Below are 144179 nucleotides of genomic sequence, written 5' to 3'. Positions count from 1 at the left end.
AGACAGCAGCACAGACGCTGCCTTACTGTTCCTCTGCAAAAGCACTTCCCCCAGCTTCAGGGATCTGTTAATTGGCTCCGCAGTAAAATTACAGAAGCAGCCTGCCTGATAATGATTGTAAATGACAGAGACGATCAGGTTTACCTTGTGACGTCCCCAGGGGACTCACAGTTAGTTTAGTCTGAACTTAGCATCAGCTGCTCGGGTTCCTTTCTTCTCAGCATGCAGTAGCTGGACTCCTCCTGCAGTCTTTCAGACCTAATTAGTGTTAGGGCCTTGTCTCCCTCTCTGCTGCCTGTCCCCAGCAGCCCTTCTTTCGTCCCCTGCCTCCTTTCTTCTCACTTCCCAGAACTCCCTGCGCGTGCAAATCAGCAAGTGAACTCAGATGACTCTTTGTTTCTTTGGCCTGGAAGGAACAACTCAAGTTTTGAATGGCAGGTTATTGTTCCTTCAGAAATATATACACCAGTTTCTCTGCACTCCCACCTCCCTTAACTCCTTTACAGTTTGAAGGTACTCATCTTGAGAGTTCTGTAATTAATGAGAAGTGTTTGGAATGTACCCTAGGTCTTAAATAGAAGTTAACATGCTAAATAGCAAAATGTTGGGGGAGGTAGTTCTCATTAAAACCAAACCTCCAGATCATTTTAATATTTCGGAAGCTGTGTATGTGTATGTATATATGTATACCTATGTGTTTATGTACCTATATGTATGTGTGTATATAATATATGACATATACATACAACATATGACATATATATTACATACACACATACATAAATACTCATGTGTGTGTGTGTGTGTGTGTGTGTGTGTGTGTGTGTGTGTGTGTATACATATTCCTTGAAAGTCCTGCCTCTCAAACTTTAATGTATGAATCACTCATAGATCTTGTGAAAATACAGATTCTGATTCAATATGTCTTGGATGGATAACGTAGCATTTTGAACAGCAGATCTCAGAGAGCTTTTCACATCTTGCCTCCAGCTTCTTCATCTTAACCGAGTTGTCCTATTCCTCAGTTCTGTTCCAATGTTGTTCCAGCATTTCTTTCAGCTACCTGAACAAAACAATCCATTTGATAGAGGACATTCTTGTTATTACTCAAAATAACAAATAGTTAGCTATTGAGTTAGGCAGATTCTTGATTTGTGTTCTGATTTCTTGTTCCAGCCAAGTACGTTGGGAAATATGAAGAGTGATGCAAAATCCCTTTAGATTTATGTTAGTTTATTCTACTGTTCTTTCTCTAATTTACTAAATTTATCAGTTAGGTCATTAATTTTTAATCTTTCATCTATTTCCACATTTGCATGTAAGATTATGAATTCACTCCTTTCTACTGATTTGTGTGTTACTGCAATTTTTTTGTTGTGGTCAAAAACACATAAAATTTACCATCTTAACCATTTTTAAGTGTACAGTAAAGTAGTGTTAACTGTATGCACATTGTTGCACAACAGATCTCAGGAGAACTTTTTATCTTGCAAAACTAAAACTCTATATCCACTGAACAACTCCCCTTACCCACCCCGCAGCCCCTGACGCAACCATTCTCTCTGTTCCTAAGAGTCTGACAACATAAGATACCTTATGTAAGTGAAATCATGCAGTATTTGTCTTTTTGTAGCTGGCTTATTTCACTCAGGATAATGTCCTTAAGGTTCATCTCTATTGTAGCATATGACATTTTCTTCCTCATTAAGGCTGAAAAAAAATTTATTATATGTCTTTATTACATTTTCTTTATCAGTTTACCTGCTGATGGATATTTAGGTTGCTCCCACCTCTTGGCTGTTGTGAATAATGCTGCAATAAACGTGTGTGCAAAGATATCTCTTTGAGATCCTATTTTCACTTTATATTTGAATAATACTCTGAAGTGTAATTACTGCATTACATGGTAATTCTATTTTTAATTTTTTGAGGAACCTCAGTACTGTTTTCCATAGTGGCTACACTATTTTACATTACCACCAAAAGTGCACAAGGGTTTCACATCCTCCACTTCCTTGTCAATGCTTGTTTTCTGTTTTCTGTGGTTTTTTTTGGTAGTGGTCATTCTAACGGGTATAGGTGATATCTCATGGTTTTAATTCGCATTTCCCTGATGATTAGTTATGTTGAGTATTTTTTCATATACTTATTAGACATTTGTGTATTTTTTTTGAGAGGTATATATTTAAGTCATTTTTTGCCCATTTTAAAATTGGATTATTTGGGTTTTTTGTTATTGAATTGTAGGAATTCTTTATATATTCTGGATATATGTATGATTTCCGAAAACATTGTCTTCTATTCTGTAGGTTTACTTTTCACTCTGTTGATTGTTTCCTTTGCTGTGCAGAATCCTTTAAGTTTAATGTAGTCCCATTTGTCTATTTTTGCTTCTGTTGCCTGTGCCTTTGGTGTCATACCCAAGAAATCATTGCCAAATCCAATGTCATGAAGGTCTTTCCTATGTTTCCTTCTAGGAGTTTTAAAGGTTCAGGCCTTACAGTTAGGTCTTTAAGCCATTTTGAGTTAATTTTTGAACATGGTATAAAATAAAGATCAAACTTCAGTCTTTTGCATGTAGATATACAGTTTTCCCAACACAATTTGTTGAAGAAATATACCACAAATTTTAATATGTAATCTTTTCATTCTCATTTATATCTCGAAAGTTTGTAATAAGCATATAAGGTTTTAAATTTGACCCATAAGGTTGATTTAGTTTTTATAGTTTATTTTGAAATATGTTGATAAGTTTTGCTTTTCGACATCTGAGAATTTGTTACCATTTTTAAATTTTATTGCAATATGTTTGGTATTGTATCATTCATTCACAGAGACTGGCTTTGATGAGGACTGCACTGGAAATTAAAACATACGATACGGGTGCTGAAAAGGAATGTGCGTTTGCTACTTGCTGGATTAGTGATATATCCGTATCTACATCTACATCTACATCTATATCACCTCTGTCCACTAGATCAGGCTAGTTAACTGTGTCGTTCATGCTATTCTGTGTAAGCACTAATTTTTTTCTGCTTGATTTATTAATTTCTGAGATGTGTGTTAAAATTCTTCCCTGTGATTATGGATTGCTTGATTTCTCTTTGTAATTTTGTCAGTTTTTATTTTATATATTTTAAGGCCATGTTGTGTGCATAAAAGTCCAGTATTGTACTGTTTGATAACTGAAGATTAGTATTATGATTGCAAAATGAACTTATTTTTCTTAGAAATAATTTTTTCTGTAAAGTGTACTTTATGATACTAATATTGCTACTTCTCTTGGTCCATATTTTTCTAGTATATATAACTCCTTTCAGTTTTACATTTTCTGAATCATTATGTTTTCTGCTATAAACAGCATAAAATTGTTTTGTAAATGCAACCTGAAAATCTCTATGCTTTACCTAACAAGGTTGATCCATTTACATTTATTTAATGTCATATGTTCACATTTATTACTGCCTTTTAATTTGTTTTTTTAATATATTATTCTTTTAATTTGCTTTCTTTTTTTTTTAAATCCTGGATTCTCACAGACTGAGTCAACACTTTCAAATTCCATTTCTGTGTCCTTTTACTGATGAGCTTCTCTCAGCAGATTTTGAAGACTTTTTCCTTTAGAGTTTATTCTCAAAAATGCTTGCATATATCCTAGATTTAACAGATGCTAAAATTAATCATTATCTCTGCCCTTTTCCAGAACGATGCTACAATCTTAGAATAATTTTACTTGATCAGACCTCTTTCATATTCTTATTATTTCCTTTTGATATGTGAATTCTAACTTATTTTGAATCCTTCCCAAATTATTACTTTTACTATTAGATTTACAATTGATATCTATTTACAATAATTTTCAATTTTTTTATCGTTTCTTATATATTTTTCCATCTTTTGGGGTAATTCTCTTCCTACTGAAGTATGTACTTCATTAGTTCTTTCAGTAAAAGGTCTCTTCATAATATGTTCTCAGTCTTCTAAAGCTGTCTTCGTTTTTGCCCTCCCCTCTTGAACGGTAATTTAGGTAGTACAGTATGTGCATTGTTAAGTCCTCTGTTACTTTCCCCTCAGCATTTTGGATTTACTGATCCATTATATATTATTTTTTCCTCTCAGTTTGTCAATGGTAACTACTTTGTAGGAAATCTGCTTTTCTGTCTAGGTATACATAGGGATATGTCTGCATGTAAATTTAATTTTCCTTCTGATGACTCATTGGGCTTCTTAAATCTTAGAATTCTTGTCTTTTGTCAATTCTGAAAACTTTAAGGCATTTTTTCCCTTCTTTGTTCTCTCCCATTATGGAAATTGGGGTATTTGTACTCTGTGTTTTTCACTCTTGCTTCCATGTCTCTTAACTTTTCTTTTATATCTTCCATTTATTTCTGCATTTTAGATAAATTCTTCAGATTTATCTATATCTATTTTATTGCTTAACTTACACAATGCGTTTTGAATTTAATTAACTATTTCTGAAAGCTTTGATTCTTTTTCAAATCTGCCTGTTCATTTTTTCAGTGCCCTCTCCTTTCACTGTGACTTCTAATCATATATTTCTTTAACCATTTCATCGTATTAAACATATCAATTTTATGGTCTCCAGACTGTTCTAAAATCCAAGGTCTGGGGTCATGTTAACTCTCCTATTTGTCTCCCACCTCTCACTTATAAGGATAATTTCTTCATGTGACTTCTAATGTTTTTTATTGTGAGCTTATTGTCCATTTTTTCAACATTTTGAATTCACTTTTCTTTTTTCCTGGTAGTCCTGTGTGCCCTGAATTGTACAGTCTTTCATGCAAAGGATTATTTCTTTCTTTCTACCAGTCACCTCAAGTGTGCTACTGGTCTGGAACCAGATTTTTTTTTCCACTACTTTCTCAGTTTCAAATTTCTAGCACACATAGTATAAATTTTGTTACTACGCGTGCACAAGATATGAGCTTGGGGCTTCAATTTCTCCTGACGGGTGTTGTTCATGGCCAGATCCCTAAACAAAGATAAATTGGTTTGCTTCTTTCCTGGGCCAGTAAAAGGAGTCTGTCTATTGCCTCTTTCACAGATGGGCTGTTGCTTCCCAGGTGATGGTTAAATTGGGTCTTTTTTCTCATCTACATCTTATGGCTCCCCATGACATCATAATCCCAGCCGCTGACTAAACAGTCATAATAGTCGTATGTCTCCTCCAGACACCCTATCTGACTATGACTTCCATTTTGCTTCTGGCTGGGAATTTCCATTTTTGCAAAGAACTGCTGTATATTTAAAAATTCTTTTGTTATAGTTTACCTGGCATTTCTGAGTGTTTGCAGCAAGGAGAAAATACATTTGAATTCAGTTAGTCATACTGCTGAAATCATAAGTGTAAGAGAGATCTTTTGAAAATATAAATCATATCACTCACTTCATTATTTAAAATTGTTACAGAGCTTCTCACTGCACTTGGATCCAAAAGTAATTTGTTTTCCGCCGTCCACAGAGTCATTCTTAACTAGATCCTGCCTCTTTTTCCAGTCTCACCTCATGAAACTTTCTCTCTCCTTTATTAACTCTGCTCTGACCACGCTGGCTTGCTTTCTTGTTTTCTGCTTCCTGCAACTAGAGTGTATGTTCCATGGAGAAGTGACTTTGCCTTTGTCACTGCTCTATCCTCAGCATTGAGCACAGTGCCTGATACATAGCAGGTAGGAAATAAATGTATTAAATACATGAAGAAGGAGGTAATGTTCAAAATTTCCCAGTTAAACTTTCTCCTTCTAAAAACAGTGACATGAACTGAGAAAATAGTTGAGAACAGTTTAAGAACTTGCCCAGGATGAAAACTTAATGAGATATCTACAACAGGTACTCAGGTCTCCTGACTCCCCTGCCCTGTGTTCTTTCTGGTGACCGCTCTGCTTGTGTTACAGAAAGTCCGTATGAGGGATTTGGGTAGATGATGGGTAGACTATAGGGTGACCCATGGCCTCCCTCCCACTTAAGTGATCAGTTTTGCGGAATATATGCATATATACATTTCTCTAGGGAGAGAGTCTGTAACTTTCATCTAATTCTGAAAGTGTTGAAGTCTCAAAAAATCTTTAAAATTTCTGGCTTACATATGGTTTGTGAACTGTAAGTTCCTCACATGTTCTCCTTTGTCTTCATGTCAGCTCTTCTATCAATACGTACTGAACAATTATCATGAATTCAATATCCACCACATTGTCAAATAATCTAGTGCTATGACTTGTATTAAAATGTTGCCATTTATAGGTGAAAGGTTTGGCTCTGGAGCTATGGAGTCACTTGGCACATAAATTTAGACATATTCTGGCAATTTTATTTATCAAGACAGGTGATGTGAATGCTGACATGTTGGCAATAGTTGCATATACCTTAATATTTTTTTAACCAGACTCCTGGTACCTATTCCTCTAAAATACTGGGAAATAAAGTATTTCTCATTTAAATTGCTCTACTCTGTTGAAAGTGAGATCATTTGTGGCGAGCCGAGGTTGATGCTAAACAGATTGGTCAATACGTGTATAACAGCGGATTTGTGGATTTTGAATATCCACGGGACTAATTCGTAATTTCTTTTTTAAGTAATATTTTGTTTCTATTACACCTGCTCTGTGTATAAAATGGCCAGGGGAATAGGGAAAAGGGAATGATACTGTCTATGTAGTAGACTTTGGTGCCATGTCTCCCCAGGCCGTGACTGTCCTCCGTTTCCTGGGAACAGTCCTCCATCCAGAGATATTTGGAATGGAGCGTGAGAGTGGAGCCCATCACACACCTTTAGGATTGGGACTTACGATTCAGAGACAGTCAGTTAAAGCTTTGATGTGCCTATAACTCTACCTATAAATTTGGAATTGCAAGAAGATTTACCTGGCCACGTATATGGAAAAACAAAGAAAAGTCAGTTTGTAAAAAGGTAGAAAGATGAAGAAGACTTAGGTCTTCAAGAGGAAAAATAAAAATAAAAAAAGGATTTCCTTGGTTCCTGCCAGCTTTCCTTACAATTACTTTATTTTCCATGTACACTGAGTTGATTTCATTACGACCAAATCTTAACTAATGCAAAATTCTATTTCCTGTGGATGGATTTTTTTGTTTGTTTATCTTTTCGTTTGTTTCATTTGTTTTATTTGTATGTTTGATGGTATAAGGCCTATAAGTATTAGAGTCAAATAAACCAGGTTTGAATGTTGGTTCAATCACTTACCAGCTAAGTGCAATAATTTGGACATACTGATGCTAAAAATGTATTTGTTGTTTATCTGAAATTCAAATTTAACTGGATGTGCTTTATTTTATATGGTTACACTATCTGTGACATAGTTTCTTCCTTTGTTGTTTATCTGAAATTCAAATTTAACTGGATGTGCTTTATTTTATATGGTGACAGTATCTGTGACACAGTTTCTTCCTTGGTAAACAGGGCTAATAATATCAAATCAGCATAGATATTAAAAATGTCAAGGATATCGTAAACATTTTGTAAAACGATTTATGAGAAGTAAGGCTTATTATTTTCTTTGCTCTCCCCTTCTATCTATGTTGTATCTATAATGCAAGAAGGCTTTGCTTACAAAGCTCATCATTATAAGACCACCAACTGGGGGTGGATAGTTCCCATATGTGGCGAACTTTTGTTTACTATTTTAACAGAGTGAAATGACTTAATTGAAGATGAGGTTTACAGGGCAGTGGGTTGGTTTATTTTGAAGCATGTAACGTGGGGAAACGTTTTCTACCTTTTATGCAATGATGACTCCATTTCTGAATTAGAGAATTTGGAAGTTTACATATTTCAGTCTACCTCACTTTACCCAGGTACCCCAATCCCAGGATACTCTAATATTCATTTTTGTTAAACATCTACTATATGCCACATATGTACCTAGGTCTTAGTTATAGACAAATTGATTTCTATTTCCAACCAGCACCTCCCAGTCCGGTCTTCTTCACCTCCTACAGAGAGAGATGAAATAAGATAAAAGCATAAGGGGAAAAAAATTGTGGGAGATATATGCTAGTTTATTATTTGACTGTTCTGGGATTTACAAAAAAAACCAGATTCTTGATTTGGGTGGCTCTTTACTTCTTGTCCCCTGTGTCTAAGTCCTTCTCATTTTTATCTTAATTACTTAAATTCCCTGACTGGAGAATCCAGCAGGTACTGGAGGGCTTCTTTAATGCAGCTCAAACTAACACATTTTCTGCTCAAGGGAAACAGCAATGAACTCTCCTTACAGAGGCATTTATCATATATTTATCACACCAGATCCAGTAGGATTAGCTTAGACTTTTGTCTCTTCCAAAACAGTGTGGGGCTGCTGTTCAGTCACTAAGCAATGGGCACACAGACTATATGCTTCCATTTCTGTTGGTCTTGTTCAAAATCCCATCTTTGGAGATGCCACTTGTAAGCAGCGAGAGCTTGCGGAGAACGTTGACAGGTCTAGTTCAGCCTTGAATACGCAGAGGCATCCTCCTCTGTCATTTCCCTTAAGTTTTCCTTTCCATTTTCTTTCACGTTTTTATCTAGATGTGTCTGGGATGTTTTGACAGTGATGGGACCACTCTGACTCAGCGTTGCTGGCTCAGATCAGAAAGGGAGGTAGGAGTCGGTTGGTCTGGTAAGTGCGGTGCTTGTGGTGTGTTCTCGTTAATTGGGCCAACTGTGGGTGGACGGCTTACGTCTGCCTGTGTCTCTGGCATCAGTGGCACTGGATTTATAATTTCATAGGGAGCTTTGGATGAAGGAACTTCACCCCTTTTGTAACAAACAGTCCTGAAAGGGATGGCACAAAACACGAGATCCGAGGGCAGCAGCTTGAACTCGTTGGCTGGCCGGGTGATCACGAACCTGTAAGAGAGCCAGAGAAGAGTTCTGAGCCTCTGCAGCGGGGGCAGCCTGGCGACAGGCAATGGACAGTGTAAAGAAGTCACTTTGCTGGGCCCAAAGAGGAAATGGTTTTGTTTCGCTTGGCTTCATTGGTTTCTGATTAATAGCAAATATCTCCAGCCCAGTGCAATAGGAGAGGTCCTAGAGTAGGAATTAGGGGTTGGCTTTCATCCCTGCCTCTGAAACCAGCCATCCCTGGCCCCAGGCACGACATTTTCCTTCTCCGGGCCTTGCTGTTGTCGTCATTTTAATGGGAGAGAGTAAGACCATGGTTCGGACTGGTTGATCTGTAATGGTCTTTCTGACTCCAGGTTTATCTGCTCTTAATTCACAGCACACTAATGAATTCAAATGGCACGATGCGGAGCACGTAGCCAAGCTTTGTCAAGCCAGAAGACTGTGTATTTCAGGTAGTCCCCTCCTCGTCAGGTCTATGCTAGCCTAATGCTTATGCCACCAACTCTCACACAGACGTAGCCTGGCCAATGAAGAAAAGCATTAAAAAAAAAAAAGTTCTCTTTGAAACCCTGACTGGTATGCAAATAGCAAATGTTAGTGAATCTTAAAAGAACACTCCGAGCCTAGAGCTGCATGTAGGGAAGCAGGGTGCCTTAACACAACGCCAGGTACGTATCAAATCCTCAAGAAATGTGAGCTATGTGACTTTGCACCCTAGTGCTCGCGTCGGGATGCTGGGCGGGACGCAGGGCGCCTTAACACAACGCCAGGTACATATCAAATCCTCAAGAAATGTGAGCTATGTGACTTTGCACCCTAGTGCTCGCGTCGGGATGCTGGGCGGGACGGCCTTGTGTGACTTTGCTCCACGTTTCTTCACTGTCACCCCAGATGACCTCTTTCTTTCTGAACACAGACCTCAGTGCTGCACTGACCTTTCTAACCGAAAATTCTACCCCTATCCTTCCCACTGAGTTCTGTGTGATACTATTCTATTCCAAATAAGAACTTCACATATTAATAATAATTACATATCAATAAGTAATAATAATCACATATTCCCTTTGAAATAGAAATATCATTTCCTCCCTGAGGTCCTCTCAAGCATAAACTGTATATTCTCCCAATTACCATGTTCCAAGGTTTTCCAGAGGTGTTGGGGTGGGGGGGGATGGAGTTCAGGCAGAGAGAGGGAGGTAGGGAGATAGAGAGGGAGAGAGGGTGACAGACAAAGAGCGAGAGAGAGAGAGAGAGAGAAAGACAGAGAGAGAAAGAGAGAGAGAGAAAGAGAGAGAAGAGAAAGAGAGAGAGAAAGAGAGAGAGAGGGAGAGAGAAAGAGAGAGAGAAGAGAAAGAAAGACAGAGAGAGAGAGAGAAGAGAGAGAAAGAGAGAGAGAGAGTGAGAGGGAGAGAGAAAGACAGAAAGAGAGCGAGAGGGAGAGAGAAAGACAGAGAGAGAGCGAGAGGGAGAGAGAAAGAGAAAGAGAGAGCGAGAGGGAGAGAGAAAGAGAAAGGGAGAGAGAGAAAGAAAGAGAGAGAGAGAAAGAAAGAGAGAGAGAGAAAGACAGAGAGAGAGCGAGCGCCTACTTGCATCATTCATGCTTCCACACACCGTGCAGTGGCCAGTGCTGCAAAGCTGCGTCACCCTCTTCCGAGGCAGCAGTGTCACCTCCTGACCACCCTGTTTCTTTTGGCCTTTGGCACTTGGGATGCACTTTCTTTCCAGCCCCAGTGCCACTGCCATCTCACGTGCCTGCCGAGTTTACGTGGTTCACAACTGCACCATGCAGACGCATTTCCATGACTTCCACTACCTCATTATGTTTATCTCCAAACCACTTTCCTGGCCTGGGCCTGGACATTGTAAATCCCTAACAGTGTCCCACCTCTGAGATCTTGAGCTTCGATCAATCGTTCTCAGAATGCGACGTCTCATCGTTCTTTCTCTCTCATCCCCTTACTGGGAGAGCTTCTACTCGACGCTTCGTTAGGCTTCCAGTCTTGTGTCCTCTCACGTTACGGTATCACATTGCTTCAAAAACCCACAGTGGCCCCTCTCCCGCTCCTCTCAGCAGTTCTGAGCTAGACTAAGGTAAACTAAGTAAACCAGGCTGAACTCTTACCTCTTTCTCAACTCCCTGCAGGATTTCTGCCATCTTCTCTCAGCAGGGGCTGTGTGCTGAGCAACCCCCGTGCTCAGGAGACCCCCACGGCACACCCCTCGCCTCAGCCTACACCTGCCTTGGCACCCACCCTTTCCCTCCACTTCTCCCACGGGCAGGGAAATGTCTTTGTCTTCTACTCAAGACCATTCCACTTTGAGTTTGGCTTCCTCCTTTCTTCTGGAACAGGTCCCTTGCTCTATTTCCACTCGGTTATGTTTCATTTCTCCTTCCCTGCTGAATCCTGTCCATTCCCCGTCTGGGTTTGGACTCACATGAGCATGCTGTGTCTACACTGCCTCCTCTCTCTTCTTCCCCCAGCCTCCACACGCCTTTCCTCTGTCTTCCCCACTGCTGTCAAAATCATCCTTCCTTCAATTGAAATATGAACTTCTCTCCCGTGATTTAAGTGTACAAAGCACAGCAGCTCAATAAATATTTACCAGAGTCCAGCAGAAAACAAGTCAGTCTCTCCAGTGTGGACAGTGGCTTTCAGCTTAAGAAAGCTGCACAGACATGGGTGACGGGTGAGTTACAAACCCCGACTTAGCATCTAGGTCTGCGTTTCACTTTTCCCTGGGGGCAGAGACTATTCTCCTCACATGGCTGGTATTCATCGCACCTAATCACTACAGTTTTTGTTGTTCATACCCGTTTTTCCTTATTCCCACATCGCCAGCAGTCCCCCCAGCACTCTTCCTTGCAATTGTGACCCCGAGCCCAGGCTTCTTTTTCCTTGTTCTGGGGAGGGTGGCACTTCCCAAACTGGCATACTCCCCTTCTGTGCTCCGGGTTGAACTTCTCTTGGTCTATCATGCGGTATAAGCCGACACACAGGATCCCGAAATTATTCAATGAGCCACAGAAGAGTTGTCCAAAGGTATCTCTTGGCTGGGGAGAGAAGAGAAAAACATGTGTCTGCTGGGCACTTAGTCTTGCCGTCCCATGTGGCAAAAGTGCAGAGGACCCGAAAGCCATTTCTGAATGTCTTTACAGTGGCAGGCAAGTGGCTAGGTGACTGTGCTTGTGATTACCTCTGAGACTGTCATGCCAGCGATTGTTCTAGCATTCTAGTTGTTTCTAGAGACTCTGGTGGCTGTGGCGTGTCATGTTGTGCTTGTTCTTATTGCTTGTTCTAACTGCTGGTTGGGTAACCTCTAAGAATCAACAATGGGCAACGGGTGGGAAAATTCAGTTTCTGAAATATATAATGAGTTGGGCTGTTAGGTGGCCTCAGAGGGTCACCTTCTTGTTCAACAATGAAACAGATCACTGTCCCAAGCACTTCTCTTGACCTTGCTCTTCGGCAGTAGCACAGCGGATTCAGAGGCAGCAGTGAATGGGCTCAGCAAGGTCAAAAGAGGACAGTCTGTCCAGTGCTGTGATGCCTCAGGATAAGGGACAAAGTGGGGACAAGACATAAATGGAGAGAGGAAGGAGGAGCGGGGACCAGTCTACTGCTAACAGGAAGGTGCCAGTGGCAGTTTCCTGGGTTTATAATCACTCACGAGTCAGCTGTAGGTGAGGAACCCAGGCTCATGTTGTTTGCATGTGGAGTTCAAGTGCACAGAACACAGGATTTGCCCTTTTTGGCAGTATATGTCGAGACATACTGGGCACCCTGCCTGGAAAAGCGTGCTCCTAGTGCAGGCTGCTGCTGCCCGCTGAGCCAGCAGAGCTGTTCCCCTGTGAAGGCCTGCCCCCAACACTCAGCAGCTGATGCAACGTCAACCAAAACCCAACCCAGAGGCACCACACTGAGAAGGTGATTACTCATTCCTAGGCTCCGCTCTACTCCCAAATACCCAGATGCTGTTGGGATCTGCACAATTGTTATCTTCAACCTTGCAATAATCTACAGTTCGCCAGCTCTGGGGGGGAAGAAAATGCAAACATTTTCTACTGGCTAGCCCAGTCACATTTGTAGACCCAGACACAGAGTCCTTCTGCCTGATTTCAGATGACTTAATCAGATTTCTTCAACATTGCAAGTACAGGGAGAATGGGCAGACCTTAGGTCAGACTGCTTTAAAGGACCCTGCTCTGACACTGGGTGACAATGTACCTCGGGTAAGTCCTTCCTTCTCTGGGCCTCAGCTTATCGATCTGTTAAACAGAATCAATAATAATGCCTATTATATAAATCCTTAGATAGATTAGGTGGGAAAAAAACTAAACAGGCATAAGGAAAATGCTCCGTAGACATTAGTTATTATAATTATTATGAATATCCCTGTCAAGGTACAAAGTTATAAGGCTTCTCCGATGCTTCCTGAAGATTTGGGTTATTTATCTAGAAGATGGGGATAATAACAACTGCTTTATCTACCTCCTGGGATTGCTGCAAAAAATAAATATAACATGAAAATGCACTGTGAATTTTAAAATACTCTATGAACATAAAGTTGCATTAATTTTTTGTTATTATGATTGTGATTATTTATGTGCTATATGCCATTTATGAACATAAATAGCTGGATCATTTTCAGAAACTCACAGAGGTAAGAAAGTGGATAGCTCTCTTACGATAAGAGTAGACTCACTTTAATGTCTGATAGGATGGTTTGGTTTAAGGCCAGAAGCCCCAGCTTACACCGTGTTCTTCCAGACAAGAATGTACTACAGCTGTCGGCCGTCCCACAGAACTTCTTATCCAAATGCTGTTCCAGCTGAGAACTTGACCCTCCTGTCACCAGCATCTGAAGTAATTCCAGGACGTGGTAATTGTAGAAGGCCTGGAAAGCAAGGACAAGCCGCGTGCAGAGTCAGAAGAGCCAGTGTGTGAGCGGTGGAGGTGTGCGGACGTGGAGACTCACAGCATCACTGTTTAAAATGAACCTGATGGTGCAGAGCAGTGCTCCTCATTAGCATGACCCAGAACAGCTGAAAGTTGGCAGTTTGGGTTGGGTGCTAGGTTATGAAAAGCGCAGGGAAACAACCCTGACCCCGGGCCTGCTCCTCTGAGCTTCCCCTGTAGGAGAAGAGGAAAGTGGGCCACGATACTCACCCCAAGGACTCCTCTCTGCCACAGACGACCAGAGGGGTTTGACAGGCCACTGATACAGTAATCATCACCAATATACATTCTACATGCATATTTATGAGAGTTCCCATAGATTTTCCCTTGGGGAACTGCTAATATTACTGTCATCTGCACTTCAGTCTACAGGTACTTTTTTATTTATTTTTTTATTTATTTTTATTTTTTTTTGTCTTTTTTGTGACCGGCACTCACTCAGCCAGTGAGTGCACCAGCCATTCCTATATAGGATCCAAACCCACGGAGGGAGCGTCGCTGCACTCCCAGCGCCGTACTCTCCTGAGTGCGCCACGGGCTCAGCCCTCTACTGGTACTTTTGATTGCGATCTACTTGGGGACAGGTATTGGCTCAGGTCTTATTAACAGTTGGACCTCCCATAGCTCTTGTCACATCCTTCAGAAGTTGTAGGTGCTGAATAAATAAATGGATGGGGTTTTAGAGTCTTTTGCATCAAAAGGAAACCAGAGGAGGAAATGTGGGCCAACTTCTTATTTTGAAACAAGCTTGAGTCTGAATAATTCTAGTTTACAAACTCTCTTTTTCAGGATCCCTACTACATCCAGTGTAGACTAGGCGTTAACATACATGTACATGTCATTGCACGGTATTACTCACTGGATTTTCTCAAAGCTATTAAATATATACTATGTTTGATTTTCCAGCCTTTGTCTTGTCTAAACTAGACTTTCACTCCAGTAGGATTGAGAATGTATGCTTTTATGTTACATATAGAAAAATCAATGTTTGTTTTTATAACAAATAACAGGAATGACTTCAATGGTTATTGCTTTAGATATTTTGTCATTCATTTCTTCTACTCCCAAATTTGGAGACTCACTTTCTGAAGCCTCGATTATTACAGGGACCTCCTTCCTAGTTTTCCTGCCTTGGTTTTCTTCTCCTTTGCAATCCATAGCTCACAGTGCTTCCAGAGTGATTCTTCAGTAACACAATTCAGATCATGCTGTTGACCTCCTCAAACCTGGAGTGTCGTACACCTGCTGCAGAGCCCGGCCCAGTCTCCTTGTTGTGGCCTTCACAACCCTCCTGGTCTGATAGGGCCACCCCTCCAGGCCCCGCCCTCCATGACTGCCCATCCAGACACACTAGTCTGCAGCTGTGCATACCACGCTTTCACCCTGCTGGCCTCTGCTTTTCATCGCTCAGCAACCTATGACTTTCCTGGGCCTTCTCATCGGAGAGAAGTTTTCCTTTCTTTGTGGTCCCACGGCCACTGGCTTTCACTCTGTCCATTCTACCATATTTCATAGCTTGTGAAACATGCCTGAGTTTGAATCTTCAACAGTCTCATGCTAGTTGAGTGCCTTTGGGCAATGCACGTATTTTTTTTCTCAGCAACTGTTGTATAGTCTGTAAAGCTGACATGATAATTTTAGCATTGTTTGCAGAATTGAATGAGATATATGTACAGATTTCTGGGATCCCAGAAGTCCTGGATCAGAGTTTATGGGCAGGAGTGGGAACCAGAATTTATAGAGCACTCCTGGTGTTCTGATGCGGGTGGCCCTCAGACCAGACTGAACCTTGCTTCCTTATGTGCTGATTCGGAGGACGGACCTTGTCCACTTAATATTCACGTCCTCGGTAGTGCATTGAACAGGCAGGCGTTCAAAAGCTGTAAGAATATTGACTGCAATCGGCAGGTGGTTTTTAGCAAATCAAACAAATATTGCTAGTACAATGTAGAGGTGATTGGGAGAAGATGACCTAAGAAATAATATGATCTATATGATTTAAGGAAAATTAAAAAAAAATAACTTTTGTGATATTTTTCAGATTAAAAGGTGACTTCATGTTTCTTCTTTGTTCCATCCCCTACCACCTGGAAGGGTGCTGGAATCAGGCCCCTGACATCCAGCAGGGACAGAGGATGCAAATCCTGCTTGAGCCACAATCCGGTTAAGAACGCGTGGCCATAGTGCAGGGCAATCAAACATAATACTGTTAGAATAATTCTCCACTGATTAAAGAAAAGGTGTAAATTCCAGGGTTATCCTGGTGCCAGTAGTTCTAGGGAAACAGGTACTTTACATATTTAACTGAGAGAGGCTTAGCTTTTGAATATATCATTTCTTTCAGTTTTGACATCAAAAGGATCACAATTCTATATTGGGGAAATAATGGGATTTATATGTCACCCTTATTCTGCAAGATTATCTCCTATTCTTCCTACCTGAGGTTCTCTGGTACTGACCTTTCTCAACTTCTCTTTCTTTCTTTCCTTCTTTTTCTTTCTCCTTCCTTCCTTCAAGAAAATCTGCAAGTGGAAATGTGCTTAAAATATTTTCTACTTCTAAACTTGGACAGTGTTTCTAATATCATATTTAGTAGAATTTGGACTTTCAATGTTAGAAAATGTTGCACATCAAAGTATTCTTTCTAACTTTTAGGTACCATGAAGCTTGGGGTCTCTGTCATAACCTAGAATATTACCAAATGCTTTCGACACTGACATCCTAGCCATTTTCTTTTTATTCTGAAAATCCCCAAAGCCCCTCAGGTCAAACATTCTTTGGCAAATGCTTCTAATTCAGAGTGAGACTATGTGGTAGGAGAACTGTAGCTAACTAGCTGAGCGACCTCCAGAATGTCAGGCAACTTCTGAGGGCTTCAATTTCCCTGCGAGTAAAGGAGGATGCACCCTAAGTTCATGTCTGGCTCTGAAAATCTTTTGTCATAAAGGGGTCCTGCACATGGGCCTGACCGTCTGGCCACATTTTAATTTTTACGGCATTGAAGTGACAGAGGATTAAAAGTGGATCTGAATTACACCCGTGGGCACATTTCTCCAGCAGGGGCAGGAGCAGTATATTAGGCCTACTGGAAGCTGCTCCCATCTCAGCTGTGCAAGGAGATTTGGAGGGAAACCCCACTATTTTATGCAGAAAAAAATATTATAGATCTATCAGGGGATAGAATTTTAAAAATTGCATAAAAATTTAAACAAAACTTCAGTATTTCTAAGCGGTGACAACGTCAGAGGAGATTATTGTGGGTGCTGCTGCCTTCTGGGACTGGCATGTCCCTTCTCCTGGGCGTTCGTTAGGGCCGTGGGCAGGGCGAGGAGCGTGGGCCTGTTAAGTTTTCCGTGCCCACATGGGAAGGAAGGGGGCACTCGGCGTCAGGTGGGAATATAGTTCACCACAGTTGGAGTTGAGGCTGGTGTTTCAGAGACTTGTTTCAGAAGCTGCTGAAGTGTTGGCCCTTCTTCCTGAGGGAGCCTGTTGGGGACGCGTCTGGTTTTAGCCTCGCCCTCCCATGGGCTCAGCATCAGGGGGACAGACATTTTGAATGTAACTATGACCTCTGACTACATGGCGACAGGGAACAGAGCTCCTGGGGCGTTAAGCTGGGCAGCAGGTCAGAAGAGCCAAACCTGGTAGACGGTCTTGGGGAGGGAAGGGCGGACTCAGGTGAACAGCCGAGTCCTGCCTCTCACACAGGCAGAGGACGCCGGTGGACATGGGACACTTGTCTCGGCAGAGAGAACAGCGTTCTGGTTATGTCATTCTCTCTGTTGGTCATTCATTCTAACTTCTAGGGAGTGGTTTGCACAAGCTTCTCAGCAACAGCAATCTTTCTTCCAACCAAATCTTATGCAGGTGCCTAAAGCATGACACAGACAAAAGTAGAGTAGCTCTGACCGGGGAGAGGCGCGGTGGGTGTCCTCGTCTCCTTCTTTCCTCCTGTCCCCTCAGCAACCCAGGAGCACTCGGAGAGATGGACTCCTCCAGGCAGCACCTGAAGACCACCGTATGGGAAAGATACTGACAATCACGGAAACAGATCTGGAGGGCCAGTGGACGGTGGCAGTGAGGCCCGACTCTGGAATCACATAAATCTGGGTCTGAAAACCAACTCGTTATTTGTACATGGTGTGACCTTTGGCAGATTATTTATGCCTTTAAGCCTCAGTGTCTCCATCTGTTAAATGAGGTGGATAATAATATTTTCCTACTTGGGTCAACAGGAGAATCAAAGTAATATAGGTGATGCGCTTAGCAAAGTCCTTGGCACAGTGTAAGCTTGAGAGACATTATTATTCTTCCTATGACAGATATTGCTATTATTATTGATATTATCTCAACAACAGAAGTTATCAGAATAAGTTACCTTGAGGTCAGTGTTGCCTTGAGGTCTGCAGGTGTGATGGGGGTAGGAGAACTGTGGTCATCAGTCACATTTGCCATGGAGGCGTATTGGAAGGGTGATGGCCATAGGGCTCAGAACTGCCATCCCACACTGTGGGGACATTGAGGTCTTTGCCTCCCCACCATCAACAAGGAGATGCATGCATATTTTAAGTTGTTCTAAGGCTGTTTTTATGTGACCAGGTGGCAAGACCAGGAGGTCAGCCAAGATCAAACAGTGCCTGGGAGAGAGGAGACAGTGGAACTGGAGGCTCAGGCCCGACCCTTGGGCTCTTTCTTTTGATGGATGGTGTGATGAAAACTTAGCACCACCCTTGGAAAGGCCAGTAGAACCAGAAGTACCAGGCCCCAGGGGAAGGGAAGCCAGTGTGGGCAGCATTCATGATTACTGTCAAGGGTTTAGCTTAGCTCACTATTTAAATGGTATTGAGTGTGTTCGTTTTGCTGTTCCACGGATCATTAAAGATTCAAGAGCTGGGACAGAGGCTACCCAGGTGGAGATTTAGAGGCTCAAGACCTGAGGTGGCCCCCTGCACATAAAGGATAACTTCTACCCCAGTGCTCCACTGTTGTCCCCACCTCGTATTCAGTTGACCAAGTGCCCATCCTAAATTGAGCACTGACTGGAAGTTCTTAAGGCCAGCTGACTGTCCACTTTGGGTTGTGACCTCCAGTGAATACAACCTACCTACATTATGTGGCCTTTTCTCTCTCCTACAGACTTCACCACTGGGGCCCCAGAAAAGACTCCTGACATTTTATGTAGCTCCAGCAAGAGGTCATCCTCTGCTACTGGGCGGAGCCCATCCATGCAGTGCCTGCAGGCGGGCCGGGAGGAAGCAGCAGTCCTCTGCTTGCCCAGGGCTGAAGTTGTGCTCACGTGGGAGTCAAGACAGGCATCCCTGGGCCCAAGCGCCAACACCTGGCTCAGAGCTCTTGCCACCAGCTTGTGTCTCCCAAGTTGGCTTGATGCTGTATGTTTGTTTGCTCTTATGTCTGCTCTCCCAGCCCTCCCCTGCCCATCATGACTTCTAACTAACTCTAAATAGAATCTGCGGCTTTGTTCCTGTCTGTGAAGGTCAGTGGGGTTTAGTCAAGTCTCAAGTTCAAATTAGGCCATGAAACTGCCTGCCATCTCAGAATCTCTGAAGAGACCTGGGACCCATCTAAAATGTAACCTGCAGACAGGTCAGGTTTATCAAAAGTCCCCCTTTGCCAGACACTCCAGTCATTAACTCCAGGCAAGTTGATTGATGTATCAACGGCAGACAATGACATAACACTTTGTCTGATGGAGCCACCTTCTCAGAAAAGCAACCTGACCTGACTCCCCGCAGCACTTCCTGTCTGGCTCAGTCAAGGCTGAATGCAGCATCACCCTTTAGGAACCTTATAGTTGACTGACCTGTTTAGTGTTAAACTATCACTGAGGACATCCGATCTCTCTGAGAGCTCGGTGGGGTTTATGAGACCCCCACCATGGCTTAGAGAGACAGAGCCAAGGGTAACATAATTCCCTCAGCACCAAATGGCATAGATGCTATGACGGGGATGCATGTGGCCCAGCCACGCTCCTCGAAACGTGCAAACTTCGCCTTTGGGGCACCCCTACAATTCAGAGGTGGTGCCCCTCTATGTGGAATCCCAGAGGCAGCAAGTCCATCAGACTGTGCTCAGAGCCATGCGCATCTAAGCATCTGCATGTTGACAGCCAGCCATTCTGCACCCCTTCCCTTGGAAAACCCAGGTAGGAGGAACTGTGAGGGGGTGGGATACATTGATTTCCCTTGGAAGAGTTCTTGTGGTCAATCACAGATGGCTGCACACAGATCTTGGGGTCTTAGTCAAATTCACTTTCCATGAACTCCCTGGGCATGCTCCCCCAGAAGAGCTGAGAGGAGTGAGCCCTCTTCTCCTCCAGAGCTTGGTTCACACGCCACCTTCTCAAGGCGGCCTTTCCTGGCCATGTTATTGAAACTTGCAACCCCCTTCCCTAAACCCTACATTTCCTGCGTCCCATTTCCTCAGCCCTTGTAACCGGCCTCCCTAATATGTTACTTATCTACCACGTTTGCGTCAACCTCCTCCACTAGCGCAAGCTCACCGGAGTGCAGGCTTCTGTCTGTTTTATCACTGCTGTATCCTCAGCACCTAGCACGGTGCCCTGCACAGGGTGAGGACTCAACAGGAATATGTGCGATGAATTAATCCTATTTGTGGGACTCCTGTAATGGATGCAAGGGATCTGCTTAGTGGCTAAAGAGGTGCTGAAAACGGAAGAACAACCATGTAGTCAAAAATGCACCCCATGAGGGCAACACGGGAAGAGATTTGACTTAGCTCTGAACAATACTCACACCACCAAAGGTCAAAGCTTTTTCCTTGCAACCCCAGGGCCCCTTTCTGGCCAGTTTCCACATGAGCTGCTGGGAGATTTTAGTGAAAAGATGAAGGGAATCTCCTGCGCTGTGACGCCAGGAAGCCTGGTCCGCTGAGATGCACTTGAAGTTGACAGGCCGGGCCTCATTCCTCCTGGCATCGGGTATGCTGGCAACAAGCACCCCAAGTTTGTAACATTGAAATGTGCAAACTTTGCTTCCTTCACCAAGTGGTTGTGAGAAAAGGAAAGACAGTATATGTGAACTAGCTTTCTGGAAAGTCAAAGAGAACTTAGCACTGTGAGGCGTGGTCATGCACTCAGCCCTAACCCAACCGCTCACTCCTCTGCAAGGGGCTTGGTTTCAGAGGCTCCTCGGCTTAGCTGCACTTACCGTGGCCAGGAGGGAATCCAAGAAGCTGCCGGAAAAGACAGTGCCCGTGGAAAAGGAAGTGCTGAGGTGCAGGTTTGTTCCTGTGAGGGACCCCTCTAGTCCACCGAGCGGTTCAATAAAGTGGATGTTGTAAGGATTTTCTGCAGGGGAAAGAGGTGAGAGGAAAGGCAGGGTGTCAGGCTTAAGAACATAGGAACTGCCACACAGGCGAGCCAGGGGACCACATGATCAGAAGATCCGGTGCCTACTTTGGGGTCTCTGTGGGATCCGCCTCTACACTTCAGTACACTGTGTTTTCCTTTCCAAGTATCTTCCTCCCCTAAAGACACCTATTCCTCTCGGTACCTTCATTATCAATGGGACATTCTTGTAACGCAGGCCCAGTTTCTCCAAAAGTGTCCTGACTGTCACGCTTATACAATTTATCTTTCAAACCAGGACACTTTGGGGAGCAAAAGGGGGCACTCTCAATGACCGCACTGGGACAATAGGCATAAATAAGAGCATATGGTCACCCCAGTTATAGTCTCTTCTCACAATTCTGTGTAACAGATGACCTGGTATTTACTTGGGTCCCTAGCATCCAGAAAGAGTTAGAGCAGTGCCTCTCACAATTCAATGTGCATGTGAACCCCCTGGGGATCTTGTTACAATGCAGGTTCACTGGCTCACTGGGTCTATGCTGGGGACTGAGAGTGCACGTTTCCAGTGAGCTCCCAGATGCTGGTGCTGCAGTTGCAGGAACCAGGCTCAGAGTAACAATGGCTCAGAGAATCGTCCTAACTGAGGCCAGTACAGCAGTAGCCAAATTACTCACTAACATATCTATCCTGGCCCTGGGCTACAACTCAGAGCCCTGCAGTGACCACGACTGGTCACTGTCTGGAGCGAGAGCAGAGGCTCTGGCTACCTTGCATCCTAGACTCTAGCTTCAGAAGTATTTGTATAGAGAGCAGCGTTGCAAGGTAGAGATGGCATCTCCCACCAGAGCAAGGGGAAGGCATGCTTGCTGCCACCTAGAAAAGATTCTCATTTCCTAAGCTCAGGTTCCTATCCTATAAAGCAATTTACTGTGGGTAGGGGTGTCACTCGGCCCTCTTCATGTCACCCTGTGAGAAACAGGGCTTGGGCAACCAGCATAAAAATGACCCTATGCTGGCTACTGTTATTGCTGTGAGTAATAAAGTATTTTTTTTTTTTTGTCTCTGATCCAAAGGTCTTTTGTCTTCTTCCCACAGTCACGAGGCTGTGGCAGGTTAACTTGTTGGTTTGCAAATAGGATAGTCTTAAGCCCTTCACAGTTCTTAACATTACAGTTCTTGATATTACAGATCAAAACGAATCTACTGAACGTACAACTCAGAATGTATTTCTTACTAAGACTGGATTATTTCCTAATTCCTTAAATTATTCCTTAGTAAGTTCGGGGAAAGTGACATACAGGTGCTTTTAATGAATCATTTTCTCCCGAGAACAGCATTATTTTTATAAAAGATGAGCAAGGTGTGACTAATGTCAACCCACGTCTCCTGTGCACATCTACTCTCAGCACACAAATGTACCCAACAAGCCTTTGTCTGAATCCTGCTGTGTCACCCTAACCCAGTGACCTCAGCTTTCTTAGCCTTTTTCCTGTAGGCCCCGTACGTTCTGTACCAAAGTGCTGGCTGTCAGGCCTGCAGTTCCCATGTCAATGTGACCCGTTCCGGCTGGCCAAAGAACGAGAAACTGAGCGAGCTGGCAGGTGGCTTGCTAGGCTGATTTGACAAGGGCTGCCTGGTGCCAGAAAGTCTGTGGTTGAACAAGGTCTGTAAGTCCTTGGAGAATGACCAGCTGCACCTCTGAGCCAGTGAGAAACTGGCTGATTTCCTCCTGACCACTCTAACCCATGGTCGTCTTCAAATTAACGTACTTAGTGTATACACACCTTGGGAGTTAAGGACAGTTCAAAAGTGGAGAAAAAAATAAATATAAATAAAATTGCATCTGACAGCTTCAAGGTGGCTACACATAGGCTACATGCACCGGTCAGTATCCGGGGATCTGAGATCTTCAAGCTGAGTTTAAAGAGCCTCTGCTCCAGGATCCAGAATGAATAGGCTGTTTTCCATCTGTTTCACGTCAACTCCCAGCTCTCACGGTGCTGAGACCTACGGATGCCTCTTTAAGCAGGGGACCCCTGCTTCATTTCTAGGACTAAGAGATCTGTTCCTCTAGTTTGGTATAAGTCTCATTGGCTTAAACTCTCTAAATCATAAAATGCCAATTGAGCATTGTTTTATTTTATAGAATCAGGTCAAATCCCACACCCAGCACCTGCTGTAGAGATCATCTCTAAATTGGTTCAATATGTGTTGAAGTCACCATTCCCCTCTTCTTTGGTATTTCCCGCTTTTATCCTCAATTATTGTCAGTAGTAAGTCCCTGTGTGTCCCCTAGTTTTCCCACCCCCGTGTAAATAGACACCCCTCCCTGCCTTCCTCTACCCTGCTTTCTGCTCCCGCAGCCCCTTGCTTCCAGGGAAGTTTCGTAGTGCTCATTTTCTGTAAGGTGTTGGCGAGAGATAGCAGTTTGTTCTGTTATTTCTCCTAGGGCTGCAATTCCGATGATGCAAGGTATATAGCTGGGACATAAAATTTAAGGTCCCCAAGAGTGAGCACCCCATGTGCCTCACCTGCCTCATGCCAGCCTCAGCCCTCATGTGCCTCGTGACACACAGGGAAGGAAGGTGTCTGACCTACAGTCCTGTGATGGGATAGGTAAGTCAGCACAGGGAGATCCTTTCTAGCAGTCTTCAAATCCATGCCCCCTCCCCTGAATAAGACTGAGCTGGTGGCAGGATGCCCGCCCTCTCCCAGTAACGGGAAGAATTAAGAGGGCAGGTGTTATTCCTGCACCTGACACCCGGGTAGAACAGGCTCCACTGAAGGACGTCACCAGCTGGTAAAAGCCACAGGTAACCTCCAGCCTGTACACAAATCTCTCTGGGCCCCATCCTGGTCCCTCTGTCCTCTGACCGTGGATTCTAAAAAGAAACTCAATTTACATCAATTATGCAACACAAAGATTTTTCCTTTGAATTTTACCCTCAATATACAACTTACTCAGTTCAGTGAGGACGGGGACTCTTCGGTATTTTGATTTTCCACCTGCATAATTTGAAGTCTCCTCTGCAGACACAGACAACAAAGAAGAAAAGAGATGGTGAAGTGCAAACAGAATGGCTTGCACAGCTCGACAAGGGTGAGGAACAGCATGCTCTTGGTGCTTTATTTTAGCAAAGTTTTCTCCTGTCCAAATACCACATCCTTTTCTATATCTAGATATCAATAAATTATTTGGGTTTCTCGGTGTCTTTTGAGAAGTGATGTGTGTGTGTATGTGTATTTTTTCTAAATGGCATTTCAAATGAATTACAAAAATGCGGAGCTCTCCTGGTAGCTGCTTACTGACACCATAACTAAGATATGATTATTTTCCACAGAGTGGCATGGCTGGGTAATGGCTCAGTCAGGCAGTGCCTCAAACCACATCAATTTGCTTGTTGGACTTTTAGGAAAGTGTGAATACGTTGGCGGTGTTGCTCCATGAGTGTGTCTGCAGACTGTGCAGCAAGCTCCGGCTCCTGGTGCTGTCTGCCGCTCTGAGCGTCTGTGCTGGGGCAGGGCTTCTGTCTCTCTCTTCTCAGCAAAACCGGCTGGTAAGCCTGCCTCTCCCTGGAGTGCCTTGGGGTTTGCTGAAGACTGGGTGGGGATGCCACTTGGGGCCCTTGAGCTCTGTGCTCCGTTTTTAGACAAACTGTCCTCCTGTGCTTCAGTCACCTCTGTGAGCCTCGACTCCAGAAGAGGCAGAGCCACAGCACTGGCCCCAAGCACGGTTTTGTCACGCGGGGAACATGAAACTATTATTTCATTGTCAGTTAGGTTTAAAACTGTTGGCTGCTTGTCTTGGACTCTGTGAGGATGCAGAGCAGCAGGGAAGAGTTGTGTGAGTTCAAAGTCTACGTGTGATTCAGGTCCCCTGCCCCTCAGAAGAGGGGAAAGACACGGAAGGTCCCCTGTTTCCTGAGCCAGGTAACGGGCAGGGCGGGGGTGGGTGTGGAGCAGGTGGGGACAACGCAGTGCAGGAGGCCACCTGAGACACAGTCGGAGGCGGACCAGGGAGCCTGGCCCCTGAGGCAGAGCCTGCGGGAAGAGGAAACCCAAAGGCAGATGTACCCTAGAGGAAAGCTGTGTACTGCTGGACTTAACACCTCCTGCATCTCCCCGAGAAAGAGTCAGTAAGAGTGCCACTTGTGGTCAATGCAGAGTAGAGCTGAATGTATTTCTGACAGCCACCGAAATGCTGAGTCACGGATGAAGGATAAAAACTGAAGCTCCACGAGAAGAGCCCAACACGTTTGGTTTATGGTTAGAAGCAGCAGGGCTAAGGAATTTCGTAAAACCCATTAGTTTTGGGTGAGCAAATGGAAGCCCAGAGGGCTGACCAGATTCACACAGCTATTTAGGAGGAAGGTTTACCTTGATGGCTAGAGGCCAGGTATCCTAATTCACCCATAAATCATACTCTTGATGGGATCTGAATATCTTACACCGTTTTTTCTAAAACAAATCTCCGAGATTTCCATAATGCAGGAAGACTTGTGGGAACTGAGATTCGACTTTATTCTCCAAACTGCGCAAAATGCTTTATCTGCTTTACACGCCCTTCCTTCCTTCCTTCCCTCCTTCCCTCCCTCTGCAGCTCTTTTAAAAGTATCTGCTCCATACTAGGACCGTGAACCGTCCCTGCCCCAGTTAACTACCACATGCTGCAAGTACAAAATGTTTTCAGAGAGTGATGAATATGAAAAAAAACAAAATTTAGGGGCTGGAGACTGAGGCAGGGAGGCGGCGTTAGGTAGGGCTCAAAGGACGGCTCCTGTGACACTGGAACAGAGTCCTGAGGAATGAGAAAAAGCCACCCAGGCAGAGGCAATGGGACAGGCGACCTACTGTAGGAAGAGCCAGGAGGAACAGAATGAAGCAGGAGAAAACTCCCTACTGGCCTGCAAGATCCTACATGACTTTCCTGTAATTGCCAAGGCTCAACATCATAGCATGTAAAGTAGGGAACTGAGATCACCTGATAAATATTTCTAAAGGATCCTTCTGGCTGCCATGAGCAGTAGACACTGTAGGGAGATGAGAATTATATAACTGTCCTGTTAACTCTGTGGATTAAGTAGTGAGATCACCTTTGTGCATGAGGAAACGGCGGCCCAGAGTTTACACACCTTGCTCAAGATGATACGCCTTGTGAATGATGCATGGGGGTTAACACCCTCTCAGCACCAACTTCAAAGCCCATACCCTTTTCAGGGTACTGACCTTGTCGTCCTATTAAAATCTACAAGGTTTGACTGGCATTTTCCATGAAATATTGAGATTAGTTTCCTCCAAGGGGGAAACCCCTCTGCAGGAAAATCCTCCTTTGAATCCCACTTTCTACATCCATTTTCCTGGAAACTGGATTGAAAGGGCTTCAAATTTTCTGACTTTTACAGTCAAATGTTTTAAGTGGATACAGACACACCCGCATCTGCTGACATGACTGTATAAATATCTGCTTCTGATGCCGGCAGGACAGCGACAGAATTTCTGCCTTAACTCCATCTCTTTGTACAGCTATGGTTAATTTGAATATGTCGGATCATAGCCTGGGTACATTTTACTAATGTCAATATTTTTGCTACCTAATAGTACACAGTATTATACCTGAAATCTTCCAGGCTGGCAGGGTGCTATTACCAAAGATTGCTTAATTGTAGATTACTACTGTACGTTTAAGTTGCAGTACATATTAAGTTGTCAGGCTTAATTACCGTTACATGTTTAGATTACGCCACAGATTATTTAGTTCAGTACCTAGGTTTGCCAACCTGTTCTCCTGTGACGTGACAGGGAGGTAATTAGCTCATTACTGAAAAACCTGAGGTTTTCCATGGGGATGTCTGGGAGGCCTGGTGTCCTCACTGATCCTTTGGTGAGTCCTAATCTGTTGTGTGCACTGCCTGCCCCCCCCCCCCCCACAGCAATGTCCCATGGTGAATCTCTGTGTGGAATAGCCTTGGTGGCCCTTGCTCGGCTTTATAAGTGAATTTATGGCTGTGAAGATGTTGAAAAGCCCAGTGATCCCACTAAAGGCTCACCAGATACTCGAGAGCAAGGCTTCGCAACCTCAGTACTGTTGACATTTCTTTATCGTGGGCAGCTGTTCTGTGCATTGTACGGTGTTCTGCAGCACCTCTGACCTCTACATGTGAAAACCCAAACTGTCTCCAGACATTGTCAGATGACCTCAGGGGCATAATTACCCCTGGTTGGGAACTGCTGACTTAGAGAAAGGATAAGAAAACTGTCCACCAGCTGGTCTCACTTTGGTGCTCAGTGTGGAAGATGTTTTCTTCTTCCCGGGAGAATTTCACAACGCTTCATACTTTCAGTTCTTGGAGGTAGGTATTCCCGTTTCCACGTTAGTATGGGGCAAGAGGAATATTAATAGGAAATGGAAAGGATGATTCAGAGGGCCAGACAGGCTTCTCTGGGACTTGGAATTTGTATACACAAACTCCAGCGAGATCCCTACCATGCCGGAGTAATTGGTAAAGTTTGTGAGCAATGGTCCTTTGCTAGTCGGATGTCTCCTCAGAATGCGTTCAATATGTGACTTTACTGACGTGATAGTACCAGAGAAGCAGACTTAATGGCCTTCATTAGGTGGGTCAGCAGTGCCTGTCTGGACCTATGTTTTCCTGTCATAAAAGTGGGTATGACCTCATCCATACAAGGGATGGTACAAGGCCAGACCTACACAGCACATTCTTCCCTCCACTTTTATTTTTATCTTTGGGGAAAGCAGCTACTCATACTTTGTGATGACCCAAATACTGACATCCCTTCACTTTCTTTTCCCCTTTCCAATCCTTTTTTCCTCTCTCCTCTACCACCTGCCAAATCATTCAGATGCTCCTTGAAAGGCGACCCTCTAGCCTGTAACAGAGTACCTGACCCATCATACAAAATCAATATATTTTTGCTGAATGAATGAATAAATAAATGAAAGAATGAAAATCACTCGATATTAAGGAAACCAGAATCAGAATTATAGGTTTATATCTTTCTAGCCTATACAGGATGTGAAATTGAAAATAATAACTATAGGAAGGACTACTCACCCAGATCATCCATTAGATGGCTTGTACTGTGTGTGTGCCTTCGTTTATATGTGAATAATGCTGCCTTTGAGGTGAATACTTCTTCTTTGTCCAGTTACAGAGAGTTAGAGGCATGCATGCACACAAGCACACGCGCGCGCACACACACACACACACACACACACACAAATTGTGCGTGAATCTGAGGAGTGGCCCTAATTGCTAAGCCAAGGATTCAAGTGGCAAAACACAACAACACTTTCACGGATCATCAGACTTGCTCAGCAGAGGCAGGGCTCACACCTACTTAGTCTGGCTTTTCATGGTGCTGTGGTATTGATCAGGTGCTGTGTTATTAGTTCTGCTTTGCAGAGCACCCTGAGACCCTGGATACTGAGTAGGGTTTGGTTGTTCAGTGCAGGTGTGTCTATTAGATGGCTCTCTTCACCTGCCAAACACTAGATTACACCTTTATTCCTTTGTCCCAAGGACCTTCTCTTTTCCCACCCAGCAACAGTGACTAGGAGTTAGAGAGTTCTTCTTGTTTCCCAATTTGACTCATGAACATTTTTATCCACAGCCATTATCACGAAGCCTCTGATGTGTGACTTCTCCAAGTGCCATGCGAAGTGGAACAGCTGTCATCAGAAACCATGTGGCCTGAGGACCCGACACCTGATATTGATATAGAGAATCACTCATCCCCAAGGGAAATGGCTGGATGTGATGGATTCCAATCATGGTTTATTTTATTTTTTTCCTGAATTGATGCTTCAGATACAGAAAATTCTTCAGTAATAGTACGTTCATGTTAGGTTCAGTATCTGGTGGTCAATTTTTAGAAATAGACTAATATACATAGAAGCCTTTTTTCATTTTGGGGGGAGAAAGAAAAGCGCAATTTTGTAGTGGAAGATGTGCAGGAACATTTCAGGTGCAGTGAAGTATGCAGATGCTCTTCAGGGTCTCACTCACTGACTCATTTGCGTCAATTCAATGGGTATTTGTTAAGCATCTTCTAAGTTATGGTAACTGTGCTAGGCACTGAGAGGGACACAAAGGAGGGAAAGACACCATCCCTATCTTGAAGAGATCCCCCTTCTCTCTCAGACAGAGACATCTCTTTCCAATCTGAAGCTGAAATATGACATTTTTAGTATATGGGACTGGGAGGGGACCTTAGAGATAGCCTCCCAAAGTCCATATATTGAAAACATCATGAAGAGTAAAACAGAATTATAGTTCATTCTATCAACCATGAAACTAAGAATTGCATCCTGAACATCTATAAGATCCAGGAAGAAGTGATTAATAATAATACCTCTTATTAATTATAATATACCAATTGCTATGTTCACTGATATTTGGTTAATGACAACAAAAATAATAGCACTTCCAATTCTCTGATTTTTTTCCCTTAAAATGGGAAAACAGTGTTATGTACATTCCATTTAGAAGATGAATATTGTTTTTCATTTGACCTAGAAGTCCAGAGGGCTGAACTGTAGGCTATTTGATTATAGTATTCTCAGAGTTGGAAGGGGTGTTTGGGGACATCTGGACCAACTTCTCTTCCTTCCCATAATTGAAGCACTTCTGAGAGGAGTTAATTCTCTTTCCTTATCCTGTTCTCCCCATCCACTTACAGTCACAGTGTTGTTCTTACCTGGCGTTGAAGGGCTAATCCGCAGTGATCCGATGTTGAGGGTGGCCATGATGGTCTCTGTGTCCACCAGGGTCTGGCTGCTTGACGGCTGGGATTGGGGGGACAAGATAGCACACATGGAGCATTCCTCTATGTTGACCGCATGAAGGTCTCCAGAATAGAATGCAGAACCCTAATGAGAGAAAACAGGATTAGAGCAGGGACTCGTCAGATGGAGGGATTTTATATAGTGGCTCATGGTGGTGACTCTTTGTGGTTGACGCCATTTTTGAGCCAAATGCTCTCCAGCCTCCACTGACTTGATTTTAAAACTTAGTTATCAAATTTGGTATGACATCTGACACATATGTAGATATCTGACACTGTTGGAAAAATACAAAATTAGTTCTTTCAGTAGCTTGTTTTGCCTTTAGAACAGAACCTGCTTATTGTATTAGCTTTACTGATAATCAACTGCTCTACTCCCACTTTTGTAAATGTGCTTGCTTATCATAATGACTACTGTACTGGCTACATGAATGCTGAGAGAACAAAACTTAAAGAACTCAGAACAGTCTGCCTATATAAGCCCTGTAAGACCTAAACTTGAGGCTCAGATTTTGAAGTGCTAGCTCATCTGGGCCTGCGGGCTTAATAAAATACCTGACTCTCCAACCCTCTGAGTACCAACAGCTTCTCCGTCAAAGTCCATTCTGTAACAACACATTTAGCCTTATCAATCATCATCTCAGTGTAAATTGCACAAAGCCTTTCCTAAGAGCAAGTTTGGCAGAGGCAAGGAACAGTGGAGAGGGAGGTGTGTAAATCCATCCAGACATCTCAGGTGGGAGAAGGGAAGGATACCAGTGCTGAGGGCAAAGTTCAGAGAAAGGAGAGGTATGGATCTAAAGGCAAATTTTGAATCCTTATAATCTTGCTAGTAGCTGACGTTACTTGTGTTTTCCAGATTAACTAGCAATGTGGGAGTTACTTCTTTCTTTGGTGGAGAAATAGGGATAGATCTGGTTCAGCCTTCAGTAGCTTAGAGTCTAATACTGATTATTCCTGACAACAGCTGTATCTGGAGACTTCTGGTCATTTTTTTTTTTTTCCTTTTGATGAATTGAAGCAAGGTGGGGCAGGTACAGAGAGCCTTATGGTGGCCTTTTTAAAAAGCAAATGCAATTTGCTTTCTGAGAGAATCATTTCTGAAGTTTAAAAAAATTCTTCATATGTTACCCGCAGTGTTTCATGGAAATTCAAATGCTTTGGTACATTTCACAGTGCACACAATGGACTTTGCACCCAGGGAAATGATGGCAGAGTGAGATACAGACCTACAAATGTTCAGGGCAAATATAATTACAACCACAATACCACACTTGCATGATGGATCCATTTCTTAAACATGTAAACCAAGTCTCTCCCCTTCATATGTATGTCATGGACCATGTGGAATTACATGATCCATATAACATGTCTCCAGAACAGAGGAGAAAGTGGAGCACAAAGGCCGGCCAGGATTAGTTTAGGTTTAGCCATTAAATTAGAATCAGACTCAGAAATGCAGAGAAACTCTCATTGGTATAAAGGTTATAAAATTTTGTGATTGAAGCATAAACTCAAGAGCCACAATGTCCAGATTTAAATCCTAGTTTTGCTACTTACCTGCTGTATAATCTTGGTCAAATTACTTATTTTTTCCATGGTTAAATTTCAACATCTGTAATATCTACCCCATGAAGTTATTTTGAGAATTAAATAAATTAATATTTGTAAAATGTTTAGAGTGGTTTCTGGTACCCAGTAAGCACTATATAAGTGCAAGCTATGATTACTATTACTATTATTATTATAAATTTTAACACTATTAATATTACTTTTGTTATAAATATTCACTCTACCCTATGTGATACTTACAGGTAGAACGTATATCTGGGGAAAATTTCGGAGAAATCGCCATTCTTTCTGCAGGTAATCCAGAGACCCAATGAACACAATGTCCTTCAGCTCCTTCCGGGTGTAGTTGCTAGTTCTCAAGGGCATCACAAAGTTCCGAAGTCCCATCAGGGTTGAGTGGGCATCTCCAAATACACACGCTACGATGTGGTTCCTAAACTCATGTTTCGACTTGTCAGCTCGTTTCTAAAGACAGGTGTCATTTTTAGAAACAAGGTGAGAGTCCCTCAAAGAGGGCACCCTCCCCTCCTCCCAGCTCTTCTAGGTACATCCCCAGCAGTACTTTTGTAAGGCTAGGAGAATTTTACAAACTGCTTATACAAAACGGAACTTATGCACATGACGTGCAGTTATACCCTCTATCTTTTTGTGGAGTTCCTTCTAATTCACTCCCCACCCCTTTGTTTGCTTTTGTTTTCATTTCTTTTAGTCTGGAGAGCATCAGTTAAAACTGAGGTCAGCATCATTCTTCAGGGTATGAAGTTATTGTACCAAATAGGGATCTTGTCTCTTGATTTTCATGACATGTTTTGAGTATTGCATGTGCCATAGTAAGATTTGGTGAACAACTAAGACATTCCAAATTCCATTGCTACACTTATGTCTCCTAGTGACCCCTGAAAATTAGATCAAGCTGTCCAAAATGTCGCAGTATTCAGTGGGTTTTCATACATTAGTTGAACCATGCAAATTTGCCTTCTTGTAGGTCAAAAGTGGTTAAATGTGGGCTATTTCATATGATTCAACCTAATAAACTAAGCTGATTCAATAGACTCTTTCCTGAGTCAATTGGAAATTTATCATGCAAAATGAACAAAGGAAATAGGAAGATTATAAAACTTTCATTTGATCTCAAACATTTGACTATGTCTCACACTGTTATCAGCATCGCCAATTGCTAGCATCTCCCTACATCTTTAAGTTGTTTAGATTAGGTTTCCTCTACATTCATAGAGACTCCTAGAAATAATAAATATAACTTTTATATTTATCTAAATATATCACTTTTAGAAAAGTGATATTCCTGTAGGAAACTTATTTTAAGCCTAGCTCTTGTTTTTTTCAGGAAATGGGAAAACGTTTTCCCTTACTGCATTAGCATGTAATAGAAAGAGCACTGGACTTGGAGTCAGAGGACATGATTCTGTGTTCTGGTTCTATTTTTAGCTATGTGACTGAACAAATTACTTACCTGTCAATTTGTTTATGTTTAAAATGGTAAAAAAAAGTTGATATATTATATTAATAATATATTAAAAGTACTATACTGTATAGTGCTTGACTCACTGACAACTGTTCAATAACGATTAACCAAATCCGAATCTTGTTGAATTCCTAGATGTTCAAAGGACAACACTTGGAAGCTGGTCGAGAGTAAGTTAAATGCATTTAAATTTCAGCATGAGCATGTTCTACATTCCTAGACACAGGAAGTCTCAGGGTATTTCAAATGGATGTATTATTCTTCCTTATGCCAGTCATTGCTGGGCTAAATGACAAGCTTCTCCGAAACAGGGATTGATGAACTCTAACAGGATAAATAAGTAACATCTGACATCTCAACAATTAGAGTTTATCAAATTTGCATGGACTGGGAAATACTCTTTTACCAAGGGGGATCTCCCTGGGAGGGAAAATAGAGCTAACTTCTCTCAAGAGCCTTCCTAGAGAGCGATATGAATCTTAACCAAATCTATTAAATAATTGTGTATGGCTAATCCGATTAGTTTTAACTTGAATAATGAAGCTTCTAATGGTATTTAATGTAACATGTCTGAAGTCCAGCAATTGCTCTTCCGAGTAGAACTAAACAATTCGAAACAAGATACATGGCAGAGTACATTAATGGGCACAGCTAGAAAGGCAATTTCTCCAAAAAACCGGGGCACAAAACCATCTCCCAAGTAAGAAAGATGGTGGCTTTGGGGGTGGGGGAAGAGAAGGATGTGCTATTTCTTCCAAGTGACTTAAATTGAGCACTTCCACTTGACCCTTCTGTAATGAAACCAAGTTCAAAGGCTCCCTGAATTTTGCAATCTGGACATTTCTCCCATAGGGACACAAGTTTCCAAACTCTTAGCATCTCTAAACATAACAAAAGACTCAGCTGGTGTTCTGAACTATATTCTACATCTAGTACCACAAGGGAAATCTCTGTCACAGCAATCTGTCTATGTGCTTAATAAATATGGTCTAATAAAATGTCTGCTATTTCCAATCCTTGGTCTCTTTGATGCTTCAATCTGCAACCAGTGTCTCAACCTTTCTAAAGATTTGCCTCCCACTGAAAACATGTTTGGTTTCCTGCTCAATGGATGTTTATTTTGCATAGTTTAGAATAAGACGTAATTGCTAAACTGGTGAGTTTCATCAGCTCTAATAGTTTTCCAGTCTATATGACAGCTCTGACAATTTTTGCTTCCGATCAAGTGATTGAGCGTAGTTTTCTAAAAATTGGAACATATTCTGTCAGGATGCTAGCACTGAGCCACAAGTGTGTGTGTGTGTGTGCGTGCGTGTGTATGTGCACATGTGTGTGTAACAGAAAAAATGAACTAAGCTACTCTTGAAAAGCAAGAAAATAATATATATAATTATCAATTAGTCATAGAAAAAAATTATATAGATTGATACAGCATGCAAGCAATTATTCTTATTAAATTTACTACGTACTACTTGTAAGGTAAATTACTGAGATTATACTTGAGTTTCCAAACTCTGGAATATGAGAAGAAATGGGGATCCAGAAAGCAGGTGTCAGAGCCTGGATTGTGCTAAAAGGCTTTTTAAATCTTAGTTCCTGACATTTCAGTGAGCTGAGATAGTTTCCTTGAGAGGAGAGACAGGGATGGGTTGTAATATCTACATTCACCCAAGTTGTATGGGGCTGGAAGGAAGCATTTAGGACACACATTCTTGGCTAATGTGTTAAATGTAAGTATAGCCAGCTACAAGAAAAATCACTATAGAAAATGCAAATTTTAAAACCTATAAATTAGGGAAATGCTTATTTACTTTAAAACACAAGAAAGACTGCAGAGTTCTTGCAAAATACTTGGTTTCCTTAGTGCATTTAAATTAATTATATTTACTAGCAATATAGCAAAGTTTCAGGAGAACATCATTCTGAATAGTCTAGTCAGCTGCACTGCTAAAGGAGGGAGGAAGTAGTTGAAGACCGACACTCATTTTCAATCCCAGATTATCACCCACATGGTCTTTGTCAAATGCCACATGTGTTACTGAGTGTCATTCATGTGGCTGAAGAGATATGTGTTTTTTCTTCTAAATTCACTTTACAGTGAAAAATGGCAGGTGCTTATAACCAGTGAAGAACATCATTTACCCTAAGGGATGCTTTATTTTATTTGAGGTTTGGTGCAATATCACCTACCAAGATCACTTTGTCCAAAGGGGTTGTTTTGCACCAGTGAAACATGCCACTGCTATCAAGCTGTTCAGACTCTTGCTCCTCATCATGTAGAAAGGGCCTAAATAGTGAGAACAGAGAATTAGTCTGAGAACACTCAGGGCTCCACTGTAAAAAAGATGTAAAACTCACTGGAGCCTAGAGCCCAGAGTGAGAATAACGTAAGGAGAATGACTTCATATCTGTCTGATGGGCACCAGGAGCTGAATGCCCGGGCTACACGGTAGCAGAAGACACGCCGAGCACTTCGGGTCAAAACCATCAGGCGTTCTTTCAACCTTAGATTCTATGTTCCTTGAAGGTAGTTATTTCTACTTTTAATTTTACTGCTATCATGATGCTACTGTTGTTCGGCAGAAATTATAAGTTACGTTTTGGGCACCTGAATATAGAATTGAAAAGGCCGTGAGAGATTAAATCATCACTGACATCTCTTTCCTTAGTCTGTTTCCCTCCCTCTCCCCTTTTATGTCTTTTTCAATATGGGGCTCTGTTGAAACACTCATTAATTAAACACATTTTGCATTCTTTGTACCTCCCATCTCTGGCCTGCATTTGCCGAGACTTTGCCCTGATCTTGATCTCAATCAAGCCCTCCGGTTGGCAACACCTCACTGCATCTAGACACAATGCCTGTTTCATAATGTGTTCAATCACTGGAAGGGTTAGACGATTTTTTGAAAAATCCCACTCACATCCTAAGGAAGGCATACTAGTATTTCCTTGTTAGAGAACAGAGGAAACCCTTCTAGAATCACAGAAGGTTTAGGGTTAAAAAGGACCTGTGTAAGTCAGACGAATCTAGGCTTAGGCTGCAGAAACAGCCTTGAAATCCCAGGGGGCCTAACACAACACAGGCTATTTCACACCCACACTGGCTATTTCACACCCACACTGGCTATTTCACTCAGATGAAAAGTGCCTGTGCTCCACACAGCCACTCAGAACCGTGGAGTGGCAAAGGCTCTACCGTCTCACAGCCACAACACCCGAACCATGTGCCCTCTTCAGTCATCAGGTGGGGGAAGAGAGAGGAACGAACAGTCGAGCTCTGGCTTCTAACTGCCCTGGCCCAAAGTTACACACATCGTTTCCGCTTATATCTCATTGGCCAGAACTAGTTGCATGGGTCCTGCTAACTTTAAGGGGGTTGGGGGATGTGGGAAGAAATCAAAATATTTGGTGGGCATTTCTGTCTCTGCCAGAGACTTTAACGACCACTATTTCATGGATATCCCTTTATTTTATGAATAATATAAAGTGTTCAAATTGTAAACAGCTAACAAATTGTAAAGGCCAATGTGAGAATAATACTGAAGCTGAGGTTACCAGTGCTCACAATACCCAGTTCTTTCCTTCCTGAGCACACGCACAGGTGGGCGGGCCACGTGACTAGCTCTGCCCGGTGAAAGGTGAGAGTGACAATGCAGGGAGTGCAGGGCCCCATGTGATTCTTCAGGCTCTCTCCTGACCTGCTATGGAGATGACCAGCCTGGGGACACAAGTGGTTCTGTGGAGCAGAGTGCCCTTGCCTGCTTGACCTGTGCTGAACATATAACATGAACAAGCAATAAACCTTCACTGTGATAAGCCACTGACATTTCACAGCTGTTACCATAGCATAAGTCCATCCTGTCATAACACAAATACCTTTTCCAAAAACCATGTTCCATGGCATATGAGTAACTGGAGAAGTCCTGAGGAAATGTTTCCCGTAGTCAAATAAAGTTTGAGAAAAATGGCTCCTCTTTGTGAATCACACTGTGCTCTGACATATGAAAGGTTCTGAAAAGTCTTGCAATAAAGACATCCTTTAAAAATTGTGCATTTCACAAACTTATCAGGCCACAAAAGCTTTTAGTATTTATTTACTTATTTTATTTACTTATTTATTCCCTTATTTACCTACTTAAAAGTATCTGTTCCTAGCCCCTGAAACACCTTTTGGGACACACTGGACTATGTGACACCACAGATTCAGCCCTGGTGCTCAGTAGCTGATGACAGCACTATGCTGGGAGATTTTACTGCATATCCTCTCAGACTGCTCTCTGTGCTGAAGGGCTAGGGGTTTCCCCTGTGGATTAATACAGCATGCTATTCAACACTTGTCCCAAAGACTCAGACTCCCATAAAATGACAAGCAATTTTGCTCTCCTCAACCAGGTTGGCTTCTAAATTGCTACCTTAAGTCGTAATTTTTAAGACAAAAGAACTTATTCAAATGTAGGTTGAAGCATCAGACCTAAAGTGATGGAACAGAGAGAGGACCAAGTGAGGCAGAGAAGCCAGGGTAAGGGGGGATGGGACGCTGGAAAAGCAGAGAGGGTAATTCCTAACGAGACTGTCCAAGGCATGATGCAATCCTTGCCTCCCGTGCACTTCAGACCAGCCTACAGACAGTGGATTTAGTGGATTCTCGTCATTTACCTAACCAGGAGACGTTGTAATGGAAGCCTCAAGGTCGGCTTGACTGAAATGGGTTACATTGTTCATCAAATTAACATGGTTTTGGTGGCTTAAATATCCATAAGTCATGAACCCCAACACCAAATTCTAAGAGCCCCACAGGCTCTCTTTATGGCACTAGACAGGACCATAATGATGGCTTTATGCCAAGCTTGTTAAAGCGACTCACCAGAGAACAAACTTAAGACCTTAGTCTGGTTCTGATTTGTATCAGGATTTGGAGAACTGGCTATGTCACTCATTCGTACAACCCTCTTTCTATCCATGAGTAGCTTCCTAGACACTGTCCCTCAGATTTCTCAAAACATACGTTTACATGACATACCCAAGTTGGTGGCGAATGTCTTTTATGGACACTCTGAGAACAATGTGGAAATAGCTATGTTACCTTCGGAGAGATGCCTTCCTGCTCTCTGTCCTCAGCGCTCAAGCGCACAGTCACTGCTGTTCCTTTCCTTTTGTCACATTCTTCAGCATTTACGCACTTCCCCACCCCCGTGATGAATGAAGAGCCCTTGATCTGGTAATTAAATGCCCTTTTGGCAAATAGAAGACAATCTTTTCCCAAGCACCTTTTAACTTGACTCAGAACAGCATATCAATCACTGTGCACTTTCCCATCACAGTAAAAGCATGATCTACGTATGTAAGTGTCATAGACAACATCTTTCTTCATTGCAGTGTTATGGAAAACAGATATCCCTTAGAGGAAACACCTGTTGGAGACCTGCATAAAAGAAAAGGCTGGAGGAGACCGACCTCATCATAAAGGCATCCATCTGGTGTCCTTGCCAAAGCAAAACCTAATGCAATTTAGATAACCATGCCTTAACTAAAGCTCCCTTCTGCTATATGCTTTGCAAATGACATGATCCTTACAGAAACGTTCCTTACTAGAGAGACTAATAAATCATCTATGAGAACGCTCAGCATTAGCAGTCCTGGAAACAGGAAATAGAACATACGGCTGAGGCTGCTGGAGGAAAAGGTAGTCATGGGGCACCATTCAGGTCAAAAAAGAAAAGCCACATCTTGATCACAGGTAGAAGCCTCTTGGGTGAGGATGTTTTGTGTCTGGGAGAGGCTGGCAAGAAATATGCTGAGAGATATCAGGGATGGCCCTCAGTAGTACATGTTTGAGATGGGGGTGGTACTGGCTCCATGATCACAAGACAAACTGCTTACTGCCCCAGCAGAAGTGTGGCACTTCTGCCTGGGAGCACCCAGGAAGCACTGAACCTTGAAATGTTGTCAGAGCAGGTCTCTGGCATCCACCTTTGGGAATGGATAGGTCAAGTGCACTGGGTGAGAACAGTTTTTGAATTAGTTCATTTGTGGATGTGCAGAACAGCATGTGAATGAAGCCTCCAGGTTTCTCTTCTGACATTGCCTTTCTTTGGGCTGCTTTGATATGCATGAAGCCAGTGTCTTGTGAGCATGTGCGTGAACATATCCCAGCTAAGGCAGGAAGGCTCTTTCCTCTCTGCTTTCTGGAACCACTCTGAATAGAACTTTTATTCTCCCATGTTCAAAGCAACTTATGCTGTATGAATTCCATCACTTAAAGAAAAAATATAAATGATGGACTGTGTGCCTTCGGTTTCCAATGTTGGCACCTGATGAGAGAGATCAAACTATGTAGGAAAAGCTCTGCTAAGAAAGTGAATTAGGTCTCACAGTGCCAGGTTGGGAAACATGATTTCCAAGAATATAAAGCTGTCATCATTATTTCCTCCAACTTACAGGCTTGACTCAAGTTAGTCTTGAAGAGGATCTGCTAGTGGGTGACATCTTTCACTATTCACAATATCAATTAGAAAGTTCATAAAACACCTACTACTCCTTTTCTCCCTTTGCAGGCCTCATCTTCAGCTGTGTTAGGAAATCTGGCTTATGATCATTCCATTTGAAATCTCCTTAAAACTCCACAGATGGCCTGTAAATTCTTAGGAGAGACTTTTCTGGCCTGGTGCAGAGCAATGTATTTTTTGTTCAAGTCTTGAATTATACAAAAACAACAAGTTTCATGCAGTCTTAGCACAGGAGGGAGGACCAGTCCCCTGAATGAGTATAGAGAAGGGGTACAGAAATATATCTGTGTGTCCGGAAGCTTCAGTGACCTTGTTCAATCATTGGAAAATCCATTGCAACTGTCCCTTGAAAGTAATAGTCAAGTTTCCACCAGAAATGAAGTAAAATCCTCAGTCCCAGGATGACTTTGATGATGCTGAGCATTTTGTATCTTGAAAGCAACCCCTGCCTTCTCTTCAATGACTTTGTATATAGTGATAAGCCTATTCAGTTTGTACCTGACCTAGAAATATTCATTTATTGTCAATCTGACTCCCACTTTTTGTGTTGTGGGAAAAGGAAAATTACCTAAAATTTGGAAATGTAAGGGCAGGTTGTCTACTTACTTCCCACTCTATCTTGCTCCCCAGTCCCTCCCTCTCTCTTTTCCCTCTTTCTTTCTTACACACACACACACACACACACACACACACACACCCCTGTACACCTACATACACACTACTGTGAAATATCAGAATATGAGCCTGATCTTTAAGGCCACATTATGACTTCATTTTTCTGGGTTTCATCTGGTTGCCATTTATTCATTACAAGGCATTATTTTTTACCTTGGAGGGAAAATCAAGGTTAAAAAAAATGAATATAATTTTGTACAGTTCACTTCCCTGGGAACCTGTGTGTGAGTAAGCTGAAAAAGGCTCTTGTGACCTTCAAGGAACTTTCAGGACCAAGCACCTGGGGAAGAATCTCAGGAAGGTGGAAGGTGCAATCCATCTTCCCTGTCGAAAAGGCCTCTGTGATCACTTGCTTTTCCATGAGGAGTGGTAAGCTTGCACCAGGCTCTGTGCCTTCTGTGCAGCTTGAACAGTTCTTGCTGATACTCCATTGCTGGATAAAATGCGAGAAAACCAACCATAAAATCTCATGGAGCAAGACATATGTTGACAGCAGCCTGGTTGCCTTCAAAGAACCAAGCCCTCTTGGTTATTATCTGGGAAAACCTCAGGAAACCATTTGGGAAGAAGGAAATAAGAAATCCCCTGTCTGCAAGCTAAGAGTGACTGATCATTCCGGTTTGCTCAGGACCAAGGTTTTCCAGGAAATGAGACTTTAAGGGCTAAAACTGGCCACTCCGTTGCCAAAATGGGGATTCTTCTCCCTGCTGATTTGAAAATCTCCCAGGAACGGAGACAGAGGGAGGAAGAAGGAATAAAACACTTCAAGCACGGTGCCCAGAAAATCTTCCACACTGCAGCCAGCAAACTTTCCACATCTCCTTGTTTAGAAACGAGTTCTGCTGACGTTTAATGAGAGAGAGGACAGCTAGGTGGCCATAAGCCTGAATGTTTTAAGACAAGGTTCCAGTGGGTTGTATTTTTTCCACTTCCCTCTGCTCCTGGTCCCTCCTTGCATATGATTCTTTTCATGAAGCCATTGTGGAATTATAAACTTTAATATAAAGATTGTAGGTACGACAAAAAAAATCTGTAAATGGTATTTTAAAAAGGTGTATAAAAATTCAGGATGTCATTGTATTTCGTAAAATCTGATTTCATTCAACATAGGAGAATGTAAACTGTGTTCTAAGGTAAATCAAATCAGCCATAAATAGAATGTTCTGTCTTCCTTTAAAACTGCTTTACAGGTGGGTTCTATCAAATCCACGGCCTCTGTTTTCAATGTTTACAGCTTGAAATCTCCACAAGAGACATTTTTTTCTACCCTCTTGCTTAGAAGTTAGACCCGAGGTCAGAGTGGCCTCAGCCAGGCGAAGCCAAGAATAAGATGGTATTTCTACTAGGTAAGCCCACGTCTGTGCTCATGGGTGAGCATCTCCCTGTTCACTTCTGAAGAGTAAAAACTGACAGCTTTTCTTCAGAGCTTTTTCTGTGACTACATGAGTGCAGGCGTCTCAGAACTTAAATTGTTACCAGACAGAAGTTCAAGGAGAAACATAAAAAGACAATTTTCCTCTTCCTCACCCATTCCCCAGATGGACCTTCATTTAAATCCCTTTATATATTATGGATATTGCACTTGGGATTTCCTACAATGTGAGGACAAATGAGACATGACCCAGAGCAGCAGGTACCTTTAACAAAGGCCAGAGTCTGTGCCCTCGACAGGATAGCCCAGGGCTCAGGGCAAGTCTAGTATCTCCTGGGAACAATTTCCTCAGCCAATCTTTCCAGCATAAGGTTGTATTTTTAGATGCTCTTTCCCAACATTTTATAAATATCAAATGACATAGTAAACATACAGGTTGATCTAAATGAAAAATATTTTCCATCCATAGTTTTAGGATACAGTTTTCTTTGCTCAGTGTACCAGGAGCTGACAACGAAGTCAGTTACTCTGATACTTCGAATCCTAAAATACACTACTGAGACAAGTGCAAATTTCAGGCAAAAGGCTTTTCTTTTCTTTTACTTTTGTGGTGGGGTGTGGAGATACACAAAGTATCTGAAAACTACTCTGCTTTCCACCGTGTTGATATGCTCCTTTAGGTTTTATGAGATTGAGCTCAAGTCGGAGGTTAGCGTCATGCAAATGCTTTCCTTATGCAGTGGGTGAGAGGCTTGGCCTGGAAAATTACCAGCAATAATGTTCCCCCAAAGAAATGAGGAATGGAAACCACGGCATCCGTGAAAATGCTGCTGGTGTGAGTGAGCACATGTGCTTATGTGTGGGGGGGATGGGTGGGTATCAAATTGAAAGGTACCAACTCTGCAGAGGAAATTAAATTAATTCCAGGGTACTTGAAGACCATGGAAATAGGAAGTTATTTGTGAAATCTTCTTATCCACATGATTTAATTTCTCTGGAGTGTCTGTGGCCAAATGTTGAAATGGAGACAGCAGTGTGCTGGTGATTATGGACTTTTGGAAACACGGGAGGGACCTAACGATATGTTGAGGGCCACAGACTTTTAAGATTTTCTCACATCTGGAAGCCATCCCTAGAAGGAAACCTGTTGAACAGAGCTATCCTGAGTGTCACATTTTACTTAGCACCAGTGCTCTGTCGAGACGCAAGGAGAAAATGAGATGGAGACCATTTGGGATCACTCATGACGTGGGGCCCTCCCTGTGTTACACGATGGCTATTTTTGAAAAGTGGCATGCCTTGATTAAAGATGAAAAGCTAGAATGAGGGGTTTCTGGTGGGAGGGAAAAGGTCGTGGTTAGTGTGCTTTAACAAAGAGATGTGATTAAAGGTGGGTTGTGATTAGGGATGAAAGGTAAGAGGTGGTGTTTTTTAGTGGGAGGTAAGAGTGCCAAGGTGGAGTAGGCTTAGTAAGGCAGGGGCCTCCTTACTTAGATATTTCCTATGTTTTAGCTCTTTAGATTGAAGATGCGTGAAAACAAAAGGCGGTGAAAAACAGGATATTCATCCTATAGTGTGAAATTTATATTTCTGAAGCTCATTAAGTCCTTGGTTTTTTAATGGGTGACTCCAGAGATGACTTTTGTATCTGAATTCCTTGAAGCTGAGGCCTGTTGCATCAAGAAACCATCTGGATGTCCCACCTCTTATCCTAAAGCTCCAGAGGAAGCTTTTGGAAGTCATTTATTTTCTTCCCAATGTTGTTTAGTTAGTTACAGTCATTTTCTTTTTTTGGTGGGGGGAGGGAGAGAATGATTCTGTAAACCTTGTGGGAACTTTCCTATAAGTTAAAAATCATCACTAAACACACACCCACAACATTTGGCAATAAAATTCCTTCTTGTGTCTAACCTTAATGACTGTACTATGGAGCCATTCTGCATGCTGATGAGTGAGTTTTGACTTGGATCTGTCTTGCTGTTGTCTCACGAAGGGACAAAGTTACCCCATGGTCCACCACTAGCCATCCAGCAGGCAGAAGTACATGCATCTGCCTCTTTACTGAACTTGTGGACCAAACAGAAGATCTGAAACTTCATTATCAAGGTTTTCAGGTAAGCAGTTCTGGCTTTCATAAACTAGAATAAATTAGCATCTGCCTAGAACTATCTTAACACATATATAAATTATATGAAAAGTGTGCCTTTCTGGTGATTAGTTTTTTGATTATTTTGCAAGTAAAATGCTTTGCTATTATCTCTTTTTTTTCATGCAAAAATCTTCATGGAAATAGGTGATCAGTTATGTCTGAGCTCCCATCACTCTGTGAAAGTAAAGAAACAGCATATTCTGTGAAGTCTTCTCCCATCCTCTTCCATTTCACCACCTTGGAGAAACTGATCCTCTTTCATTCAGGATTCTAGGGCAGAAGTCCAACAGTAACTACACCAAATTTCAGGTTTCTTCATGATCATCTTCTGCTCTTTGATTCTTTTATCTTCTACCTTATATTTTGGTTTCAGTAGAAAACTGAGATTTTCTAATCTATGTCAATTGTTCCTTCTGTGGGTATTTCTTATTCACCCCTGCTTTCCTCAGCTCTCCAAAAACCTTTTATCTAAGCACAAAACTTTTACTAAAACTTTCCTATGAGAATTATTGTCTTTGCAAAATTATCTAAAAGTTAACTTTTGCCTATTATTTTCAGACATCTGATATAATACTGGAGTACTTAACTATGAACAAGGTCACAGGACCAACAATTTTTTTTGCATGTGAAGGACCAGATAGTAACTATTTTAAGGCTTGTAGGCCAAGAGGCTAAACTGATATAACATAGGTACTTATATAATAAGAGAGAAAATAAATTTTCACAAATTTTCATTGATGATATTCAAAATATCACAATAACAATAGTTTAGTACATTTTAAAAAATACAGGTCTACTAATAAAAAGAAAATAATTTTTAAGGGATTTTGCCTAGTTGGCATTCACAGTTAGTGTCCTTTATTATCAAAATCAATTGCAAATGTTCATATGTTAATGCTGACCTGTAATCCGACTTAACATATTTCATCTTTAAAAATGTCTTTTCACACAGATAGGTACTGTCAAATACTGATAATGTCCCATGAGCATATGGTTCTAATTGAGCATATTCATCTCTTTTGTAGATTGTATTAGAGTCTTCTCTTGATATTTGTCTTTTAGCATGTCTTTATATTGCAGATTAATCACTTGCAATGGTTTAGGTGCAAGATCTTCAATTCACAGTTAAACTTTGAAATATAAAAATTTCCTTTGCACTTGCATCAAGGTCCTAAAAGACAGTGCTAGAACTAAGATCAGAAAATACATCCTCTTAAAATTTACATGGAAATAGTGATCTCACTTTTTGTTTTAACTTTTGACAGCATGGGAAGTGTATAGAGAAGCATGACATTACTTGTGATTCAAAGATTGATGATTGTCATTGCAATTACTTTATTACAGAATAAGTTTCACACATAAGCTCTGTTTTGGCTTTCAATTTTAAGTTTAATTTATTAAGAAAAATGAGAAACCTGCAGTGAATAATAAGTTTTGAAGCGAGTTATTGTTCAAAAACAGTGGTCAAGTTCAGTTTCTCTCATTTAGAAGCATTCCAGTATTGACCCAGAGCTCAAAAATAAATAAAATAAAACAACTACTGCTAAACTCTTAAACTGGTATGCAGTAGGGAAAGTCAACACATGCAGCTTTCATTTCTTACAAAAATTTATAGAACAGTGAAAAGGTACTTTAGAGCAAATGAAGCTCACTATTGACACTGCTGGTTGAATAACTCAGGATGCATTTAAGTACTTCCACACAATTATCTCCTGATGAGTAACACAATGAATAACCATTGTTTTTACACACCTCACATTTTACAAGCTTTGTAAATTTTTTTAACTAGGAATATTTCTCTTCCACATGTATTTTTACATCACTTGTAATACATCTCAGCAGAGTCCACTTCAGATTTGGCTGAATTAATGTTTTCTCAACATCTTTGAATACATTTTCACAGGTAGTCATGCCATACAGACTATTCACAGAGGCTAATTCTTTAGTCATTGCAAACTCAGCACGGACTCCTTAAATAAACACAAGCTGAGTGATATCAGTACTGTCTGTTGACTCAATAAGACCTAAGGGGAACTACTCAACATTATTGGCTTTCTTTTTAAATTAGCTATTGATATTACTCCCATTGTCTCCAGCTCTTCCAGCAATTGTTTTTGCTGAAAGGTTAATAGTAGTAAGCAATTTTATTTTGTCTGAACACATTTCTTTGGCTGCTGCAATCAAACACAATTTAATTTATTTACCAACACTAAACGGCTTTCCTTGCTTGGCTATCAAATGAGCCACTCAGAAACAAACTTTGGTTGGCGATCATGCTGTAATGAGATAGTATTTTAAATTTCCTAATTTTTCTAATCATTACTTTACTGTGAGTTGTGAATATTGTGATAAATAGCTCATTGATAACTCCAATGTATATTGTATTATTTTTGCACGGCTATAATTTCATTGCAAATTAAACACATTGCTTTGCCATTGCTAGCCATGCAAATACAGATGATGGGGTAGATTTGGCCTGCAGGCCATAATTTTTTGACCTCTGATGTAGAAGACAGCCTGACACCATTTTAAAATTTGTGCAGACCAAATATATCACAAAGTCTCTATGGCATTTGTTAATGGTAAATTTTTGCATGTGTTACCTATAATTCTAACAGGTTTGGTTTTCTGATTTGCAGATTAAAAGTGGAAAATTACAGTTGAAGAAAGGAGTTGCTGCAAAGAGACAGTCTTATAATAGCTTAAGAGACCATTGAAAGTTTAATAGGAAGATGAAAAACAAATTATAAAAATTAGCCACAAAGAAAGCTCTTCCAGAAAGTCAGGGTAAACACCTCTGAATATCCATTCTCCATTACAGCAATGAGGACATTGACAGAAATTATCAAAATCAACTTCTTCAGAGTTCTTGAAATTAACCAAAGGCTTGTAGTAGTCTGAGGAGTGCTCATTTAAGAAAAATGGCAGGATCTTGGTAAAAACAGTGAGCTTTGAGGCATTTTGAGTGGTCCTATTCTCACCCCTCTCTCCTTAGCTCTCTGGTACTTTGAAATCCAGAAGACTTGCAGTCACAGTGGCTGTGAAGACCAAAACTAGCAGTCTAGCAGCCACTGCAGGGGAAAGAATGGATGTGGAGCTCTTCAAAACTCCCCCTGTTCACAGAAGTTATCATTATTAGAGCTTTCTAGCAGCTCCACGAAGACTCCCACTTTCAGGGCTTGCCTTTATTTAACCTGGCTCAGAGCTTCCTCAGTGGTAACAGCTATTTTCCCTGTGGCCTTTTTCAAAAATGATCAACAGCAATTGTTGAAAATTGCAGATTCCAGGGGTAGGGATGAAAATGCGGCAGGCAAGAGATTGCCCAATGTCCTTAAAAGAAAAAGCTGAAGAATGGTAAGTTCCAAGGGGCTTTGAGTAGCATAGCTTTAAAATATTTATTCTAAAAATCTAAAAAAATAAGGTAAAATCATGTGCATGTGCAGAGCTGGGCACATGCCCAGGAAAGATCTGAAATATCTCTATTGAGACCTGAGACTGTGTAAACAGAAAACGATGACTAAGACAGAGATGTAAATTGCTAGAATGTTGAAAAATTCCTCAACATACACACAGGACCCCTTGGCAAAGGTGAAACGACTCAAGGCATTTAAGGGAATCTCTGCAACCATTATCTGATCATAACTCTGAGTGAGTAGAGACTTGAGTGTCAACACACAACAGGGAATACAGACTTTAGAAAATTAGTTCAGGAAAGTTACTAAATGAACAGCAGGAACAGCACAACAGAAAACTGTGGGGTAAAAGAGAAAAATAAGTTTCAGAGTTGCCACATTATTTAAAATGTCTGGCTTTCAATAAGAAATGATGAGATTCAAAGACAAAGGAAGTACAATCTACCCACAGGACAAAAGCAATCAGTAGAAACTGTCCCTGATGAAGCCCAGACATTGGACTTACTAGGCAAAGATTTTAAAACAGCTATTTTAAATATACTTAAAGAACTTAAGTAAGCAATGTCTAAAGGACTAAAGAAAGCTATGAGACCAATATGTATCAAATACAGAATATCAATAAAGAGAATATAAGAAATAACTAAATGGAAATTCCAGAGATGAAAAATACAATGACTGAAAAGAAAATGTCACTAGAGAGGAACAACAGCAGATCTAAGTTAGCAGAAGAAAGAATTAATGAACTTAAATATAGCTCAATGGAGATTATACAGTCTGAGAAACAAACAAACAAAAAGGAAGAAATATCAATAGAGATTCACAAACTGTTGGACGACGTCAAGTGTACCAACATCTATATGCTGGGAGTTCCAGAAAGACAGGAGAGAAAGAAAGGGGCAGAAAGAACATTTGAATAGATAATGGCCAAAACCTTTACAAATTTGATGAAAATCTTAATCTACATGACCAAGAAGTTCAAAAATTTCAAGTGAGATAATCTGAAAGGGATTCACAGCTGGATAGATAATAATCAAACTGTTAAAGGCCAAACAGATCCTAAATTTCTTATGGACATTGGAGGGACTAAGAATAATTAAAACAATCCTGACGAAGAACAACAAAGTTGGGGAAACATACTTCTTGATTTTAAAACTTATTACAAATTACATTAACAAAGGCAATGAGTTATTGGCATAAGGATAGACATATAGATCAATGGAATAGAATTGAGAGTTCAGATATGAACCAATACATTTACGGTCAATTTATTTTCAACAAGAGTGCCAACATAATGCAATGGGGGAGAGAATGATATTTTCAGCAAATACTTCTGAAACAATTGGATATCCACATGCAAAAGGACGGTTAGATCCTTATCTTAAACACTTTATAAAAATGAACTTAAAATGTATCAAAGACTTAAATGTAAGACCTAAATATAAAAAAACCATTAGAAGAAAGCTTAGGTATAAATCTTTAAAACCTTGGATTAAACAATAGATTTCTAGATATAACACCAGAAAGCACAGGCAATAAAGGACAAAAACAGACAATTTGAATGTAATCAAAATTAAAAACTTTTGTGGTTCAAAGGAGTACATGAATAAAGTAAAGAGACAACTCACAAAATGTGAGAAAATATTTGCCAATAATATATCTGATATGGAACCTGATCAGGAATATATAAATAACTCTTACAACTCAGCAACAAAAAGGACAACCCAATTAAAAACAGACCAAAAACTTAAACAGGCATTTCACTAAAGAAGACATACAAATGACCAATAAGCACATGAAAACATTATCAACATCATCAGGGCTATCAGGGAAATCAAAATCAAATCACATTGACATATCACTTCACACACACTAACATGGGTAGTGCCAAAAAGATAATAAAAAGGGTTAGAGAGAAAGTAGGCAAATTGGAACCCTCAGACATTGCTAATGTGATTATAAAATAGTGCACACACTTTAGAAAATAGTCTGGCACTTCCTCAAAATGCTGCACACAGAGTTACCATATGACCCAACAATTTATTCATAGGTAAATATCTAAGAGAACTGAAACCATGTGTCCATACAAGAACCTGTACTCAAATATTCATTGCAGTGTTATTCACAATAGTGAAAGGAAGAAACAGTCCAAATATCTATCAACTGATGAATGGATAAGCAAAACATAGGGTATCAATACAGTGGAATATTATTCAGTCATATAAAGGAATAAAGAATTGATATGCTGTAACACAGACAGATCCTGTAAACATTCTGCTAAGTAAAAGAATCTAGTCAGAAAAGGCCACGTATTGTATAATTCAGTTTTTATGAAATGCCTAGAATAGGCAAATACATAGAGACGGCAAGTAGATTAGTGATTGCCAGGAGATGAGGGATACGGAGAACGGGAAATGACTGCTAATGACCATGGAGTTTCCTCTGTGGGTGATGAACCTGCTCTTAACTTAGTCATGATGGCTTCACAACTCTGTGAACATACTAAAAACCACTGAGCTGTATGCACACTTTAACAGGTGAGTATTATGTGAATTATATGTCAACAAAATTTTTACATATATATAGTTCTGACTCAATGAGCTTGAAAATATCTTGTAATTATTATGAGTATCTCCTATAACATTGTGATTTATAGAAGGTGAGTGACTGTTGAAATTTCTCCTGTAAGACTTACGGAGAACCTCTCTGTTAGATTGAGCCCCATGAGAACAGAGATCATGTGTGTGACCTAGCATTTAGCACAGTATCTGGCACATTGAAATCACCAGGGACATCCACTGAAGTCCCAATAAATGTCTGTTGACTTACCAGTTGGAGACAATAATTGATGAGAGCCATTGATTGTATCTTTAAATTTGGCCTATGGTGTTGCAGCATTGTATTGATTTAAGAGAGATAATATGCCCAGCCCCTCTCTCCTGCTGCTAAAAACTTCTTTATAGCTTTTACCTTTCATGATTCTTGGGAAATTCCCATCTATTTGTAGGCATGTGTGATTAAAGTGAATTGTAGCCCCCACCAGAGCCTGGAAATAACATGTAAAATTGAAAGAAACAAAATCCACGTAATGAATGCCATTGGATACACACGAGAGTAAACCCAGAAATTATCTAGAGCCCCCAGATTCCAGAAAAAAAAATGTTCAGGATAGCAGGTTGAATACAATTGTAATTTAGTAAACGAACATTTAATAAATACTATCTTACCATTTTTGAAGACGTTCTCTGAATAAACCCCCCTCAACCTAGGGAATAAAAAATACTTAGAGATAACCACCTATCTAACCTCTTCCCATAGGAAAAGTTTCCCTTGCTCTTGGGCTCAAACCCATGTGGCAGTTGTTGGAGACTACGATTAGCATAAGAATCACTCAACTAATTTATTTTGCTCTAATTTCATGTTCTTCAGGCATTTTAAATTATAATCTGTTTTGTAGTAACAGGTACCTTGCATCGGGCAGACACTACTTGGAAGGCACTGTGCTAAGTGCTTTACATTGATTATCGCTAATCCTGACAGCAGCTCTGCACCCTGAAACTGCTTTACTTTCAGGTGAGAGATTAGGGGAAGCTAGAGAACTTGATCAGGATTCCATTGCAGCTCTCTCAATAAGGAGTGAGGCACTGGCCACGCCAACCCAAACATTTAGGTTGCTGTGTGGTTTTATTGTAAAGGAACATAGGACCGCTTGGTTGGTTTACATCCTTTCCTGGAAGGCCAAATCAAAGCTGAAAAACAGTCTCTGGAATCTAGCATATAACCAACACAAATACCACCCTATGGGGGGGTTTAAAGGCAAGCCAATACTGCCTCCTCCTCCCACTGGAATGCAGAGAACCAACATTTACAAAGACAAACATCTTGGGAATTCCTCAAAAGGGAATGCATTTCTGCACTTATTGTAATAAGCTACTGGAGAATTTTAATAAATTCCAACTTATCAGTATTATTAATTTATTTTTCTGTATTGCACTTTTGGTGTTTTTATCTAAAAACTCATCTACGAACTTAAATTCATCTAGATTTTCTCTTTGTTTTCTTCTACGGTTGTATAGCTTTGCATTTTACATTTGGGTGTATGATCATTTTGTTCTGATGTTTATTAAAGGTGTAATGTCTATGTCTAGGCTTTTTTATTTTTATCATATGGCCATGCAGTGGTTCCAACACCACTTGTTGAAAAGACTGTTCTTATCCCATTGAATTGCCTTTGTTTCTTGATCGAATCTCGGTTGCCTGTGTTTCTGTATGGCCCTGTTTCTGAGCTTCGTTACATGTTCCACTGACTGACGTCTGTTTTCTTTCACCAACACTATAATGTCTTGATTGATGTAGCTTTATAGTAAGTCTTGAAATTGGGAAGTGTAAGTTCTACAACTTCTTCAGTATTGTGTTGGCTGTTCTAGGTCTTTTGCCTTTTCAAATCAACTTTAAAATTGGTTTTCCAATATCTACAAAATGGCTCATTGGAATTTTTATTGGAGCTATGTTGCATCTACAGATCAAGTTGGGAAAAATCGACATCTTCGCAATATTGAATCTTCCAAACCATGAGTATGAAATATCTTTACACTTGTTTAAATATCAGAGTTTTTTAGTTTTTCACTTATAGATCTTGTAGTCATACGTATTTTTTAAGAGTTATATGCACTTCTTTTTAGTGCTATTCTAAATAGTATTCTAAAAATTTTAAATTCCAATTGGTGTTGTTTGTGGCTAGTACAGAAAAAAATAATAGATTTTGCACACTAATCTGTATTCTGAAACTTTGCTATAATCACTTATTTGTTGCAGGTGTTTTTAAAATTTCTCTTTAGACTTTTTCTTTGGCCCATGTGTTATTAAGAAATTTGTTGCTTAATTTCTATGTGTGTGGGGGGGATGGGGATTACCCAACTTTGTTTCTGTTATTGATTTCTAGTTTAATTCCATTATGGTCTGAGAAAATACTTTGTATAATTTTTATTATTTTAAATTTGTTAGTGTGTATTTTATGACCCAGAATTCTGTGCCCTTAAAAAGGATGTATATTCTGCTATTGCTGTTTAATACTGTTCAGATCTACTATATATCCTAGCTGATTTTCTGCAAGCTTGATCAGATACTAAAAGAGGGTCTGAAAGTGTTCAATATTAATAGTGAATTTGTCTATTTCTCCTTAGTCCTATTAGTTTTTGCTGCATATATTTCGATGCTCTGTTTTTAGGTGCATACGCCTAAAACAATTTAGAATTGTTATGTCTTCTTGGAGAATTGAACTCTTTATTATTATGTAATGACACTCTCTACCCATGACAATTTTCCTTGTTCTGGATTAATTACCTAAAATTCATAGCTACTCAAGCTTTCTTTTTGATTAGTGTGAGCATCGTTTATCTTTCTCCATCATTTCATTTTTAATCTATCCAAATCTTTATATTTTAATTTTAAAAAAATTATTTATTATCATTCTTAATTTTTACATTCTTAGATGTTGTTGTGGAGCAGTTGGGGGGAGGGGAGAGGAAAAAGGGGAGGGAAATAGAGTGAGGGGGTGAGGGTGGAGCATAGTGGAGGTCCGTGGTACCCCCTCATCCCGGCATGGGACCCCACAGGGCTTCCAGCAGCAGCTTGGTCATTGCTGGGCTGGATGCAGACCTTGGGGGTGTGTGGCTGAGGCCCTCAGCCCACTCCCCCCGCCCTGATTTGGGTGCCTGGGGCGCTTTCAGCAGTGGCCTGGTGGTCATCACTGGGCTGGATGTGGACGTCAGGAGAACATGGCTAAGACCCTCAGCCCCCCACCACCCTGGCTCAGGTGCCCAGGGTGCTTCCGGTGGCAGCCTAGTGGTTGTCACTGGGTGGCCGCTGAATGGCTCCTTTACTCAGTTGTTGTGGCTCCTCGCTTCGATGTGGGTCCATGGGAACCCTGTTAGTGGTTTTGCTGGCCTGGGGGCCACCAAGCCCCTCTTCTCCCCTGGAGCCTCCGAGTAACTTCATATGAAGGGCACAGCTGAGGCTTTTGCCAGCTCCTGCTCCATGTGCTCAGCAGGGCTGGCCTTGAAAGTGCCGGGGCTGAAAATGGTCAGAGCGGTTCTTTCTCTCATCATGGCTTCTCCTGCTTTCATGAACTCTGTAGGTCTCTCCTCCTCGTCCCCTGAGCTCTAGAGGCCCCAGTTTGGCTGTTGCTGCTTTTTAATAGTTGTAAATTCGGTGACTGTGAGAGAGAGTGACGCTGGGGACTGTCTATTCTGCCATCTTGACTGGAAGTCTCTTTATGTTTTTAAAAGTGGGTTTTTTATAGACAGCATATAGTTGAGTCTTGGTTTTATTATCCGCTCTGACAATAGCTGTTTTACAATTGTTGTATTTATACCATTCATACTGAAAGTGATTACTGGCACAGTTGAACTGTCTATATATAATGTTTGTAACTCTTCTCTGTGTTTTGCATTTGATCTCTGCCTCTCCGACCTCTTTTTCCTGCTTTCTCTGGTTTTGATTGAGCATTTTATAGGATTTCATTTTATATCTTCTTGTAGCATATTACTTATACTTTTTATTAAAACAAAAATTTAAAGGTTACCCTTGAATTTGAAATATACATTTTTTAACTAAGTCCATTTTCAAATAGCACTGCTTCATGTGCAGCACAGGTAGCTTATAACAGAGTATTCCCAATTTTTCCTTTTCATCTTTTATGACATTGCTGTCATTCATTTCAAATATCTATATATTATAATCATCCAATACAATTTTACTATTAATACTTGAAAGAGTTATATTTTAGAATAAGAAAAATAAAAGCTTTTATCTTCATTTGCTCCTTGTACAACACTTTTCCTTTCTTTATGTAGCTCTGAGTTTCTGATCTCTATCAATTTTTTTTCATCTGAAGACCTTCTTACCTTCTTTTGACATTTTTTGCAGGACTGGTCTGCTAATGATCAATAAATTCCCTCAGTTTTTGTTTGTTTGAGAAACTCCCTTTTCCTTCTTCTCTTTTATTTTATTTTATTTTATTTTTTTTGTCTTTTTCGTGACTGGCACTCAGCCAGTGAGTGCACGGCCATTCCTATATAGGATCCGAACCCACGGCAGGAGTGTCGCTGCGCTCCCAGCACCACACTCTCCCGAGTGCGCCACGGGCTCGGCCCTCCTTCTTCTCTTTTAAAGGAAAATTACACTGCGGATAAAATTTGAGGTTGGTATTTTTTCTTTCAATACTTTAAATAATCCGTTCCACTCTCTTCTTGCTTATGATTTCTGACAAAACAAGCACTTTAATTCTTGTCCTTTTTTCTTCATAGACAGGGTGATTTTTCCCTTTTGGCTTCTTTCACACTTTTCTTTGTCTTTATTTTTCAGCAGTTTAAGTGTGACGTGCACAGTTGTAGGTATTTTGGTGTGTACTCTACTTGTTCCCTGAGATTTCTGGATCTGTGGTTAGGCATCATTAATGTTGGAAAGTCCTCAGCCACTACCACTTCAAATATTTCTTCTGCTTCATTCTTTCTTTCTCGCCTCATATTCTCATTATGCATATATTCACATTCGGAAACTGTCCCACATTCCGTTGGTGTTATTCTGATTTTTTAATCCTTCTTGTTTCTCTTTCATGTCATTTGGGAAATTTCTGATGACATATCTCAAAGCTCACTTGTTTTCTCTTTGGCTCAGTCCAGTCTACCTATCAAGGCATTTAAAAAATATGTATTTCTGTTATGGTGTTTCTGATTTCTAGAATTTCATTTTGATTCTTTCTTGGAGTTTCCGTCTCTTTGCTCACATCAGCCACTTGTTCTTCTGTTTTGTGTACATTTTCTGCTAGAGTCCTTAATGTATTAATTGTACTTATTTCAAATTCCCTGTCTGATCATGCTAAATTAGCATCATATCTGAGTCTCTTTCTTATACTTGTTTTGTCTCTCCAGATAGTTTTTTTTTTCTCGCCCCTTAGTGTGCTTTGTAATTTTGTTTTACAATGGAGATGATGTATCAGATAATAGGAACTGAGGTGATTATGTCTTTACTGTGAGGGTTTGTGTTGATCTGGCTAGGCGTTGCACTTGGTTTATATATTGTAGCTGAAGTTTTCAGAGGCTCCAAATTCCTCTAGTGTCACTGTTTTCATCTCCTTTATTGTCTTTGTGTTTCCCTAACAACTCCTCCTTGAATAGTTGCACCATGTAGCTTTTTCAACTATAATTCACTTTTGTTATACTAGAGCCCTATTGGTGTGGTGGTAATGTGTTGGAAAGGGAAAGATTATATATTTTATGATTAATTCTCAGTTTTTTAGTGGGCCTTTGTCTTGCAGCTGTGATCTTCCAAGTGCATATTAACTCCACCTGTTCCCTTCCTTCCACCCAGGGGAGACAGGGAGGCCAGAGGGGGCTGGCGTAGGAGACAGGGCTTTCCTCCAGAGGAGACAAGGCACGGTGAAGTCTTCCCTGGAGAGAACGATGTTGAAATGGAACATCCTCTGGGCGTACTCCACAACAGTTCCTCTTCCCCTCACTCTGTCAGAGTTTCCGAGGGGATTTTTCTTGGCTCTTCACTGTGAGAATCTGGTGGGATTCCTGGAGTTAAAACCCTAGAAGTGGTCCCCTCCTACAGTATTGCAGCCCCCCTGGGAGTTTCTCACTTTTCACCTAGGTCACCTGCAGTCTCTAGCAATTCATCAAAAGGATCTTTCAAATGTTCCTATCAGGTTATACCTCAAGTGGCTTCTTCCCCAATAAGTGGATCTGGAGAGAGGCAATGACTGTCTCCAGATATCAGGGTGACATTTGCGCTGCAATCTCACTTCTCTGATGGACCAAGAAAAGTCTTTAATTTTCAGTTTGTTTGCTTTTTCCTTGTTGTAAGTACAGGAGTGATGACCTCAAAGCTCTTTACATGTAGGAGCTAAAACCAGGCATTTGGCAATGGCTTTCCTTGTTCACTACATACAGGCTGCAGAGAATGGCTCTTCTATGCCACATATTCAGGCAACTCAGTTTTCAAGTGTGGTTCACTTCTTGGCATATCTCATCTACCTGTTTAACCTGAGAACTCTCCTTTTAGTAATTAAATGCACCTTCTTCATGGGTCATTATAATGTGATTTATGACAAGTGTGTAATTGTCAGAATTACTGTGGGTAATTAAAGTAGGAGGTGAATGCTGCTAGAGGCTTCAGTGCCTCTCAGTGTTCTCATTAAAAATTTGGAGCTGACCAAATTATAAATAGACTGGTTTGCACAAGTTCCCGGCAAAACCTAATTATGAAACTTATCCTTATTCTATCAGAACTCACTCCATTAGTCATGCAAATTCTGGAAATGATTAAGTTATTTTATGTGCTGGAATTGTGGAATTAATAATAAAGAGGTGGGCAGCAGTAATTAGATATTACTATGAAACTTTATGATGTCAGGTTGCTCTGGGTCAAACTTGCCTCTCTTCCTGACCCCCCACCCAACACATCACACATGCACACGCGTACACACACACACACACACACACACACACACCCCGTTAGGGTAATTTAATGAATGGTTTAATGATTTTAGAGAATATATGATGACTTTTTAAATGAGAGCTAAAACAAGGAGGAGAAGGAAGATTTATAAACTCTGCATGAGGTATTATCTTGGAACTGGTTAGAGAAAGATATTTAGTGATTATCATCAGCAGAATCTCTTCTTTCCAGAAAAGGCAAAATAGTACAAGGAGAAACCAGCAACCACGAGGTTGTTTCAGGACATGGCAGGTGGAACAGGAGCAAGTGATAACTCAAAGTTTGAAGGAGCTTTATATGATTGTGTCTCGTTGCTCCTCTTGATTTACAGATAGGAGATTTAGCCTAGAGAAAGTGTGTGGCTGCTGGTTAATAAGAAAAGCAGGTTTCAAGCTTAGTGCTTTGCTTCTCTTCTTCAAGGTGGGATAGGCATGGACTGGTGGGAACTCGGTGAGGACTCGGTGAGAGAACATTGAAGGCAGGTCCTTGCGAAGTGTCCAGAGGACAAAAGAGAAAATCCACCGATTGTTTAGCTTGCTGAGTCATAGCCTCAATATGAGACAGGAGAGCTACTATGTGGAAACACAGACATCACGATACCTATTCAAAAGAGGCTAAGAACTTTGATGACTCCACCAATATATCTCTGGGGAAGTAAAAGTAAGCAAAATTTAAAAGATAAAGAAGGGAGGACAGTAAGAAGGGAGCAGAGGAGGGAGAGAGAAAGAAAGAAAAATGAGAAATGCATAATTTATAGATAAATGGGATATTTAAGAGTGACGCGTTTATGTACCAATTAGCCTATGGCTCAGCATTGCCAGTTCAGTTGGGGGGTGATGGAGCTTAAGCTGATATTCCTTTGGAGGGGCAATGGGAAAGAAGGGGCGGGAGTATTTCTCACAGGAATACAGGGATTACAGCTCTGCTACATACCTGACTGCCTTTATCAACTAACTCACCAGCTATTTGAAGTCCACCCTTTTATGCACTCTCCCTGGTTAGGGATAGAAGACGTTTTGTGCTACTAAACAATGAGATCTCAAATGAAAGGCAGCAAAGATGTGAACTTCGCCTAGAGAGAAAGGGTCCTCCACAGCCCTGCCTGTTTTGGGTGTGACCGGTCAATATCAACATTTACATGAGCTTATCCAGATGGCATCTGCACACAAATGTGACAAATAAACAGGCGGCAACTCACATGGAATGTCCTTTTGGAGATGACATAGAAGAAAACCAGGACAAGGGAGTCAGAGGTGCAGCAGGAGAAAATGGGCCTGGTTTGGGGGAGGGGGCTACGAAGCTCAGAGCATTATCTACACGTCGTTCCTAGTCAGCAAACACTTAATAGATGGCGGAGAGGGCACTCGACATTTAGGGATCTGCAGATGAGGAGGTGAGTAATAGAGATAGATAAACTCATGAAAATACAGAGCTTTATGGGGAGAAGGAAAGAACCTGGTTGTAAGATGATGATTCAAATACCTATCTTTGACAGGTGTATGGACCATTAAACATGTTTACATGTGTGTGTGTGTGTGTTGTGTGGTTTGACTTTTCACAGTCACAGCAACACCATGAAGTGAGCAGAAAAGAATCTTCTTATCCACATTTATGACGATCAGAAATTAAGCAACTCACCCAAGCTGGTAAGCGATGAATTTGTATTCCAGACACCCAGACATTCCACACATCTCTGTGATGTGCTGGGACCGTGCGGAAGTGCTCAGAATGGATGTGATCGTGGCTAGGGGACGTGAGTGGGGGAAATTCACACACGCTTACCCCTCCTTTTAAAAAGTTGGCTGGCATTTTAGTGGGTGAGTTTTCTCTCCTCCTCCAAGGGTCGCAAAGCCTCAGGACTCTGCAGAGGGGCTCCTTTGACAATGAGGGGGCTGCCTGGCCCCCCAGAGGACAGCTAAAGACTCCTGCGGGCACACTGCGCTTCGGCGTGTATAAGCCCTCGGACAGTCTGCTCCTGCCTCTTCTACAAGTGCTGAGAACCTCCACGGGGCTCCCTTTATTCTTTTTATACTGTTTCTGAGCACCCAGAGGAACGATTCATCCTGCACAGAATCCCCTAAGAGGATGCTTGTACATTAATCAATCACTCACGTGAAGAACAGAAATCTTGTCTTTCTTCTTGTTCTACTGATTTTTTTTCGTTGTTGTTTGTTTGTTTCATTTTGTGTTTTGAATTTCTCAGCTTTTTAGGAAGGAAGGAGTATGACACGTTCCCCTGCAGAGGTGGAGGTGTCTCCGCAGGGGGCACTCAGAGAAAACGCGTTTGAAAACTGCATTTGTTGGCGCTCTGGAGCCAAGTACAGCCACCTCTTCTTGTGCTTGAAACCCAAACAGGGTGACTGCCAGTCAGGGATTCCAACCAGCTGGTGGAATTGGCCTCAACAGTCTGACAAAGGGGCCCTTTCCTCAACAGCAGCTTTGCCACCTCTTTCTCTCTCTTTTCTGCTCAAGAACACAGTTTCACACTTGCCCTTCACACCAATAACTGGAGGGCGGGAATTACTCAGAAAACTCATGTTCAACACCCCATCTGTTCATTTCTGACAGCAATATATAATGTAAGGCTATAAAAACTTGAAAAATAATGCAACATAAAAAGGGATTGACTCAGCTCCAAGAGGCCGTAAATGGTAACAAATACCACTGGATGATTTATTTCGTGCTGCAATCTTTACAGTAAGTCATCTTTCAGACATTTCCTTGTGACAGGTTTTAATAATATTAATGCCCAGAGCAATCTAAATCATCGCCAATGGACGTATTTATCAAGCTGCCAATCCGAGTAAATGAAATTCTATAAGCAATAATGTAACATGTTTAAAGGAAGCTAATAAAACAAGTCAGCAGAGAAATATTACTTCAAAGTGTTCTCCCCCTCTAATCCAGTCCCGCATGTTATACAGCCAAAATGCAAATCTTTTCGTACTTGATTTATTGCTCCAAAAATACCAATGACCTTTTCCCAGGCTTCTGAATACTCTCACACACGTTCATAAAGCCCACAGTGCATCCTGCAGAGTCGATGAACGCTGGAGAGCTGAGCATTTATTGTTATGTTTGTCTTGCTTTTACGTAGGTACTCGATTGGCAGCTGCAGTGAATAACATATAAGTTTCCAAGCCTTATTAAAACGTAACAAATATCCGAGCCATAAACCAATCTTTACAGTGCCCACTCTAGCTAGGCCTTCCAGAAGATCTGACAAAGTGACTTGAGTGAAGTCCCAGTGATTTACCAGTTGCCAGGTAAATTTCATCTGAGGGACAGCCAGTCTGTATTTTCCTTCCATCAGGTTTGCTTCGCTTTGTATTAACTTTTTGTTATTCCTGCAGATCACAGTTCCCACCAGCTGTCGAAGCATTTGGCATTTCAAACGGAACTCAAGATCTGCCTCCTGCAGGAAGACTTCCTTATTAATTTCACTAATTTTCTGATTTCTAGCACAATACCTGACCCGTCCCTCAACACAAGTTTCTAATTAATGACTCCATGAAAGCACAAAGCACATCAAAGGCACTCACCGGATATTAGAAGGAAATATATAATGCATCAATTTATTCAACCCATTTTACAATTAATTGATGGCTCATTTTTCTTGCATATCAGACACAATCTTCTTGAGGTTGAATTTACTACTGAATGGGCACCGCAAGTGTTAGCTATACCACTGTGTACCCTTTTGGGCATGACGTATATTATATGAGAGGTCTTCAAAAAGTTCATGGAAGGATTTGTGTTAACTTTTAACCCTACTTTTCTATGAACTTTTTGAAGTACCTTCAAATATATACATGTATCTCCGAAGTGACATGTAACATTTAAAATACTTATTTATTGTGATTATGGTATTGTGTTTATTTGTAGTAAGCCCTTTGGGGTGTCTACCAAGCCCACCCCTGCACTTTACATCTTTGAGACCTGCCCTGTCCCCCATCCCATGGTCCTTTGTCCACCACGATGCCACTTTCTGGGTATGATTGCACAAGTCCGGGAAACCTGATTTGAGCTGAGCCAATCAGACACTCTCTTCCTGTAATGAGAAACTGGGAAACTGGGAAGCTAGTCCCTTAGTTTGTGAGCTGGGATATGAGTTTAGGACAGAAACAGCTGTGAGGTAAAGAAAGCCTTTGTGCAGAAGGTGAAGCCTAAACTGCAGCTCCCGTGACCCAGGGGCAGCGGGCAGCTGAGGGGGCGCTGGTCGCCACTTCCTGGCTCCAGTCTCACCTGCAGACCCATGTCTCTTTCTCCCTTATGGTCTCTCGGATCTGAAGCTCCTTATTAAACATTTTCTTGTCTTTAGTTTAAAAGGGTTTCTCTGACTTGAAACTAATTGGGCATGAAAATATTTATATTTTATTGGTAATTCAACTTTATAAAAGACCACATGAGAGACATATTTTTGTTTGAAATAATTTCATTTCATGTAATGAGAAGCTGGATTTTTTTTTTTTTTGGATGTTACTAAAATACAAAGCCCTTCGTTTCTTGGTAATTCAGTGTATTTAGAGTTGAGTTTTGGAGGACGCTTGGAACGTAGTAGCAATTTACTAGGCAAAGATGGGACGTGGGGGAGTACACTGTAGGTGTACACACCAGCCCAAGGCAGGAAGGGAAGCGTAGTGCATATTTGGAGAAGCGAGAGAGTGTAAAACAATGGGAGGTCAGGGAACTTTTGTGAGAGACAGAGGCCAAATGATGAAGGGCATTGTTAAGGGTTTGATTTCATCCTAAGTGCGCTGAAAAACCGTTAAAGGGAAGCAATACTGTCACTCACACTGCAAAACAGGAACGAATAAAAAGGGACAAGAACGGGTGTGGGAGGCCAGGTCAGAGGCTGGCTCAGTGTCGTCTAGGAAGAGAAGATGGAAGCTGCGTTGGGATTAGAACTGAAGCTGTAAAGAACAGAGACTCGAGATGCTCTTGGGGTAGAACAGAGGACACATGAGGGTGGACAGGATTTAGGAGAGAAAGCTGTTCTTTGCTCGCTCGCTGGGTTCCTCTCGCCCTTACCCAGACTGTGGTGGGCCCGGTGCTGGCCGCTCACGGATCCAGTTCACTGTGTCACTGTTGGTTCTGCCCTTTGATTTTGCTGACCTTACAGCGTAGGTCACAGAGGCAGGTCTTTCAGAAATGAGATACTCGGGGAAAGTTTTAATTTATAATTCTGTTCCTCAGTGTGGTATGGTGAGATTGACTCAGAGTCTGGGTCCTTTTGCTACATCTCCACTTCTTCCCGTCCTCACCTCCTTTCTGCCTCAGTGTCCCCATTGTCAACATCCAGCCTCGTGCGTGCTGTGGTTCTTGGTGTGAAAACAAGTCAGTCAGGGGCTGGCTCAGATCCAGGGTGAGATAACGGTGTAGAAGCCTCAGGTCCCCTGACATTTTCTATCCACACCCACATACGCCCCCTCCTTGGGAATGACTGTCTCATTTCTCCTCCACTCTTCCATCATCTCTTGGCTTGGAGAAATGCTGTGCACAGATGCTGCAGCTGTGACAGCAACGTGAGAGGGCAAAGCAGAGGCAAGAGGGGAGGGGAGAGCCCCTGGCCCTGCAGCGGCGGACGTGGAGAGGACAGTGTCTGCCCAGCGAGTGGGGGTCTTCACCGGGAGCCCTTTCCTTCACCCCCAGGAAAGAAGACGGTTCTCGGTGGGAAGGTAGAGCTCGAAAGACACTGGAAGGAGGAACATAATTAGGGGTGATACAAAATGACCTGCTTAAACAGATTGCAAAATCATGGCTCTTCTGTGCTCTTCTTCCTGCTCCCAAATATAACCCTAAAGATTTAGAGTCTTGTGACACAGGTCTTTGACTTTGAAAAACAGACAAGTGTAGAAGTCACTGAGGATGGTTCCTTTTTTTCCCCTTCTTCTTTTTTTTAATATGTCCTCCAAAATCCCTACAGATCAGTTGTAAAGAAACCCAGGTAGACTCCACATAGACTGGTCAGAACTTTATGCTCTGGGTTCATCAATTTTCTTTTTTCTTTTTTCCTCCCTCAGAATTCATCCTGGGTGGCTTAGAGGTGGATGGGAGAAGCCAGTGACTTAGGGTGGGGTCTGCATTGCTGTTTGTGAAGACTGAACTCACAGGCCAAGCAGATACTGACCTGGCCTTGCAAATCCTTCCTAGTTGTCTTTTACCTCTAAGCCACCTCTAAGTCTCTTAAAACTGGTTTCCAGTGCTGGTCCATCGAAAGGTTTCTCAAAGGAGTAAAGCAGAATCAAGTGAGAAAAAAGGAAACCCATTACCCACAGTCCTGGAAGCTGAACACCTATGCTGAGGGCAAAAGTTGAAGCCACGTGTATCCAGAAAGGCCCAAGCATATTCAGATTTTCCCCCAAACATGGTAAAATCAAACAGAATATTTCAGTTGAAGGAAATCCAGCTAATCTGTACAGAAATACTTTTCATAAAAAATTTAATGTGCTCTTTACTTGCAAGAAAATGCAAATATCAAGGTATTAATCATATGATTACATTCAATAAATAAATAAAAACTGGGCATTTTTATGCTGGATGACCATTTGCACGGTTTTCAATTCCTAAGCCATACCAATGGATTATGATGTTACTTTGAATCAAAGTCTGTAAACTTCCCCGCTCCCCAATTTTGTCTCTTCTAGATCTTCCTGTGTATATGTACATTTGTAACGTATGTACATACATATTGGTATGGATAAAATATAAAAGTATACTCACAGAAACACACACACAAATATATGTGATTTACTTTACTGATTGATTCTTATATGGCAACACCAAAATCTCCGTCCCCCCAAAGAGTAATTTATCTGCAATATATGCACTAGCAATTCTAAAAAATGTTATTAAAAATTTCTTCCATTATCTAAACTGAACATTTTAGGAGAAGTTTGAGGCCATGATTTTTCTTTTAACTAGCTTTTTCCCCACTGGAACCTCAAACACAGATGAGGTACAATAATACCTACATTTATTATGAGGAAACCAGAAAGCAGAGAAGCAGCAACCTGACTCGGTTAAGGCTGGAACTGGGATTAGAACCTCAGCCTCTGGAAGAAGGGCCGAGCCCCGCCTGCACACAGAGGTGCCTGCATGGGAGAAAGTCCAGCCCAGGCAGTGCAGACACCAAGATCTCCTGCCCAGGGAGGGCAAGTGGTGACACCTGGGCCTCTAATGCCACATGAATATCACATTACTCTGTGCCTCCCTTGCCTGAGGGTAGGTAGAGTGGCACTACATCTGTCATCCTGGGAGCAGAGTAAACTCCAGGTTTTAAAGCAAAAATGAAGGATTATTGCTCATCTTGCTATAAGGGTACCCGCACAGAACTCCATATAATAATCTGTTCATTTAGAATGTAAAACAGAATAACATTTGAAAAAATATTTGATTTTCACATGTTTTAAGGAATATGACTATTGCTGAAAGAGAGACAGGCTTATACGTAAAAAAGAATGGTGACTACTCGGCTTTTCCTGGGGTTTTGAGGAGAACAGAGTAGGTTTCCAAGGAGCCAGGTTATTTAGTTTACTTCTTCGTGCTATCTGCAGTGGCATTTCAGAGTGAAATAAGTAAAATATCTGTTCATTTTCATTTGGCAGCAGCAAAGATCTCAGAGAAACCACCAAATAAGAAATATGTAATCCCCACGGTGTAATCCCAGGGTATGGAAACTCACTTCTCTTAAATACCTCCCTCTGGCATAATTGACTTTTCATGTGCATTTTAATAATGGTATTTCAGCAGGTTGCAAGAGAATTTTTTTCTTCTCTTGTTGTTGTAAATTATGGTTTGGAAAAAAAATGTGTTATAAATCTAATTACATTTTCACTTATATTAACAAGTCAGCACAATCTTCCAGCATGTTTACCAAGCAATTCCAATATTTACAGCTGACCTAATTGGTTGTGGGGTAGAAGCAATGAACAATATTTTATTGTCCTGCTAGCTGCGCATGTGCAGAAGACAACTGCGAAGTTGGAAAGCTACCCAGCAGCCCTGAAGTTCTGCTTGCCTGGTTCACATCTCCAACCAGGTGGGATGGGGAGCAGGGAGGGAAAGGGAAGTGGTTGGAGAGGAGTGTTTTAGACGTACGTTTTCTTAACCCTCTCTTGGCAAGAAAGATTTTCCCAATTATTTGGGGACTGTTAACAGACTCACAACTCATTTGCTGTTGGTAAGTTTATAAAAAAAGTTATAAATAACTGCATGAAAGCCAGTAATATATTTGTCAAACATCGCTCATATTTGATGCTGAGCTAAGGAGGACAGCTATGGTCTGGCCCTTAACTTTCACTATCAAAGCCAATGTGGCCTTTAGGAGCCAAGCATGAGTCTAACATAGGCTGGGAATTCTTATATTCTCATGTCCTTAGAGAAAGGGCTAAAAAAAATTGTTACTAGGAGACAAATATCATATTCCTTCCTGGGGAGACTGGAGCTTGGTCCAGCTGTCTCATTAGTAAAGGTGATTTGTACTGCAGGTCTGCCGCACCCCAGATTTAAGTCAAAATGGCGTTTATCTCTAAGTCCTCTACCTTTCCTAATCATACTTTTGGTTTTGGGACAAATGAAGAATGTTAATACAATTTTAGCAGAAAGCTGCTTTGACAAAGGTGATTCTCCAGACCATGGGTTCAATTATTTTGTGAGACAGTCCTGTCTTTTGTGTAGTGATAATTGTTAACATTGATTGAGTGCTTACTGTATGCTAGGAACCTCTCTACAAGTGTTACACTTAATCTTCTCATCAACCCTGAGGTTGGACTGATTTCTTTTATAGATGAGGGATCTGAGCCAGAGAACAGCAAGTGACTTGCCCATGGCCACACAGCATGGGAACTGCAGACCTGAAATCTGACCCTTGATAGCCCATTGCTGGAGCACTTACCACAGCCACAGAGCTAGGTGACCCCTTCCTTTGTCATCCTTTCTGAAACCTAAAAACTAACATACCATAGCATGCAATAGGCTACGAGGTGTGGTTCTAGATATAGACAGGAGGCCTTTACTGGATGTCACCCAAAATCAAAACTCCCCTTCTGGTGGGTGCCTGAAATCCCTCATTTAGGGCTTTGTTCCTTATTTGAAGTCCTTGAACCATGAAGAAAGAAAAGCCACCCTGGAAAGGTTAATATTTGATATTTCTGTTTTTGCAAATGAAGGCTCAAATAGTAGAAGTTGATGGGGACACTAAGGAGCTGGGGACTGTGAGCCCCTGTGAGAGATGATGTCAGGTGTCATTATGAGGGCAAAGAACACAAAATGAAAAGCCGGTGGCACTTTCCTACTTCACATTTCTTTTTCCCAGAAACTGTGCAAGCCACGTCCCTAGTCTTTGAACAGTTTTACTTAGAAATGGTGACTAAGCTTCTCACAATCTTCACCTTGTCTTATCCAGTTGGTCTTTTATATACGATCCTTAACAGATAAGGGCTCATCTGTGCCTTTTAGGAGATTATAAATGAGATGAAGAATGAGAACATGCAAACACTAATTAATTAATACAAATAAATATACACAGGCAGTAAATTATCAGTCATCCCACTGCAGTTTTTATTCCCATGTTATGAGGGCTGCTTCCTTACCTTGCCACCCAGCCAATCAATGGAAATTTCCACCCCCAGAATTCCTGGGAGAATTTGACTTCATTTTTCTTAAGACCTGTCCACAGAGTCACAAAGATGCTTAAAAAGTGCCTTGTGCTCTTTATTGCAGCCTGTTAAGCTGGATGTGGTGAGGAAGACAAGTGTACTGCAAGAGATGGGCTGGATTTTCTGCATACTACTCTGATGCTGTTATGAAGCCTGAAGTTAAGCTGTCTGCTATTTTTTAGTAACAACAATCAAATATTGTTTGCTAATCTAAATAATTAACTTATTTAATGCATACTAAATGGATTATTGCTATATATATGGTTCTTTGCCAGGGTCGTGGCAGACCGCTTCTCAGGAATCTGATTTTTACCTGTAGACACAAAATAAGAACTAGAAAAGAGGTATTTAGAGGATCTAAAGGAAAACACGTAGCTCGTTCTTTCCAAATTCTTATTCTTATATTCCCTGCCGCCCTTGCTCTATCGTCTGTCTTTGGAACACAGGCTCATTGTGTCTGTGTATGTCAGTCTCTGTGTCTACTCCTGTTCCAGTCCTACAACTGTATATGGTCCATTTTGATTTACTGTTCTCTTTGGTCTTCGTATGGAGACTCTATAAAGATACTAAATAAACTTCACAGGAGACACTCACTGCTGCTAGTGCTTCTGGTGGACCAAAATAACACCATCAGTTAAAATGAGCAAAGCATCTTTAGAAATTCCGGACTCTCAGGTAGGAAACCACAGGACCGGGAGCACAAGTGCTATTTGTACCTTTGGTGAAAAGTAATTCTGGAAGACGAAATGCTGGCTATGCAGTATTAATTAAGTGAATGTGGATTTCCAGAACAGGATTTGAAATGCTACAGAGATGGCATTCTCAATAAGCACACATAAAAGAAAAAATCAAAGAATGCTTTTGATTTACTAGCTATGGGCTGCATTACATTCAAACAGAAAAAGTCTATGCCAGCCTAGAGAGAAAGTAGTTTTAAAAGCTTAATATGAAAAAAAAGAAAGTCACTTCTTGGATAATCTCATATGATCAGTTTCTGTAGAGAGCTCAGATGTGACATGGGAAGGGAAGAGCAATGTATGGTGACTCGTACTCAGTCTTCTGCCCCTAGCCAGGCCCTGGAAGCTGGCCCTTAGCAGGAGTTCAGACATCCCTGAGGCTGAGAAGTGGTGATTCTCTTGTCTGGATGACTATGGGCACAGAATCCAATAAGGTGTGCAGAGCTGAGAAAGGAAGGGTCCAGATGCCTTTCCTGAGAGAACAGTGCATGAGTAGAGGAAGAAGCAAGAAAGCGAGGTCACAGGGACATGTGTCTCAGGAGTCACGCCTGTGCATAAATTATGTTGGCATGGGAATGGGTGTGCCAGGAGAGAAACAAACCATATCTCCTAAGTGATGGATTTCCCTATGTCCTTACGATCAGTGCACTATGTACTAACAAGCTTCTGGCCTGGAAGAGCCTGTCCTTGCAGCCCTTCTAGATGGCCTGTAATTCACTCAGAAACTAAAAACTGCCACGAGATCAGTGGTGTTGGAAGACACTGATAAATAGCCGAGAAAGGAGCTGGGATTGCCATAGAAAACATGTTCTGTAGAGAGGATGGCAAGCTATAGGCAGACACGGGCATGGCTAAGTGTCTGCACCAGTGGGACTTACTTCTTTAGAGATCTCCAGCGAACACCCTGCTGACATGCTCCGTGGGGCTGATGGTCTGTGGACAGCGGTAGAAGACAGTGAGTGAAATTGTGGGAGGTCTTGAACTGTGCACCCTTCCCCTGAATTGTGAAAGAAGCTGGACGCAAAAGCATGCAAATCTGAGAGCCAGGGAGGAACGTGGCAATGACACCACAGACCGTTTGTCACCTGCTGCGTTTTTACTATGTGGTAGGCACTGCACAAGAGCTTAATCTGCGTTGTCTCATTCACTTCTCATAATATTTCCATTATTTAGGTTCTAATATTATCTCTACCTTACAGATGAAGAAACTGAAGCTTAAAGGCTCACGGGGCTGGTGATCTGGGGCTCGTGTGTACTCTGGGAGGTATTGCTCATGCTGATAGTTGAGGGCCACTTGGCCTTTAAAAAACCAAGGTTGGGTTGGACATGGGGAAAGAGAGAAAACGTAACATTTATGATCTCTTATCTCTAAAAGAGCATGAAGCGTATGAAGATAAAGTTGATATTATAAGTATGGTCTCATTGATAGCCATTACTAAGACATAGTAGGAAGGGAGTTACGTGGGGAAGTATTTAGATTTCAATATGGTCTGCAAGAGCTGACTTAAACAGACCCAGAGGAAGGATTTCCATGGAAAGGCTGACATGTCCAAGGAAGACAAACCTTTCTATTAAAAATGGTTTCCTCTCCTCACCCAGGTCTTTCACATACTGCTTAAAAATTTCTGCCTCTCCTTGTTTCAATGATATCTTTCAACATCTACTTGAGTATATAAATACCTACTTTTAAAAGACTGAATGATTTAGTGTGGTTATGGTGTTATTGGCTAGTCACAACATAATATGAATTAGGTCTATTTAAATCTTTTCTTTCTGATGTCTAACTGTAGCTGCAGTGCTGAGATTGGAGTGGCTGGGTGCGCGTGGACTGCTTTTGTGTTGATTGCTGCTAGAGCTGGAGCATTTCCCGGTTTGGTTATGATGATGACTTTGCGCAATCTGTGAACACGGAATACGCAGTGTCACACAAGGGAAGGTTTTTGCCTCAAGTCATGTGTGAGGAACTTGATAGAAGCCATGTGTGAGGTCAGTGCAGAAGATTAAATTCTTTGGAAAAACGCAATCAAGCAATGGCTTTTTCTTTAGAATTTGAATACGGAGGCCATGAGAACAGATGAAGTTGACAAGTTAAAAACTAAATTTATATCTGCTTGGAACAACATGGAATACAGTTAGGTACTGAAAACAAAGACGTATTTTAGTAGAAATTCCCCTGTATTATTGTTTGGAACGTGTCACCATTTGAAATACGAAGATGAATATAAAATGTTACCTGCAAGATCAGGATGTACAATAGAAGATCACAGAATTGCGGGAAACGTAGAAGAATTTCATAAAGGTTTCATTTCTAGAATGTGGCTGGCCTACGGGGAAGAATTTCCTTCAGTGGAAGCCTCGGCTTTGACAACAGATTGTGGCTGGGGCTGCACATTGAGAATTGGACAGATGCTGCTGGCTCAAGGGCTCAGACTGCACTTTCTTGGTGGAGTGTGGACCTGGCCTGATGCTTTGAATACTGAAAATTCTGACTCTCAGTCATGGACTTCCCACACCGTAAAAAAAATTACTGCATCATTTGATTTGATTTCAGGGGAAAGAGAACTCAAAACCCCAACGATTTCTCTGAAAAAAACAATTGGGAAATATTCTGATCATGAAATGCAAAATGAAATTTATCACAGGAAAATTATCTGTTGTTTTGGTGATTCCCCCTTGACTCTCTTTTGCTTTCTTCAATCAATAGAATATAGAAAGAAGTCTTGGAAAAAAGCTGAAGATTGGTATGGACCAGCTGTGGTCACTCACATTTTAAGAAAAGCAGCTGAAGAGGCAAGACGCCCTGCTTTACAAGGAATAACTATTCATGTTGCATAAGATTGTACAGTTTACAATTCTGATGTGATTGATAAACAGAGCACTTCCATGACCTCTGATAATGCAGGCCACAAAGCTGTATTTATTCTAGTTCCTGTTAGACTTGGTGGAGAAAGAACAAACACCAGCTACTTAGAGTTGGTAGAAGGTGTTTTAAGCCTAGAATATTGTGTGGGGATTATTGGTGGCCAGCCTAAAGAGGCACTCTACTGTGCTGGATTTCGAGACGACAGTTTGATTTACATGGATCCTCATTACCGCCAGTCTTTTATAGATGTCAGCAGAGAGGACTTCCCTGCTGAGACGTTCCACTGTTCTTCTCTTAAAAAGATGTCATTTTGAAAAATGGATCCCAGCTATACAATCGAATTTTATTGTCAAACTGTTCAGGACCACGAAAGAGTTTCTGAAGAAATCTCTAAGATGCTGAAAATCTCTTCTAAAAGAAAATATACCTTATTTACTTTTGTAAATGGTCATTCCAGAGACTATGAATTTACATCTACTATAACCTTTTCTCAGCGGATGAAAGGACTCAAAAGATTTATCACAAAAGCGTTTGTCCAGCTTTGAAGTTTAGCATATTTGTGCTTGATGAGAAAAACTTCTGAAATGGGGAAAATGATGAGAAACAAATATACTTGAAGTGGTTTTATCTTCACAAATATATTAATTTTACATGTCCTTTAAAAATTTTGAAAATATACAATTTTAAAGATGAAAAATCTAATTAAAATCAGTTTTGCTGAAGAAGTGAGTTTTGATAGAGAAGAGGCAGAGAAGAGTGAATAATTGTGGAGCAGGCGATATGGGCAGAATGCCCCTAAGCTCACCCAAAGTGTGGCGGGCACAGAAGAGAAACGGGACAGTGGGCAAAGTGCTCCCGAGGTGAATGGGCAGCATTTTCATTTATCGTGAAATATCGCATAGGTCTAAATTTGTCTCCCTGAAAAGGAAAAGGAAATAGTGACCTCTTCTCTCTTATATTACACGATCCCTTGATTTAAGGACACAGAACTCAAGTGAATAGAGCTAGTGTTTGTCTACTTATTTATTCAACAAATATATATTTAACTACCAATAGTATTTTGTGTGCTAGTCTGAGATGCTAACTGCTATTTATAACATTGCTTATTCTATGGGAAAAGGAAGACACCAGGGATGCAATGAAATGTTAGACGATAACTTTTGTATATGTTAAGGCTGTCTGAAGTGTTTTAAGTACAAAGAATAGAAGATCGTTTCTGAACTTACTGGAAAACTGACTAGTGGTGGCCTGAAGATTACATCTTCAAAAGCATCCAGCCCATTGTCAGCAAAACTATGAACAATATCATGGTGTTTTTGGTATGTGAATATAACACTATTAACACATCAAAAACAAGTCACAAATAGCACAAACCACACATTTTACAGTTTTCCCAATAATGTTTACTTGTCTCTATTAAGCCATCCAGTTTATTTTACCACCGTTGTTACCAAGGACATATGTTTGCCAATCTGCTAGCTGGAGTTATCTTTGCCCCACAAAACAAACAAACAAACAAAAACAAAACAAATAAACTTCCCTGTTTTATAGTACTAAGTGAGAGCAGGATTTCTTAGTGATTCATTAATCCTGTACGTACCTGAGCTAACCAACTCCACTGATGAAATATCACAGAAATTTACTGTCAAATGGCACTTACCTGTCCAAGCATACACTGCCGTCTAAGAGATACAGCAATGTGGCCCTGGTTAGTTTTTTTTTTTTTTAAGCTCTATACTTCATATGAACAAATCTTGCTTTTGAATGAAGATGTGCACATGAATTAAGCATCCATTGTAGAGATGATCTGGATGGGTGACTCTACTCAGAGATCCCTAACCAGACACAGGGCTGACGGGCCACGTCTGCAGTTGGACCAGGTCGTCTGGATCAATTCTCCTTTTAGATGCCTGCTTTAGACTATTTTCCTTGTGTATCACAGACAATAGTGGAATTAAAGACAATGGGAAAAATACCAATATGTGAAATTATTTTGGTTTTACAGCTGTGCTAAAGAATAATGGGAAAAACCAGTGAAACCTAATGGCCAAAATTGCATTTAAGGATTTACTGTAGCTTTTGATTGTCCAGGGCTTGCCAACCATTTATTATCACAGAGAAGACTTGGGAAAGAATAAATGAAAGTATAAACATAATTAGAGCACTTTCTGTGTTATCATATATGTTGCCTTCATATCCTTAACACAATTTTCAAATTTGAATGATCCTTTTTAAAAATGTTGCATCAACATAAACATAATGTACACACACACACACACACATATACACATGCATGTGCAGCACCAATAGCCAAGAATGTGCTCTTGAGAAATGGGAGATGTTATCACAACACCCTACCAAGCATCTCCACCTCTAGTCAGGCTGGCTAGCTGGCTCATGGAAGGTGTCCCATTTCCCCCATGCCTTATCCATGTCACATTGTTCACAGTAGTTGGATTCCCACCTTCTCTCACCTTTCCAAATTCCACCTCCCACAAGAGGTTCCCTGAAACAATCTATCCAGCCCTTATATACCTCTTTTTCCTCTGGACCCTCTTGTCAGAACCATCACTGGAGCACTCAAAGCTGCTTTATTTGGCCTCTGATGTATTTTACATGAGTTTGTCTTGTTTATACAACTAGATTTCATGGGGGTTGAAACACAATTTCTATAACTACAAAAGCATCAAGCATGCTGCCTACTTAGCACATTGAGGGTATTAAATAAATGCCTATTTACTAACCATTCTCAAAGAAAAATTAGGCATCTATGAATTCCAATGTTAGTCTGTAGCTGTTTGCTACTGGAAATAGTGAGGCAAAATCCAAATCCCTGAAATTCTCTAGCACCTTTCCTACATTTTTTTTCATAAAAACCTGGAATGGAAGGCAAGGAAAGGCAGAAACCATAATTCCCAATACTTTTATTAGATTCCTCCCAGAGAGTTCACACATGAAGTTGCAGCAACTTTGGTGGCAGAGACATTTAATGCCTGCCCACCTGTGGGGAAGGTGCAATAAAACCACCATTAGCCACACCCACCAATCCAGAATCCTAGAAGTATCTTCTTCACGTATGAAAAGGAAAAGTAAAAATATATAAAAACAAGATCAAGTAAAGGTTTCATTTAAAAATTCACATCCTTGGAAGGCTTTGTACTTATTACCAATTCAGCCAAACTTCATACACCTTCCTGGATACAAGAATTGACAATTGCAGCAATAAGAAACATTCAATGAGCACTTATTAGCATCCAGAAACCAAGTCATTTTTTGTACCCCTTAACTAACATCTCCCCATTTCCTCCACCCCCTAATTTCTGGGCAACCATCATTCAACACTGTGTTTCTATGTGTTGGACTATTTTATTTTTATTTTTTATGAACTAAAAATAATCTTTGACCTTCTTCTACCATGAGATCAACTAGCAGAGGCTTGTGCTGGAGATCTGATGAAGACTTACATGTCATGAACGTATGATATAGTTCAGGAGCTCCATGGCATTCTTCAAGGCAATCACCAAGAATTTGATCCGTTCATATTTAACTTTAGTAACATAGGTCTATTCTCTCCTTCTGAAAGTTCAACATTTTAGTGTAGTCTTTCTTTCTTTCCTTCTTTCTTAGTTCCCACCTATGAGTGAGGACATGCAGTACTTCTCTTTCTGTGTCTGGATTATTTCACTTAACATAATTTTCTCCGAGCCCATCCTTGTTGCTGCAAATGGCAGAATTTCATTCCTTTTTATGGCTAAGTGTATTCCATTGTATATATATATACCACTTTTCCTTATCCAGAAATCTGTCAATAGACATTTAGATTGGTTCCACATCTTGGCTATTGTAAATAGAGCTGTGATGTACACGGGAGTGCAGGTATTGCTTCAACACGATGATTCCCATTCCTTTGGGTATACAACAAGCAGTAGGATTGCTGGATCATACGGTAGTTCTATCTGTAGTTGTTTGAGAAAACTCCATACTGTTTCCCACAGTGGCTGGAATAGTTTATAGTCCCACCAAAAGTGTAGAAGTGTTCTCCTTCCTCTACATCCTCACCAGCATTTGTTATTCTCAGTCTCTTTGATAATAGCCATTCTTACTGGTGCGATGTGATATTTCAGTGTGGTTTTGATTCATATTTCCCTGATGATTCATGATGTTGAGCATTTTTTCATGTACCTGTGGGCCATTTGTATGTCTTCCTTTCAAAAATGTCTATTCATCTCCTTTGCCCATTTCTTAATTGGGTTGTTTGCTGTTTTTACTGTGATATCAGCAGTGGGTTTGTTATATATGGCTTTTATTGTGTTGAGATACTTTCCTTCTATACCTAATTTGCTGGGAGACTTTATCATGAAGGGATGTCAAGTTTTTCTGTGTCTAGTAAGATAATCATACGGTTTTTGTCCTTGATTTTGTTGATGTGGTGTATCACATTGATTCGCATATGTTGAACCATCCTTGCACTCCTTGGACAAATCCCACTTGATCATGGTGTATAATTTTTTTGATGCATTGCTGTATTTTGATTGCTAATATTTTGTTGAGAATTTTTGCATGTGTTTTCATCAGATATTGGCTTGCAGTTTTCTTTTTTTTTGTTGTATGTCTGGTTTTGGTACCCAGGTGATACTGGCTTCATAAAGTGAGTTTGGGAGAGTTGCCTCTGATTCAATTTTTTAGAATAGTTTGAGGAGAATTGGTATTAATTTCTCTTTAATGTTTTGGTAGAATTCAGCAATACAACTATCCGACCCTGGGCTTTTATTTGTAGGGATAGTGCTAATTACTGCTTCAATCTCATTGCTCATTACTGGTCTATTCAGGTTTTCTATGTCTTCCTGGTTCATTCTAGGTAATTTGTGCCCAGACATGTATCCATTTCTTCCACATTTTCATATTTGTTGGTATATAGTTGTTTACAGTAATCTCTAATGATTCTTTGTATTTCTGTGATATCAGTTGCAATATCTCCTTTTTCATTTCTAATTTTTGGTATTTGGGTCTTCTCACTTCTTTGTTTTGTTAACCTAGATAATGATTTGTCTATTTGGTTTATCTTCTTGAAAAAACCAACATTTTGTTTCATTGATCTTTTGTATCATTTTTTGGGTCTCTATTTCAGTTAGTTCTGTTCTGATCTTAATTATTTGTTTCTGTCTACTACTTTTGGGATTGGATTGTCCTTATTTTTCCAGTTCTCTGCAATGTTACATGTAATGTTTATTTGAAGTCTTTCTATTCTTTTGATGTAAGTGTTTATTGCAATGAACTTCCCTCTTAATAGGTTTTGGTATGATGTGTCTTTATGTTAGTTTCAAGAAATATTTTGATTTCTTGTTTTACTTCTTCTTGGACCCATAGGTCATCCAGGAGCCTGTTGTTTAATTTCCGTGTATTTTTATAGTGTTCTGAGTTTTACTTGTTATTGATTTCCAGTTTTAATCAGCTGTAGTCTGAAAAGATACTTCAAATGATTTCAAGTTTTAAAAATTTGCTGAGACTTGCTTTGTGACCTAACAAAATTTGTTTTATCCTGGAGAATGTTCCCATGTGCTGATGAGAAGAATGTATATTCTGTAGTTTTGGATGAAATGTTTTATAGACACCTGCCAGGTCCAATTGGCCTAACGTGTAACTTAAATTCTGTGTTTTTCTGTTGATTTGTTGCCTAGATGATATGTCCAGTGCTGACAGAGGGATATTCAGGTCTCCTACTGTTATCATGTTGGGGTCTATCTCTTTCTTTAGGTCAAATAGTGTTTACTTGATATATCTCGGTGCTCTAATGTTGGGTGCATATATGTTTATGATTGTTATGTTGTCTTGTTGGATATATCCCTTTATTATATAGTGGCCTTCTTTATGTGTTTTTATGGTGTTTCATTTCAAGTATATTTTATCCTATATAAGAATAGCTACCCCTGCTCACTTCTGGTTTCCATTTCTGTAGCATATCTTTTTCCATCCCTTCACTCTTAGTCTGTGTGTGTCTTTGCAGCTGAGGTGAGGATCAGGAAAACAGCATAGACTTGGGTCTAGTTTTTTAATCCAATCAGTCTGTCTTTTGAGTGGGGAGCTTAATCCATTTACATTTAGGATTATTATTGACAGGTGTTGTTTTACTACTGGCATTCTATTGCTTTTTGCTTAGATATTAAAAAAAAAGAAAAAATATATATACACATATATATATACATTTTTAATTCCAAAATTTTTATTATTGTTCAGCAGACATAATCTTATTCTGTTAAACTGCTATGTGTGTCTAAATGCTTACTTTCTTTTTTCTTTTCTTTTTTTGGCTGTAAAACAAATCTCAATAAATTTTAAAAGACTAAGATCATGGACATTCTCTGACCACAGTAACAGAAGGAAATTTTAGAAAATTCATAAATGTGTGGAAATTAAACACCACTCTCCTAAATAAACAATGTGTAAAAAGAAAAATCTCAGGGAAATTAGAGAGCACTTTGATATAAAAATAAATATCCCCTTCTTTTTCTGGTCTCTACTAGTGACTCTCGTTGTGTCAATGCAATTGAGTGTGTGGCTGGCCACCTACATGGTGGCTGTGGCTACGGATTGGTGTTGAGTTGCTTTTGCAGCAGCCATGACTATGGTGGTAGCTGCGGTGGGCCACCTGCATGGAAGTGGTGCTTTTGGTGTGCTTCTTGCCTGGTTATGGGTGGTGGGGTGGCCCTTGGCTCCTACCTTAGGATTCTGGATGTACTCCATTGATTGCCTAGTTGAGGGTGGAGGGGTGGTCCTTGGCTCCTACCTCAGGACCCTGGGCATGCTCCACTTTTTAAAAATACCTTTTGTTCCTTTCTTCCCCTTTTGTTATTCATCTTCAATGTTTGTTGGTTTTTTGACATGGTAAGATTTAGTTTCTTTCTCATTTTCATTTTTGTTTTATCAGTGGGTTTTGTTCTTTCTTGTGTATTTGTAAAAGTGATTATTGTTTTTTGGATTCCAGATGCAGGACTCCTTTGAGAAGTTCTTGCATGTCTGGTCATATGGTGGTGGTAAACTCCTACAGTATTTGTTTGTCTGGGAAATACACTATTTCTCCTTCATTTCTGAGGGAAAGCTTTGCTGGGTATAGTATTTTTGGTTGGCAATTTTTTTTCTTTTAGTATTCTGAATATATAATCCTATTTTCTTCTGGCCTGCAGAGTTTCAGTTGAGAAGTCTGCTGTTAGTCTGATAGGGACTCCCTTATAGGTGACTAGGTGCTTTTCTCTTGCTGCTTTTAGAATTCCTTGTCTTTTAGCTTTGCTAGTTTGACTATAATGTGTCTCAGAGAGAACCTTTTTTGATTGAATATGTTTGGGGATATTTGAGCTTCCTGGATCTGAAGGACCATGTCTCTCCCTATCACTGGGAAGTTTTTATTTTTTCTGGGAAGTTTTCAGTTATTATTTCATCAAATAGATTTTCAATGCCTTTTCTTTTCCCTCCCCTTCTGGAAAACCCCAAATTTGCATGTTTGTGCACTTAATGTTGTCTGCTAGTTCTCATATTTTCTATGTTTATAAAAAAATTCTTTTTACCATTTTTTTTGTCTGCCTGGGTTATTTTGAAAAGACCATCTTGGAGATCTGAAATTCTTTCTTCTGCTTGTTCTAACCTGCTGCTTAAGAGATTGGTTGTGGTTTCTTTTTTTTTTTTTTTTCATTGAATAAATCACTCAGTCCCAGGAGTTCTGCTATATTCTTTTTTGAAGATATTAATCTCTTTGTAAATTTTCTCCATATCCTGGATATTTTTTCTCATTTCACTGTGTTCTCTAATTGAATATTCTCTTATCTCTTTGAGTTTTCTCAGGATTGTAGCTCTGAATTCTTTTTCAGTCATTTTAATGGTTTCCTGCTATATGGGGTCTAGTACTTGAGAATTACTGTATTCCTTTGATGGTATCATATTTTTGTATTTATTCATATTTCTAGTACCTCTACATTGATTTTTGGTCATGTGGTAGAGAAGTTGGTAGAAAGACTTCCTCCTCCTTTTGCAGGCTTTGCTGGTGACTCTTCTTGTGTCAATGTAGTTGATTGTGAGGCAGACTGCCTGCAGGGTGGTTCTGGCTGCTACAGTGGTGGTGAGCCATCCTTGTGGCACCAGTAGCTGTGGTGGTGGCTGTGATAGACTACCTACGCAGAAGCAGTATTTGTGGTACACTACTACCTTCTATTTGGGTTCGGGGAGCCTACCTGAGGGCCTCCACTTGGGTCCCTAGTAGTGAGTCATATCTTTCTGTTCAGGCAGGGGAAGGGCTGCTGAGTTTGACAATTTTAGATTCCACCTATACATCAGAATGTGAAATATTTGTCTTTCTGTGTCTGGTTTGCTTCACTTAGCATAATGTCTTCCAGGTTCATACATGTCGTTACAAATAGCAGGATTTTCTTCTTTGCTTAATAGTGAATAATATTTCATCGTGTGCGTATAATACACATAAGTGTATGTGTATATACACATACATATCTCACATGTTCTTCATCTGTTCATCTTGTGATGAACACATAGTTTGTTTTTATATCTTGGCTATTGTGAATAACGCTACAATGAACATGGTAGTGCAGAAATTTTTGAGATACTAATTTCATTTTCTTTGCATATGTACCCAGAAATAAGATTGCTGGATCGTATTTCTATTTTTAGTTTTTCAAGGAACCTCCTTACTGTTTTACATAATGGCAGTACCAGCAAAGTGCTTTAAATACATAATCTCATTCAATCATTACAAAAAAACTATAAAGTATTTATTACATTACATAATGACAGAGCATAATGGCTATGTTCTACTGATAATATAATATTTACCTTTGGAAAATCACAATTTTTAATCATTAAAGATCTTCCTGGTATATTATCCCTATGAAATGGAAATGTTGCCAACATATTACAGAGTTCTCTTCATTAAAGTTTGGAGTGATAGAACTTTTGGATTGACCCTCTATTTATGATCAACTAAGCAGATCACTGTCTACCTCTAACCATGCTTTCTGGTTAATGGAGGTTTTAATGTACTAAAGAGCTGTAGGGAAAAGAGAGCAGGGGAGGAAGAAATCCTCAATCCCGTTTCTCAGATGGAAAATCTAAGGCAATAGCGTCAACGACTCACTGGAAATAGGAAATGAATTAATAATGGAAAAGTCACTTGGGAATACCTGAAATTTGGCCCTAACCTACATTTCTAGAATGCCTGAAAGGAGATGTGAAAGAAAATTGGGTATATAACTTTTGGCTATTATGAGAACTGATGATTTAAGACATGATGGGGGAAGATACATTTGCTCAGCTTAATGATATAGGGGGAAATGGAGATGAATTTATTTTGAAGAGAAACAATTCTATTGGTCAGTATATGAGCTGATAAAGCAAATATTCTTGTTTAAGTCAAAATTTTTACTGCCCAGTGATTCTCAGGAAACTGTAGAGGATCAGGGTCCTCTGAGGCTCTTACCTGGTAGAAAAGCTCGAGATGCTAATCGTGCTCCCACATCCCTTTGAAAATCGATCCTGTGTTTTTGCAGCACCAGTGGTGAATTCCTTCGTGCCACTTTTCATTAACTTTATTGCTGTTCCTGCAATAGCATAGAAACCTTAGTGAACTGGCACAATATGTCTTCACAAATGATTTTTGGACCACTCCCATTGATTGAGACATTTCTAAGTCCTTGGCTAAGGAGAGGCTGGGATTCTTATTACAGACAAATTCTGAAGTATGAATTGTAGCAAACTCTTTGATTTTCTTCTACATAATGAGGGAGTAAGTGAGGATTTCAGTTCTATATGGTATGCTTAAATTAAGCACCTATTGAGTCACTGCTATACCTTTGTAATTTATCCCTCCTCCCCTCTCACCAGAGAGTGTAGCATCTGAGGAGCCTTTCTGCTACAGGCAGGGTCTGGAGCCACTTTAGAACTCTAAGAAAACATTGCTATACAAGCCCCATCTCCTTTCTGCAGATACTGATCTGGCTGTAATTCATTCTCCTTGGACCTCACCTCTTTTTACTTTATTTTTCCTTCAATGCTTACTTTATTATTAACTTTGACTTTTGAGGAATCTTGAACTTACAGGGGATGTGTCCCAAAACCTTTGTGAATTTCCAAATCTGGAAATAACACAAGAGCAAATGGTCTTATCTTCTGCAAAACAAGGATAATACCAGAACTTTGAAGGGTGATTATGAGGAAAAATGCAAGAATGTTTGAAATTAATAGATTAAATGAGCAACAGGAGCTGCTTTAAGATGGAAAGGAATGACACACGAGCCATTACTTGTTCCTGAACCCTGCATGTGTATTGATACTCAATCATGCCACTCATATCCTGGAGCACAGATTCAATCCAGGAATCTTTTTCAACACACTGGGCTAGGAAGCCATTGCCAGTCAATAAGAACTGGCACGTGGTATTGTGAGAAAAAATCACAGTCTAAACTACGCTTGGGAGTTAAATGATTTCCAAAGACCCTGCATGAACTGCCTGCTGAACCTGACTGCTGGGTGGTCAGAGATGGGAAGATTGTCTGCACAGAAGTCACCAGGGAGATGGACGAAGTGGACGGCCGTTGTCAGTGCCACACCCCCCTGCCCACCCAAGTGGATAAAAGGGACATGACCTTTCCTCCCGTCTCAACCTAAGCATTGTCTTTCTACGTAGACTAGTCAGAATGGAGAGTTCATGTGGGACAAGCCTTTAAACCCACGTATCACTTCATTTTGAATAATGGCGGACAGAAAGAGCCACAAAGAAACATCCTGGTATCCCTCTTCTTTTGATGTAACTCTTTCCAAGCCACTCTAATCCATAAAAACATTAACTGGGTCAAAACACACTTCTGGAGGAAGGGCATCTTTGGATGTGTATTTGTCAGCTTAGATCAGCAGTAGTTGCACCTTGCAGGTGCGTTGAGTCAGGTTTGGGATATGATTGCTCCCCCCCTGCAATCCTCAGAAGCCTTCACTTACATACGGACGCTTGATGGGGTTTTCAGGTTGACTGATGCTTTCTTATTTTGTGGTTACCTTTTGCCCTGGGGGAAATGACTTGGGAAGGGAACATCTGAAGTAAAATCTGAGAGAGGACTAGTTGTGTTACCAACTGTCAGTCTTTAAAGGCTAGCCGGTTTAGTACACGTGACAGAAGCTGAGTTCTGGAATGTAAAAGACATGCCCCAGCTGGCTTAGGAACAATAGAACTTTGGGGAAGGCTTTGCTTGTCTCAAAGCTTAACTCTACAGCCAACAGCATTTGCCAGCTATTAAAAAAAAAGGTGGAGGGGGAGGCATAAGTGCGTTAGGTGAGTGCTTTGTGTGAATCTCTCAAAACTTTTGCTAAAGCTTTGAATTTTCCCTTGTATCATTCTTAATAAAAACTCAAAAAAGGTATTAATACTTTTTATAATTTTTGAATCTTTCATAGTTATGGAAACATGTACATGTATGTGGAGGTTGGAAAGTGCAGCGTGTATGAGGACTGATGAAGGTTTTGGCTAGGTGTTGACTGCCTGAAGGTCGAGGATGAACTGACCCAAATTTTCTCTTTTTATTTCTTCCAACTCTAAATTCTCTATTTCTAATGATCATAATTCAATACTTCTGGAAGGAAGTCTAAAAGTGTTTTCTCTACCAGGTTGCAAGATTGCAAGAAGTTGCAACAGTCTACTGTGGCCCTTGGTATGAAATTCAATGCTACTTCAAATATTTGGGAGAAAAAAGCAAAGAATAAATAGGAAGACAAAGACCCTTCCTCTGGGCAGTAGATAAGCAATTGAAGTTTCTCTGATTTCATTCTAAGACAGTTGGATCATTTTACTTATTTATATTTTTATCTATCTATAGCTGACAGTGTGCAAGTAATTCTGTTAATGTCTTCCCATGGCTTACTATGACTTCTTTGTGGATAGCCTAAAGAAGATTTCTGAATAAAGCACAAGACACCAAAAAAGACATGGAGTCTGAGACCTGTAAATGAGTGAAAAAAGAGAGTCCTTCTATACAACAGCCAACACTTGGCTTATCTTTATCACTCCTTCAAAAAGCGATTTCCCTGAAAGCAACAGGCAACAATTCCTTTTTTGGCAAACCTGACGGGGTTGCATGTTAAAATATACCTCATATATGATTTCCATATGGATAGCAATAATTCCACTTTTTTCTATCTCCCTCAAGAAATGTTATCATAGTTTAAATGAGTGAAAATTATGCCTGTGTTATTTAGATACTCCTGAATCTGCTCCAATTTAACAAATAGCTAAATTGTTGCAATTACTTACAAAAGGTAGTACTTTGCCAATCATTGTGACACGCCTAAAAGTGTTATCACATATTCTGGGTAAGAACATCTACTCTTAGGAGCTGAACAAGCAGCAAAGCAACAGATCAAACTTATGCCTTAGTCTTGCAAAAGTGGGAGTAACACATCATTTATTTGTTTACCCACTCATAATTAGAACTTCACAAAAATTATCATAGCTAAGAAAAATGGCATAGATTAGCATCAAAAGGCACCAGAGACAGCGAGACTGTGTAGGAAGTTATTGTAGTCATTGGGATAAGAAGGAAGGCCTAAGGTGAGGTGGAGACGGGGCAAGGACTGCAGACACAGAGAGCCACAGTCAACTGCGGGACTAGAGTATCCTGCAAGGTCAGGGCTGTGGGAGCAAAAGGTACCTACATACGATTGTTGTGGGTTTGCTACCAAGTTGCTTTCCTTTTTTACTAGAATTTAGTGGACATGGGGTTTCCAAACCCTGCTTTATAATTATTTTTTACATTTGTCCATTTATTATAAAGGATATTACAAAAGATAAGATGAAAAGATGATTAGGGCTAGGTATGGGGGAAGGGGCATAGGGCTTCCATGATTTCTCCAGGTGTGCCACTGTAAAGGATTGTCCACGTGTTCAGCTGTCTGCCACTCGAAAGCTCTCCAAACCTGTCCTTTGGATTTTAAGGAGGCTTCATGATGTAGGCATGATTGGTTAAATTATTGGCCATTGGTCTCTGAACTCTGCTTTAGAGAAGAGAAAGAATCATGCAAGAAAATCTGCTCTCTCTGCTACCCCAGGCTGTCAGGACAGGAGGAGGGCTGCAACTGGACTTCATTGCTGCCTGGGTAGGCCAGGCTGGGGAGACGAGCTGGTGGACCCATTAGGGTAGTTACACTTTAACCTGGATTTGGAGCTCCCGTCCCTAAGGAACACTGACTGACGTGACTACTTTCTTAAAGGGGTCTTAGATATTTACGAAAAAGGTAACCCAGGGCAAAACCTAAAGAAAACTATGAAGTAGGATAAATCCACGTTTGGACCACCTTCCCAAACCACTTCTTATCTTTATTTCTGACTCTAACTCCTTTCACACCCTCTTTCCAATTTCTTTTTCTTAAGTCTGCTTTCTTTAGTTGACTCCATTGCAGAATATTAGCATTGTTTTAAATTTTTATTATTTATTATTAGCATATCCATTATTACAAATTGTGATTTTTCTTTATGCCCTTTACCTGACCGCTCACTTCCCAACCCCCCCCCCATCTCTAGCATCCTTAGGTTTTTTTCTCTCCTTCTGAAAGTTCAACATATTGTTATGGTCTCTCTCTTTCTTCTCTCTCTCTTTCCTTCTTTCCTTCCTTCTTTCCTTCTTTCCTTCCTTCTTTCCTTTCCTCCTTTCCTTCTTTCCTTCCTTCTTTCTTAGCACCTAGTTATGAGTGAGGACATGTGGTATTTCTCTTTCCTTGTTTGGCTTATCTCACTTAACATAATTTTCTCTAGACTCATCCATGTTGCTTCAGATTGCAGAATTTCACTCTTTTTATGGCTAAGTAGCATTCCATTGTGTATAAACACCACATTTTCCTTACCCAGCCATTCATGGATAGACACTTAGGTTGGTTCCATATTCTGGCTACTGTAATTAGAGCTGCAGTGAACATGGAAGTGCAGGTGTCCCTTCAACCTGATGATTTCTATTCCTTTGGATATACACCCCACAGTGGGATTCCTGGATCATATGGTAGTTCAATCTGTAGTTGTTTGAGGAAACTCCATACTGTTTTTCATAATGGCTGTGCTAATTTATATTCCCACCAACAGTATAGAAGGGTCTCCCTTTCCCCACATGCTCATCAGCATTTGTTATTCTCAGTCTTTTTAATAAGTGGGGTGAGGTAATATCTCAATATGGTTTTGATTTGCATTTCTCTGATGACTGGTGATGCTGAGCATTTTCTCATATGCCTGTTGGCCATTTGTATGTCTTCCTTTGAAAAATGACTTTTCATCTCCTTTGCCCATTTTTTAATTGTATTCTTTGTTTTTTTACTATATAGTTGTTTGAGTTCTTTGTATATTCTTGATATTAATCTCTTGTCAGATGTATAGTTTGCAGATATATTCTCCCATTCCATAGGTTGTCTTTTCGCTCTGCTGATTGTTTCCTTTGCTGTGCAGAAGATTTTTAGTTTGATATAATCTCATTTGTTTATTTTTTCTTTTGTTGCTTGTACTTTTGGGATCTTATTCATAAAGTCTTTGCTCAGTCCTGCTTCCTGAAGTGTTTCTCCTATATTTTTCTATAGTAATTATATGGTTTGAATTGTATAGTAATTGAATGATTAAAGACTTATATTTAAGTCTTTAATTCATTTTGAGTTGAGTTTACCATATGGTGAGAGGGACAGGCCCAGTTTCATTCTTCTGCATGCAGATGTCCAGTTTTCCCACAACAATTTATTGAACAGGCAGTCTTTTCCCCAATGTATGTTCATGCTACCTTTGTCAGCACTCAATTGTAAGTTTGTGGGTTGATTCTTGGGTTTTCTATTCTGTTCCATTTATGCAAGTGTCTCTTTTGATTCCAGTATCATGTTGTTTTGGTTACAATAGCTTTGTAATATAATTCAAAGTCTGGTAGTGTTATGCCTCCAGCTTTAGGTTTTTGCTCAGGATTGCTTTGGCTATTCAGGTTCTTTTGTTATTCCATGTGAATGTTTGGATGGCTTTTTCTATTTCTGTGAAGAATGCCATTGGTATTTTGATGGGGATTGCATTGAATCTGTAGATTGCATTGGGTAGAATGAAAATTTGCACAGTGTTAATTCTTCCCATCCAAGAGCTTGGTATGTCTTTCCACTTTTTGTGTCCTCTTTAATTTTGTTCAGTAGTGTTTTATAGTTCTCATTGTAGAGGCCTTTCACCTCCTTGGTTAAATTGACTCCTAGGTATTTTTTTTTTTTTGGCGACTATTGTGAATGGGCTTGCTTTCTTGATTTCTTTTTCTGCTAGTTTGTTACTGGAATATAAAAACACTACTGATTTTGGGGTGTTGGTTTTGTATCCTGCAACATTACTGAAATTGTTAATCAGCTCTAAGAGTTTTTTGGTAGAGACTATTGGTTTTTTCTCTATATAAGATTATTTTGTCTGCAAACAAGGACAGTTTGACTTTGTCCTTTCCAAACTGGATGCCCTGTTTATTTCTCTTGCCTGATTGCTCTGGCTAGTACTTCCAATACTATTTTAAATAAGAGTGGTGAGAGTGGGCATCCTTGTCTTGTTCTGGTTCTTGTTCATCATTCAGGATGATGTTGGTGATTGATAAATGACTTTTCTTGTGTTGAGATAATTTCCTTCTATACCTAATTTGCTGAGAGTCTTTATCATGAAGCGATGTTGAATTTTGTCAAATGTTTTTTCTTTATCTATCGAGATAATCATGTTTTTTTCCCTTTATTTTATTGATGTGGTGTATCACATTTATTGACTTTCATATGTTGATCCATGCTTGCATCCCAGGAATGAATCCCACTTGTTCATGCTGTATAATTCTTCTTATGTGTTGCTGTATTCTGGTTGCTAATATTTTGCTGAGGATTTTTGCATCAATATTCATCAAGGATATTAGCCTTTCTTCTTTTATTGTGTCTTTATCTGGTTTTGGTATCAGGGTGATGCTGCCTCATAGAATAAGTTTGGGAGCATGACTTTTGTTTTAATTTTTTTGAAAAGTTTGAAGAAAAGTGATATTAATTCTTCTTTAAAGGTTTGATAGAATTCAGCTGTAAAGCCATCTGGTCCTGGGCTTTTCTTTGTTGGAAGATCTCTGCTTACTGCTTCAATCTCATTGTTATTGGTCTGTTCACGTTCTCTATTTCTTCTTGGTTCAGTCTTGGTAGTTTGTATGTTTCCAGAAGTTTATCCATTTCTTCCAGGTTTTCATATTTGTTGGCATACAGTTGTTTATAATAATCTCTAATGATTCTTTGTATTTCTGTGGTATTGGTTGTAATGCCTCCCTTTTCATTTCTGATTTTTGTTATTTGGGTCTTCTCACTTCGTTTTTTTTGTTAACCTAGCCAATAGTTTGTCTATTTTATTTATCTTCTCAAAAAACCAACTTTTTGTTTCATTGATCTTTTGTTTAATTTTGGGGTCTCTAGTACATTTTGTTCTGCCCTGATCTTAATTAACTCTTTCTGTCTGCTATTTTTAGGATTGTATCATTGTTGTTTTTCTAGTTCTCTGAGGCATAAGATTAGGTCATTTATTTGAAGTCTTTGCATCTTTTTGATGGGAGCATTTAATAAAAAACAGAACAGAAAGCTTAATCAGCAGGTCAGAGCAAGCAGAAGAAAGAATTTCAGACCTCAGAGATAGTCTTTTTGAAATAACCCAGGCAGATAAAACAAACAAACAACAACTCCCCCCCGCCCCCCCAAAAAAAACAAAGGAAAAAAGCATTTAAAAAAATAAAGAAAATCTAAGACAGCTAGCAGACAACTACAAGTGCACAAACATCTGAATCATGGGTATTCCAGAAGAGGAGGAGAAAGGAAAAGGTATTGAAAACCTATTCAAGGAAATAATAATAGAAAACTTCTTAGGTATAGGGTGAGATGCAGACCTTCACTTCCAGGAAGCCCCAAAATCCCTAAACAGATTCCATCCAAAAAGATACTCTCCAAGACATATTATAGTCAAATTGGCAGAACTCAAAGACAAAGAGAGAATTCTAAAAGCAGCAAGAGAAAAGTGCCAAGTTATCTGTAAGGGAGCCCCCACCAGACTAACAGCAACTTCTCAACTGAAACCATACAGGTCAGAAAAAAAATGGGATGATATATTCAAAGTACTAAAAGAAAAAAATTGTCAGCCAAGAATTCCATATCCTGCATGGTTATTCTTCAGAAATGAGGGAAAATAGTGTATTTCCTGGAACAACAAAAATTATATGAGTTCACTACCACACAACCAGTCCTGTAAGAAATACTCAAAGGAGTACTGCATCTGGAATCTGAAAAACTATAATCACTATAAAAAATTTACATGAAAGAGCAAAACCCATCACTAAAACCAAAATAGAAACAAGAAAGAGAAAGAAGCTAAATCATGTCACCTCAAATATCCACCTAACATTGAAGATGAAAAATAAAAGAGGAAGAAAGGAGCACGTGACATTTAAAACATCTAAACATTAAGCAATATAATGACAGGAGTAAAGCAATACCTGTGAATAACAACCATAAATGTAAATGGGTTAAACTCCCTACTCAAAAGACACAGACCAACTGACTGGATTAAAAAGTTAGACCCAACTATATGCTGTCTTCAAAAGGCACACACAGCTAAAAGTAAAAGGATGGAAAAGATATACCATGAAAATGGAAATCAAAAACAAGCAGGAGTAGCTATTGTTATATTGGATAAAACAGACCTTAAACCAAAACCATAAAAAGAGACAAAGGAGGTCATTATATAATGATAAAGGGATCTGTCCAGTTAGAGGACATAACCATCATAAATATGTATGCACCCAATACTGGAGTACCCAGATAGTAAAGCAAATACTTTTAGATGCCCCCAAATAGACCCTAATATGATGGTAGTGGGTGACCTGAACACCCCTCTCTCAGTATTGGACAGATCTTCCAGGTAACAAATCAACAAAGAAACACAGGATTTAAACTAAACCTTAGACTAATTGGACCTAGCAGACACCTACAGAATATTTCATCCAACAACTACAGAATACACATTCTTCTCATCAGCACACGGAACGTACTCAGGACAGACCACATGTTAGGTCACAAAACAAGTCTCAACCAATTTAAAAAAATCAAAATCGTTCCAAGTATCTTTTCAGACCACAGTGGATTAAAACTGGAAATCAATAGCAAGCAAAATTTGGGAAACCATTCAAGTGCGTGGAAACTAAACAACAGACTCCTGAATGATCTATAGATCTAAGAAGAAATTAAACAGGAAGTCAAAAAATTTCTTGAAACTAACAAAAATAAAGATGCGTCATACCAAAACCCGTGGGATACTGCAAAAACATTCTCATTTTAATGAGGGCTCTAAAACAGTTCTCAGGGGCTAAGAATTAGGAAAATTTGGATGCAACTTTCCTCAGGGCCATTTTCAAATTGCCCACTCCCTCTGCTCCATCATGTGCAAAGATTCTTACGTGCACCTTCCTGCCCTGGTTGAGGACCAGGATCCTAAAACCTTAAGTGTTAGAAACTTCATTGGTGAAACAGCAGGTAGCGAACTTTATAGTTGCGGCTGGGAATGTTCCTGCCTAATAACTAATCTAATTCCATTAAGCAGAAGGGCAGGAAAACAGCTACCCTTCTTCTCTGAAGGCCAGCCCTTCACATAGTTTCATGCCCTGCACATAGTTTACTTGGGGAATGGGTTAAAATAAGCACCATCTGCTAGGACTTCCCTTCCAGTTCTCAGTTTATCCACATTTCAGATAAATGTTTTAGAATAGTGGTCCACGTTTATGCACATTTCATCGATGTGAAAAGAAATAATGAGATTCTTTTGGGGTTTATGTTCCCATGAATGACATGATAATGTATATACAGAACTTACTATTTGCCAGGCACGAGCCTTAGTGCTTTTTATACTAATACAATCAATTCGTATACTTCTGTGTACTAATGTTCTCATGTAAACCTCTGAGAGATATACAATATAATCCTTTTATATTAATGATTATAAATTAGTCACTCATTTTAAAGAAATCTGAAGCACAGCGAGAACCTAAATAATTTGCCTACAGTCACACAGCCGAGAAACGACCACTCGAGAACCCATGTTCTTCACCACCGCACCACGCGTGCCTGTCCAAAATGTCAGAGTGTGAGCTTAGTAGAGCGTCTCTAGTGTGGTTCTAGCTCAGACAAAAATGGAAGTCATCAAAGAAGGAGCTATCAGAAACCACAGAAAATCAGAATTAAAAAGGGCCGTAGGGATGGTGAGGACTCTCCCCTCTGGAAATGACTACACTGAGATCCCCCAGAGTAACATCGTCCCTAAACCACAGCTTAATGAGTGGAATATCTGTGATCACCAGTCAAGTCTTCTGAATTCTCACTGAGTATACCAGGAGAGAGAAAGCGACGAGATCAAGCTAATTTAATGAGCTCAATAATGAGATAATTACCTGGGGATGCCCTTCACCTGGCTTTAAAGCCATGAAATATTCAACTTGAAATTTGTATTAATCCAAAGTCAGTAAGTTTTCTATTTTGTCATTTGTTGATAAGTTCCTAAGCCCTTTTTGAAAGCTGATTTCTCTGGAAAAATTTCCAGATATCATCATGACTTTGAACATATAGAGCCAAGCAGCTCCGTTGTAAGATAATGTCCTCTTTTGGCAGATTTTGGCTGGAACGACTCTGATTCAAACCTATGCACCAGAAAGCGCCCCAGCCTGCCAGCTGTGATATTTCATGGTACTTTGCTGCCACCGTCTGGCAAACCAAAGTCAACGTCACTGACTCGCTGCTGTGTAAGAATCTCAGCTCTAGATTAATGGAGTTCTCTGCCTGCAGTGGGATGGGCTGGGTAGGAGTGGTGATTGAGAATCAGTATAGGCAAGAAGGAAAAATAATTCTATTACGAAAAAAAAAAAAAAAAAAAGAAAATACCGAGGAGTATGTTGACTTCACTGAAGATAAGAAATTAGACTGTAAAATGTCTCGCTACCTTATCCCCTCGATGTTGTAAAATACATGTCATAGAGTAACACACAGCATACCTACAAATACAAAGGCAGAACCTTTCTTTGTAAACAAAAATCTTTCCATATTTATACGACAGCAACTTCCTGCTTTAAAACATTTACGTTAAAATAACACTTAAAAGTCAGCTAAATAAAGGGATGCTTAGTCACTTTTAGTCCTGTGAAGGATGTCATTGGTATTTTTATAGAGGTTGTCTGGGTAACATGGACATTTTTGAGGATGTTAATTCTTCTGACCCAAGAACATGAGATATCTTTCCATTTATTTGTGTCCTCTTCAGTTTTTTTCACCAATGCTTTATAGTTTTCATTGTTGAGGACTTTCACCTCCATTAAATTTACTCCTAGGTATTTCATTTTTTTTTTTTTTTTTGGTAGCTTTTGTGAATGGAATTACTTTCTTGACTTCTTCTTTGGCTATTTCATTATTGGCTTATAGAAGGTTATAGATTTTTGTGTGTTGATTTTGTATCCTGCCACTTTAATGAATTCATTTATTAGTTCCAGTAATATTTTGGTGGAGTCCTTAGGGTTTTCTATGTATAGGATCATACCATCTGCAAATATGGATAGTTTGACTTCCTCCTTTCCTATCTGGATGCCTGTGTTGCTTTCTTTTGCCTTATTGCACAGGCTAGAGCTTCTAATACTGTGTTGAATAAGAGTGGGCAAAATGGAACCCTTGTCTTGCTCCAGATCTTACAGGAAAAGCCTCCAATTTTTGTCCATTCAGTACGATATTAGCTGTGGGTTTGCTGTAGGTGGCCTTTACTGTGTTTAGGTACACTCTTTATAAGCCTTGTTTGTTGAGTGCTTTTATCATGAAGAGGCGTTAGATTTTATCAAATGCTTTTTCTGCATCTACTGAAATGATCATTTTTTCCCCTTCATTCTGTTGATGTGATGCATTATGTTTATAGATTTGTATATGTTGAACCATCCTTGCATCCCTGAGATGAATCCCATTTGATCATATGGAATGACCTTTTTAATATGTTGCTGGATTCTTTTTGCTATTATTTTGTTGAGGACCTTCATGTCTGTGCTCATTAGGGATATTGGCCTGTTGTTTTCTTTTCCTTTCTTTTTTTTATTACTGTGTCTTTTTCCTGTTTTGGTATGAGGATAATGCTGGCCTTGTAGAATGAGTCTGGAAGTTTTCCATCCTCTTCATTTTCTGGGGAGAGTATGAGAAGAATTGGTATTGGTTCTTCTTTGAATCTTTGGTAGAACGTGGAATTGAAGCCATGTAGTCCTGCGGTTTTTGTTGGAAGTCTTTTTATTACTGCTTCTGTCTCATTACTGGTAATTGGCCTGTTTAGGTTTTTTAGTTCTTCATGATTCAACTTTGGTAAATTGTGTGTCTAGGAATTTATTCATTTCTTTTAGGTTTTCTACTTTGAATATAGTTGTTGCTAGTAGTCTCATGATCTTTGTATTTCTGTAGTATGAGTTGCAATGTCCCTTTTTAAATTTCTGATTTTATTTTTTGAGCTTTCTCTCTTCTTTTCTTCATTAGTATAGCTAAAGGTTTATCAATTTTGTTTATCTTTTCGAAAAACCAACTCTTTGCTTCATCAACTTTTTGTAGTCTTTTAAATCTCTAATTCATTTATTTCTGCTCTCATCTTTGTTATTTCTCTCCTTCTACCGATTTGGGATTTGATTTGTTTTTGTTTTTCCAGCCCCTTGAGGTATAACAGTGGTTGTTTATTTGGAGCCTTTCTTCCTTTTTGATGTAGGAATTGACTGCTATAAACTTACTTCTTAGAAGTGCTTTTTCTGGATCCCATAGGTTCTGCTATGTTGCATTTTCATTTGTCTCCAGGAATTTTTAAATTTCCTTTTTGATTTCTTCTTTGATCCATTTGTTATTTTGAAGAATACTGTTTAATTTCCATTTATTATTATGGTTTCTAGTGTTTCTTTTGTTGTTGATTTCTAGTTTTATTCAATTGTGGTCAGATATGGTAGTTGAAATTTTTAAAAATTTGTTGAGGCTTGCTTTGTGTCTAACATATGGCCTATTTTTTAAAAAAAATAATTTATCCATATACAATATAAGTGATTTTCATGTCCCTTTACCAATTCCTCCTTTCCTCTCTTCCCTCCCTCCCATCAGCATCAAATCTGTTCACTTGTCTTAACAAAATCAAGGAATTGTTGTAATTATTATGTCTTCTTTCCCCATTCCCCCATTCATTTGTATATTTACTTATTTATTTATATTAGTTCCCACAAATGAGTGAGAACATGTGGTATTTCTCTTTCTGTGCCTGGCTTATTTGACTTAATATAATTTTCTGTAAGTCCATCCATGTTGCTGCAAAAGGTAGTATTTTTTTTTTTTTTTTTTTACAGCAGAGTAGAATTCCATTGTGTATTTTCCTTATCCTCTCATCCAGTGACGGACATTTAGGCTGTTTCCAACTCTTGGCTATTGTAAATAGTGCTGCAATAAACACTGGAGTACAGGTATTCCGTCGACATGATGATTTCCATTCCTCTGGGTATATTCCCAGCAGTGGAATAGCTGACTCATATGGTAGATCTATCTGTAGTTGTCTGAGGAACCTCCATACCATCTTCCATAAAGGCTGCACCATTTTGCAGTCCCACCAAAATGAATATGACCCCAAAAGCACAGGCAACCAAAGGAAAAATAAATGGGATTATACCAAACTAAAAAGCTTCTGCACAGCAAAAGAAACAATTAACACAGCAAAAAGACATCCAACAGAGTGGGAGAAAATATTTGCAAAATATACATCTGACAAAGGATTAATAACCAGAATATACGAGGAACTCAAACAACTTAGCAGCAAAAACACAAGTAACCCAATTAAAAAATGGGCAAAGGAGCTGAATGGGCATTTCTCAAAGGAAGACATACAAATGGCAACAGACACGTGAAAAAATGCTCAACATCACTCAGCATTTGGGAAATGCAAATCAAAACCACACTGAGATACCATCTCGCTCCAGTTAGGATGGCTAACGTCCAAAAGACTGAGAATGACAAATGCTGGCGAGGATGTGGAGAAAAAGGAACATATGGTCTACTTTAGAGAATGTTCCATGTGCTGCTGAGAAGAAAGTGTATTCTGCAGCTGTTGGATGAAATGTTCTATAAATGACTGTTCGGTCAAGGCAGCCTATTGTAGAAATTAATTCTGATGTTTCTTGGTTAATTTTCGGTCTGGATGATCTGTCCTTTGCTGAAAGTGGTGTATTAAAGTCCCCAACTATTATTGTGTTGGAGTCAATCTCTCCCATTAGCGAGAGATTAGGTCCGATAGTAATTGCTATATATAGCTGGGTGCTGCGGGGTTGAGTGTGTATGTATTTAGAATTTTTATATCCTCTTGTTGAATTAATCCTTGTTTCATTATGCAATACCTTCCTTATCTTTTTTACTTTCCTTGGTTTGAAGTCTATTTTATCTGATATAAATATAGCTACTCTTGTTCTTTCTTGGTTTCCATTTGCATGAAATATATTTTTCCATTCCTTCACTTTCAGCCAGAGTGTATCTCTATAGGTGAAATGAGTTTCTTGTAGTCAGCGTGTTGTTGGTTCTTGTTTATAATCCATTCAGCCACTTTATGTCTTTTAATTGGGACATTAAATCCATTTAGATTTAGGATTGCTATTGATATACAGGGACTTGTTCTTGCCATTTTGCTTTTTCTTTTTTTGGTCTGGTTGTTATGTGGATCCTTCTTTTTCTTTTTTCTGGCTTTACTGTCTTCCTTTGTGGTTGAGTAGTTTTCTCTAGGTTTGCATTTTGCTTTCTTGCTATTTATTTTTAGTATGTCTCTTCTACGTTTTTGTGTTATGGTTACTGTGAGGCTTACAAAAAACATGGCACAGTTATAACAAATTGCTTTAGAGTGATAACAACTTAACTTTAATATCTAAGAAAAAAGAAAAAAAAGGAGCCAACTCTATGCTTTGGTGCCATCACCCCACTCCTCCCTTTTTGACAATTTGTTGTTACAAGTTCTATCTTTTAATATTTCCTGTCTCTTGTACTGCTGTATGTTAGTGTCTTGATTGGTTTGTCCTTCATACCAAGCATGTAAGCAGACTATTCACCACCTTATGACACTGGAGTATTCTGAGGTTGTCTGTGAACTTACTTTACTAATGAATTATGCACCTTCAAATGTTTTCCTTGCGCTCCTTAGTGTCACCTCTTTTTTAAACTCAAGAACTCCCTTTATCATGTCTTATATTGCAGGTCTAGTGCTGACGAATTCCCTTAGCTTTTGTTTGTCTGGGAAAGGCTTTATTTCTCCTTCACATTTGAATTACTTTTGCTGGATACAGAATTCTTGGGTGACAGTCTTTTCCTTCAGCACCCGGAATGTATCATCCCATTCTTTTCTGGCCTGTAGGGTTTCTACTGAGAAACCTGCTGAGAGATGTATTGGGGCTCTGTAGAATGTTACGTGTTTCTTTTATCTTGCTCTTTTCAGTATTCTCTGTCTTTGGTTTCTGATACTTTGATCATGATGTGCCTTGGGCTGTTCCTCTTTGGATTGAATTTGATGGGCAGTCCCTGAGCTTCCTGTACCTGGCTGCTGTCTGTCATCTTTCTCCACACTTAGGACACATTCAGGCATTATTTTCTTGAATATGTTCTCTACATCTCTTCCTTTTTCCTTTCTTTCAGGCATGCCAATTATATGGAGGTTATTTTGCTTGGGAGAGCCCCGTATTTGCTGTTTCTCTGCTTCATTTTTTTATTCTTTTTTCTTTTTGCTCCTCTGACTGGATAATTTCATGTGTTTTATCTTCATGTCCACTGATTCTTTCCTCTGTTTGATTAAATCTACTGTTGGAGCCTTGTATCCAGTTGTTCAATTCAGATTACATATTCTACATTTCTAGAGTTTTTATTTGTTTTTATTTTTTTAAGTTGGGTCTACTCCTTTGTTAAGTTTCTCATTTTGCTCCTGATTTTCCAGGTATCATTTAATTTTCTATCTGCGTTTTCTGCGACTCCCTGAGCATTTTAAGAGGGTTATTCTGAACTCTCTGTGAGACGTTTCATAGACCTGTTGTTTATCTGCACCCATCACTCCTGGTGCTTTGTTTAATTTATCTGGTGGTGGCATATTTCTCTGTTCTTTCTCAATCTTTGTGTCCTTACGTTGATGCCTAGGCATTTGAGGAGAATGCTATTTGCTGCTGATTCTCTGGGGAAGGCTTTATATGAGAATTATTAATGATTTCTGACTTTGGGCTGTGTGGAAATTCTGGCCTGGGACACAGTCTATCATGCAGATTGAGTCCCCTGCAGTTCTACTGTCCTCATCCATTCCCACTGAGACCAGCTGCCCACGCTGTGTCCAATGTGCCCTTACACTCCAACTGCTTCTCATGGGACAGGCCATGCATGTCCCTGGTGATAACTCATCCACCTCTGGGTGGCTCTTGTTTTGGTTGGTTGTGGCCGCTTGCTCTCATGTGGGCCCAGGGGAATCCTGACAGTGGACTTTATGAACTATGGGCTGGAATGGTGCACTCTGAAGCCCTCCTCTCCCCTGCTGACACCAGACAGGTTTACATGAAGGGCACCACTTGGCTTTCCCTGCCTCTGTACCAGGCTGGCTCAGAACAACAGGTGCCATCCCTGCACCTCTCACAGTTGCTGCTCGAGCCTTCATGAACTCTGTGGGTCTCTTCTCCTCCCCCAGCTCCAACAGTTTCAGGTTGGCAGTCTTCAATTTTTAATAGTTTTGTATTGGTTACTGAGGGAAGGTGTGACTCTGGGAACCATCTATTCTGCCATCTTGATTGATTATTCATTTTTATAAAGATTTTTTGTTTTGCAAAATGACTTACCAGCAGTGTATGCCTGTGTGTATGCATGTGTATAATTTATTTGCAAAAAGTTTGGTTTGTACACTGTGTTTACAGGGATATGTCTACTTCATTAAACTATGCTAAATTTTTATATAGTATAATGATATGTGAGAGTATACTTTTACTGTATTATTTGTGTTCTTTCTTATTGATATCTCCTTTAATGAGACTTTCCTCCTATGTTTCGTCAGCCTCATTTATTGCCTGGAAAAAAAAAGACTCACATTTTTATAGAAGCCCATTTAAGAAAAAATATTCTTCAGACCCAAGCAATCAGTTGAAAAACCCTGTAGACAATAGGGATTTTGAGAAATTACACAGAAGCAGTTTCTTGCCAGGCCTGAAACTGTCTTGGATTTTCAAGAGGAAATTGCAAGATTCAGAGAAAATAAAAATAAGATTAAGACAGAGCCTTTAGTTCTGCAAGTGGAATGGAAACAGGAGAAGCTCCATGGGCCTGCTACTCAGTGAAATAACCATAAGTAGTACAAATTATTAAAACATGCATACACACACATGCAACATTTAAGTTCTTGGGAAGTTGTTCAACAAACATATAGCTCATTTATTCAAGAAATACACTAAATCTTGGCAAGAGCAGCAAGAGTCTGTGGCACTTGAGCCACTAACTGCTTTCTTTCCTCCAGCTCCAACCAAGTGTGATAGAAGCTCCACTCTGGACACGTGTGCTCAAGAACACAGGACTCCCCCCCTCCAACTCCTAGTCGAGGGCTATGGTACACCTCTACGAGGGGTTGGGTATCAGCATTTCTCATCTCTCCCCAGCCCCTTGTTGCTGAGGCTAAATTCCAGGTGATTTCCACTTGGAACAGAAGCTTTCTTCCTCCACACACCCTCATTTATAGGTGATGCTCTGCCAAGGCACCACAGGGTGAAAACAGTGGAACACTCCTCTCCCTCACTTCAGCAAGCTCCTAAGGCCTCAGAGGCTCCATGGTGGGAGAGGCAAACAAAGAAGCCCAGAGGCTACCACCACTGCCATCAGTGCCCTGCTCATAAAGTAGGCATGTCACTTCAAGATAAGTGCTCCAACTCCCCCCCCCCCGCCCTGCATTCCCAAGCTCTGGAGCAGTGGCTCAGAGATTTTTCTCAGGGGGAGAAGCAGGTCATAAGAACAAAAAACTCTAAGGCTTGCCCAGGGGGATTGACCTTTCTTGGAACATAGTGCAGAGAAGTTCAAGCCCAAGAGTATTTTGATGACAATGGTGATTTTGGTTGTAAGCAATTAAGTGGAGGCTGGTAGTTCATGAGAGTAACCAGGTAAACCATAGGCTAGAATTTACCATAGTGAACCAGTGAAACAAGTACTCTGTAAGGGTCAAAACAAACCTCAAGGACTTGTCTCAAAAACTACTCCTGCAAAGGGGCCCAAGTTTAACTGGATAATACTGTGAGTAATATATGCCTCAGGACACTGTCTACGGAGCAGTCAGCAGACAATTAATGTAGCCTAAGAGCTGGGTGTGATACCTACAGGGACAGAGTGCTTACCAGAGAGAACAGGGAAAGAGACAGTAAAAAAGAGCCCTGTTAAAACCACTGTCAGCAGAGTGGCTGTTAACCACTGAAGTTCAAGTCAGCACTCTCTGATGAGCAAAATCAGAGCCTTCACAATGTAGGGAAAATAGATTTTAATAAAGTAGTTCAGCGAAGTCACCAACCAGCTAATCAAACAAGGAATTAAAGCAGCAAGCCTTGGTGTCCAGAGATGCTACAATACATCGTCAAAAATGTCCAGTATTCAACAACAGCAAGAAAGTGAGACATGCAGAGAAACAAGAAAGCTTGATTCAAATGGTGAAAAACACAGGCAAAAGAAACTGCCTGTGCTAGGGTCCAGATGTCAGACTCAGCAGACAAAGTCTCCAGAGCAGCTATTACAAATATGTTCAAATAACCAAAGAAAACCATGATGGCAATGTCTCTTCAAAGAGACAATATTGATAAACATAGAAAATTTTATGAAAAGAGCCAAATGGAAATTCTATACTTGAAAAGTGTACTAACTGAAATTAATTATACACTAGTGGGTTAATAGATTAAATAGTACCCCCTCTCCCCAAATTATATCTACCCAGAGCTTCAGAATGTGGCTGCTAGCAACTGAATTGTGTCCCCCCTACTCCTGCCCTAATTCATATGTTAAAGTCCTAATCCCTAATGTGACTATCTTTGGAGGTAGGACTTTTACAGAAGTAATTAAGGTGAAATGAGATCATAGGGCAGGACCTTGATCTTGGAGGATTAGTGTCCTTATAAGAAGAAGAAGAGAGACCTGAATGTCCACATTATCTCTCTCTTTGTACATCATGCAAAGACATAAGAAGGTGGACATCCATCTGTAAGCCAGGAAGAGGACTTTCACCAGGAACCAAACTGATTGGCACCATGATCTTGGACTTCACAAGCTCCAGAACTGTGACAAAGTGTATTTCTGTTATTTAAACCACCCAGTCTATGGTATTTTATTATGGTAGTCTGAGCTGACTAGTACAGTGACATTACATGAAAATAATGTTTTTGCAGATTAGAAATTAGTCAATCAGGGTGTTGGTAGGGTTGCTTTCCCTCCAGAGGTTCTAGGGAAGAATCCATTTCCCTGCCTTTTCCAGCTTCTAGAGGTTCCTTGTATTCCTTGGCTTATGCCCCTTTCTCCACCTTCAAAGACCGTGATGCAGCATTTTCTCTCTCTGAATTTGTCTCCATCTGCTTTTGTTACAAGGCCTTTGTCCTTTATGTATGTAGGTAAATCTCCCTCTGCCTCTTTTTATACGGACTCTTGTGACTACATTTAGGTCCCACCTGGATAATCTAAGATAATCTTCCCATCTCACGGTCTTTCATTTAATCACATCTGCAACGTTCCTTTTGCATATAAAGTTACATTCACAGATTCCAAGGGTTAGGATATGGATATCTTCAGGGGCCATTGTTCAGTCAATACACTTCTTATCCAGAGAGCTCAATGAACTCCAAAGAGATCCAGGCACAGACACATCATAGTAACCATGCTGAATGCCAAAGACAAGAAGGAACTCTTGAAAGAAGTAAGAAAAAAATTAAATGTAATTTATAAGTGAAACTCAATAAGATTAGCATCTGACTTCTCATTGGAAAGAACAGAGTCCAGAAGGCAATGGGATGACACATACAAAGGGCTGAAATAAACTGTCAACCAGGAATTTTATATCCAGCAAAACTGTTCTTAAAAAATAAAGACAAGACACCAGGAAAAAATGGTGAAAAGAAAGTTTGTCCCTCCATAAAAACAGAATAAACCGGCAAAAACTGTCAGAATCATTTTTTTTCAGAGCTCTGAAAACTAAACCAGCAGCAACCCAGGAAACATTTAGTCAAGAAGAATGAGTATATCTCAGTAAGAACAGCAAGGTTTGTGTTGTTAAGCTCATTGGTAGTCTTGATAAAATAATACCCTATCTTAGGAATAGAGTGTAAGTGCAGCTCTTTCAAAGACTCATTTTCAAAAAAGAGTCTTTATTTGACTTGTCTGGTGGTTCCCTGGATGACTCCACATCAGCTTGTCTTTTTCAACCGCACTTGAACTTAACCAGTGCTAGAAGCCTCTGTCCAGGGAGTGTGATCAAATGTTTTAACATCACAAGTACCTGAGACAATGGAAAACAGAGCAAACAATGGACTAAATAAAAGCTTAGAGAGAAAACTGAGGAATGAGGTGGCTACAGGGACTTTGAAAAACTCTGGAATATTCCTAGGGATCTAAATGACAATGTACATGCCCAGGACTGTGCACAGCTGTGTGCGTGCTCAGGAAGGCCTAAGAAGACTCTAAGCTCTCACCTCTGACTGACCTTGAGGTTCTGTGGAAGCAGGAAATGAAGGCTAAAGCAGAGTTGTCAATTGCCCAGCTGAATATTGAAGGCATGCCCCAGCACAAACACAGGATCCCTTGACAAACACTGGGATACTTATTGGTTCCAGGTGTTTAATAAGATCTATGTCCAATTGAAGCTGACTACTAAAGTAACAAAGAGTTCAGTGACTACAAATCACAGAGATAGAGACTTTACAGAATTAGTTCAGAGAAGTCACTAGACAAATAATTACAAGCACAACAAGCAGTAATAGCAAATAATACTGGGGAAGGAGGTGGGAAAATACTATTATCATAATGGCCACATTATAATATTTGCAATGTCTAGTTTTCAACAAAAATGCTATGAAGCATGGAAAAAAAAACAAGAACATATAACCCATACACAGGGAAAAAAGCTATCAATAGATAGTGTCTCTGAAGAATCTCAGACATTTTACTTGCTAGTCAAAGACATTCAATTAGCCATTTTGAATATCTTGAAAGAGCTAAAGGAAATTATATATAAAGACCTAAAAGGAATATGAAAATAACATCTCACAAAATAGAGAATATCAATAAATTGTATAAAATAGAAAAAGAAATAAAATAGAAATCTAGGAGTTAAAAATTACAGTAACTGAAATAAAAAACTTACAAGAGAAACTCAAGGTCAGATTTGAGCATGCAATGGAAAGAATCAGAAAATTTAAAAATAAGTCAATGGACATTATCCAGTCTGAGGGACAGAAGGAAAAAAAAAAGAAGAAAGAAAAATGAATGGAGCCTTTGAGACCACTGGAACATTATCAAGTACATCAATATATATTTAATTGAAGTACCAGAAGGAGAGAAGAAATAGAAAGGGGTAGAAAGAATATTTGAAGAAATAATGCTCAAAAACTTCTCAAATGGATGAAAAATATTAATCTAGAGAGCTAAGAAGCTTAATCGACTCCAAGTAGTATACGTTTAAGGATATCCACATATCTAGACAGCCATAATCAAACTGGTAAAACCCAAAGGCAAAGAGAATCTTCAAAGCAGCAAGAGAGTTACTACTCGCACACAAAGGATCTTCAATAAGATTGAAAGTTGATTTTTCATCAGAAACATTGGAGCCCAGAAAGAGGAGGAATGAAATATTTAAAATACTGAATAAAAAACAACTGCCAACAAATAATTCTATATCAAGCAAAACTATCCTTCATAAATGAAAGGCAAATTAAGACATTTTAATATTAACAGAAATGTAGAGAGTTTGTAGCTAGCAGACAAATGCTTCCATAGATGCTAATGGGAATCCTTGAGGTTGGAATGAAAGGGCATTTGGTAGTAACTCAAATCCACATAAAGAAATAAAAAGCACTGGTAAAGGTATATTTACAGAGGTAAATATAAAAAAGAATATATTTTTTGTTTTTAACTTTTTTCTGTCTAATTAAAAGATGATATAAAGTAACAGTTATAGATCTATGTTGATGGGCACAATATATAAAGATAGAATTTGTGACAACAGCCTAAAGAGAAAAAATGGCACTACATAAGAAAAAAGTTTTTGTATACTATTAGAATTAATTTGGTATTAAGTCAAACGAGATTGTTATACAGTATGATGTTAATGGCAAACTGTAGGCCAATCACTAGGGAAATAACTGAAAAATTTATACTAAAAGAAATGGCAAGGCTTGAGAATGGTACACTAGAAAATATCTATCTAATACAAAATAAAACAGTAATAAATTATTAAGAAACACAAAATATATGATATATAGAAAACAAATAACAAAATGGAAGACAAAATACTAATAGTAATTACATTAAATGTACATGGATTAAACTCTTCAATTTGGAGGCAGAGATTGGCAGAATGAAGAAAAACCAAAAAAAAAAAAACAAAAAAAACCAAAAAACCCTGATCTAATTGTATGCTATATGCAAGACATACATACACTTTAGACTTAAAGGCATTATTGCATTGAAGACAAAAGATGTTCTTTGCAAATGATAACCAAAAAAGAGCTGGCATGGTTAGACTACTTTCACACAAAATAGACTTTAAGACAAAAAATGTTATTAGAGACAAAGACATTTTTTAATGATAAAAGAGTCAATCCACCAAGAAGATATAAAATATAAACACATATGCATGTAGCTGTAGAAATCTAAAATACATGGAACAAAAACTGACATACTTGAAGGGAGAAATAGACAATTCGGTAATAATATTTGAAAATGTCAATATCCTACTTTTAATAATAGAACAACTAGACATAAGATCACCAAGGAAATAGAATACTTGAACAATCCCACAAACCAACTAGACTTAGCAGACATCTACCAGAACTCTCTACCAGCAACAGAAGAATACATAGTCTTCTCAAGTGTACATTCACTATTCTCCAAGATAGACCATATATTAAGCCGTAGAACAAGTCTCAATAAACTTAAGAAAAAGTTAAATCACATAAAGTATACTTTACAAGCACAAAGGAATGAAATGAGAAAGCAGTAACAAAGGAAATTAAGAAATTCACAAATATATGGAAATAAAAACAACACACCCTAAATAACCAATGAGTGGGTAAAAAAAAGTCACAAAGTAAATTATAACATACTTTCAGATGAATGAAAATGAAAATATATCAAAAATATGGCACGCCCCTAAAGAGTGCGTGCATAGAGCAAAATTTATAGATATAAAATGCCCATTTTTTAAAAAAGAAGAGAGATTTAAAATAATGACCTAACCTAAGCTTTAACTTTATGACACTGGAAAAAGAAGGGCAAGTTAATACAAATCAAGCAGAAAGGAGGAAATAACAAAAATTAGAGTAGAAAAAATCAGTTAAGGAATAGAAAAACGATAGAGAAAAATCAATTAAAACAAAAGTTGTTTCTTTGGAGAGATCAACAAAATTGACAAACATTTTAGCAAGTCTGGCCAAAAAAAAAAAAATAGTGAATAGTATATTACTAAAATTACAAATGAAAGAATGAATATTACTACTGGCCTGACTAAAATAAAAAGGAATATAAGGCAATACTTATGTATACAGTCTTGTGCATGTTAGCAAATCTGATAATGTAGATTTAGTGAACAAATTCCTAAAGAGACAAAACTACCAAAACTATCTCAGAAAGAGAAAATCTGAATAACCTATAACAAGTAGAGAGGTTCAATTAGTATTCAAAAAAGTAAAGGTAGGGCCAATTGCTTCACAAATAAAGTTCCAACAAAGATTTAAAGAAAAATTAACACTGACCTTTCACAAACTTCTGAGAAATAGAAGAGCGGGGATGCTTCCCAACTCTTTCTATCAGGCCAGTTTTACCTTGATGGCAAAAGCAGACAAAGACATCGCAAGAGAAAGATATGATACACTAACATCTCTTTTGAATATTGGTGCAAAATTCTTCAACAAAATGCTAGCAAACCAAAGTCAACAACATATAGAAATGGCTTTATATTGTGGCCAAGTGGGATTTATTTCAGAAATACAGGGTTGTGTAAAGACATCATATGTTCATAGATCAGGAAACTCAATATAGTTAAGATAGCAATATTTCCAAAATTGACATACAGATATAGCATGATCAGAGCTGGCTTCTTTGCAGAAATTGATACATCAAGTCTTAAAATTCATATTTAAATGCAAGAGCCAAGAATAATCAAAATAATCTTAAGAAAGAATGACAAAGTTGGAGGACTCATATTTTAAAATGTCAAAACTTACTAAAAAATATAGTAATCAAGGCGGTGGTGCCGGTTTAAGGTGAGAGTATAGATTAATGGAACAGAACTGAGACTCCGCTAATAAACCCACATGTTTATAGTCAACTGTTTTTTGATAAGATGCCAAGAACAGTTCAATGGTGAAAGAACAGTCTTTTGAACAAATGGTTCTGGGACAACTGGATACCCACATTGAAAAGAATGAAGTTGGATTCCTTCCCCGTACTATACACAAAAATCAACTCAAATGGATCATAGATCTAAATGTAATAGGCAAATAAATAAATAAATAAATATATTTGTTAGAAGAAAATATTAGAGTAAATCTTCATGACTTTAGACTGGTCAAGACCTTTTTAGATAATTGCACAAAAGCACAAGTGACAAAAGAAAAAAATATATCATTGAACTTTATCAAAATCAAATATTCTGTGCTTTAAAATATATAAATAACATGAAAAGATAATTCACAGAACGGGAGAAAATTTTTGCCAATCATATATCTGATAGGGAATACGTATTCAGAATATATAAAGACCTATACAACTTAATAGAAAGACAATAACTTTATTAAAAAATAGGATCTGAATAGACTTTTCTTCAGAGAAGATATGTAAATGGTCAATAAGATGTTCATGAGAAGATGCTTGACAGCATTAACTATCAGGGAAATTTAAATCAAAACCACAAGATACCACTTATTAGAATGGCTATTATTTTTTTAAAAAAGGAAAACAACATGCATTGGTGAGAATGTGGAGAAACTGGAACCCTTGTGTGTTGCTCGTGGGAATGTAAAATGATGTAGCTTCTGTGGAAACTAGTATGATGGATCCTCCAAAAATCAAACATAGAATTAACATTTGATTTAGTGATTCTACTCCTGGGTATGTACACAAAGAAAAGACAGCAGGAAATTGGACAGATATTTGTGTACTAATGTCATAGTGGCATTATACACAATATCCAGAAGATGGAAACAGTACAAATCCCCATCAACAAATGGATGGATAAACAAAATGAGGTACATCCATGCAGTGCAATGTGGTTCAGCCATAAACAGAAATGAGGTACTGATACATGCTACGGCACAGCACGGCAGAGTGGAGGGACCAGACACAAAAGGCCACATACTGGATGGTTCCCTTCTTATGAAATGACCAGAACAGGCAAATCTATGGAGACAGAAAGTAGACTAGTGGTTTCCAGGGGTGTGGGTAGGACAGAATGAGGAGGAGCTGTGAATGGCCATGGTACTAGGTCTCACAATCAGCTTAGCATAAGCACAGCCATGCTGACCCCTTCCTCACCTGCTCCCTACCCCCACTCCTTCTCTGAAGCAAGTGCTTTCCAAGAAAACCTCGATTTTGTGCAGAACAGAATCTTGTGCAAAACAGGAAAACCACAGAACCATTGCAAAGTGCTGACTGCTCAGGGAAGTTACACAACCCCTTCTCAAAATTTATACCCTTCCCCTAATTCAAACCCCATAAAACCTCTACTAGTCTGTATGGGGACAGGAACTGATCTTTCAGTCTCCCCTGCAGTTTCCCTGGCATGCTAAACGTCTGGCTTGGAGTCTTTTGATCCCTTTATCTCACCAACCTAACATATGGGTTTCCTTTTGAGCAAAGAAAAATGTTCTAAAATTGATTGTAGTGATGATAGCACAACTCTGCTCATATACTAAAACCCATTGAATTGTACCCTTTAAATGAATATGGTATTGATTTTATAGTATTTGTATTTTATTTCCATAAAGCTCTTATTAAACAAAGGCAGAGTTTGGATCCCTGAAAAAGGACCCAGTCCCCCATCCCCCACACACGATGGAGTGCGACGAGACAAGGAAGTATGACAGCTGTATGATGTTCAGGGGGAGAAAAAGAGAGAGGTACTTTGCTTTTCACATGGATTCCTGGTGCCGTTCTTGGAGGAGTGTCTAGTAACAATGCAACAGGAAGAGATGTGCCACCATGTGTGTCTAAGCAGGGAGAAACCCTGAGAGCAAGCCCACCTTGGTCCCTGCATCCTGACATACACGCACACGTGGGCAGATTAAAAAACCGTGAACAGCAGAGAGACCAGAATAACATCAGGAATGAAACGACTCGGAGTATGGGAAAGGAGGCTTTTGCAGACCTCGAGACCAGAGGCTGTGATGCGGATGATGGATTTCAGTAACAAATGACAGAAGGTGACCTAAAGCCAGGAGGAACACACTCACTGGCTGACAATGCAGAGGTCACAGAGGGTGACAGTTACAGACCAGAGGGGACGAGGAGCCCCCGGAGCAGTCAGGGAGGACGTGCTGTCCACTACAAGAGCCACTGTGATGTTCAGCATGTTTAGTTCTGCATTTGAATAGCATTCTGGGGAGGACAGAATACGGACCTAAGAGAGAAGAATAGTCCTGAAACACTGGGGTTTTACCCAAAGAAGCTGAATGTACCTGGAAGAGACTAAGTTTTAAGCCAGGAAGGAACTAAGTTGTCATGAATGCTTGAGATTAATTTTTGTTCCTGCTCTCAAGTGGAGAATGTTATTGGTAAGCCAGGGCGTTCCATGAGATGAAACAGAAAGTCACACCCCTCCTCACTGTCACAAGGAGTAAGCTTTAAACTCCCTCTGTAGAGAAACAGAGTTCTCAAGGAATGGTCATGAAGTGACATCCCCCTAGACAGCCAAACAGTCAGATACAGGCTGAATATTCAGCCTGCAGTTGGGAAATCCTGTGTGATATAGTGACAAACCAATGGGCTGAAAGTCAGCATGCCTGGGATCGAGTTCGCTGCAGCCACTAACTGGCTAGGTGACTTTGGACAGCATTACTGAATCTCTCTTGGAATTCATTTGCCTGGCCTGTTAGGGAGTTGAATTAGAGAACTAGAAAGGTTTCCTCCAGCTCCAAAAGACTGACCCTCAAGTCTTGTATGCCCAGTGGGGAAATATCCAGCACTTCTAGCAAAGTTCAAATGGGTGTTGTCTTTTAAGAGACAAAGCCTGCTTCTCTTTCCTCGGCCAGACCCCTAGGAGCTTGGGATAAGGACTGCCAGACGTAAAGTGCAATTACCTGTGATGTGCAGTCGGGTCCTGGTTTTGCAGCCACATTTTGCAATTAGCTCAGGATTATACACATCGTTATGACAAGTGGCACAGTAAAAGAAGGCTCTGGACAATGAAAGCAAATCAAGAATGACTTGTGTGAGACAACACTGAGGAGGCATGGTGCTGACTCAGTCTGCCTCCCATTAAGTTCTATGTGCTTTAGCGCTTCCCCCCCCAAAAAAGGAATACAAAAAATTACCTTTTGATTTCCTTTGGAGACTCGGCAATAAAGAACCCTAATGTGTCCCTGTGCAGCTTCACTTCTGCAGGCGGATTTAGTATCATACTGGAAACAGAAAAAATAAAAATGCAGTATTTTGTTACTCTAATTTCTGTGGCATATTTGGTGTTTCAATCTGTCATTACCAATGCATTCTTTAAGTTGCTGAATCAACAGGATTCAATCTCCTTTTACTGCCAAACACAGTGGAAAATGTGAATTTGACTGTATAGCCCTGTTCGACTGCTGCTAAGTACGGTACCTCGAGAGAAGCAGGTAACACGTGACCGCTGAGCTGCAGCCGCAGACGAGCTGAGCGGAAGCTCCTCCCTGGATGGTGTCATGAATCTGAGGCCAACTAGATGCACGATGCCTTGCTAAGTTAGGCTACCAAATGACAGATAGGCCAAGAGCACAAGTCACCAGTCTTACTGTCACACTGGTGGTGCTCATCGTTAGACCCTGTGTCATTTAAATTTAAATTACATCTAATTAGCTAAATTCAAAGTCCCTCTTACTTACCTATGCAGTTTTTGAAGCTGTGCATTTCTTTTGACTTCCTTTTTGTCTATTTTTATTGTAAGATTTTTGGAAGAACCTAGTGAATTATTTTTATTTTTTACTTTACTTGAACATTTTGTTTTTCTGTTTTCTTAGTTTCTGTGTTTGAAAAGGCTGTCTCATAAATTTCTATCCATGATACTCCTTGATGCAGTACTCTGCTGTGGTTTTTGAGTTAATCATATTTCTCCCTGTTTTTCAGGGCCTCCGATCTTTATTTCCTTGAATTCGGACCTTTAGTAGGGTGAGGTCTTATAACCCTGAAACTCCCTTCGCATCTTTTGAAAGTACTCCTCTCCTTTAAAAATCACTTCTCCTTTCATACTTACATTGGAATGAGGTCAGAATTGCTTTGGCAAAGTTTATTCTGTTGTTAGGATACTCCAATGTAACTTGCAAGTGTTAGAGAATTCTTACAAAAATAAACAGGCTCGTACAACAAAAGCTCTTCAAACCTGTGCTAAGAGTAGAATAAGGCTGAATAGCTATGTTCATGTAGATTATGACCTAAGACAGTGGGTGGCATTTTTCTGAGTATTTGCTAAAAAATATTAATGAGCGCAATGATTGGTTTTACCTTTGTAATGGAAAGAACATGGATTTATAGCCCCTTAAATATCATTGGTTGATGTTCAATAAGTAGCAGATGTATGCTTAGTTGTGTCTTACATCTCTCTCTCTCTCTTTATAAGCGGAGGTTCTCCGATCTCATGTTGAATATCTAACTGTGAAGATACTGTCATAATTATATATCTGATTGCACTGAGAAAAGAGGTGAAATTCTTTTGAGGATTTTCCCAAACTGCCGTAATTGCTCGACCCACCCTCCTTGAATCACGGCCTGTTGCTCTGTTAGAGAATGTTCACCACTGGAAAAACCTTGGGAGCTTGGGAAAATTATTGAACAATTTCGGGCCTCAGCTTCCTCTTCCTTAAAATGGGACTAATAATTGTACTCGTCTCAGAGTGTTGTGAGGATTCAGGAGCTAACGTACAGAAAGTGCCCAAAGCAGTGTAGGTCATGAAGTAGCAAACATGCAGGAGATTGCTGTTATCAACATCTCTGCCAAATCATGCTTTAATTCCTTCGACTCACCTGACTTGCCAGTGAGAAACCAAAGTTAAATCTATGTGGAGCGGGAGGTCCCTCTTTCACTGGGGACAGATGAGTGCTAGGTAGTAAACAGCAGCACCAGGACCTTTTGAATCTATGTGGAAATTAGTTGCTTAAAAAATATTCATGTTTCTGGTTTATGATGTCCCAACAGTCATCTTAATAAAGTTTACAGAAATCTAGAATGTTGGAAAGGATCCTGAGAGCGTGTGGTGGTAGTTTCCAAATGCCAGTGAATAAACCGTATCGTGGACACTTAAGAAAAATTCTCAGGTCTCACACTCAGATATTTTTATTTGACAAAGTCAGAAATGAGGTTTTGGAATCCACACATCTTTAAAATTTTGCAAATAATTCTGAAGCATAGCCCAGGTTATTGAAGGCCAAAAATATTACTAAAACTGAATCAAGTTTTAGGCCAGTTTGAAACCCAAACTGCCTGGCTTATGACTCTAAGACTGTCATAGTATACTATGACGTGTTTCCAGTAGAAAGCCCATTTATGCAGATATTACACACTCAGGTTTAGGTGTGAGATTTTCTTGAGCATGGCGGATTGTTAAGTAGAATTTATGCCACCAGACGATACTGTTTGTTATTCTCTCCTTAATGACTTGCTTGTAACAGTGCCCCACTATTTCTTCAGCCCAGACCCTCCTACATCCTCTCTACTCAGACAGGCTTTTCCTTCTTTCCAGCCTTTCACGCAACATCGTTCCTTCATAGTCCATCTGATATCTTTCAAATGATTTAATTTTGAATGTTTCCCTATAATTCTAGGATTCCTGGTAATGCCAATTTTAGAGCTAGAAGGGATTTCAGAGATCAATTCACTTGACTTTCTCATTCTGTAAGTGATGAACACTTCTCCAAGGCCACCGGGTTAGCAAATTATAACCAGAATCAGAATCTGTTGATTCCTGTGTAGCTCTGAAGCATTTCACTTAAAAATACACATGAGCCAACATCCTAGCCTTTCTTCCTCCCCTTCCCATTTTAGTCCCCAGTTTTTCTTATCTTTTATCATCTGTTTCTCTATGTTATTGTAGCCAATTCTCTTTCTTTTTTCACATTTTCTCCTATTTATATTGCTGTACAATCTGTTTGTTTTGGACTTTCTTTTTTATTGCACGATGACTTCTCTTACTTCTCCTATTATCCACTTACAGGTTCTCAGGAAATGCTGCTGGTCTGACAATGTTACCTCTTTCCTTCATCTACCTTATCAACAGCAGACTTTGTCCAGTAGGCCAGTCAAATTCCCATTTTTCCATGTTTTGCAGCTTATTTTCTAAGGCTAGGATTTGTTGAAACAATGTTTATCGTGAATAATTCTATTTCATAGTATTGTTTCATGGTCAAGACTCACAAGGTACGGTAGTATCATTACGAGAAACAGATCCTACAAGGCGACCACTTTTTTTCTCCTCTGCTCACGAGAGAGAATGGGGGCAGGGCCACAGGAACAAAGGCAAAGCATTTATCCACTAAGAACCCATTGTCATCCCAACCCTTAGCACTGAATGCACCACAGCAGCGGGAGCCTGGGCGCCCCAGAGGCTGGCCCTCAACAAATGTCAAACAGCTTAGCTATGGCTGTAACTTTGGACAAGACTTAAGCAAGAATTCTCCTAAGAAAGAAAGCAAACAACATCAATAAAAAAAAAAAAAAAGAAATGAGAAGCCTCATTGGTACCAGTAACCTCCTTGAAAGACGGATTTGTACTCGATGGCTATCAGCATAAGGTTCATCTTCACGAAGCAGGTCCTGGGGAGAAAGACAAGGAGTTGTGAGGACAGGGGCAGAGCGGGCTGCTAGTGGACAAGAAGGTGACAAGCATCTCAGCAGAGGCAGGAACTCCCAAATATGGGATTTTTACTTTGACTGTATGCCAACTGGAACAGAGAAGAAATTGTCCCTCACAGACTGTCAACTTGTGGGTGGCAAGGACCGTGAGTTATTCATTCTTGTATCTTCAGTATTTGTAACGGAGCCTGGTCTACACTGAACTCTCTGTGAACATTGTTGAAAGAATATTGCTGCGTGATGAATGAAAACAGCATTTGACTTAACTTACCGGGAAACTTCAGGAAAACTCATTCCAGCAAAGTCATTCGAGAGACGCTGAGTCAGAATTTTGTTCTTCAGGCCATTCAAGAAATGCTTTTGCCAGGGCTGTTTAGGGAAAATCTGGAATACACAATTATGCCGCATGAAGTCCATCAACATGGAATATGGGATGGTATAATTCATGTAATTATATATTCTGCTAAGTGGCAAACCAGTCTTCATTGCATGTAAGTCATAGAAAGGAGATTTATCCTAGTGCATAACTGGAGAAATATTAAAGGAAGACTAAAACTCTAACAGCATTCCAACTATTTTCACTGAAGAGGTCAGAATGAGGTGGACATGTCATGACTTAGCTTCTTCCCAGATGGCATCTGAGTCTTCTTGCTGGAAATTAGAAATCTTCTCCCTTGCCTACTCCTAATTTCAGCAAAGTAGACTGGTTAGTTTTCTGAGTCAGTAAAAATAAGATAGGAGAGATAATGTGGAATGCAAGTTGTCTCTCTCTAGATATGAATGTTTAGGATTGGTTTTAATACATTTCAGTTTTCTACTGATTAACGGTATACCTCAAAGAAAAAACATTCACGGCTTCTGCCCAGTGTCAGAACTCTTCATGGGTTCAAATGAGTGTGACGAGTCATCATGACCAACGGACGTGACAATGTAACACTAGCGGGCAGCAGTAGGTCTCTAGAGGAACCGGGGCCTTACGTTCGTGTAAGACCCCCACCCCCTCCCACCTGCTGCCGAGAGAATCACCAGCACGCTCTGAAGCGATGGCACGGGCTCCTTGAAGCCCAGAATGTCAGGTGACAGTGTGGAACTTCTATAAGTTCTGGAGCCCTGTAGCTGTGGAATGTTATGGCAGGTGCAGAAATTCTCCCCAGATGGTCATCTTGTGGTTTGGGAAATACAAAACAAAAACAAATGCACAAACAAATGAATGATTCTGCCCTGCTTAAAAGGACCGCCTACTTCAGGTCACCCCTTGCTCCCCCACCCCACCCTGCTCCCACCACCAAGGTTCAGCTGAGTCTCTTGCCTCTTCCCAGCCTCTTAAACAGAGGACTCTCCTCCCCAGGCCGCTCATGCAGTATTTAAGTTCCACTTGTTAAAGAAATTGGCTTGGTGCTTTTGATCCAAATTTTCTCATTGTTGAAGGAGGATAAAAAATGATAACCATACGGGTGGAGAATTCCTGAGATCATTTTTAAAAGATCAGGAAAAAAACAGGAGGGCAAAATGGATTTAGGACAGAAGAATCTGGGAGCTCACTAAGCCAGTTGGATTCAATCTGATGCAATTTTAAGCCTAAGGCAACGCTCTGAACCTAGAACCAACTGGAAATGCTCTTCAGGCTGCAATTTCTCACAATATAATCAATGCAGTTAAAACACAGCATTGATTCAATGCCCTTTAATCTGAGTACTCAGAAGTTTTACAAATATTATCTCAGTACTTGGAAATATCAGGTTATAAGATTAATAACTTTCATTTTATAGACAGAGAAACTGAGAGTCAGAGAAAGTACCTAATCCAAGAAAGACAGACCATGACACTCTGAAGTCCTGGTCATTAAATTGAAGTCAGTAGTTTGTTATAGAATCTAAAGCGCCCGAGGCAAGTATAGCATTAAACAGTCTTGCCCTGATACTGCCCAGTTTAGGATTTCTAAAAGTGGGCTTCAGACTTCGCTCAAAAAAAATTTATGGAGAACACAATTATCTCTCAATGCCTGTATTCCAAAAGCCATCTTGGGATGATTATTGTCAGGTAATCATCCTCACTGAGGAGGCTTCAACTCAAGATTCAAAAACAAGAAAACCATGATGGAACTGGTTTTACATTTCTACCTTCCATGTTTCCATGAAGGAGACAAAGTCTTCATGTGGAGTCTCATTGCATTTTCTCCACCTATGAAGATTAACACCATAATCATCACAGATATTGAAGTTCCCTGCCACTTTCTAAGCATACAACAGGTAAAGACAATTTCCCTGTAAGCTGCTTCCCAGGCCACACACAGCGACCACTAAACAAGGTAAAAGCACAGGCATCGCAGCAGCATCAAGGCTCATACCCTACTGCTGGGTGGTCATTTCTTTTTGTTGTAAATTATATTTTCTTGCATTCACAGAAGGTATCACAGAAGAATTCTGTTTGTTCCAGATAGCATTTTGCTGGTCAGAACATCTTTTACCTCTTTTGCCTTTCCTTAATGGCACCAGGGAATAAACAGGAAAAGATATAAAAAGTTGCAATGAACAGAGGAAATAAAGTGCAAAGAAAGGCCAGGAGAGATACTGAGTGTGTGAAAAGGTGAATGTGGACTCAGAACTAGATGGAGTGGAAGGTCACTCTCTGCAAGGGCTTTAGACAAGGAATGGTATCTGGAAGACCATATTTTGTGCTATAGAACTTCATCTTAATAGTCCCTTTTGGCCCCTTATTTCATCTTAGACAAAGGTATCAAAGTACCTGACATGGGGGATTGTGAGTAGATACCCAAAACCAGAGTCATAAGACATAGTGGTAAGACCATGGACCAGACAATTCTAGCTCTGCTACTCACTAACTTACTACTACACGATCCAGTTACTTAGCTTCACCAACTCATTGCTAGAATACTAACTTAAAATATTATTGAGGAGAACCACAACCCAGTAGGCACTCAAAATGTGGCCACTATTATTATTATTACTGCATGTAATAACCTGGAAAATTAGATTTTAACCATTTTTGTGTCATTATTTCTATTTGACTAATATAATTATTATTATGCTAATTTTATATTTTAAAAATCCATATTTAAATATATAACTTCTCTGTTAATAAATGATAACCTTTATTTATGTTTCTAATTTCAATAACTCAAAGTGTTTCAACCTTTATGAATATATTTGCATTCATAACATCCTGGACTGTAGGTAGAAAGCAGAATTATGATTTCTATTTTGCAGATACATATTCATAGGCAAGAATAAGATAAATAATTCTTCAAGGTCAATTGAGTACCTGGGACTTCAATCTAGATCTCTCAATCCCTTGTCAGCTCAAGAAGTCAAATCTTGTTTCTTGAGGCCTTCTTGCTTTCCTCAATTTTTTTTCCTTTTTCTGAACTTAATATGTGGGGCATAGGTATAAAGCCAAGGGTCAGCATCAATTTACAAGGTTACCTTTTTGTTTTGCTCAACAAATAGAGACGTTAGAAAGGTACATAAGCCTGGCACCAAACAGCCTTGGGCGATAAATCCAAGCTTTAGTTCAGCAAAGCAGATGATGTTGTCTCCAGTACTCCAGTTCCAGCTGGGAATCTTCGGCAGATAAATCTGTTTTGTGGTAGAAAGTAGGTCAAGCATGAAGAATAAACATAACTCAAAGAAAGCTTTTTTGGATAGATGCCTTTCTTTTATTTAATTTACTTGAAATCATTTGTTCATCACTCCTGGGCATGAAAATCAATAGAAGTGATAAGAACAAACGCAGCATTTGAAAGTGGTTTAGTGGTCAATTGCCCCCACTTTTTAAAACAAAAATAGCTACAGTTGCAAAATTACGTCAAATGGTTTAGACCTCTAATTCTGCCCCTAATTCACACTGTTAAGTGATTAACAATTAACACTCCAAATGTCAACTATGATTGACAACAAGCTTTTTATTTGTAGACCCATTAGATAGTAATAAGTTTCAACTAGCTGCATAGACTAGAGGAGGAGGAAATTGAACATGCTAGAGTGTTACGATACCTTGTTATGGGACTGAAGTATCTGTATGATGATTCTGGTCTTAGGGTAATAGTTCTTAATAGAGAGCACCCTGTATAAACCACAAATACATTCATCAGTGATGTGTCGTATACAGATGGCTTTGTAATACAATTCAATTCACAGTTAAGTTGATGTACGGGAAAACAACATGTTATGGAATTCATTGTTATGTTGTTTTCTAAAACTGTTTAATAGCGTTCACAGAAGAATGTTGTTGTTTTAGTGACTTAGTTCGCTGGATCTGTGGAAAGGTCAGCTCTCAGTATCAGAAGACCGAGGTCTTCTGGGACCAATTCTCGAGGAGGAAATAAACACTTGTAAGTTTTAGTGTGTAAACCCAAACACAATAATTACAGGAAAATATAGAGATTTAATTGGTGCTTATAGCTTGAAGTAGCTCATAGACTGTTTTAATTCAACTTTCTAATTTTATTGAGTAAGAAACTAAGATCCATCTCATATCCACTGTATTATGCATGGGACAAATTCCCAGGTGTTTCTTGCTCTATAGGTACAGTTACTTTCAGCTTTGTGGGCTTATTCTGCTCTGGGGACCAGAAGTTCATCTGGGTTAGGCACAATGTCTTTGCCATCACAATCATACTAGAATCTCTGTTACCAAAAATCAAGTTCCTACTCATAGACAGTTCACAGATAAGGATGGTAACACTGACTTTAGTCATTTTTTTAAAAAATTACTATGAGTATTCATGAGATACAAAGCTAATTGTCACCCCTCGTGCCCATGATGTGAGGGCCAGATTCATACTGGGGCACACCCATTACCAGAAATTACTTTTGTACCCCGTGTCCCCACCCAATTATCCCCCAACCTCGTCCCCCTCCCCCTCTCCCCCCACTCTGCTTTGTAGCCCTAGGAATGTCCCCTCCGTCAGTTAGATCACTGCGCTACTGTGGTCTTTCTTTCCTTCCTTCCTTTGTCTCTTAGCTCCCACATATGAGTGAGCACAGGAGGTATTTATCCCTCTGTGCTTTGCTTGTTTCACTCAACATAAGCTTCTCCAGGTTCGTCCTTGTTATTGCAAAGACTCTTGTCATCCTGAAAATACCTGCCAGTGGTTACAAGCACATTGTGCCAAACCATGCATAATCTCTCACCAGAATTACTACAGAAAAAAACCCAGTAAATAAAGTGAACTAACAGGGTTCACAAACGGCATTTTTATTTTTGATGAGAAGAGGATCTTAGTTATACTGGTGCTGTCTGAACTGTAATCAGTTATTTGTGTGCTTACTTTTTAAATGTGAATAGCTATTATCCATGTAAAAGTATACAGAGAAGCACATATACACTCAAGATGATCTATTCTCACTCCCTTTTGAGTCTATCTGCACAGTCTCGGGGTGAAGAGGGGCAAAAGAAGAGTCAGGAACCTGGAATATGATGAACATAGTGCCGAGACAGATGACATCTTCTCCTGTTTAGTCCTATGCCCTGGGCTTTATTTTAAAAGAGGCAGGGCAAAAATCAGCATCAGAGCATGCAAGACACAATGCCCGATCCTTACCTCATAATGTTCGAGATGTCTTCAGCATGGGAGTCACTGCACAGAGGGTTGGCTATGATCAGGCACGCTTCTGCATCTTCCACCTGCTCTTTGAGATTAAACATTAGGCGGCACGTTAGTTATTGAGAAATGCTCTAGTGTTCCTCTGCTGGGTTTTCCTATGGCTTTGTCATAACATTGCCCATAAGAAGAGAACACACTTGGGAAGGAGCTGGGATAAGGGTGTCTTTACATCAGACTCACAGCCTTGCAAATGCCGCGAGGGTTGTGGGGTTGCAACTGATGGACCAGGGCACAGCGTCTCTGACATAGATGTAAGGTTTCTTTAAAATAGGTGAAGTGCACAGTTACATTTTCCCTACCATCCACCACCAACATTTCATGCCTAGTGATGAGCAATAAGACCTTTTAGAGCAACCACCTGTATATTTATTTGCCTTTCAGGACAGCAAAGAATGGAGGAATTGAGAATCTGCTTGGCTCAAACTAAGCCGTCATTCAATATTTGTGCGTTCTGAACCTTAAGGTTCTAGACTATTACTGAAGTGGCTCTTATAGTACCAAGTTGCAGGAAAAAGAAAGATTATTCTGGGCCTGTCATTTTCTGTTTCATTCTGTTATGTTAACTCTGAAGATCTCTGATTCAAACTGAAATCTTTCGGCTTATTGTTTCTGCAAAACACAGAACACGGCAGGAAGCTGGCTTTGAACTTAAACCAAACCTGTCTAGAGGGTTAACTGTTGCTCATTATTTTTAGTCCCAAGCTTAATGTGATTTGTGCCATTTTCCTTCATGTTTCTCATGACAGAAGGCATATTAGTATATTTAGGAGAAGGTGGTTAAAACTGATAGACCCTCAGAAATCTGCCTTCTGGTAAGAATCCTATTTGGGTGGATCAAACACACTTTTGCTATCTATAACTTTTTCAGATCTCTTAGACTGATAAGATAAAACTCTTCTACATAAACAAGGAATTTAGTGGAATAAATAATTTAAATCCATATGTAGGTAAACAGTGAGCTCTTCTTGACACTACTTCCTTTATGATCAGTTTTTAAAATTCAGGAAATAATATTTTCTCCCAATAAAGGATCTGGAATAATATCTTTTGAAAGAGCAATACATCCTATCATCTTAATTATTACAGCTTAGGGAAACTACAAGAAGAAAAAGGACTAGATCTTACCGCAACTCGCCTCAGATCCTCCCACTTCAGTGCAGATCCAGAAACAAAAGTTGTATAGGCCATGTAGCATTTAAATATGGTTTCCAATTCCAAAGAAGGAGGGACCCTGGACAAAGGAGTGTAGTGGCAAAGATGATGGACTCTGGCTTAGAGACGATCGTACGTATTCAGTGCATTTAATAGAAGCCCTAAATTTCTCTTGGAAAACATCCATCCTTCATTGTTAATCCACATCATTAACCACGTGAGGTGATATTGACATCTAGCGTAATTCCAGGGATAGGCCTGTAGCTCAGGCCTAATCAATCACAGTGATGTGAAAATATACAAATCAAGTTAACATTGCAAAAAAAAAAAAAGAGAAATTACAAAGGATGAAGAAGTTCACTATATAATAAAAAAATTCAATTTCCAAAAGATGTAGCATTTAAAAATAACTAGGAATTTAGTACAATGGCTTCTGAATATATAAAGCAAAAATGTACAAAGATAGAGGGATAAATTAATGAATCTGCCACTGTAATGAGAGTTAACACAGCTCTCAATTATTTACAGATCAAGCAAAAAAAGCATCAAAAATTTTGAACACACAAGATTGATATTTATAAATTCTGCAAACAATATTTACAGTATCTAATTTTTTTGAGCACAAAAATATTTATTAAAATGATAATTTACTTAACCAATAAGAAAAGCTTCAACATACTGCAAAAAAATAGTGTACATACTATGATCTCTGATCACAATATAATTAAATTAGAAGTTAACAACCAAAATATAAATAAAAATATTCTTCATATTTAAAAATTTAAAAAATAGGGTGTTAAAAATCTTATGAGCTAATAAGAAATTATAATAGTTCTTTATAATTATTCTTAGAAATAAATTATGTTGAAAACATTAAATATATATTCCCTTGGGTACAACAATAACAGTGCTTTAGGAGAATTTTATAGCTTTGGACACTACTATAAGTATGCACCAAAGAAATAAGAAAAAAGAAACAAAAACAAGGGAGAAAAACAATGTAATAGAAAAAGAAAGATAAAACAGAGAAGATTAACAGTCAAAAGTTGGTTCTTTGAAAAATAACCAAAAATAATAGGCAAACCATGGTAAAATTGATGGGGAAAAAAGACAAAAATAACATAAATTGAATGAAGAAGATAAAATACCTATAGTGAAAAGATTGATAAAAAATAGACAACAAACAACTAAATTCCAACATCTTTGAAAACAGACAAAATAGACACATTACCCAAAATGTATCTTATCAGAACTAACTTTAGGGGAAAAAAAAAAAAAAAGCCTAGACAGTCTTATAATTATGAGAGAAATTAAAGCTGTGGTTTAAAATCTCTTAAAATAAAACCACCTCCTCACACATACATACGTACCCCGCAAACAAAATTTGGAAAACCACCAGTTCTAAATGATTTTGCAGGTAACTTCTATCACACTTTCAAGAAACAAATAATCTAATTTTTATATCATCTTTCAAACACATTAAAAATAGGGAACAATTTTCCAACTAATACTACAAATCCAAAATAACCTTGATACCAAAATTATTAATGTAATTTGCCACATTAACAAAATAAAAGCCAAAAATTATATAGTTAGGTTATTGTACTAAATTTCATTTTGGTGATGAGTTCCTGTATTATTGCTTATGACAATATTAAAAATAAGTAGTTATATAAATAACCAAAATTTGCTTATGCATAAGCCAATTATGAATGCTGTTATAAATAAGAATTAGTAATAAATTCTATTCTAATTTCCGAATGCCCAAAGAAGAAAACTAAATCTGATGCTCAAAATCCTCCAAGACTTCCAAACTGACTCAGAGAATATCAGCTTCCTTAAAACCAAATTCTTATTAAGCTCTATAAGATATCTTTATTATCTGGCCCACTATCAATTGTAATATTTAAAATACTAAAATTGTCAATCCTTTTGAATAAAACTTTCCCACTTCTCTTAAAACACTTGCATTCATATATGACACATGACCATCAACATAGGTGAACAAGTGAGCTTTGCATATATTCACAAGAATAATAGATTATCTTCAGCCAACCTTTCACTGAGGATATATAAAAAGGTTGGATGAAATATGACAAACATCTTTTAATAAACCATCAAGGATATTAACAGGCAATGAAGAATTACCATGCTGAAATCTAGGAGAAATCAAGAACTCAGGGGTTAAGTTCAATTTTTTTTCTCTGAAGGCATTTAACAATTCAGAAGCAGCAGCTACCAAACTGAGCTAACATTTTGGTCATCTCACACGGCAAGGGGGACGAAAATGTCCAGTTCCTCTGACACACAAAAGGAAAGTTTGCTAATCCCTCAAAACTGTAAAGTGGACTAGCAAAGGTATGCAAACAAAGAAAAAGGGTAAAATTGGATTGACTAGTTTTCAAATGGATTGTCATTCTGACTTTGTCACCTGGATAGTATGGAGAACTTCGAGCCATGAACTTGGATTAAGATGGTCCTGAAGCAAAAGTGTTCCTTTGTACTTCACATAACTAAAGAAATATGCTCTCTGGAAGAAGGTAACATATTTCTAGCTAACAAACGACTTATACAAATAATTTTGTAATAGAAGAATCAGCGCATAATCTAAGACAATAAGGCCCACACACAAAATATAGAGCATGTGTAATATCCAACACAAGCAATAGACCATAAAACCAAAGACTTGAGACACTGAATTGTTGGACAGAGACTACAGCATCATTACATTTATTTTATTAAAATTAAATAAAAGATAAGCATGGATATGCAAGAAATAATAAAAACAAAGCATATTTAATAAGGAACCAATTATAAATTTTAGAACTAAATAAAACAATAACTGAAGTTAAAATCTCAATGGATGGATTCATAAGTATATTAAACACAGATAAAGAGAGAACTAGGGGTCCTGAAAGGTATAACGGAATAAATTATCCAGAATATAATGCAGACATACAAAAAAAGGGGGGCAGGGAGGGGAATAAAGAGTAAGAAATATAGTTGAAGCAGTAAAAAAAAAAAAAAAAAAAAAAATCAAAACTGGAATACTTATAATTGAGTCCTGGAAGAGAAGGAGAGGAAAAAAATGGTGACACAGGCAATATTTGAAGAAATAATTGACAATCTTCCAGAAATGGTGAAAGACACCAATCCTGACACTCAGGAATATTTATGAATCTGAAGTGTGATAAATTAATAGAAATTCAGATTCATATGCATCATAGTAAAAGTACAACATACTTTTGTGTTAAGTAACATAATCTTTTAAAAAGATAATTCTTTTAAGAAGATAGTTTAACAGACTTCTTAATAACAACAACAAAATTCAGAAGTCAGTGGAGTAATGTCTTCATGGTTCTCAGGGAAACAATTGCCAGTTTATAACTGTATAAATGAAATTATCTTTCAAGATTAAACAGAAGTGCTCACTTAAGCAGCACATATACTAAAATTGGAATGATACAGAGATGATTAGCATTGCTCCTGTGAAAGGATGACATGCAAATTCATGAAATGTTGCATATTTTCACCCACTTTAAGTGAGGGGTTGTTGACCACTCCCCATTATCCTCCTCAAAGCTTAAAGTCTTACTCCTGTCCTCCAGGATCCCTACCTAGGGTCATCCATTTAAGCTAAAGAACTTCAGATCACTCCAGAGCCCCTGTCAGGGTCGTAAGACACTAGCTGGGGTGCCAACAAGGCCACCCAGGGTTAACCACCTCAGCCAGAAAGCTACAGGGCACCCAAACACTTCTCCCAAGACCTTGAGAGCCTGCCCACATCCTCAATGACCCAACATAGTGTCACTAACTTCAGTAAGGAATCACTAAGTGCCCCAGTGCATAGGCCTTGGAGGCATTCACATGCAACTTTGACATTGAATATGTCTAAAGTATCCCTATGGAGACTACACTACTGTGTCTATCCAAAACCAATACTAAAACACACTACTCTACTGTATATGTAAAACACATCTACAAGATAAAGTCTTTCTCCTCAAAGCCCACTTCTGAGTAAGAGTAAAAGCAATTCTATCAGATGACAATAATATAGATACTAGGCATATAAAAAAACAAGAAAATATAACACCACCATAAGAATACAATAATTTTAAAGTGCCAGATCAAACACAGCAGGAAACTCTTGAAATGTCTGAAAAAGAATTCTGAGCAACAATCCTAAGGAAACTCAATAAGATACAAGAAGACTCAGTTAGATACCATAATGAAACAAGAAAAACAATCCAGGATATGAAGGAGGAAATTTACAAAGAGATTAATACCTTAAAAGAACTCCTGGAACTAAAGGATTCATTCAATGAAATAGAAAACATAACCAAGAGTTTAAGGCTAGAGTAATCAGAAGAAGTAATTTATGATCCTGAAGACAGTCTTTTTGAAATAACCCAGGCAGACCAAAAAAATAAAAAATAAAAAAAGAGAGAGCAAGAGACAGAGAGAGAGAGAGAGAGAGAGAGAGAGAGAGAGAGAGAGAGAGAGAGAGAGAGAGAGAGAGAGAGAGAGAGAGAGACAAGGAAAAGGAAATGAAAAGAAACAGAAAAAAGAACTTTAAAAATGAAGAAAATCTAAGAAAGGTAATAGACAACCTTAAGTGCACAAATATCCAAATCATGGGTGTTCCAGAAGGGGAGAAGAAAGGAAACTGTATTGAAAAAAAATGTTGAATAAAATAATAGCAAAAAACTTCTGAAAAAATATTCAATGAAATAATAGCAAATCTCTTCCCAAGTATTGGGAGGGACATGGACCTCAGATCCTAGAAACTCAAAGATCTTCAGACAGATTCAATTCAAAAGGGCCTCTTAAAGACACATTGTAGTCAAACTGACAAAACTCAAACACAAAGAGAGAATCCCGAAAACTGCAAGAGAGAAGTGTGAAGTCACCTATAAGGGAATCCTCATGAGATTAACAGAAGACTTCTCAACAGAAAACTTACAGGCCAGAAGACAATAGGATTGCATATTTAAAATACTAAAAGAAAAAACTGCCAAACAGGAATACAATACCCAGCAAGACTACCTTTCAGAAATGAAGGAGAAATAGTGTATTTCCCAGGAAAAAAAAAAAATTGTGGGAGTTCACCACCACACAACCAGCCCTACAAGAAATCCTCAAGAGACTCCTGCATCTGGAATCCAAAAAATGCTTACTAACATGAATAAACAAGACAGAGCAAAACTCATTAGTAGAACAAAAACACAGTTGAGAAAGAGAAACTATATTGTACCACCTCAAAAAGCAACACTGAAGACAAACAATAAAAGGGGAAGAAAGAAACAAAAGATATTTAAAAGATCCAAATGTAAATTGATAAAATGCCAAGAGTTAGACAATACCTAAATGAAAATTGATTAAATTCCCCACTCAAAAACCACAGACTGACTGAATGTATTAAAAAAACATTCTACAGGAAAACCATTCTAACCTGTAAACACAAACACGGACTAATAGTGAAGGGATGAAAAAAGATATACCATGTCAAAGGGCAGGAGTACCTGTTTGTGTATTGGATAAAATGTACTTTAATCCAAAAACCATAAAAAGAGAGAAAGAAGACAACTATACAAGGATAAGCGAATGTATCCAGCAAAAAGACATAACAATAATAAATTTATACGCTCCCAACAATGAAGCACCAAGATATATAAAGCAAACACTTTTAAACCTAAAGAACAAGATAGACCCCAATATGATAATAGTTGAGAACCTAAATACCCTTCTCTCAGCATTGGATGGATCATCTAGGCAACAAATCAATAGCAAAACACAGGATTTAAGCTGCATTTTAGACCATTAGACCTGGGACATTATGACAGAACATTTCATCCAACAACTATGGGATATACATTCTTTTCATCAGCACATGGAACATTCTCCAGGATAGACCACATGATGGGTCACAAATCAAGTCTTGGTAAGTTAAAAAAGGATTGAAATTATTTCAAGTACCTTTTCAGACCAAAACAGATTAAAACTTGAAATCAATAACAAGTGAAACTCTGGAAACTATACAAACACATGGAAACTAAACAACATGGTCCTGAATGACCTATGGGTCCAAGAAGAAATTAAACAGGAAATCCAAAAATTTCTTGAAATGAGTGAAAATAAAGATGCATCATATCAAAACTTGTGGGATACAGGAAAGGCAGTATGAAAAGGGAATATTATTACAATAAGTGCTTACATTGAAAGAATGGAGAGATTTCAAAGAAACAACCTAATGCTAAACCTCAAAGAACAAGAAAACCAAGAACAATATAATTTCAAAATTATCAGATGGAAAGAACTAATTAATATCAAAACAGAACTAAATGAAATAGAAACTCAAAAAATGATATGAAAGATGAATGTTACAAAAAGTTGTTGTTTTGAGAAAATAAACAAAATAGACAAACTTTAGCTAGGCTAACTAAAAATAGATAAGAGAAGTCCCCCAAAATAAAAATCAGAAATGCAAAAGGAGACATTAAAACTGATAGCACAGAAATACAAAGAATCATTAGAGATGATTATAAACAACAATACACCAACAAATTTGGTAACCTAAAGGAAATGGACAAATTTCTAGGCACAAAAAAACTACCAAGACTGAAACAAGAAGACATAGAAAACCTGAACAGACCAACAACAAGCAACAAGTTTCCCAATAAAGAAAAGCCTAGGACTGGATGTATTTACTGCTGAATTCTACCAAGCTTTTAAACAAGAATTAATATCAATTCTCTTCAAACTATTCCAAAAAAATTGAAACAGAGGCCACTCTCCCAAACTCACTCTTTGAGGCCAGCATCACTCTGATACCAAAACAAGACAAAGATAAAGCAACAACAAAAAAGAAAACTACAGGACCATTTCTTTGATGAACATAGACACAAAAATCCTCAACAAAATATTAGCAATCAGAATACAGCAACACATCAAAAAAATTATACACCACAATCAAGTGGGATTCATGCCAGGGATGCAAGGATCAACATATACAAGTCAAGAAATGTGTTATATCACATCAACAAAATCAAAGACAAATTACATAAGATTATTTCAATAGAGGCAGAAAAATCATATAACAAAATTCAACATTGCTTCATGATCAAGAATCTCAGCAAATTATATATAGAAGGAAAATATCTTAACACAATAGAAGCCATATAAGACAAACCCCCTGCCAATATCACCCTTAAAATCAGGAACAAGACAAGGATGCCCACTCTTACCACTCCTATTTAACATAGTATTGGAAGCACTAGCCAGAGCAATCAGGAAAGAGAAAGAAATAAAGCTCATCCAGATTGGAAAAAAGGAAGTCAAACTTACCCTATTTTCAGATGACATGATCCTACATACAGAAAAACCTAAAGACTTTACAAAGGACCTATTAGATATGATAAATAATTTCAGTAAATCTGTAGCATACAAAATCAACATGCAAACATTAGTAGCATTTTAATACTCCAACAATGAACTAGCAGAAAAGAAATCAAGAAAGCAGGCCCATTTACAATGTCACCAAAAACCACAAAATACCTAGGAATCAATTTCACCAAGGAAGTAAAAGATCTCTACAATGAGAATTACAAATCACTGCTTAAAGAAATTTAAAAATACACAAAAAGATGGAAAGACATACCATGCTCTTGGATGGGAAGAATTAACATAGTGAAAATGTCCATACTACCCTAAGCAATCTTTAGATTCAATGCAATCCCCATCAAAATACCAGTGACATTCTTCACAGAAGTAGAAAAAGCAATCCTAACATTCATATAGAATAACAAAAGACCCTGATAACACTACCTGATTTCAAATTATATTACAAAGCTATAGTAACCAAACAACATGGTACTGGTATGAAAACTGACACTTAGACCAATAAAACAAAATAGAGAACCCAGAAATCAACCCATGTACTTACAGCCAACTGATCTATGACAAAGGTACCAAGAACACACAATGAGGAAAAGAATGCCTCTTTGATAAATGGTTCTGGGAAAACCATACATCCATACATAGAAGAATGAAACCAGACCCATACCTCTCGTCACATACTAAAATCAATTCAAAATGGATTAAAGACTTAAATATAAGATCTGAAACTATAAAATTCATTAAAGAATACGTAGGGACAATACTTCAGGAAGTAGGACTGGATAAATGCTTAATGAACATGACGCCAAAAACACAGGCAACAAAGAAAGAGTAAACAAATGAGATTACATTATACTAAAGAACTTCTGCAAGCAAAAGAAACAATTAACAGAGTGAAATGATAACCCACAGAATGGTAGAAAATATTTGCAAACTATGCATCCAACAAGGGATTAATACCAACAATATGCAAGGAACTCAAACAACTTAACAGTAGAAAAAACAGGTAACCTGATTAAACAAATGGGCATAGGGACTGAATAGGCATTTCACAAATGCAGACATACAAATGGCTGACAGACACATGAAAAAAATGCTCAACATCACTAAGCATCAGGGAAATGCAAATCAAAGCCACTTTGAGATATCATCTCACCCCACTTAGACTGGGTATTATCAAAAGACAGAAAATAACAAATGGTGATGAGAATGTGGAGAAAGGAGAACTCTCCTACACTGTTGGTGGGACTGAAATTAGTGCAGCCATTACGGAAAACATTATGGAGGTTTCTCAAACAACTACAGATAGAGCTACCTTCTGATCAGCAATCCCACTTTTGGGGATATACCAAAGAAATAGAACTTATCATTTCAAAGGGACATCTGCACTTCCCTGTTCATCACAGCTCTATTTACAATAGCCAAGATATGGAACCAATCTAAATGTTAATCAGCAGACAACTGGATAAGGAAAATGTTGTATATATACACAATGGAATACTACTGTGCCATGAAAAGAATGAAATTCTGCCATTTTCAGTAACATGGATGAGCTGGGAGAAAATTATGTTAAGTGGAATAAGCAAAGCACGGAAAGAAAAATACTACATGTCATCACACATAAGTGGGAGCTAAAAACAAAGACACAACAATCACTATGGTACATTGAACTTTCAAAAGGAGAGAACCGAACTAAAGCTAGCACAGGCAGGAAAGAAATTTATAAAGGGCCACAAAAAAATGATTACGTTGTGTAATGTTAAATATACTAATTATCCTTAAAAGTAAGTAAGTAAATAAAATTAATACAAGATAAACTATTCATAACTTTAATAACATAGGAGATATATGAAAGATAGTTTTAAGTGATATAAACATATGATTCCAATCTTGTAAAAAAAGTTTGTATTTGTACATAGTTAGATAGAGAGATACACAGAATCAGTAATTGTACTTCATGCTATTCTTTATCCACCAGTGATTCTAAATCATTCCCATCATTTTAATAAATGCTACCTCAGCCACTACTGATGATTTTTCTATATTAACACAAACTTGCATCCCTAAAGTAAACCACATTTGATGATAACATAATTTTATATATTGTTCCATTAGATTTGGTGTTATTTTATTAATGATTTTTTTCTCTATATTAATGAGGACTATTGGTTTATAATATGTATTTCTTGGAATATCTTTGGTTTTAGTTTCAGGGTAATAATTGCCTCATAAAATCAGCGGGGAAGTAATATTTCTTCTATTTTTAAAAGATTTTGCAAAATATTGATACTATTTTTTTTCCTTAAATGTTTGATAGAATTTAACCGTGAAGCATTTTTTAGATTGCTGTATGCTATTCTAAATTTCTACTTCCTATTGTGTCAGTTTTGATAATTTGTGTGCCTCAACATAATTTTTTTCCATTTAAAATAAATTTTCAAATGTATTGGCACAAAGTTGATCATAATATCAACTTATCATCTCAGTTATGGTAGGGTCAACATTGAACTAATTTTCAATTCTGATCTTGAAAAATTGTGTTATGTTCCCTTCATATTCAGTCTTGCTAGGAGATTATCAGTTTTCTTTTTCCAAAAACAAACTTTCGACCTTGTCACTCTCTGTGGTAGACAGCTTGCCGTGGACGGCTGTCAGTGACCCCTGCTTCCTGGGATTCACATCATACCCTTGCGTGTTCCCCTGCCACTATTGTGGCCTGGAGCTAGTAACTTTCTATTAATGAATAGAATATGGCAAGAACGATGGGATGTGCCTTCTGCTATTGGCTTAAAAACGATTGCTGGATGATGTATTCTCTCTCTCTGAGTCTTCTCTGGTGCTTGCTGTGATATAGAGGGATGTCTGACAAGAGACTGAAAGGGCTTTCAGCCAAAAGCTGCAAGGCACTGAGGCCCTCAGCTTAAGGTACTGAATCCTGCTAACCACCACGTGTGTGAGCTTGGGAGCCAATGCTCTCCCAGTTGATGCTTCCTGAGACTAGAGAAGCCGGCCTGACAGCATGATCGCAGCCTTCTGAAGGACTGTGGAGCAGAGAGCTCAGGGGAGCCATGCCCAGATTACTGACACACAGAAACTGTGACATAATAAGTATGTGTTGTTTAAAAAACAAACAGATTAAAGAATAAATAAAGACATCTTTATATTAAAAAACAAACAAAACAAAACAGTGACAGAGTTTGTCACAGGCAGACTTGCATTTAAAGAAAATTTAGAGGTTTTAACTTTTGACAAGAAGGAAGATAGTTGAAAAGGGAAGAAAGATCAGGGGTGCAAAAAGAAGTAAACAGCACAAATGTTCAGTAAAAGAAGGAAATATTAACAGCTGCATTAAAGGAAAATCTACCACAAGTATAGGTCATGATAATTTCTTTAGAGTGATGACAGAGAAAGAAATTAGAGGACTCCACTCAGAGGAGTGGAAATCATCATGTCAAAGGAACACCTGCACCTCCATGTTCATTGTAGCTCTATTTACAGTAGCCAAGACATGGAACCAGCCTAAATTTCCATTGACTAACAAAATGGATAAGGAAAATGTGGTATATATACATAGTGGAATACTACTCAGCCATAAAAAAGAACAAAATCTGCCATTCACAGCAACAGGAATGAGCTTGGAGAAAATTATGTTAAGTGAAATAAGCCAGACACAGAAAGAGAAATACCACATGTCCTCATTCATAAGTGAGAACTTAGAAAAAAAGAAAAAGAAAGAAAGAAAGACCACAATAAAATGTCAAATGTTCAGAAGAAGAGAACAGACCTATAGTTACTAGGGGTCTAATCTGGAGAATGTTCCATGTGCTGATGAGAAGAATAAATATTCTGAGGTTGTTGGATGGAATGTTCTGTAGATATCTGCCAAGTGCAATTGGTCTAAAGTGTTTTTTTAGATCTTGTGTTTCTCTGTTGGTTTTTTGCCTAGATGATCTGTCCAGAGTTGAGAGTGGGGTGTTCAGGTCCCCTGTTATTATGGATAGTGTCTATCTCATTCTTTAGGTCTAATAGAGTTTGCTTTATAAATCTGGCTGCTCTGATGTTGGGTGCATATATATTTATGATTGTTATGTCTTCTGGCATGGTCCACACCATGGCAGGAACCTAAAGAGTCAGCTTGGGCTGCCCTCTCCAAGTTGACAAGGCCGCTGGATGGAGAGCTGCTGGCAAGGCCGCAGCTACAAGCACTTGCTACAACCATCAGGGTTCCTGCCTCGGCTTTGTGGCTTTTGCCTTCTCTTTCGATATTTTGGTTAGCGTGGCAGTTCTCTGAATTCCCAAAAGATTATAAAAATAACACAAATAATTATACCGTCATTGAACTAAACATTCCCACAGAGGATCTGAGTAAATTGGACAATTCAAAATAATCCCCTTATGATAAATTGGCCTCACCAACATATGTTCCAAAAGCACCACTCATGACTAAATATGAGCTGCAGCCTAATGTAAGTTGGCAAACATCATTTACTGGAGATTATATTAATGTCAAGAGAATGGTTGGTATTAATGGGAAATTATATGATTGTGACAAATTAAGTATATGGGAACGAAACTGTAGAGCCCCCTTTACTTGGAGGTACACAGTTTTAAATAAATCATTAAGAATTAGATATTGGGATAAAAATAGATGCTGTAAAATTATTAAACCTGCAAAATTAGACCTAAGAGGCAAATGTAACTGGTTTTGTGAGGGATGGTGCTATGCACAAGGACACTTTAACATTTAGATCAAGATTATAGGGCCACAGCGAATGCATAACCTCAAGATGTGCATGATAATGCTGCTCAAATATCCACTGTTCTTTTTCCATATCAACAGTAGGTTCATTCCATTAGAACATAAGATCATTACACCCCCATTAGAATTTAAATGTTAGCATTGTTCCTTTTAGCAAATTTGTACTTAACATTTAGCAATAGACATAGGTCATATGATAGTACTGTCTATCACTTTGTAACTGCCATAGTCCCACCCCATTAATAGGGTAGATATTAACCACAGCTTGCCAACCAGAAAAGGTCACAGGTTAACTTCAGGACAATGAGAAGATGGTCCCAATCTGATAGATAACCTGATACCAAAAGGAGGAAGCATGAGCTAATCACCTGAGATGTGCTAACGAAGGAAAAAAAACTGGCTTCCCCTGTCCTTTTAAAATTATTAATTCAAGCTTGCTGATGTAATAAAAATGATACCCAAAAACCCCCTGCAGAGAAAAATCTAAATAAAAGGGATTGTCTCATGCCCTACTGTGCTCCAGCAGCAACACGCTGAGAGCCTGCACAGAGAGGAACGTGCATACTGATGCATTGAGGTCTCTGTCTGTGTTTTTTATTTTCACCAGCTTCCTCATCCCTCTTTCAAGGACCCGCAAACTCGACTGGAGCTGGTCTCCGGCAGTCTTCTAGATGGATAAATCCTTTTATCAATATATAGTGGCCTTCATTCTATCTTTTTATGGTTTTGGGTTTAAAGTCTATTTTATCTGATATAAGAATAGCTACTCCAGCTCGTTTTTCATTTCTGTTTGCAGGGTAAATCTTTTTCCATCCCTTCACTCTTAGTCTATGTGAGTCTTTATAGGTGAGGTGGGTCTCCTGAAGGCAGCATATAGTTGGGTCCATCTTTTAATCCAGTCAGTCTGTGTCTTTTGAGTGAAGAACTTAATCCTTTTACTTTTAGAGTTATTATTGAAAGGTGTTGATTTACTCCTCACATTTTATTGATTTTTGTTTAGATTTCTTAAGTATCATTTGTTCATTTCTTTCTGATTTTCTGTTTGTCTTCTGCATTTGTTGGCATATTGGGGTGGTAGATAAATTATTTTTTCTGTTTATTAGCATTTTTGTTTTACTGGCGGGTTTTGTTCTTTCTTGGGTGTTCATGACATTGATGGCTGTTTTTCAGGTACCAAACCCAGTACTCCCTTTAAAATTTCTTGTAGGGCTGGTTGTGTGGTAGTGAACTCCCACAGTTTTTGTTTGTCTGAAAAATATCCTATTTGTCCTTCAGTTTGGAAGGATAGCCTTGCTGGGTAAATTATTCTTGGCTGGCAATTTTTGTCTTTTAGTATTTTGAATATATCATCCCATTCTTTTCTGGTTTTTAGGGTTCTGATGAAAAGTCTGATGTTAGTCTGATTGGGGCTCCCTTATAGGTGACTTGATGCTTCTCGCAGCTTTTAAGATTGTCTCTGTTTTTGAGTTTTGCCAGTTTGACTATAACACGTCTTGGAGAAGACCTTTTTGGGTTGAATATGTTTGGGGATCTTTGGGTCCCCAGAATCTGAAAATCTGTGACTTTCCCTATACCTGGCAAGTTTTCTGTTATTATTTTGTTGAATATGTTTTCAATACCATTTCCTCCCCCCCCCTGCCCTTTCTGGAATACCCATGATTTGGATATTTGAGTGCTTAAGGTTGTCGGTTACCTCTCTTAGATTTTCTTCAATATTTTAAATTCTTTTTTCTTTCTTTCTTTTTTTTTTTTTTGGTCCACCTGTGTTAATTCAAACAACCTGTCTTCAAGTTCAGAAATTCTCTCTTTTGCATGTTCTAGCCTGCTGGTTAAACTCTCTGTTGTGTTTTTTATTTTGTTGAATGAATCCTTGAGCTCCACAAACTCTGCTACATTCTTTTTCAGGGCATTGATTTCTTTGTACATTTCTTCTTTCAGGTCCTGTATATTTTTTCTCATTTCACTGTGTCGTCTAACTGAGTTTTCTTGTATCTCATTTAATTTTCTTAGAATTGTTGCTCAAAATTCCTTGTCAGTCATTTCAAGGACTTCCTGTTCCATAGGATCTAGAGCTTGAGAGCTATTAATTTCCTTTGGTGGTGTGGTAATTTCTTGATTTTCCATATTTCTGATATCTTTCCTTTGGTGTTTAGTTATTGTGGTAGGGGGATATCATGGTCCACTCATTCCACCCTGATGTCTGACCTGGATCCCGCAGGGACTGCCAATTCTGGTTGGCAGGGACTGGCCTGGGCTGGGATCCCATGGCACCTGCCTGCTCTGGCATGGCTGGCTCCAGGCTTGTGGGCCCAGTGGATCTTGGGCCTCTCTGGGTGGCAGAGACTTTCCTGGGATGGGGGTCCTGCGGTGTGTGGAGCCTACCTGTTCTGGCCTGGCTGTCTTGGGGCGTGTGGGCCCAATGGCTCCTTTTTTTCTATTTTCTAACTAAGGATTCAAATAATGCACAAACTGCTGAAAAGATAGGCATCACAACAGTACTGAAACAGAACTGTTGGCTGTCCATCAATCGCACCATAATGTAGTTCAAAATGCTATTGGTTATTGCATATATGAGATCCCAAATTTATGGTGAGCTGGACATGTCACAATGTAAAAAGTACAGAGTGCTAAACTCTAAAGTGTTTGAATGTTTAGGTGATTCCATACATAATCTTGTATAAGATCAAAATGTCATTTCAGATCTGGATAATTTATTTAGTGAACGTTTGAATAATTGGTTAATCATTTGAGGAAAATAAAGACATAGTTCTGTACATGTCACACAAAATCAATTCCAGAGAGGTTAAATATTAAAAATTAAAATATAAAAACATAATACCAGACAAATATTTACTTAATTCTAAAAGAGAGAGACTTAAGAATGTCAGAAAAGCAAGGAGCCAAAAGGGACAAGTTGATGAATTGGAGTACCTACAAATCCAATACATCTTTGTTAAAACAAAAAGACAAAACATTAAAAGGTAGATAAGGGATAAAAATATATCTAGCATATTATGCAAAGGGGCTAATATAAAAATATATTGAGTACTTAAAAGTCAGCAAAGCAACACATGATCCTCTTAACAGAAGAAGACAAAAGAAATAAAGAGGAATTTCAAAAAAGAAAGTGGACAGTCAAAACATACAAAGTTGTTCAATTTTGCTAGAAATCAAAATTGCAAATTATAAAATAAAACAATAAGAAACCATTTTATATAATTAAACTATACTTAAAAATCTTTTTTATTAAACTGTATATGTATTTCCTAGTGTTTGACAAAATATTTGACTTGGACTTTGCTAGTGGAAATGTAAACTACATAGAACAAAAACACTGTCAGGAACAATCCTTTCTGCATCAATTTTAATTTCACTTCTAATTCTAGGAATTAATAGAATAATAAAGTGCACCAGGCTTGTACACAAAATTATAGTCATGTATGTTTATAATAAATGTAGAGTAATCTAAATGCCAAATGGAGAATCACTTAAACAATATCAGTACATATGCAGAAAACTATCTGGCAAGATAAATTCGAGAATATTTTCAGAGAGTAACCTTCGTCATGATGTCACTTTTCTTTTCCTTTTTGTTTATTATTATTTCCTAAATTTTCTAAGAATATTACATTGAGCCATACAGAGACACTTACTCTCCCAGGAAAACAATCTCGGTGTTGATTTCCCCTGACTTATGGCGGAGAAAATTCCTCAGGAAAGCAGTCACACTGTCAGCGGTGATGTTTCCACATACCACAATGAACCTAGGCAGCAAAAACATGTGAGCAGGTCACCTGAGAATGGAAGTATTTTTCTGTCAGGAGTTGGAGATGGACAATGAGCTTAAACTTGGTTTTAAACAAATTTGGTATTTGAATCATCCAGATTTTAAAAATAGAGACACTAAGAACTGCATCTTCAATGTTCAAAAGAAGCGTCAGATTTCTATAGTCTTCTAGCTCATCTCAAATAGGGGTGAGTCCAGACATTTGAATTACACATAGCTCATGAGGAAATCAATGACTGCCATTATTGCTCGATTTTTCATAGCTATTTGTAATTTATAATGGACTTTTGCATGTGGAATTTCACTTGAGTTTTTAAATGCTATTTCCTTTTTCCTTTTTTTTTTTTTGTTGTGGTAAAACATATGCAACATAAGAATTGCCATTTAAATCATTTTTTAGATTTGCAATTGCATGGAATTAACTATTCACAAGGCTGTGCAAACACTTTACTTTTATCTATTTCCAAAACGTTTTCATCACCCTAAACATAAACTTTATACCCATTAAGCAATAACTTCTTATTACCCCTTTCCCCTCCGTGCCACCTCCCATTTCTTGTAACCTCTAATCTATTTCTGTCCCTGAAATTTTTTAAAATGCATTTTTCTTAATTGACCCATGACAATTGTATATATTTATGGAGTACAATATGATATTTGGGTACATTTATACAGTGTGCAATCAGCATATCAGGGTATTAAGCATTTCTGATTGGCTGATAAAGTCTTTTTTCATTAAAGAACTAACTAAAACTCAGAATGGTTTTTAAATTTTCACTTAGCCAAATAATATGGCTGAGGTAGGATCATGTTCTAGGTCATTTCACTTATCTTACATGTCAATAATTATCTAGTAGTTACAAAATAGTGCAATAGAGAGACATCTAGGACAGGTTCAGAAATCTATGCGTGCATGTTTTGTTTTGAAAAATCTCCTTCAGTTTTCTTAAGCTTAATGTATTTAAAGAAGCTATTTCCTTCCTATTAGTCACTTAAGAAATCTGAAAGCATACTTTTAGCTCAAGTTAACCTTATGTTTTCCCTACCCTATTGGCTGATTTATCATGTGATGAGATGAATGGAGCAAGACTTTGGCTTATTTAGTTTATTTCATTGTTTCTCATTATTTTTTATCCTCTTCATATTCCTAAGTCAATCATGGTTTTTATCCACTACTTTAAGGGAATTTATCTCCACTGTTCCTCTTCTCTCTGCAGCAGATAGGGACTAAGTAAAAACGATCACATCACATGTAAGATCTCCCATCCATTCTTTTCTTCTTAGATGTGAGAGAGCATAACGGAAGCTGAGGTAACACGAATCCACAGAAATATAGGATTTGAACTATGGCTTTAATTTGATCCATCATGTAAGGTTAGCCAACAGTCAACAACTGGATGAAAATGACTGAGGCAATTAGTGGTGGATATAAGAGAATAGAGAGAATAGCCAGTGATAAGGAATGTAAGAATAGTGCCATAATCAATATTTACTGATAGTGAATCACAACATTATATGTCATTTTAGTTGATTTACTGCTTTAATGAGCATCTATATGGTCATTTGTATCAAGTATAAAATATTATCTTCTTATGGTATTTATTGCAGCACAGCATTCTTCAGTAAATAAAAGCATTTGCCAATACATTCACCTTTGGTTCTATAACTAGGCCAGGCAATAGTGACTAATAGAATATCTCAGACCATAGAAATTATACTTGAAAAGCTACTTACTTCTTCCCTCTGACTACTTGATAGGCATTGGTGTATTTCCTCCTGTTAGCAAAAAGTTCCACCATTTCAGGGACATACTTTGCAAATAGTACCTAAAATGATTAGCAAATAAAACCTTAGGTCTCATCATTTAGATGGATATTCCAAAATTCTGAGATCATAAAAGAGAAAGAAGGTACATAAAACTTTCACCTAGGAGGGGTGTGATGGTGAATTGCATTTTTAAAAGGAGATCATTTTTCTTCCTTGTTTCAGCCTTTGGTTTGGTTACAATTTAATAAGATACTTTCAGCATCCAGCATGACAAAAGCAAAGGCAAGCAGTAAGTCAAGTGCCCTACTCACTCTGCCCCTTCATCACTTCTAACTTCCCTTCTGACTCTGACTTTATACTATTTAGGAACCAAAAAAATAAAAGCACACGGGACAGAGGAGGCTAAGAGGTAATTACTGAAATGAAAAGGTAACCCTGTGGATGGGGGGATATCAGAAAGGTGGAGTGGAGAACTCTCAGTTTTTAAATGTGCTACATTCTTATAAAGGATTACAAAACTGTCCCTTCTTTATCTTGTATACTTATATCTTCAGGTCTTCAGTAATAAATTATTATGTTTGGTTAATTAAAAAAAGAGGAATGGAAACAAAAATCACTGAAAGAAAAAGAAACTTCCTTTGCCCTTGCAATACTCTATAGATATTCATTTATCTGAAGTTAAATGCTGGTTTGGTGAGAGATTATTCATTTGGTCTGGAAGGAACAGAACTTCCTTCAGGTCAAATCTCAACTGCCCTTCCTTTTTAGAAGAAAGACTTTGATCTGATGGGCAAAAGATGGAGTAAGATAGGGTTGCTCAAATCAGTGCAGAGGCTAACAAGGAACGTCTGCTCTTGTTCAACTCCTTCAACTCTAGCAACCAAGCAACTGCATCACACGCTCCACCAGGGGATGTAGTTTGGGAAATACAGGATCTACACATCTTTTCATTTTCATTTGACACCTGCTCTGAATAATGCAACATTCACTCTCAAACCTATACTGTTTTATTCCTCACCATTAACCCAATGTCTTTTGGTTTATGTAGCTATATTCAAAAGATATTAAAAACACTCTTCACCAAACTCCCCACTGTGAAGAACATGATGATGGTCCGTCCTAGGGATGTCTTGGCTACCACATCTCCAAAGCCAACGGTTGACGTTGTTGCCATGACCAGGTAAATGGACTCAAAATATGATATGTTCTGTGAATTTCTACCTTTGAGCCAGGGATCACCAGAATTTTCCACCTGTCCAAAGAGAGAAGACCCAGGAAAGTTCTCTGAATGGAATCCAAGGTAAGATTTTTAAAGACTAGACAAAACATTGCATTAATTTCACTTCATTCAATTCAAATGAATATTAAATGATTCTCAGACTGCTGTGAAGGGTTTGAAAATTGTGGGGAGTGATAGTAAAGTCTTGGTTTTCTTAGTTGTGATCATTGCTGAAATATTAGGGGGCATGTGGCTTGAGCCTGGCATTTGGGATGCTCGCCCAGGGATGGCTGCCAGGCCTCTCTTTTCATGTGGGCATGTCATCATATCCAGAGGCTCTCAGACTGAGCAATTACCATTCCTTCTAATTTTTTAAACAGATCAGGATTACCATTAAGGAAAGAAGCACGTAAATGAGCACTTAGTTTCAGTGAGTTTAAGCACGTAAATGCTAGTGTCTAAGGAAAAACAAAGAAGTTTTCCAAGTTATGCCCCCCATGCCAAAATCTTGGCAATGAAAAATATTTTTATCTGTTTTTTTTCCTGAGTGTTCACATTTTAAGAAAACCAAATGTATCAGATTATCTTTTTTTATATTAAATAAGTAGAGCAACTAATTTATTTTGAAGAACAGTATATCATAAGAAAACCAAGTTTAAATCACACAGGTTTAAATCACACATATATACTGGGACAGTTTCCTTTAAGCTAAAACTCCATAGTGTCTTTTACAATATCCCAGCACAGGGATTCAACATCATCCCTGCACAACATATTGTACAAACTAAAAGTAAATTTATTTAAATCTGGAAATATTCTTCCCAACAATTTAAATAATACTTTCAAGTTTAACTCATTGTCTTTGAGAGTATTGATTTGGTGTTTCAAATCCCTTCCCATCTCCCCAGCATCTCTCTCAACGACCCTTGTGGTTTACTGTTCACTTCTTCATTCTGCTTGTCCTCTTAACCATCGACCTGTCAGTCCAAGATGCTGAGTAAGTTAAAGTTAAAATAAAGGATTACAAGTGGAAGCATTGACTATTTTAAGACTGAATTTGATGTTTTTAATCTTTATGCTTAAACTTTAGATAAGATATACTACAAAGAAGGAGGATACAAGAACACTCTCATCTCCTTTTACCTCCCATCAACATTTATATTAGTTAGATCATTTTAACATTGTGCATGTACATTCTAGTTTGTGACCATAATTCCCTTGGTTATGTCTTGGCTCTATTTTAAATTCACTCAGTAATCCCTACCACTACTTTTTATCATGGCTTCCCCATTTCTGAGTTCTTAATCTTGATTTCTGTCTTATGTTGCTGGAGCTTATCATTAAGATACATTTTTGAAAGCGGCTCCCACGTGCTATTTTCCTTTGTATGCTTAGAATGACAAGATAGGTTGCACTTTCTTTCACATAATCTTCACAGGCAAGACGCTTCTTCAGTACAGGAAGATAGGAAGATGCTCTACCATTTTCTGCTATGGATTGATGTTGCCCAGATATCTGATGCTAGTTTTATTCCCACCCACCCCCTTACATGACCTTGCTTTGTTCTACTCGAATTCTCTCCTCATCCTTGTAGGTCGGTACCTGCTCCAAAATATGGTTGGAATTAATAGTTTAGGGTCATTTTTCTTGGGACACAGTGTACCCTTTAATCTGCAGATTTAAGACTTTCTCTTAAAACACTTTTCTGGAGCATTTGTTGTGACCTTTTCTCTAGGAACACCCGTTGTATTTATAGTGTGTTGGGTCGATACTGTCCACCTTCATGCGTCTCCTCTGCAAGCATTTGAGTGCTTTGCTCTTTTCATGTCAGTATTTGTGCTTCAGTACTCTCCATCTTGTTTCTGAACATGATTTTCTCACATTAGTACATTTAGTTCCCTCTAATGTGTTTTCAGCTCTGTAGTACTTTTTTTCTTCTTTTTCTCTATCTTTCAGCCATTTTTAAACTCCTCCTACTGTTTAATAATCTCCTAAGTAAAACCATATACATCTTGTATGAAGGATCATTTTTGGTTTTCTAAAAGGCCTTTTTTGTATTTTTTTTCAAATATGGAGAGCTTCTTCTCAACTTTCCGTTTGTTCCCTTGGGCAGATTTCCTTGTAATTGCCATTGTTATGGCTGCTGTGTTATGTAACCACCGCTATGCCCACGCATCCACTCCCCGCTGCACCCCTTGTTCTGTTTGGCAGGGTGTAAGCACAGGTGCCATATTGATTCCTTTCCAGTTAATACTCATCTTGGAATGGTATCAACTTTCAGCTGAAGGGTAACGTGAGTATGGGAAAGTGGTAAGTTAGGAAAGTCATAGTTTTTATTACACTTTGTCATTTCAAATATTCTCTCAACATAATCTACTATTTTCTTTACTCTAAGAAATAGCTCTAGGTTTTTTTTTTTTTAAGATGTTAGACATTGGTGTGGCTCAAAGTGGAGCCTTTTAATTCATAAGCCATCTGTTTGCTTCTCCTTTTCCTGTCATGCATCCTTGCTGAAGGGCTCTTCACCTCAGAGACTGGATGTCCCATAAGGGCCACATGCACACTGCCTAGGGGGACCAAGCAAGAGATTTTTTTTTTTTTTTTTTTTTTTTTTCTTTTTCGTGAACAGCACTCAGCCAGTGAGTGTACCGGCCATTCCTATATAGGATCCGAACCCGCGGCCGCTGGGAGCGTCGCCGCGCTCCCAGCGCAGCACCCTCCCGAGTGCGCCACAGGCTCGGCCCCAAGCAAGAGATTTTAATTATTCAAGTGGGCTGGTTGAGACCATGTCCAACCCAAGAGCACCTGCTATCTACCAGGAACAGTTACTTTTCAGCTATGACTGCTGGTGGCCTTGGGGGAGTGGGGTTGCCGGAACCTTGCATGAGCATACGTCAAAAAGTTCATTGAAAATATAATTGAAAAGTAATATGAATCTTTCCATGAACTTTTTGAAATATCTTTGTATTTTCCCAGAGAATCTAGAAATCTAGATTTTTATGTGAGCTCACCATAAAAGTTAGCAACTAATAAAAAATAAAAATAATCAGGCCAAGTAAAATATGCCTTTAGGTTATATGCAGCCTGAAGACCTCTCATTAGAGATGCTATTGAAAACAACAGAGTTTTTCTTCTCTCCTTCTGGCCCATGACTCTAGGTCCAATCCTCTAAATCCAGGGATCTGCCTTTACTGCTTTGACAAATCTTTTCAGGAAAATCTCTCTCCTGCTTGAGTGCTGAGCAGGGATGTGGCTGTTTTCAGATTTCTTGAAGGTTTGTATCACAGTTTGCATTTGGTCTTTGACATTTTTCTTGATGATTTGAAGATGGTAAGATTTTTATATTTTTTCCTTTTTATTGTTATTGTTTTAATTAATTTTGAGGGGAGGACTCAAATAACAAAGAGTTCTGCTATTTCTTCTGAGTTTTTGCTGTTGCTGTTGTTGTCGTCAAAGGCCTCTGCACACTTACAACATCTCTCTTCAATTTCTGCATTTTCTAACATCTGCTGCTCAGTTGCCCTCAAACAGTAAAGTCCAGGAGTTTCCTTCCTAGTGCTGAAATCCATTTCTTATATCACTCATTTTGTGGCGTAATAATTAGCCTTTTCTATAGGCAAAACAGGCAGCTAGGTATATGGATTGATTTAAGGAGAATCAAGAAAGCCCCAAAGTTCCCTTTTGCAACAGCAACTCCTCCCCCACAACTCTCCAGCTTTTATAAGCCTGAGATTCTTTAATTAGCTTCATTTCTTTGACTTGTTCTTTTAAATGCTAGAATCTCAGGACTACCACGAAGATATAGCAATAAATTTTACCTATTGCTCATACCTTTGGAACTTATTAGGTCTTTAAGAAACCTAACAGCAGGTTTTGAAAGTTGGAAGAGGGAACATATACACCTTGATAGTAGGAGACATATTTGTGAGAAATATGGGAGTGGATAAAACCTGAAAAGCGAAAGTAAAGAGATAAACCCCTCATTGGGTTACAGTGATGGAGATAGGGGCTCAGCAGTTTTCCCTCCACTTTTCAAGGAAAGGATGCTCCTACTGACAGACACCATGAGAGATTGTGATGAGCTGCTTACCAGGTGAATGAATCCTGCAGCAGTGAACCAGGTACTGAGAACGATCGATAACAGTTTGGAAAACTTCACTGAATTACTGCAGGAAGAAAGACAGAGAGCTCTTGGGTCACCTCTGACAGGTTCCAGAAGAACACAAACACCTCATCCTCTAAGATCTTGCTACTCAAAGTGTGGTTCGTGGACCAGAAATAACGGCATTACCGGGCAGCGTATTAGAAATGAAGAATCCCTGGCCCCATGCCAATCTACCAGTTTGCACTGTCACAAAATCCTCTACCCAGTCTGCATTGTTATAAAATTCTGTGCACTAGCATTTGAGAAGCACAGACCAAGCTACTTAAAACTTCGGAAGTATTGTTGCTCAAAGGTAGTTTGGACTTTTGTTGTTCTTTATTGTAGATATTTAGGTGGCCTTATTTCTCTAACAGAAGTCCACCGCTAGTCCTGGGAAATTCTTAGGCTCAGAGGAATCTCCTTACACTCCTAAACCTGAAAAAAAGTGTATCTTTTTTCACCAAGCCAGAAGAGACGTGATTCATGGAAACAGATGTGTGGAGCTAAAGCCTCCAAATTGCTTTGACATTTTTTTTTTTTTTTGGTGGAGGGACCCAGAATTAAATCCAAAATGAACTAATACATTGTAGGTTTACAAAACAAAGAGTAAACAAGCTCTTTAAAATTATTGCAAACTTTTCAGCCAGGGTGATGTAATACAAGGGGAGAAGGTGAGTAGTATCTTGGGATCTGAGGAAGTTCATGATTTTTAGCATCAAAATTCTGATGGGAAGTGAGTTGAGTTTAAGATTCGGTTACCATTTTCATTTTCTAATCCAAACTGGTACGTAAGCAGTATTTCAGGCAGGGCTAGCGTTTACCTGGTCCTGATGGCTCGTAGAATTTGCAAGATTTGAGGGAGTTCTAGCAGCCGCAGTGCTCTTAGGAACCTTAAACCTACAAAGCAATCAAAAGGAGAAAGCTGTCAAAAGAAAAGGGTCACCCCAGGTAATAGCCTGACTTATATGACACAATTGGCATGACTTTTATTCTCTTCTCCCTGAAATGCTCAAATATTACGTACTATAATGTTATAGTTTTAAGAAAATGAGCTGCAGTTTAAATCCTAGCCCTGACGCTTAAGAGCTGCTGTAATCTAAAACAATTCCCTTAACTTCTCTGGTTCCTCATCTGTAAAAAGGGGTTATAATAGTACCTACCTCACAGAGTTGTAAAGTCAATATAAAGCATGTAGTAACATGCCTTGCCTATAACAAGCACTATTTATTTTACTGTATTTAAATCTTCTTTAGAATGCAGAGCAAATTTTCCATAAACCACTTAAACTCCTGACTATACAATCTTTATGATATGTTCCTCAATGTTTGTGTGAGGTTTTACTCTATGTAATTTGATAATAGCAATAGCAAGGAATAGAACTGCTCTTTACTTTATAGATAATAAATAATAATATAAAATTGCATAAAAACAGATAAAAGCTACATAATGTTCATGCACTATCAACACATCCACCTTAAAGACAAAACAATTAATTAAATAATTCTCTAACATGTTGCAGCATGTCTGCATATGTCAATCAGCATTTAAAGACCAAGGGAGGCTTTTTACCTCCCCCAGTTCATGTCGGATCCCAGCATAAAGGGGCTACAGGGGAAGTGTTGGAGGCTTGTCCCTCAGTCTGCAGACACAGCCATTCCACCAACAACTACTGAATACCTACTGCGCACTGGGTGCATTGGTAGGTGCTGAGGTCAAAAAAGTGGTTTGTGCAAATGTATTTATATTACAAAACCATACAGTTAAGGTGAGAGAGTTTTAAAATGGCAGTCAAGCATTAAAGAAAAATGAAGGATAGATATTTACAAATGAATGTTTGTTTTTTTTTTAATATTGCTACTGACTCTCACAACACACTTACCTAGCCAATTACTCTTCAAGTAATAAGAAATAAAGGTTGGTGGGATGGTAAAGATGTCTACAATTGAATTCCTCTCCAACCAGAACTTGATCTTGTCATCAGCTGCCAGAAACTATGAAACAGAACACGAACACCCCAAATTCTATTACTCTCGAGAATTTTAAAGTGAACACAAGAAATGGCATTATTCAGCTACATTTCATTTACCAGCTGAAGTTTTGAATCTTATTCTATTTATATACATGTATATGAGTAGAATGTATAGATACGTATACATTTATGTAGTTATAGAGATTGTGCCTTTAGTGGGTGTTCAATAAATGGACATATACCCATTTTATTTACTGGATCTTAACTCTCACACTTCAGAATAAACACTTTCCTGCTGCTCATAGAGCTTTCTGGTATATATAATTATATACACAAAATCCCCTGCTTGTGAGCAGCGAAGATACATGTAAAAACAAGATTTTGATGGTCAGTGTGGTTTAAGAGAAGGGAATAGAAATACACATTTGTGTGTGTGTGTATATATATATATAATTATATATGGAACATGTTTATATATACATACATATGTACATATAATACATGCAAACACACACACATATACATACAGTTTCCCACAAACATAGGATGAATAAATCCATTGAAATGTAGACCTAAGATAGGTATTTAATAAATGCTGGTCGAATTAGGGAACTATTTAATAAATCAGTGTAACAAAAATGAAACAAAGATACAAAAGTATTTTATGTAGTTAGATGACACATATGCCACCAGTGGGGCCAATGACATCTTCAGAGACTTGTTATTTAAGTTCTGCTAGCTTGTGATTATTAATTAAGCTTTCTCAGTGGTAGGCGAGAAGCCAAAAATAAAAAGGACATTACGATAGGGGGATGGTATTTAACAAAGGAATCATTTTCATTTGTGTTGGAATTTCTGACCTGGTTGAAAGTTTCAAGTGCAGGAGAGATAATTTTTAGGTCCCGTCACAGACCGTCTCTCTTTAGAGCCTGACACTTAGGCAGACTGTAGAACTAGGCACACGCAGACCTCTTTCTATTGCACTGCTGTGTTTGTGTATTTACGCCCACTTTCTATAGGTACTTACTCTCAACCCAAAATAGAAACTAAAGAAAGCATTGAAAGTCAAATCAATAGGGATGGTTTTGTCTTCGTATGATGAACAGCTTCTAACAGGGCTGGAAAAGAAACAAGGGCAGTTTGTAAAAATGAACATTTTAAAACCGGTGTCTATATAGGACCAAATAAAGGGAAAGTGTAGGCAATTTTCTATTTATTTACTCTGAATGGTCAATGCAGACACTTAAGTTTGGATCTCAAGGGAATTACTTTTCTTTGAGAAGAATGCAGGGACAAAACCACTGGATTGCCTGTGGAGCTGAGAATCACAGGAAAATTACCCCCCATTTCCTCCACAGGGTTTATTGGTTCTATTTAGATTTTATCAATGGGGATTCAGATCCATAGAGATTATGTGACTTTTCTTGTTTGCAAGACCATCTATCTAGTCAGAATACTATTGGCTTCTGTACCCTTCTGCTATAGAGTTACTCTAGGTCAAATGAACTGATTTGAACCAAATTCAAAGAAAATTTCCTGGAAGATGTTAGGAATTTGCAAAACAAAGACTACCAGTTTCCCTAGGTTCTCTAATGTTGCCTGGATTTTGTGGCTTTGCAATCCTAATTTTATTGCAGCTGGAAATTCAATATAATTCCAAGGACTGGCATAAAATTCAGATTGAATTGGATTTTGTTCACAAAAACTGTTCTAACCTTGCAATACAAGAAGGGAATGCCGTCAGAGGAGAGTTGACAACAATCTGCTCCCTTATTTCCCAGGTGAAGTTTAACATTTTCTTTTCTCAAGACTACCCAAAGTTGTTTAAAAACTATGAGAAATCCTGAAACTAGTACAGAAACTACTACAGAACTTCAGCTTCAACACCTAAGGAATCCCAAGGCATACAAAACCTTCCTAAGTGGTCCAAGTGAAGAGATGGCATCTGGAGGCTTAGGTGTGAGCCCACCACCCCAACTGGTAGCAATGGAGGCACGCAGGATGCAGGGAAACCTCTGCACTTTTTACAGAGCTGGGTTGAGTGTTTACTGGAGAGAACTAAACATATCATTTTTTATGAGCTTCTGTGTGTGTGCGTGCCTGTGTGAAAATATATTAAGCATTATCTCTAAGGAGAATATTCCAAACTAGCTG

The 144179-nt window shown here is 39.1% G+C and overlaps 1 protein-coding gene, 1 long non-coding RNA gene, 1 other non-coding gene and 1 pseudogene across 3 annotated transcripts; 2 read left to right on the top strand and 2 right to left on the bottom strand.

Annotated features, from left to right (window-relative positions):
* The first annotated feature begins 69081 nt into the window (after positions 1–69081).
* LOC134361746 (cysteine protease ATG4C-like) lies at positions 69082–70425 on the top strand (annotated as a pseudogene).
* Positions 70426–79409: 8984 nt separating this feature from the next.
* On the bottom strand, positions 79410–106754 carry LOC134362064 (uncharacterized). Its single transcript, XR_010021516.1, has 3 exons — positions 106705–106754; positions 106471–106568; positions 79410–79476 (listed from the first exon to the last, which is right to left on the bottom strand). It is a non-coding gene; the product is annotated as an uncharacterized LOC134362064 (long non-coding RNA).
* Positions 106755–112315: 5561 nt separating this feature from the next.
* On the bottom strand, positions 112316–132838 carry KCNU1 (potassium calcium-activated channel subfamily U member 1). Its single transcript, XM_063076724.1, has 6 exons — positions 132793–132838; positions 116959–117064; positions 115771–115853; positions 114221–114290; positions 113651–113803; positions 112316–112441 (listed from the first exon to the last, which is right to left on the bottom strand). The coding sequence occupies exons 2-6, from the start codon at positions 117019–117021 to the stop codon at positions 112316–112318; spliced, it is 495 nt and encodes a 164-aa protein (XP_062932794.1). The 5' UTR covers positions 117022–117064; positions 132793–132838.
* Positions 120410–120516, top strand: LOC134362358 (U6 spliceosomal RNA). The gene has a single exon (XR_010021616.1). It is a non-coding gene; the product is annotated as a U6 spliceosomal RNA (small nuclear RNA).
* Positions 132839–144179: the final 11341 nt, after the last annotated feature.

This window comes from Cynocephalus volans, chromosome 13 (assembly GCF_027409185.1).
Source record: "Cynocephalus volans isolate mCynVol1 chromosome 13, mCynVol1.pri, whole genome shotgun sequence".
NCBI lineage: Eukaryota > Metazoa > Chordata > Mammalia > Dermoptera > Cynocephalidae > Cynocephalus > Cynocephalus volans.
The sequence above is the reverse complement of the archived record's forward strand: the minus strand, read 5'-3'. Positions and strand labels throughout refer to the sequence as shown.

Coding starts and splice junctions, on each gene's coding strand:
- KCNU1 (XM_063076724.1), bottom strand. CDS start 117,021: ATGGCCTATACAACTTTTGTTTCTGGATCTGCACTGAAGTGGGAGGAT. Junction 115,854..116,958: donor AGGATCTGAGGCGAGTTGCG/GTAAGATCTAGT, acceptor CTCAAAGAGCAG/GTGGAAGATGCAGAAGCGTG. Junction 112,442..113,650: donor TTGTTGAGCAAAACAAAAAG/GTAACCTTGTAA, acceptor TTGTATGCTTAG/AAAGTGGCAGGGAACTTCAA.